Source organism: Melanostigma gelatinosum, assembly GCF_949748355.1.
Source record: "Melanostigma gelatinosum genome assembly, chromosome: 1".
Classification (NCBI taxonomy): Eukaryota; Metazoa; Chordata; class Actinopteri; order Perciformes; family Zoarcidae; genus Melanostigma; species Melanostigma gelatinosum.
The window spans coordinates 24,800,470-24,912,712 of record NC_136634.1 but is presented as its reverse complement, the minus strand read 5'-3'; the positions used below and the strand labels follow the sequence as shown (position 1 = coordinate 24,912,712).

At 42.3% G+C, this 112,243-nt stretch overlaps 1 protein-coding gene across 1 annotated transcript; it reads left to right on the top strand.

Moving 5' to 3' along the window:
• Positions 1–26,127: 26,127 nt before the first annotated feature.
• On the top strand, positions 26,128–95,197 carry LOC306780014 (synaptotagmin-9-like; the record flags this gene model as incomplete). Its single annotated transcript, XM_079272179.1, has 8 exons — positions 26,128–26,275; positions 43,662–43,837; positions 44,513–44,730; positions 44,986–45,526; positions 83,753–83,873; positions 84,040–84,211; positions 84,920–85,049; positions 94,159–95,197. 8 exons carry the CDS (start codon positions 26,128–26,130, stop codon positions 94,234–94,236), a joined length of 1,584 nt encoding a protein of 527 aa, XP_079128305.1. The 3' UTR covers positions 94,237–95,197.
• Between the last annotated feature and the right edge of the window lie 17,046 nt (positions 95,198–112,243).

Here is a 112,243-nt window from a genome sequence, read left to right as displayed (position 1 = left end):
CAACAACTCAGAGTGGAATAGAGTCATGTGGGACTAGCAACTGTAAAAACATGTTAGCACACAAACGCCACAACTACACACACCCTCACAATGCGTTGTAACCTCATGAAAGATTCATACAGTTTGTGGAAGAGACCCATAACATATCCATAGAGGACCCAGCAAGACATCTGACTGGGTTCACTTTCAGAACTGACGGGAGCAATCCATGGAGCTTTGTGTGTGTGTGTGTGTGCATCTGCATGCAAATGTATGTGTGTGCATGACTATTCAAGTGTATAAGTGTGTGTATGATGTGATAGACTGTGTGTGTGTGTTCGAGTGATGGAATGAGCGATGTCTACTTCCCACCACACTTTAGAATCTGACATCATCATTGACCTTTCCTGCCAGTCTTTGTTTTTGGCAGATGATGAGGTTTTAATGCCAGTCAATGCAAACAGGTTCCGCCTGGAGACAGCCGACTCAGTAGAGGTTGAACCATCAACCATGGAAGAAATAACCACTATTTCTGCTGAGTACTTGTTGTGGAAGTCCCAAATATCCCGGGAAACTAAACGCTGTCTTGTCTGGGTTTATAAAATCATCCGGAGGCGCTCCGGGGATTTCATCGAGGTGTATTCACTGTGTCTAGCAAGCCACACGTCGGCTGTTTACTACAGCAGTAGGAACCCAAAATAAACAGATTTTGCTGGGAATTAACTGCAATAAACGGACGAAAAGGGATGCCGAAATAACTATATAATGATGCCAATTTGTAAAAAGTTTGAATTCATGTTTTGTTCGTTTTTCTCTGCAAGACGACAAGCAAATCACTTTTAAAATACTTGTTTTCTCAATGGCACTCGAATCGATCGGTGCTATTCGATGCTTACATTGCTGAATTTGCGTTACCCACGTCTATTCGTGTCTGTGCATTGACTTTTTATGTAATCTACTGTATTTGCACGGCGTTTGGTGTGAATACGCCATTATAGTTAACATACAGATGAGAGTGGTATCTTCTCATCTAGCTCTCTGCAAGAAGGCAAATTACCACATTTACGAAAAAGGCAAACTGCTACTTTAACTTTTCCTGCGCCGCCACAATGACATTCCCATCAGCCTTAGCTATACTTTGTGTTTAGCATTCTATGACGCTAAACTAAGATGATGAACATGGTGACCGGCTAATCCTGAGCATGCTACGTATCACCAAGGCACTTTATAGCTGCTGATTGAGACGCACCGGGCTTTTCCAATGGAAACCCATTTCCCTCAGTATTTGACCTGACTTTTGTTACGTAATTTAACGACGAGTATGTGAATTACGTAATAAGCATAGGCTAGTTAATTTCAGTCAAATCACAATCTTTCCTAAGCCCATAAGTACTTTTGTTACATAAACCTAACCAAGTATTCTCAGTTGGAAGTTTATTTTTAAAAGACTGTGTTTTATGAGTTGGGAGTGACAACCAGGCAAAAACATCCGCTTCTGTCGAGTGAAGCCAAAACGGAAGTGTCTTAAAACTTGCATTCTCTCTACTGACCAGCAGGGGGCGACTCCTCCGGTTGCAAAAAGAAGTCTGATTGTATAGAAGTCTATGAGAAAATTACTACTTCTCTCTTGATTTATTACCTCAGTAAACATTGTAAACATGAGTTTATGTCTCAATCTCTAGTTTCAAGTCTTCTTCAATACAGCATGATGTTCATTTCGTAAATGATGGTCCATTTTGAGTCAAATAGACCATAAAGTGGAGTATGCTTTAGGGCGGGCTTACTGTGATTGACAGCTCGCTGCCACTACAACATACGGCGTCTCTACGTCACTCCTCCACATCCCAAATATAGTCTCTTCAGTTCATTGGTTGCGAAATAAACAACATGGAGCCGGTTGTAATCCAAGATGTCGATGACAAAATCGTCGAACGCGAGACTTCAATACGGCAGCCCACAAACAAAATGCGTTATGTCACGATGACTACGTCCACTTCTTACATACAGTCTATGGTGACAACGTGTTGACTACCCCTCCAACTCACGGCTACTCATCCTATTCTGTCTGAATCACCTAATCTTTCCCATTAAATACCTTCAAATGTACAATATCTGCTGTGTGACAAATTGCCCCCTTGTTCCTAGTATTGTTTCACAATTGCTCTCTGACCTTCTGTCTCTGTACCCGCCTCGCTCCTTCACTTCATCTGTCTCTCTCCCACTCTGTGGGTCGTCAGACTTCCCGTGGCTCCGCTCTTGAAAATTTAATTACCAGGACGCTCCCTGGGGCAGCAAGCCAAGGTGAATGCCAAGTCAACCCCAGGTATAGAAATGAATTTGGCTTAATTCAAGTGTAATTTACTGCAGCGGTAACACTGTGGATCTTCCATTCCTCTTTTTCTCATCCGCTGTTGTATTTGGCAGTGAAGATGTAATTGGAGCAGACATGACAAGACTTCTACATTGATCCTTTAAACTACTTTTCTAGGCATTAGTATGCAAGATTTATTTTTATTTGATGCAGAATTCACAAAAGTATGCAGACATGTCATCTCTCATATCCTGCTTTTATTGACATTCATTGCAAGCTAATTTGAAAACCGATTCATTTCCCAGTGAAATGAATGGAAAATGACAAATTAGTTTCTTTGTTATTCACCCTCCTCTTGGTACTTCCATAAAGTTTCAGTTGGCCCGTTGTGACATGCACTCTATAGAGACATGCGTTGTATCACACTGTTAGAAATGTGAATGAATGCTACAAGTCCGTAATCATTTGTTCGATATTGAATGACTGCATCGTCAACAATAGTTGAAATGTGTGTGTGATGTGAACGTTGTAGCTCATAACCCGATAATTATCAGCAGTGCTTTCGAGTGGTTCAGCTTTGTTTTGGTTTTACGTGTAACAGGGTGGACAGATCCGGTTCCTTTCGTTCACCCACAACTCGGAAACCGTCCCACACACAACTCTTTCGGTTCTGTATCGATGGTGGTAATACAAACCTTTTTTACCAGTTAAGGCCTAAAGTTTATGCAGGTGACATTTCTTACAGGCATTTTGATTGGCCAACTTACTTCATCTCACATTAATTTTAAATACTGAAAGTAGCCAATTTTTAAAGCTGCAACAGTCAATATTTTATATAATGGATTGAATATGTAATGTGAAGGGGGGCCACTCATACAACAGTGACAAACTCACTGGGAGTTGCCACCCAACTCTGCAGTTCCTCTCAGTTTCGGCATCTTTCAGCATTGTTTTTCTTTTGTGGCCCACAAACATAAATGTTTAGGTTCCCTCTCAAAGCTCTTATTTACTTTTTTTCCAGCAGCAACCCACTGTACACTCCCTGCCCGGCACCAAATAACAGAAAGAGAAAATCGACAACTAGCTGGTGAACATAGTGGAGCATTTACCAGCTCAAAGGCAGATATTTCCCACAGAGGATGGTGGAGACCAAAAACAGAGCTAAAAGGAGACATTTAGAATATTTCCACTATATTCATACATACAGTGTACAGTTGTACAACTTCATACAAATACTAATGTTGCCCAATGTCTGCTGGATGTGTAAATTAGAAACCGCTTGCTAACTGTTTGCAAGTTTGATAATATGTCAGGGTGGTCTTAAAAGCTTGGCTAAAGTGATCAAATAATAAATCATGCAGATTTTAAAGGAATGCTTTGCCCCCAAAATGACCATTTGTCTATCAATTACTGACTTTGGCTTGCCTTGATTATTTTAAGAAAACTTCTCGCATAAAACGTCTTCGCTAAAACTTTACTATTTAAAAGACATATGCATAAATATAGTCTCACGCTTACACAGACGCGCTACCCATCCATGTTTTAAAGTGTGGGGTCATTTTATGGGTGAAGTATCGCTTTAAAGAAAAGGGTAACATCTCCCAGAGTGTTATGCATAAGATCCTTATCTCCAGAACGATTAGCGCCCAAGGCATTTCAACGAAATCACAAATACACTCTCAGACAGGAAATAAGAGTCGTTTATGAGAAGGCACAAACCGTATTTCTGATGTGAGTCATTCCGTGTTTAAAAAAGAAAAGAAATCAGTGACTGGATCATTTGTCATTGTAGTTTAATGTTTCCACGCAATCATCAGTTATGCCGGACACAGGCGCAGAGTAAATAATGAAACAGACTAAAATATTTTTCAACTTGCTTTATTATACATGACTCATGCAAAAAAAACATGCACATTTCAACAACAAGGTAATTCAAAGTGCTTCACATAAAACCATTAAAATCATCAAAACATAAGGCAAAAGAAAAGGAGATTTTAAAACAATTAAGAACATTCATTGAAACAATAAAAAAAGTCATTAAAACATAAAAAAAACAGTACAAGAAATAAAATGCAGAAATGCAGGAAATTGATTAATATATGAATTGAATGTGGTTCAATTAAAGGCAGCAGCAAACAGAAAAGTCTTCAATCTTGATTTAAATGAGCTGAGGGTCTCAGCAGACCTGCAGCTTTCTGGGACTTTGTTCCAGATATGTGGAGCAGAAAAACTGAATGCTGCTTCTCCATGTTTAGTTCTGACTCTGGGAACAGATAGTAGACCGGTCCCAGACGACCTGAGGGGTCGGGATGGTTCATAAGGTAGCAGCAGATCAGAGATGTATTTTGGCCCTAAACCATTCAGTGCTTTGTAAACCAACAGCAGGATTTTAAAGTCAATTCTTTGTTGGACAGGAAGCCAGTGCAAAGACCTCAGAACTGGAGTGATGTGATCCACCCTCCTGGTCTTAGTGAGGACTCGAGCTGCAGAGTTCTGAATCAGCTGCAGCTTTCTGACGGACTTGTTACAGAGACCTGTAAACACACCATTACAGTAGTCCAGTCTGCTGAAGATAAATGCGTGGACAAGTTTTACACATCCTGTTGAGACATAAGTCCTCTAATCCTTGATATATTCTTCAGGTGATAGTAGGCTGATTTTGTAATTGTCTTGATGTGGCTGTTCAGGTTGAGATCTGAATCCATAACTACACCTAGATTTCTGGCTTGGTTTGTGGGTTTTAACATCAGTGATTGAAGCTGAGCGGTGATTTTCAATCGTTCAAGGGTCATTCAAGGGTCATTAATCACTGCGCTATTGTGCTGACCCGTTAATTGCATACTCAAGGCCTGCCTCATGTGAACCTTGGCATTTTCCACATCAACAAGGCCTTTTTTTCTCTTATCGAGACAACCACCGGGTGAGATTTGTTTATGTCGCCATTCTCCCAGACTCGTTACGCCGTGTTGCTGAAATCACAGGGAATTCTGGGACATCACGAGTAGCGCATCTGGGCACTGGCGATCACATCTTGGCTGTTGCCTCATCATATTTCGTGTCCACTCATGTTTGCTTATTCGTGCCTTTTAAAGCTTTTCATTTGAACTTGTCCAGGTTCCGTAAATGAAAAGCTGCACTTGCATTTGACTTTATAAAACGGGAATTACCATCGTGGCTATTTCTGTCGGCGGTTTCTTTTTTTCCCATCGTCCCTTCCTAAGCAATGTTACTATGCCTCACTCCTCCTCCACCCGCACCCTCCGTTTCTCCAAAACACGAAACGTGTTGGATGCAACACCTCCAGTCGCCGGCTCCGCGGAGAGCGGGCTCTTTAAGCAATGTAATGGTGCGGTCACGACAGACTTCCGCATAGACAGCGAGACACAACGCAGAGCTTTATTGGGTGACCTTTTCAGTGCTTCTATAGCTTTTTTCCTCTTACGATGCAGAACGTTGACTTGCTTTCATTTCACTGATTTTGTTCCGTAAGCCTTCAATAAAGCTCTGTGAATAATGCCGTCTTAAAGGACACTTGCTGGATTTGTCTCTTGTTGTTGTGGAAAGTCAATTCGTGTCGAAAATTGTAGACACAAAGGCAATTCAAAGTGCTTTAGATAAGCACGAACATAGTAAAAAAATAAATTAAAAAATGGTCTGAAATTGTATGCGCTTCCTGCCTCCTAAGTGGCTAAGTGGATAGAAAGCAGATCAGGTTATATTTGCAGAACTACGGTACATTTTATCTTATTTCGCAAACATTAGATATTTACATGGCTAACACATATTTAGCGTCACAGAAATGAGTTAGCTAGGGTGTTTGCGCCGAACATTAGTTGCCAGATCTTGCGAGAGTGTTTTGCTGAGATAGAGAAAACTATTTTCTCCCGATTTGATTTTGAAAAATGTTTTTTAATGTCAGACAGTTCGGAAGATATATTTACTTTGGTGACCATGGAGCAAAAGAAGGCTTGTGTTCACGTTCACATCTCCCATTGGAGACTTGCAGTTACAATGTCATATTGTTGTCAATGGTGGCTTCACCAAGGCTGGACGTCACCGATATGTGCATATGTATCTATACATATGTTACGGAAATAATAACATGTTCTTTCACAAATTGCCTGGTAAAAAAAAACCTGAGTAAATACTGACTGTCAGCAACACAACACATTTCTCGGCTTCTGTTTTAAAATCAAACTTCATTACAGTTGACTGAATAATACAATATTCTCTACAGTATTTTTAAAGGCAAGTAACAGATGATCTGCATCTTTCATAAACATTCCACTGCATACATTTGGCATTAACTGTCTGAAAAGTAAAACAAACTTTCAAAGTTTGAATCCCCACAGTTTAGCTATCCTTTAGTTTTTTAAAGTCTATTCCAGCAAGTAACTGCCTGTTTATGGTGTTACACACAGGGACAGTTTCTTCAGTAATCGCAATACTATTATTTGACTGATGTTTCACATCTTCTCTTTCCACCCCCACATCCTTTAAGTGTTTACATTACATACTGCGCTACAAGCTAACACGTGACTTCTGTATCTCCGAACATCTAATTATTTTTCACTGGGCTTTGTCGGTCATTTTTCACAAATGTAGCTGTTAGAACAAAGAATAAAACAGTGTCTGTTTACTGTTTGTGGTCAACGTTGGGGAAATCTTTAATCTTGGTTTCCAAGCACATTCCTGCATACATTTTCATATCAGAAGTGATAATTGTGGTGATTATAACAGTAGAAGTGCAGCTAAAGTCGGTTACAGCAGGCTGCCTGGCTGCAAAGATACCGATCGAGCAGACTGACCAATCACAGCAGGGCTTTTCAGGAGGAGGGCCTTAAAGAGACGAGCATAAAAAACAGACCGTTTGAGACGGTGGGTGAATACAGGTGCTGCAGCAATGGACAATATGAGAAGAACAATGTGTTTTATGAACATTACAATCTGTAAACATTTTCTAGTAGACCTGGAAATCAGCATAATAAGTGACCTTTAAGATACAATCTAGAAGGGCACATGTTTTTAAAATATAATGCACTCATGAATGTATTCATGAGTGCCATTAGTGCCAGAGCAAACATGCACTGTGCCCGTGTACTTGGTTGCACTTGGTATAAGAGCTTAAATATTACATTAAAATGGAGATAATTAACTTGTACAACAGCTTTACATCGGACACGCTGCAGTTGCTTACGTGGAAGAGAAATTGTGCAGCTATAGTCTTTCTGCAGGCTTTCGGCTTAATCAGTATAAACAGCAAACAGAGCCAGACCCAGACACTGACATATGAAGGCGTATGGCTCTGTGAGGGTCTGCTATCTCCACGCCATCGCAGCACTCCCAGCACTCCCAGCACTCCCAGTAAGGTGCTACTGTTAGGGAGCCCTTCTCCACAGTGGATATGCCGGAAACCACACCTGGCTAATGAGCAAATGCTCTCATTCGTTCAAGGACAAACAAACCCACAATCAGCAGGGGATGCGGCTCACTGAAGTGTGCTGCGCGTCCAGGTGTGTCCATCGATCCCTGTTGAGAGTTTCTGAAACAGATGTTTTCTTTTAGCTTTCAGAAGTGAAACGAAAACTGCGGATTTAAAAATGTGCACCACGATGTGCTGTCTTGTATTGTTTCAGGGAGGTTTGTTTGAAGCCAATTGGTAATACACAAGAATAACTACATTATGAAATAGTACATTGCCTGGAAAAGGGGATGTAGAAAAAAAGCAGCTCGAAAGAACACTCATTCATTAGAAGCTATGGGATTTCTTGAGCTACATTATTTGATGGGTGAGCTTTTTATTCTCTAATCTGGTCTATTCTGACACACAGAGATTCCTCTCTTTACAGTTAAATACAAAAACATCTGCAGCTGTCTGAGTGGTCACATTCGCTGCGAATGCTCATAAAAGTAGAAACAAGTGTCAAGACCATATTCTGATTATGTTAATGCATAAGCTCTTAAAATAGCATAAGCATAATAAATGATCTGATTTTATTTGCATATATACACACCGCCACCGCACGCTTAACATGTTTGTCTTCGTTGGGGGAGGCACTGAGTGAAATTTTGGAATGTTTCAGACAGAAAGCAGTGATTTCTAACTTTCCCCCAGAATACTGAGATGTTGACTGTAATGATGGGAAAAAGGTATGGTAAGGGATGGGAACTGGTTCAAAACACCATACCATTTGGAAGAAGCAGGTGCCCATGAGCAAGGCAGACAGCATTATAATGATTGATTACCCTCACTGACTGTACATTTAGAATTCAGGAAGTACTTTCCAAATGAAGGTGTACATGCTGTAAGAAAATTCTTGCATGCATGCAAACTCTGTAGGATGTTTGAAAATGAAAATGATTAAAGCACTACTGGCAGGAAATATGGAGTGTTAACGAAACAATGAAATATGCATGTTACAGTAGAGATGAAACAGAGCTTAGTGAGGAACTCCGATAGGGCTGAATATTGTTTATAAAATGACGATGCCGCTACCAATACCAGTACCCTTGAAGTGATGCCCATACAGTTCATTCAATACCCATCAATGGAAGCTCTGAATGTGTTCCACTGGCTGGCTTCAAAGCTCAGACAGCGGTTAATGCTGATGGTGCAGTCCCCCAACCCGCGGTGGCAGGACAGTGTAAAGACCCCCCCCCCCCCCCCCCCCTTCAGGTTAACACTGTTTGCGCTGTCAGCAATGTTGCCGTTGCATGCGCTGTTAGCTGGCTTGTCACTGTTAGCTGGCTGCTTGCCACTGTTCGGGTCGGCTGCTCGCATGTGCGTGGGTTGTGTGTGGGTTGTAGCTGCTGCAGTGAACCAATTGCGCATCATGTTAATTCGAAGAACGCCTGAGGTGATTGGCTGCAAGCAAAACCAGACAGAGTAATTCTTTTCTAGATTTGGGCAAAAAAAAAGGATGAAATAGATATCGTTTGACTGGAGAAGTTTTGATACCTTTTGGTATTGGTTTATTTTGGTAGATGCCATGAAAGTATTAAGTACCGATACCCAGACCTAAACTCAGAATATATGTAAGGAAGACAAATGTCTTCAGGACGACAGAGAGACAGTGTAGATTGACACTATTTGCTCCAGGAAATATCAGCCTCATTATTACCCACCAATCAAGTGCAGTACATACCAAAATGAGTACAGTGCATTGTAAAAACCACGTGAATAAATATACAGACAGCATTAGGAGGAGTGGAATATCATGACGAAGAGCTTGAGAGAAAGAGACAGGACAGGAAGACATCGACTGAACAGACTGAGAGATAATGCTATTGTATTAGGCGAGATTCAAAGCAGATGTCTTGGTTCAGCCAGGGACTGGCTAATAGGAAAATCTAATTCAAATCCTCCCTAGATTACATTACAAATTCACTCCAGGCCATAAAAAAAATAACCTTTCAATTCGCAGGGTGGATATAATGTCCGGATGGGCCAAAGCTTTTCCCAGAAATGCTGAAATTATATATTGAATTATTGAAGATAATATGAAATTGTAACTGCCAATAAAATGATTGCATATTCACACTACAATTATGCAAGAATACAAAGCTTTTCATGAAGTGTTTTTTTAAGTGCAATTAGAGCACTGGTGCTGAGCCTGTTCAGAACCGGCCTGTTCAGATGCTTGGTCTGTGGTGTTGCTGATTGCAACTTTCTCGAGAACCAATTATACCTATCAACACTCAACACTGCTATATGTTTTGTCCTGAGCAATACATTTGCCATGATATAGTTGTGTCATACACCCAAGTCACTCAAAGTCAGAGACACCGGTTCAGGAAAAAACAGCAGGGGCAGATTTTACCTCAAGGTCGGCAACCTTGGCCCCCGACTAAACAAGCCCCAAACAGCTTATAGATTAATTATGATGTTGAGATATAAAAAATATTGGGTAACACTTTATAATAACTACACGCTATGAAGCATTCGTTAAGTATGACGAAACACTTAATTCATCATTTATAAAGCATTGTTCCTGCATTAACACTCATTAGTCTACAATTCATAACAACAGTTATAAATGTTTTATTCTTGATTAATAAGCTTGTCTAGTATGTGTTTCGTGATTGTGTTTTCATACTTTATGAATGATAGATTCCCCATTTGTAAATTAAGTGTTATATATGTTAAAAACCAATTATTAAGGAGTTGTAGATGATTAATAACATCCTTTATAAAGTAGAAGTAAATGATTAAGAACTTATTTAGATATACATTATTCATGCATTTACATATATAATGATTTAGATATGCATTAATGGTTAGGAACTATGCTAATATATGCTTTATAAATGCATATTAATACTGCAATTCATGATTAATTCAGGTAGTTGCTAGTCGTTAGTAAAGTATTTAGTGTGACCTCATCTAAAGTGAGGACTATCTATGCCTCACAAAGCATTTATAAATGACATCGAAAGGCCATCACTGCCTCAAAACCCACAAAAGTCTCAGTTATCTTCTCAAAAGAAAAGGCAAATAGACACAACACAAAGTGATCAAGAACTCATGCTCATACTTAACTAATGCTTCATAGCGTGTAGTTATTATAAAGTGTTACCAAATATTGAAATATGTTACCATTCCACATATGTTGCGGTAACTCAGGGTTACAAACATCGGTGAAATACACTTAGCGGATTTAATTTCCAAAAAGGGGTATTAGTCGCTTGCAGGGATTTAATAAATGCAGGTATTTTGCCGGCGGTAACGTTATGAGTTAGTCTGGCCAAAAGTTGTTGCAACACACAGACAGAAAATGCTGCATCGTTAGATCACACAAACACAAACACACTCACATGACGTAAGCGTAGAGATGGTTCAATAGCTGTTGAATGGATATGCCCTGGCTATGGTCCAATTCAGTCTGCAGGCTGAGGGGATAAATGGAGGTATTGATGCCGTATGATTGCACTGAAGGTCATCTCATACAGTTAGGATGGCTTTCCGTCTCTCGGAGAATAGCTAAGATATCTCCGATGTAGACAATGAAGTCAAGTAAAAATAAAACAAGTTTGTTAGTTTTTAGTCTCTTTTAAAGTGCATGTCCGTTCCTCAAGAGACTTTTATACATCTCAAATTAACAACATAACATCAGCTTAATGTATTTAAGCTAGCTAATATTTAAAGCTCTATTTAAAACGCAACATTTTTACATTAACAATGGATCAAATGATTATGTGTAAAGGGAGGGGGGAAAGTTGTAGTTATCACACAAGTCTGTTGCTCTACAAATGGTTTTAGTTTTTTTAATTCTTTTGTTTTGGTTTACTGGCCCTCAATTGTACTGTTTTGTTACTCTCACCTGTACCTCAACCTACTTTGAACTTCTCAAGTCAGTCACATTAAAGTAGCAACTAGTTGGGGAAAGCAGCATGGAAAGCGCAAATGAAATGTCCCCCGTGTAGATAAGCCTCCACATAATTCAATTTCTTATAATTTTCACACAGTGCAGAAATGAATGGAAACCAATGTCTGAAAAAAAAAGTAAAACTTATAGCTTTTGCTCAACTTCAAAGGAAGGGAGGGCCAAGATAAGATGTTCCCAGGTGGGCAAGAATCATCTTGAGGGATATGGTGATGTCTGTACTTTGTCTTTGACGTGAATGATTAAAACAGAATCTCTGTCAGAGGTCAGAAGAGGTCAAAAATAACTATTTGACCATTAGTTTCTTTCATCAGAATCCAGCAGAGACCCAAAGTGTCCTTAAGACTTGCATTGCTACAATACAGCTCCCTAGATTGTAGGGGAAATATCATAAGAAAAATCACTTTTTCAGTGCTTGTGCGCATCTGGAGTTCCTACCAAACCACAAACAACCCAGTCAGTTTTTTGTGGGCTGCCTAGAACAGAAAACATGTGATGGAACAAGGCAGATTTTAACTCCCCTTCCTATGCAAGGCTGGGCTTTATCTGGAGGGGGGGGGGGGGGGGGCTTAAAGAGACACGCTCTAAAATAATTTCAGACAGGGGCAATACAGACAGCCAATGGTTGAAAAATGTGTAAACATTAAAGTATCTAAACATATTCGAGTAGAAACTCAAAATACAAGTATGAACCAAAAATGAGCATGATATGTCCCCTTTAAGTACGGTCTGAGAAGGGTTATGTATACTGTTTTCTGTCTATGCAGTTTATTTCCATCATTTGACAACACCCTGCCTTTTTGAAGCTTCGAGTTCAGCATTTTGGCCATCGCCATCTTGGATTTTGGCTGTCGCCATCTTGGATTTTTGCAACCAGGGAAAGGAAATTCACAGGAAGACTGTGGAGGAGTGACGGCATGGTAGAGACAATGTGTACAGCTCTGGTAGCGGTAAAGACCTGTCAATCACAAGGTAGCCCCGCACTAAAACATATGGTCTATTTTACTTTAAATGGAAGCATAATTTACTAAATGAATATCAGGCTGTATGGAAGAAGACTTGAAACGAGAGATTGAGACCATGAACTCATGTTTACAATGTTTACTGAGGTAATAAATCAGGTGAGAAGGAGGGTCATTTCCTCATAGACTTCCAAACAATCTGACTTATTTTTGCAACCAGAGAAGTTGCCCCATGATGGCCATTAGAGACAATGCAAGTTTAAGTCACTTCTGCATTGGCTTCAATTTATAGAACAGAAGGTTTCCCCCTGGTTGCAACTACACTCCAATCAGTGATGTCCCAGGAAGTGTTTCGCTGCTGACAGCCCTTAGAAATCATGCATTGAAATGATACAAAACACAACATGCTTAAAAGTCTTGATCCATATCGAGCAGTGCAACAGATTACTCCTGTTTGTGGTTTGCTGTTGTATTACCCTTTAATTATTTAACGCCCCATCGCTGACCAAGAGCATTAATGTGATGCACATCACTTTACTGTAATACTAATTCAGGAACCGAAGAGGAGGATGGCACATAACAGCAGTGTATATGAACTGTGTGCATGGACAATGTATTGACTCTCTTTCTCAGGAAGGAGGGATCACATGCTCAAGGATTTGTGCTCTAGAAAGTGTGTTTGGCCACTGCATTGCAAGACACGCAGTGCTGATACCTCTATGTGGAAGAGCTGGCTAATTGATGGTGTTGTAAATCCCATCTACAGCCAACAATATTATGATACGAACAATAAAGCTGATACGAACAACTGAAGTGCACACCTAATTCTACTTAGTGTTGAAAGGCCTTTGATTTGCTAAGTTCTCGAATAATTTATACTGCCGACTGCAATCAGCCACATGTTTAGGTAATCACCCCTTGACGTTTAGATGGCTGCCGGATATCTCAGAATGCAAACACACAGCTCAGACATCATTAATTAGGCCAGCAGTTACACTGGGAGGAAAGCTATCTGTGACAAAGGGGTCCTAACCTGACCCCTGAGACGGCGCCATTGGCATCTGTTCGGAAAAGGACAAGCACTAAGAAAAATACTTGGAAGGTAATTGGATGAACCATCTCTCAATCAAACTTTGTCAGTCAACCATTGTCGGCGTTGACAGCTATATGCTGTGTTTTCATGTCTTTGGGCTCATTGTTTTGGTTTTATTTCCCGCAACTTTACCGTCTTGGTCAACCCGTTCTCACTCCTAACTCGTAAAATACAGACGCTTCGTCAGTGCCCCTCAACTAACTCCAATGCGAAACCCATCTGCGTCATTATTAGACAGTCAGAGCAACTGACTTAGTATGAGAAGGGAGACACTCCACCTAGGTAGGAGTTCGGGATGGATAGGTCAAACAAACACAGGACTCTCACCCATGAGACCACGGTTTGTTTCCCGTGTAAAACGAAGGGAACATCGAGTTTACTGTAATTTTGTTACGTGAGTTATGTACTTAAGTAACCCCCCTTATGTAAGTAACTTAGCAAACGCACTTATTTTATGTAACAATTCCAAACCACAATCTTTTCCGAAGTCTAACCAAGTCGTTTTGTTGCCTAAATCTCTCTAAGTAAACCTAAACACTAAGTAAATGTATGTTGGAAGTTTATTTTAAAGACAGCTTGAATGCAACACGCGGACACAGTACTTTCTTATCAGCATGGAACTTTATTTTGAGGAGACACTATGCATGTATTAAGTGGGACCTGCCACGTTGTCCCTGACACGTTCGAGACTTGGGGAACCTAGAGCAACATAGTTTGAAGCGTCGAGCCACCGACTAAGCTTCACCAGATGGCAGACGGACAAAGACATCGCCTAACTGGTGGACATAGCGGAACATTTAAAGATACTCTATGGAGGTTTTGACCTCCCTTGAATAGTGCTATAGAGCAATGTTTTAAGTGTTTGTATGGTGTACATGCACAAGAATGGACAAGTGCATGAGCGATGCAATGCACACGCATGTGACCAGCCGCACATTGTTTCTGTTGCAATCCAAAGGCAGGGAGGAAGAAGAAGACCACTAGCTAGTAAACATGGATTTAAGAAATGCATTAAACACATTTGTCAAGTCTCAAGGATACCCACAATGCATTGTGGTGAGTAACACTGAAGGTACATATAACTTTTGCTTGCCTACAGGAAACCACCTTTGACAGCCTAAGTGCCAGATATTTCCCTCATGTGTCATGATTGTGTCCATGACATTACATGCCCTAAATCAGTGGGTGGTAATGCTTGTAAACCACAAGGAGACAGTAAATGGGAGAGAAATGGAGCGATTAAACAAACAGAGCTGATGTGAGCAACCCCATGCCTCTGCTGTCCGTCTTCTGCTGAAGGTGCAAAACACAGGTGTTAAAAGCCAATAGTTTCTTTTAAAATCATACATTTTGGCACTTACAGTTTAGCTGTGCTTTGATCTAAAAATGACTCCAGTCCCAAAGCTTTATAGCTGCTATGAAGATCAAACCATTTTCTTTAAAATAGCCAAACACAATAAAAGGGAGAAAACAAGCGGATCATTAAAAGCTTTATTCTGCTCTATTTCTGTATGCCTGTTTTCATGCTTCTATCCAGGTAGACAACAACACAACTGGTGCTTTAAGTTATTTCGGTCCTTAAGTTGTTACAGTCGACAAGCAGACACTCCTAGAGATTCAAATAAAAAAACAAGAGCTTCTCTCTGTCTCTCAGCGGTTCATATGAGTTCCTCTGAGAAGCTGCCCTGCCAAGTCATGTTTAACAGACGACGACACAGTCTGCCTGTCGGACACAAACCTCTGTCTCTTTATTAATGCAGCCTTTCAAAATTTCTAGAGCAATGCGGATGCTGTTGTGAGGAATTACAAATATTCTGCTGTCTCTCTGTGTCTCATCAAAGTGATATAGCTCTCCAATTGACTGCTGTAAGTTATGTAATGGCCTTCATTCCTCCATCAAATATTTAATGTGGCAATCTGGGAGATTTTCATTGAAGCAAATGTCTGTTGAGTCCCTATCTATCACAGAGGGAGGTAACACAATGATGATTGAGCTATGGCCCACTGATAAAAGCATTGCAATGTTTATATATTTCCAGAATTACGAACTGGGCGACATTGTCATCTCTTGTGACATTCCCAGAAAAAAATGCTTTGAAAGAGCCCGTTCACATGTCACGTTTTTTTGCACGTGCGGAAAACAAGAGTGTCGCCATCGCGGCGCACAGGCGTTCCCAAATGGCCATTTTTAAGGACGCAACGGCGGCACCGCCCCCGTATCTAAATAGTTAAGTTTAGAAATAGTGCTAAATGTTGGAATTAAAACTGTTAATTTCTGTTGCTAGATGCTTTTCACTGCTAAAATGTAAAAACCTCCCTTTAATGATAATATTTAGACATTTTCTACTGTGACACTGGTTTATTTATCCTTCAAAAATCTCTCCAAAACTCCAACCAGCGCCAACTTGTGCTCCTTTCCCACTGGACAAAAAAACCCACGATTTTTCTCTTCAGTTGGGAATGACTCTGCAGTAGTCAGTGTTATTAATCGGCTGCCGCTTGTCAGTGATGGCACCCACGCTAATTCCCGTACCTTTTCAAGTATTTTCTTATGTCCCATACCAGAATGATAATGTATGTGGCCAAACCAGACCGGTATGGCTATGCGAGACTACATCAAACATATCAAACCAGGAAAGGCATATTTGTCTACCGGCAATGGGAAAGGAGTCCTCTTTTTAACTGTTTTTTTCCAGGTTTAAAAAAAATGAAGTTACATGTGCTAATTTAGTTTGGAAATGGGTATGTGTGTTTGCAGTCCTTGTGTTAACTTCCCATGGTGCAATCGTTATTCTGTTATAATAGTTGGTAATATGAAAACAACTCATATTCTAAACAGAAGGGCAAGACCGACAAAACCAAACTTTCGAATTCACTTCATGCCGGAAAATATGTGTTGTTGATGTTTGCTGATAAAAGCTCCAGACTGATTGATGGTTTGTTAAAGGTCCAGGGGTACGCTCAGACTACCCCATCTCCATTGTAAAAGCCAAATTAACTTTTCCCCCTCACATCTCTTTCCCTCCGATCTCACATCCTGCTGTCAAATGCCAAGGCCTTCAAACACCCGCTTGTTTGTTCACAGAGCGTCTCGACTCCTGCCCTCCCCTAAATACTACTTCACTGTTCATCAGTTCTTTTTCCTCTCTCCTCTCCCCGCCATCTTACTTCTCTTCCTGTTTTCTCCTCTCCGTTTGACCTGCATGTAAGTGTTCTTTGCGATCCTTGACGGACAGATATCAGATGAACAGATACAATGGAGACAATCACCAAATAAATCAGTAAATGCTGAAAGAAATCACAAGAAAACTCAATTTTCTCATAAAGGATCTGACTGCAGGGTGTTTGAGACTACAGTGCTGCCTTGTTCAATTCAATTAATATGCAGATTGGACAGAGTTGGGCCCACAGATGTGTTGTATTGATTTTCTTTATGGGAGGTGATATGACGCAAACACAGACAGAGCTTCAGGACAGCTGACACTGTTTACCATCTCTGTCTTTGTCGAGGTATAATATCCATGATCATACTATCTGACCAGCAATCTTTACATCTCCTTCAACAGGTCACTGATTAGAGACATCGTCCATACTCTGCTTTAGGTTATTAGGGAAGTGGCGTGGTACCCACAGAAAATTATCATCCAATTCTGTGGAGCATTTTCACCTCTTTTGAATGTTTCCAGACGCAGCAGGGACTTGTTTTTCTAGAGACAAAGCTCCAATAAGCCCACTGTTCATTACTTGGCCAGCTCAAGCAGCATACAGACACAATTAGCAACTAGCTGGGGAACATATTGGAGCAGTTAGCAGCAAAAGACAGATATTTCCCCCAGGAGCTGGTGGAGACCAAAACAGAGCTACAAGGAGAGTGAATATCGGACATAGATTCTGTTTGAGTGTCCTTTTCAATTATTTGAGCCCAAAAAACTAATTATATCCACCCCAGGCAGACACCCCATTTACAGATCAGTTTTAAGATTTTGGGCTATTTTCTACTACTTTGTCTATTTGCATCTGTAGATTTCTTTTAAATTCCTACAACGTTATCATTAAATAATGCATAATTTGCAGATATGTTCATATATCCTTTATATCCTCATTGATAGAACATGTATTCATAAAACCATGGACATCATTTTTCTATGGCTGTATGACAGTATTTTCGGATTAATCAAGTGATTAATCGGTAGAAACTTTATAAAATTGGATTTGTATTTGATATGTATTTGCAGATATGCACATAGATAAAAGAGAGTTTGAAGTATAAACATTCTGTAAGAGAATTTAAAAGCCAAACATGGCTTGTAAATATCCCTCCCCTATTAACACTGTCTCAATGTAAGTATTGACTGAGGAAATTTCATAGTGATATCTGTTAGATAAATGGTTTCCTCTTTTCACCTGATGTGTCTCCCATTAAGGCTGGAACTGTCTCAGCAGGTATCTTAATCACAGCAAACCCTATCGCTCATGCCATCTATTTATTTGAGCAAAGGGATGACATCATTTCATCAGGTGTGTCCCATTGTGCTCAGAAATCCTTCCTCTACTCATTGACAGTCTTAATGTGCACTTGGGCACAGTCATTTGTCACACTGCTAGGCACCTGAATTGTGCACCTGCAACTACCACAAAGGTGGCTACACAGAGAGACCAACAGTCTGTTACCCAAATTTGGATTTTCTGGCTCCCGCAACTGACCCAAGTGTTTATGTTAAAGATGAGTTCAGTAATAAGTGAATTCCATTGGCCTCAGTTACAGTTGCAGGTCAACAACACTTCAGTGGCTGTTGAGCATTCCAATAAAGTGCTGCACGGATATTTTTGTAGGCCATCCCAGAAGTTAGCATTTCGCTTGTACCCTTGACAAAAAGCCAATGGGATTGTTTCCAATGGAGTTTGGATTATTTCCAAAAATAACCTCTGTGGCAATCTCAAGTTTATTATATTTAGAAACCTTGTTCAGCAGGATAATCTTGAACAGCACTTTTTAGATTTTTGAAGCGTGAATGCAATCAACAGAGTTAAATAGCTAAGCTTAGGATATTAACAAACTACACCACGGTTTCTAGTCTCACTTAGACACTTGTTAACAAGCCTCTATTTTAAGACACGTAAAAGCTTAATATCAACAATGTATTTTGTATAGTAGGAAAAAACATTAAAATCTCTTAAGTTTGTGTTAACCACACACCATTCAAGCATTTCATCAAAAACACCAAATCCAAAAAATCCATTGACTTTGATACGAAGAAACCAGAAATGCAAAAATGTTCACTAATTTCTGGGTTTGAGGCAAAGAAGTGGGCGTAGTCGTGGTGACCATAAGTTAAATGCTAAGGATTGCCACTTTGAACCACAATGAGAACAAAACATGCTCCCTATATACAGGGATGGGTCAAATGCAGTCGTCAAATTTCATGTAAATGTATATGACAATAAAAACGGTTTCTTCTTTCTTCTTCTAGAGTTCTGTTATCAATGTGAAACAAATCACTTCTCATACAGCAGAGGGATGATCTGCCATTTGAGAGAATTCAAGTTTAAACCACTTCCAAATTGGTATCACTTTTCAGAACCACAGATTGCCACCTGCTGTTTGGACTCACTCCTGATTGGAGGCTTGTTGTTCAAAGCACAGCCTACAATGTGAGTACTGAAAGCAAGAAATCTCCAGGTAATAGGGAAGTCAGTGGTATTGAAAAAATAGACCCTACAAAAACCCAGCAAATATATAAAAATTATACCATATTATAGCCACAGGATGGTTAAAATTACAGCGATTAGCCCTTTAACCTCAGTTAGGAGTTTATATGTGGAACGCTGCTCTCGGAGAAGTGTTTAAGAACAGAGCGACCGGTGTGGAGGCTGAACAGATACCCTCTGTTCCTCCGAGGCAGCTGGGCTGGCTTTGAGCCTGGCCCAAATAATGCAAAATGAAACACACCCCGGGGTGACGCTCACACACCCACCCACACACACACACACACACACACACAGACGCTACGATTTGCACACTCAAATGCACAGACTGTCAGTCATACACATTTGGAAATGAATAAATTAACATGCACATGTGTGCAGAGATGCAAACAAACACAAGGGCAGAGTTGCGCCCACACACACACACACACACACATCAAACTGCCAAGCAGAACGTGGTTTCCAGCAGTCCTGCATCATCATGCACAACAATTGTTTTTTGATAATGAAATGGTATTTTATACCTGATGACCACTGAAGCTGACAGGACTACATCATCTGGCTCATAGACAGATAGCATCTTGAGTGATCACTTCAGTGCAGGAGCAGTTTTATTGTTCGATTGTTTGCTTAACGATGGTTTGTATTAAAAAAAACAAATCCCCACCACCCCTATTTGTTTGCAAAAAATCAAAGGTCACTGGTGTCACATGGGAGCGGTTACAAAAGCAGCTGCACCTTCATTGCCTTTGTCACTTGATCTTTAGAAATAAAACATTTTCTTTTAATCACAAAGGCTTTTTCCTGCAGTATTCCTCACCTTTGCTGCATGCACATGGATGTAGAAAAAAAGAGATTCTTGTGCTTTGTGATCTTAACGATTTAGATAAGCGCTTTTCAAGCGTTTGTAAAGGAGAAAGTATTTTTGGGACGTGAAGAACCCCAAAAATACTTTCCCCCATAGACTTATATTGGGAAAGAGATGTCTTCAACTCAACGGATAATTTGTATCTGAATTATAATGACGCTCTAACCACTTCTCTTTATACAACAATGGGTTTGACCACAAGGAAAATTGGCTTAGGTGCTCTTTTTAGGGGTTTGTGCTGGCAACCTCAACAACCTCCACCTAGGAGGAAGGGCAGTGTGTGTTGGCTGAGAGTCAAAGTCCAAGGGGAATTAAAATAAATACTGCAAAGTACTCACCACTGCTTAAATACTGTAAGCGTGAGACAATAAGTGAGGGAGACTCAGATGAGTGATGGCTTGACACATGACATGGCAGATACATTGCTGTGGCACTTCAGGTATTATGAGGTTTCTATTCCCGTCAATTAATTTGCTGAACTGCTAAAAAAACAAGAACGTCATCTGGTTGTCATGGTTACCTGGAGTGGTACAAAGCTTACCTCTGACCCTCGTCTGACCTTTATGAGTCCGAGATGAGTATTACATCAGTGAAAATAGCTGGCAGGGTCAGCTAGACCCCGGAGAAGCGATCTGTGTACTTTTTCTAATCTTAGAGATCCACACTCTTGGTATTACATCAATTGCGTGAGCCAGAGAAATGGCCCGACAGCCACGGTGAGGTAAGACACGTATAATAAATCACTTCAATCATTTGAAACCAGAGCTTTGGTCTTGATATGTTGATATGACATTCCCACCTTGTTTCCGCTGCCTAAAAAAGTGGCTTAAAAAAGTTATTGCTGGTTTAAAGAAATATGTGAAAGTGTAACGAAGTGCAATGGATTGCAAGAAATAATGTTGTATCCATCCATCATTCATGTTGCAGGGCCCTGGAGGCAGTAGTCCTGAAATCTGCAAATCTGTCAGTCAAAATATTGTTTTCTGTCATGTCAAGAGGATTATTCTACAGATTTATTTTTGGCGGCAGGGGGGAAATATGTCATTATCACATATCAAATCATAGTACAGGTATCACTAAAACAAAAAAAATGCTTTCCTTATGACAAGTAACAGAGAAAATATATTGACTATTCTGAAAGGCCACAGTGGGAACTGCATCACCATGAATTGTTCAATAACGTAAGACGTTCTTTAAATTATTTTGCAGGTTCACATTGTCCATGAATTTGAACAATTCATGGCTTCCCGGCGGACCGAACAATGCCCCTAAGCCATTTGAGGTCAATGCCTAACCTTAACCATCTAGTGAAATTCCCAGCTGGTGGGATACCTTCTAGACACAAGAGTTTCACATTTGTGGCCACTTATGGTCATAATCCCTCTTGTGTCAGGACCCATCGTATCGGATCGGATAGTTTCTGAATTGTGGTGCTGCGGAGGCAAGTGCTTAGTGTATTTCTACTGCGAGATGGGATATATACACCTCCATAGGAGTTACCCTTCAATGTTTCCATTTTGTGGAGGGTTTTGGCAGCTAACTTTGCAACATTGTATCTATAACCTGTCCCATGTTGGTGGAGGTGATCCCTTCGCAAACCTTTTGCTAAGCAACCATGACAACACATTAGTCTAAAGCTTTTTTCTCAGACACAAAGTTACACTGAAAATGTCAAGGAATTAGACGGCATAGTCGTGGTATGTTGGTGTTATAGTACGGATATGAACCAGGCGGCAACCTCCGGTTCTGCTAAGGGAAACTGATGCGGAAGTGTCTTAAAACTTGCATTCTCTCTACTGACCAGCAGGGGGCGACTCCTCTGGTTGCAAAAATAAGTCAGATTGTATGGCAGTCTAAGAGAAAATGACCCTACTTCTCACTTGATTTATTACCTCAGTGAATGGTGGAAACATAGGTTTATGGTCTCAATCTAGTTTCAAGTCTTTTTCAATACAGCATGAAGTCAATTATGGTCCTTTTAGAGTAAAATAGACCATAGAGGAGTATGTTTAGGGTGGGGCTACCTTGTGATTGACAGGTTGCTGCCGCTACCAGAGCCGTATACGGCATCCTTCCATCACTCCTCCGCTTTCCAAATATGGTAACTTCCGTTCATTGGCTGCAAAAAAAACAAACATGGTGACGGCGAAATCGTCTAACTCAAGGCTTCAAAATTGCAGTCCACAAACTAATGGGTGAAGTCACGATGAACACGTCCACTTCTTATATACAGTCCCATCAGATTGCTTGATTTAAGATACCCGTTTTCTGAATAATAGATAAATACACAACTGATGATCCAGTAGGCTGTCGACAGTGAGTAAAGCAACATCAACGTCATGTGGGACAGAAATGACTGTGCAGTTAATTTCCATCTGTTATTGTACAGTATTAAACATTGTTGATATTACTGCAGCTTTTGCGAGGATAAAACTAATCTTCTGAAACTTTTCTGTGGCATTGTCACTCTGCACGCATATTTCTTTCCTGCATCATATACTCCATCATCTATGTATTTTGTCATATTAGACAAAGAGCAGCATTGATAACTTTCTGGGTTGTTTGGGCAGCATGTCAGTGCGGAGAGCTGTTTTGACAGTGTTAGGAAATGCCTGCAAACACGACAATATGTAAGATAATAGAAAACAGATTTACCTTTGCGATGGTTGTAACTGACGTTCTGCTCGGTATGAAAAAGTAACAGGACCGCAACCTCTGCGCAAAAAAAAAATGAAATACCATCCCATCTGCATGAAAGCCTCACAGAAAGTGGACTGTCAAGTATTTCTTGCCAAATATGATGTTATCTTCTTCAGTCTTTGCTCATGCATGTTAGCATTAGGAAGGTGTGAAGACACCAAGGATACCACGTTAATGCTAACTAAAAATGTGAGTCAGCCATGTGCACTTAGATTCAACTAAAAGCCTGTGGAGCTAACATTAGCAAAGTATGCATCATTAACTCGCGTTAGCATGTCTATGCTATGCTCGCTACTGAAGTATACTGAATGTCACATGCTGCTTTTGCTTTTTAAGAATTTTAACAGTGAATAAAGACCTACCCGGCTTTACAGGAACAGTGTTGTTCCTAAATTTCATCATCTCCTGTCTTTATCCCCAGGTGATGTGGTGGTTCACTTTTACACTGAGATCTGTAGTCTTTACTTCTATTCTTTTCTTTTTAAACAGTTTTCTCTGCTGAATCAGTCTGACATCCGTAGATTTTTCCTTCAAACGCATATTGTAGATCCGCTTCTCACTGAAATCTCTTTTTAATTGATTCAAAAATGTGATATTTCTTCAGGGAGTGCGGTTAGTGACAGTGTGGGCTCCATGGTAGCCCAGCTTGATGGACAAGCAGCGAGGGGGGAAGCTTAGCCAAATCCTGGGTCCTTTTCATATAACAAAGTCATTTGATAACATTTTTAAATATCAGGGTTTTTGATGGAAAAATGTGGTGAACATGCACCATACGCTCTTCCCATTGGTTCTGATTCAGTTACTTGACATCAACCTCATACTGTATATATGGCTGATTATTAAACTGATTGTAGCAGGTTCTCTGCTACCCGGTGGGTCTGGGGAGCACAATGATGCCAGCACACGGTGTAATGACGGTTTCAATCGTTCTTTATTGTTGTAAATAGGTGCTCTCCTGCCTCGCCTCCGAGCACACGCCGCAGGACCTTTCCGTCCTGTCCGTTTTTCGCCTCAGTCTCTACTGTGGGATTAAATACAGCCGTGAGTGACAATCAGGATCCCTTCCAGCTGCGCCTAATTAAGTCCCTTACCAGCACCGTTCCCCGAACCACTCCCACACTCCGCCCCCTCCACAGCTGAGCCACCCACGCCCACCACCACACTGATATACAAATCGTTATATATCAGATAATATACAGTATATATATATGTATGCAGCTGAAACACTGCCAATGACATAACAAAGGCTTCACAGTAAAGTTATTTTCATGTGCTTGGAGCTATTTGTTGACACACTGAAAGACGTCACCTAATACTTCACAAACACACACGGAAAGAATCAAGAGAGACTGAAACGGGGAGGCCTTTATTAACTCCACCACTGGGCTTTAATGTGACATCTATCCATCGCTCTCACCCCTTCATTACCTCCAGTAAAGGTCAGCATTGTGCATGTGGGGGCCTCCTCTCTCTCTCTCTCTCTCTCTCTCTCTCTCGCTCTCAGGTGTTTGAGCCCCCTTGACCCCGTTGAAAAACTTGCTACCCAGGAGCCCACTGGGGATATGACCTTCATTTCTTATGTGCTTACCCGGTGTGAGGAACAACATCTTTGACTTTTGCTCATTAGACAATGGAGAAAGGGAAAGGAATGCTGAGGGATTTCATGGCATTTGGAAAGTGTTTAGGTAGAGGCAAGGCCAGGGGCGGAGTGGGGGAAAAAAGTGGCCCGGGAGTTACTGTCAGACCGGCCCACTCAATACACGGCGCGCTGCCCACTCAATGCATCAGTCAGTGGCCTCCTTGGAAAAATACCCATACACTTAACATTATTTTCAAATTACAAAGAAATTACATCATATATGGTTTTTTTAATAACATTTGGATCCACCAATTTGCCTGGATGGACACATTGAATAAAATAATACTCGCTATTGTAACACTCCAAGGTAGTAGTTTGCTGGATGAATATGCTGAACTTTGGGCTAGTATCAGATGGTTATACGTACAACTACAGAGCCTTAAGGAATGAATGTCAGCAGAGAAAGACCACACAATAAAGAAACTGGAATCAGAGGGTAGAACGAGTTTGAACTGTATTGAAATGAACAGAACATACGATGGGGTGTGAACATCAGTGGTATCAGTAGTGTTGCATGCTGGGTGTGTGATTGTGTGTGTGTGTGTGTGTGTGTGTGTGTTGAAGGTGCATAACAAAACAATAAGTTAAGTAACAGAACCTAAACTAACTCTGCCAGCCCAGGTGCATAGTCACATGGTAATAAAAAACAATATCAGTATACTCATGTGTTATTATTACCTCACTACACGAGTAGTTTTTGCAGCAGCTCACTCTTTTCTGCAACACCGTCTATGATTTTCTCACTGTCCAGCATCTGCAAAACATCTGTCTGAGTAGCCATCAACATAAAAGCCTCCAGGTGCTGGTGAGCCTAACCCACTGTCGTGCCAGCCGTTTGAGCTCGCATAGTCAAATCAACGTAATTAACACAATGACAGCCACAAAGTCACATATAGTCATATGACAGCAAAGCACATCAATCCAGCAGACCTGCAGCCTGTCTGTCTCTCTGCATCCCAGTGCTTTGAGAAATAACTGAGCGAGGTGAAAGCCGCGCATTCATTCAAGGACCTTGACTCTCGCTGGTGAAGCCTGGAGGCTCAGTCGGGATTCAGCAGCAGCAGCAGCAGCAGCAGCGGCAGCGGCGCTGACAGAAGATAAAGGAGGGGAAAAGTGAGACAGAAAGACAGGAGGGAATAGCAGGAAAGAAAAATAAGAGTTGCGCGCCGGATTGGAGCCGTTATTTCATTCAACAACAACAAAACATGCGATGGAGGATTTGTTTTACGCATGAGAACTTATCTTCTCTCAACTAAGACCTCCAGCTTTTATTCACAATTCACCTGAACATCATCACATTTTGCGGATACGTCGAGGGCACCGGACCTACCCAGGGGTGTAGCCGCGGTGCTTCTGGTGCGTCTTTTGCGCTGGTGGAGTCTGTGAGCGAGTGCGCGCGTGTGTGTGTGTGTGTGTTTGAGAGAGAAGTGGTGGTGGTAGAGCATCAGCCTGAGTGGCCGAACAGCCTGAAGGATGCTGGAGGGCAATGCCTGCAGAAAGAGAGGATGAGATTTGTCGAAAGGCGCTGGAGCTGCTCTCCGACCTGTGCTCCAAGGGGGAGGTGCAGGACGACCACTGCCTGGATTTCATCTTCTACTTCAGGGACCTGGCCAGACCGCGCTACACGGATTCAGGTCGGGCTCCTCAATCTTCTCTCTGACAGTTGAAAGTAGATCCGGAATTATGTTATAGGAACCCGCAGCTGTCCTCCAAAAAAAAAGAAGCATCTCAAATATGCAGTTTAATGGTCAAATCGAATTAATCACGAGCTCCGCGGCGGCTGATAAAAGAAAAATAGTTTTTATATTTTTAGAGGAGCATTCAGCACACTTATTTTAAACAGCACAGCTTCTTTTAAACTTTTCAAATTGGGTGTAAAGAGAGACATAACGTCTACAAATAATCATTTGTATGCAACTGCCTCGCGCTCACCACACCGTGTTTCACGATATTCCCAGTTCACGAAATGCGAGAAGAGTGCGATCTGAACTTGTTGCTTGCATCCAGCACCGATCAGTATAATCTAACAATGCATCTCAGTACCATACATATGTGTGTATGTTGTGTTTGCAAATCCACCACATCATCCATCTCTCCTCCTCGCGCAGACCCAGCGTGTGAGTGTTGGTCTGGTGTCTCTTTTACTGTGGCGGTGAGAGGAAAAAAAGGTAGCCCCACCCGATAATCCACAGCTGCTGGCACTTTGCAGACGGTCTTGCAAAAACAACGAAGACCAGTGTTGTGTAATCCAGTTATTTAGAGTATAGTTGGCTTGGAATTTCTTTAATATTGACATTAGAAACAATTTTCTGATCAGAAAGGAGGAGGCCAGTCTGGGAAAACAACTTTTATGAGGCTGAACTTAAAAAATTACATTTACGCTGCACATTTGACCACAAAAATCCCTGAGAAAGCTGTAGGAATATTACAAGAATACAACACATAAATACCACAAATTTGTTAGGGGGGTCTGGGGCCCACAGGGAGCAGGACTCAAAAGCAGACTCAAGGCGAGGTAGATAGGTTCCACGTACAAGTTCTTTACTTCGATTAGGTTCGGTACACAGGAGAGGCACACAGGGAAATATCGCGGATACAATCCTCAAACATCTCCGAGACAAACTGGCACAGGACAAGGAGGAAACACAGACTAAATACACAGGGGAACGAGGCCCAGGTGGAAGCAATGAGGGCGGGCTTGTAATCACCCAGGAGGACGGCACACGAGAGAGGGGGGGTGTCTGAAACGAGAGACAAGGTGAGTGACAAACACAACAGGAACAGACTGTGGCAACAAACACTACCCCGAAGGTCTAGGCGTAACAGTACCTCCCCCTCCAAGGCCGGCACCTGACGGCACAGGGTTCTCAGGGAACCTCAGGTGGAAGTCTCGGATCAGGTCCGGGTCCAAAATGTCGCTGGCCTTCTCCCAAGACCTCTCCTCAGGCCCGTATCCATCTTCCTCTGAATTTCCTCCAGCGACAGATCCTTCTTCTTGGGAGGAGACCGGGGGAATTCAGCCTTGGCATCTGGGGCAGGAGCAGCCAGGATGACCTCAAAGGCTTGGCCAGAGGCCCTCTTGTCAAGCTCCTTGATCACGATATCTGAACTCACGATATCTTGGGAGGTCGCCATCTTAAAGAGTGCGGGTGCAGGTCGATTTTACCTTAAACAAGCTCCGGATGCTGTGCTCCTCTCTCAAAGAGTTTACCGCGAGCCCTGTCCAAGGTGCCGGCTTGCTACCATGACCTTAAGGAGGTATTTAATAAGGCCCGAGCCACCTCTCTGCCGCCACACCGAGAGTATGATTGCGCCATTGATCTACTCTCGGGATCGTCTCCTCCCAGAGGGCGACTCTACTCCCTGTCTGCGCCGGAGACACAGGCTATGAAGGAGTATGTGACCTCCGCGTTGGCTGCAGGCCTGATTAGACCATCATCATCGCCGGCGGGAGCTGGGTTTTTTTTCGTCGGCAAGAAGGACAAGACCCTCCGTCCCTGTATTGATTACAGGGGCCTGAACGACATCACCATCAAGAACCGGTACCCCCTCCCTCTTATTTCGTCGGCATTTGATCTGTTACAAGACGCGAAGGTCTTTACTAAGCTTGATTTAAGAAATGCCTACCATCTGGTCAGAATGAGGAAGATGGATGCCGCAGAGGAGAGGCGCAAGAACCATGAAGCTGAGGTGCTGAGGCACTTGGCTGAGAAGCGCGAGCATGAAAAGGAAGTGCTCCAGAAAGCTATGGAGGAGAACAACAACTTTAGTAAGATGGCCGAGGACAAGCTCAACCAGAAGATGGAGGCCAACAAAGAGAACCGCACGGCACTTATGGCGGCGATGAATGAGAAATTCAAGGAGAAGGACAAGAAGTTGGAAGAGGTGCGAAAGAACAAGGAAACCAAAGATGGCTCTGAAGACTGTTAGGGGGGTCTGGGGCCCACAGGGAGCAGGACTCAAGGCGAGGTAGATAGGTTCCACGTACAAGTCATTTACTTCGATTAGGTTCGGTACACAGGGAAATATCGCAGATACAATCCTCAAACATCTCCGAGACAAACTGGCACAGGACAAGGAGGAAACACAGACTAAATACACAGGGGAACGAGGCCCAGGTGGAAGCAATGAGGGCGGGCTTGTAATCACCCAGGAGGATGGCACACGAGAGAGGGGGGGTGTCTGAAACGAGAGACAAGGTGAGTGACAAACACAACAGGAACAGACTGTGGCAACAAACACTACCCCGAAGGTCTAGGCGTAACAGTACCTCCCCCTCCAAGGCCGGCACCTGACGGCCCAGGGTTCTCAGGGAACCTCAGGTGGAAGTCTCGGATCAGGTCCGGGTCCAAAATGTCGCTGGCCTTCTCCCAAGACCTCTCCTCAGGCCCGTATCCATCTTCCTCTGAATTTCCTCCAGCGACAGATCCTTCTTCTTGGGAGGAGACCGGGGGAATTCAGCCTTGGCATCTGGGGCAGGAGCAGCCAGGATGACCTCAAAGGCTTGGCCAGAGGCCCTCTTGTCAAGCTCCTTGATCACGATATCTGAACTCACGATATCTTGGGAGGTCGCCATCTTAAAGAGTGCGGGTGCAGGTCAATTTTACCTTAAACAAGCTCCGGATGCTGTGCTCCTCTCTCAAAGAGTTTACCGCGAGCCCTGTCCAAGGTGCCGGCTTGCTACCATGACCTTAAGGAGGTATTTAATAAGGCCCGAGCCACCTCTCTGCCGCCACACCGAGAGTATGATTGCGCCATTGATCTACTCCCAGGATCGTCTCCTCCCAAAAGGCGACTCTACTCCCTGTCTGCGCCGGAGACACAGGCTATGAAGGAGTATGTGACCTCCGCGTTGGCTGCAGGCCTGATTAGACCATCATCATCGCCGGCGGGAGCTGGGTTTTTTTTCGTCGGCAAGAAGGACAAGACCCTCCGTCCCTGTATTGATTACAGGGGCCTGAACGACATCACCATCAAGAACCGGTACCCCCTCCATCTTATTTCGTCGGCATTTGATCTGTTACAAGACGCGAAGGTCTTTACTAAGCTTGATTTAAGAAATGCCTACCATCTGGTCAGAATGAGGAAGATGGATGCCGCAGAGGAGAGGCGCAAGAACCATGAAGCTGAGGTGCTGAGGCACTTGGCTGAGAAGCGCGAGCATGAAAAGGAAGTGCTCCAGAAAGCTATGGAGGAGAACAACAACTTTAGTAAGATGGCCGAGGACAAGCTCAACCAGAAGATGGAGGCCAACAAAGAGAACCGCACGGCACTTATGGCGGCGATGAATGAGAAATTCAAGGAGAAGGACAAGAAGTTGGAAGAGGTGCGAAAGAACAAGGAAACCAAAGATGGCTCTGAAGACTGTTAGGGGGGTCTGGGGCCCACAGGGAGCAGGACTCAAAAGCAGACTCAAGGCGAGGTAGATAGGTTCCACGTACAAGTTCTTTACTTCGATTAGGTTCGGTACACAGGAGAGGCACACAGGGAAATATCGCGGATACAATCCTCAAACATCTCCGAGACAAACTGGCACAGGACAAGGAGGAAACACAGACTAAATACACAGGGGAACGAGGCCCAGGTGGAAGCAATGAGGGCGGGCTTGTAATCACCCAGGAGGACGGCACACGAGAGAGGGGGGGTGTCTGAAACGAGAGACAAGGTGAGTGACAAACACAACAGGAACAGACTGTGGCAACAAACACTACCCCGAAGGTCTAGGCGTAACAAAATTTGAGTTATTTTCTTTCGAGGATTTTACAAAACCAGCCATCTCTACTGATAACATGTTTAGTGTGCATGTGTAAGTGGTTTGGGCATATATATGCATATCAGAGCATGCGGGCTGTTTGATCATCTTTCCTATGCGTGCACGCTATCCAGTGTACACAGTGCAGAAGCACGTTTGTTCATTCATTTCTCCCCGCCTTTGTGTGTATGTGTGTGAGCGAGTGTTTACATGTATGTTGTTTTCTTCATAGCAGCTGTGGCTGGGCCGCTGATATTTAAACATGTTACAATCCATCATTAAACATGTATGATGAAGAGGAAGTTCAAGCTACCAGAGTGGTTCCCCTGAGGAGCCGTGACCCACTTCCTCTTGTATTCGACTGCTCTAAATGCGCACACACACAGTTTGATCCACAACAAACAGCTACCCCTCTTAGTGGAGAGGGGGAGAGACTGGAGCTCTCTGATACTGGAAGTTTTGGGAGATTTTTTGCAACAGTTTCAAAACACGCTAACACGCTATCAGTTTGGCCTTATTAGCAGGAGGAAAGCCAGTGAGGGATCATGTCCTTATCGCAGTGCTAGCAACTCCGACAGTTGCTAGTGGTGTAAGAGAAACAATCATGAGAGTTACAGGGTGGTGCCTCTTCACAGATAACTTCATCATGAATCTTTATCGAATGCTTACATAAGTAATTTCAAAATATGCAACCATATGCAACAACAACTTTTTCACCAGAGGAAACATTACCCCTAGATATTAAATCTACACCTTCCACTTCCGGTGAAAAGTGTAGATAGAACAAATAGGAGTTGTGAGAGACATGACAAGGGTCTGATCCCTCACCAGCTTTCCACCACCACCACCCCTTCCAAATGTGTTTGGAAGGCGTGGTGGCTCTGGCAAGCTCACACCTGCCAGAGGTCGAACTTGAATCTCTAGTATGGCAGTGAAGCGTTTTCTGTTTTGCACCACGTTGCACAGCCAGTCAGTACGGATTGTACAAACACATCTTTAACACGAAACCTTTAAGTTGAATGTAGCGCACTCTCTGCACTGACTCACTCACTAGCTACTTGCAATGCGGCTCCCCTCACTGACCAAATTAACTGTCAACTCATGGGATTTACAGAATTTTACTTCTAGCCTCTACCTACTAGTCTTTGTTTACTGATCCATTAACCAAATAAACAAGGCTTAAATAGTAAAACATTCTCAGTACTGAGCATACCAGTTTAAACTGGCAACATACTGAACTTTCTAACACTCTCTAGAGACTAAATTGAAGAACACGTGGCTCTGGTCTGTACCCTAAACTGTCAAAAACTGCTGTAAAACTTTGTGTCAGACCATGTGCTCTGGAGGGCCCATTCTGGGCCCTGTTAGGATACCATCGTGAGGGGGGGGGGATCCCTGATTTTATTTGCCAGGATTGGATAATACTATTTTTTTATAAACCCATCACTAAATTTGCATTTAAAGCCCCACCCAAGTTCTTTGTAACTACTAGTGATTCACTTGATGCCATTTGCACCCTTAAAACTTAGCGAATGTCTTCGCAGGTGAAGACTTTATTAGTGTATAAATCAGTTGCTTTTCAATCAAAAGTGATCAAATATATAAACAGGAAGTAAAGCAAACTTAACTACTGATCGATTGTAAACGTATGCATGTTTTTTTTTATCTCCCGCCCACCGCCATGAAGGAAATGCATCTGGCGAGAGCCAGCAAGACCCACCGGTCTGAAGCGCTACATTATGAAACTCTGGCGGGACAAATTAGATTATGGCGGGCCGCCACTGTCTGAAAAAACTGACGGTGTTGTAGCAAACACCCTGCAAACGGTCCGCATATGTTACATGCTGCCTGCCTGTTACACAGCAGAAGAGACTGATACAAGTCAACAGCAACAACAATGTTCCACAGAAAGATGAAATACAGAAAATACATTCATTTCCTTGGCTCCATGATGAGGGATTGATTAAATGTTTGGGGAAATAGGTTAGGTTTCATTACACCCTTGATTGCATTTTTGAGGAATGGTTGCCAGGCAACATAACATTATTGGATATTTGGGAAAGAAATCTTTGAGCCCCTGGTGATATTCTTGAATGAGCTCAATAAAAGTTAATGGCTCACGCCTTCTCCTCTCTTCTCTTAATCCGAAATCCACCTACCCACAACACTCATTTGAATCCCCTGCATACAACTACTTTCCTTCTGGTGTTATCCATGCACAGGTATCCCATTCTATTCCCCACGCGGCATTGTGAAAGTTGTTTCCAGGACATTATCCCCATGCTTCCACTCAGAAACACACTCCCATGCCCTTTCACCTCATCTATTGTCTCATATTGACCCGCTGTTGACTTGGCTGTTGCAGCTTATTGAGCTGCACTAGTGCTGTGCTCCCCGGAGGACTGCGTATCGTACATCGAAGAGTTTAATGAGATGGCTCTAGCTCAAGGCCCGATGTCTGACTGTAGCAGGCAGTGGAACAATACATTTGTCATAATCACAGGCCTCCATTACTTAATCTACTCTTAATACTTCTATGAACCTGAAAGTTGCATCGTTTTTTGGATATTAAAATGTATACTTTCCAGTAATATGGCGTCAATATGGTTGTTGTTTTTTACCCTAAGATACTGAGTGTGTTGTTCTGATTGTTTAAATGATGCAAGTGGTGGTTAATATTGGACCAAGTGGCAAGGTTTTTACCAGTCTGGCAATGTTAAGCTACATGCTAACATGCTCACATTGACAAAGCTAACATGCTGTTGCTTAGCAGGTTATGTTTACCAGGTAATGTTTGCCATCATAGCTTAGCGTGTTAGCATGCTGGCATTAGCTCATTATCATTAAAACACAAGGTACAACTGATGTTAAATAGAATGTTCGATTGGTCATTCACCAAACCATTGGCCAAATACACTAAAATTGACCTGATGCTAGAACAGTGAAGTGATCACCAAAGCGATGACATGACAAAGTTAGGACATGAATGTTTTTCAATAGTTCTTGAATTATTTCAATTTGGACAACAATAGTAGATTCACCAACCTGCAGTTCCCATCCCCAGAGCATTCACCTCTCACTTTGGGAGCATCGGTCATTTAAAGTCCAAAATGGAAATACAAAGCGTAATTGTGGAAAATAATGAGAATTTCAGAATGAATCAGCCATTCAACTGTGATGTTTACACCATTACAGTAGTTTAATTGAAGGTTATTATCTGTGTAGGTGTGCCGGATAGTAAACAAGAATAAACTGGCATCATTGTGAGTACCTTGTGTGTCTCTGATTAGTGTCTGCCCTGCTCAGGGACTTAACAGTGAGTGTGATGGGCCTATAATGAACCTACCTCAGAGGCACGGTGACCTCTTTGCCAATATCCACTCATCACCACTAATGCTTGCAACCACAGAGAGAACAAAAATAAAACCAACAATAAAATGGTACATTCCCGAACTGCCCGAAGTCAGTGATGTTCATCAGCAATTTTTGCCCCCACTGACTGAAATCCAGGGGCATTTTCAAAAAATTGGGGGCACTTTTTGAAACTTGTGACATAACATTTAACCTTTGTTCAAAATAATATATATACTTATTTAGGCTTACAGTATATGAGCAATTGTCATCAAATGGCAATAAGACTATTAAGCAGTAGTCTACAGATTCAAAGTGTTTTCTTTAACAAAAAACAAACATAAATCAGACAATCATATTCAATTTTATTCTTATTTCTTTGTGGTTATTTATTGTTATTACATTTTTTAAACAACTATTAACTATTATTAAGTCAACACTGCCTTGATTACATATATATCAGTCATTGTATGGAATTATTGAGAAAGATATTTTTGTAGCACCTCAAATATTGTGATATTACCCATTTTTGTCCTGAACTTACGCATTAGTCGTGTGGAATTTTTGAGATTTTTTTTTTATAGCACCTTAAAAATAAAAAAAATGTGCCATTTGAAGGTACAAATTCAGTTCAGAGTTTTTACTGAGTAAAATATCTTAATTGACTGTCAGTCAGGTTTTATTCATTTCCAGCAACCCTCAAATCAAAGAATAAAGACACTTTAGCTGTATTTTCCCTTTAACTCACAAGATGCAGGTAGCATGTTTTATACTTAATGTGAATATAATTAATTTAATCTAATTTCCATTATGCAATATGTATACTTTGTTGGCATATTATTCTGAAAACCGGATGTTCGTCTGAAAAACCGGATGTTGTCTCACGTTAATCTTTCCGTTAACTTTCAAAGTCCTTCGCTCGCTCCCGATCTGCGCCGTTTGAATGAGTTTACCGTGAATTTCAGCATATAGGTGCACTAACATGTAAGTGTCTGCTGAGTTGACCGGAGTCTCGCAGTAGGTCTGATTAAGAAGCGCTCCGTTTTTTTATTTGTTTAGAAAGTTCGGGGGCATTTTTTGCCCCTCTCCCAGTGATATCGGGGGCAAAATGACATTTCTTCGGGGCATTTTTGCCCTTTGCCCTCGTGTATTTCCGACGCTGGTTATTATTATGATGTATGGAGTTAATAAGAAGAAACAAAGCCAAGTACAGAGAGGTTTTGTGTGGCCGTTTGTGTTTATACAGCCCAGTATGGGTCATATCTGAAAAGCCCGCAGCACATGATGCGCAAAGTTTCAACGTGGAGGTCTAACGATAGTGGATTTTTAAAGGACGACATAATAAATATAGTTAAAAGCTGGTGGCAGATTAATCGGCCGATATAGGGCATTGAACACGCAGAAATTTCAGCAAAAGTGGCCCCCAAATGATCACATATGGCCAATAGTTAGGCTTGCATTTATGGCTAACAGTTTATTTAGGAAGACGTAAAGTAAGGGCGTGGAGTTCGTGGCGGAGAATCGGGAGATTAGCAAAGTCAACTTTTACACTGTATACCGCAGTTCATGTCTTGTCACACCAATTAATGCCACATTTTTTACTTACCAAGTATTTTAGGTGTCTAACCTTAACCATACCTTATCCATAGTTTCCAGTTGTTTTGTTTTTCCAACTTTTGCCAACTTAGATTTTGGGACTGGAAGTGCCCTGGTTTCCAGTTGTAGTACGAGTACTTTTGATCAAATTACGTTCGAGCTGGCTATGGTTGAATGCAAGTAAAAAGTCTGTGTGGAGAGCAAAAGAGGTGGGACGCATTTGCCGAAATGCAATCTTAAACAATCTATGCCAACAGTCTTACATATGTTCCCATCAGCTAAACATGTGATGTTGACTCTCGCACACTTGGACGTGGAAAGTATAACTTCAGCTTCAGAGTTTTATGAGTCCTCTGTGTTCTTGGACTGAACTTGCTCTTGAAGTGAACGAAGCTGTCACCTGCATCACTTTATAGGCTTCCTTCCTGAAGTGACCCAGCATTGGGTTCTGTCCTCGTCACTGTTTTTGCTAATCTGCTCGTCTTTTTTTGGTGCAAAATGTCCTTAGACTCCTCCATTCTCTGGAAATCAACCCAACCATCTTATAGCCTTCCGCCCCTCAGGTAAAGCTACATGGCATCATTTTCATTACAGGCCTGAACCCATGAATTTTTCCTCTGGTCCTCTGGATTTTCGCCATTTTGGTTAACTCTTATCGCTTCTTCGTCAAAGAGGTCTTTCTGGAGTTTAATAGAGGGTCTTCCTTTAGATAAATTGGCTTTTGGACATCGCATTTGCTGTCATTATAGGTCTCCTTCCTCAGCCAAGACTGGAAACACATCTGCAGAATTGCATCATGCCTGTTCCAACATTTCTCCATTGGCAACCGGTAGCTTTAAATTGATTGTAGTGATTGCATTGAGTTCAGCTCCTTGTCACCGCTCACATCTTTTAACCCTTTGTAGATTGCAGTGGGCCACATTTCCTTGCCAAATCTTTTAACTGGTTTAATCTAATATTGTGTCTTCAGATCTCGCTATTTTGAAAAAAAAGCTCTGAAAACAAGTGGAATTATTCCACACCTTCTTCTGAAGTTTTGAAAATTGAAAATTAAAGCTAAATCTATGACAAAATGGCTTTCTAAGATGGATATGCAGCATTGTAGAACTCTAAAAGAAATTCAGATTTTTTGTGAGGCTTTGTGTGTGTTTCACATGCTCTTTATGTTGGATTGGAATCCACCAAACATTCCTTAAACAGCAAGAGCTGGGAATGTGTCTCAGGGGAAAAGCGTTTTTCACCCCTAATGATAATGGATTCATAGTACAAAATGAAAGAGGCTGAGTTGGGAGGGACAGAAAAAAGCCAATGCTAAATGAGCTTTCGGGCAGTTTTGATGTGCACTGTAACCACAGCTGTGCAGATCACAGGATTCATTTTGATATAATTGGAGATAAATTCAACTTATGGATGTATATTGTTACCAGACAGAAGCTACTCTATGATTCAGCTCCAGCAGAATGTATATGATGTCAGTGCCTTTTGATTTGACTGTGTGAGAAGAAAGGCAATCTGTCGGTAGGGTGCTGAGGGTTAAACACTTTGAATACAGAATAAAGATTGCACAGATGGATACACGCACACTCAAAAGGTTAATGAATAAATTCTCATTCCTGCTTGGAAACTCTCCTAGCCCCCGACAGGAGACAAATGTGGTGTGTCTGCATGTGTTAGTGTCAGTGCATGTCACACTAGAACATGCCAAATTAAACGTGCGGAACTGGCAGGAACATTTAAGTTTCATAGTTGGTGCTGGTGGGTCTCTTTTCTGCTTCTTTCTACAGAATAGCTGGATAATCAGGCACCCTAGAGCGTGTTGTTGATTCTCACAACGCCTCATCAAAGGGAGATTTAGTCCAAATCAATAAAAGCAGCCATCTGTGTGTCTGTTCGCTTTGGGGTTTTCAGCTTGATTCACATCAGAGGCAGGAGAACGCCTTTGCCAAGGCTTCTATCAGGAAAAATCAATTTGCAGTGTTGGACAATGAAAATCGGACTCTGATCCCTCCCACTGACGCTGGTGCTTACTGGTGGTGAGACGTTCTCTCTGTTGCTTTAAAACCTTAGATGCGTTGCTTTTATCATGTCATTTTGATGCAACAATTTTCAACCTCGTTACCAGAACTGCCCTGAACCTGTTATCGTAACAGAATTGACCTTTTTGCTTAGTTCTCTTCCCTTAGTTGCTATTGCTGCACCTTTCCATTCTTGCATGGCACATACGAGGCAGTGGATAACGAGCGGCACATTTACCACTGAACAAATTCCTAGCGCTTTTATCAGCTGTAACAAGTAACTTTAGCTCCATGAGTTAGATAAAACACTGTCTCCAGCTTTTTAATGTTTGCAGCTGATTAGTTTTAAAATGAAAACTGCAAAATATTCTTAAGGGGAGACACAGTTGAATAGGGTAAGAACAAAAAATTACTGATAGATGTCACCATGAAACCTCCCCAGTTGATTTCATACACTAAGATAATTCATCTCAGTTTTTGAAATGTTATTTTTATATAAGCATATGAGCATTCTCTTTTTAAATGAGGTTATTTGCATTGGATAAAGCTAGGCTAAACATGTAATTTCATTTTGTTTTTTACAGAGGGAATTATAGATCATCTCTTTTTATCAATCCATACATTTAGAAGATACAGTCAACAGCCATATAGAATCTATTTATGGCATGTTTTCAGTGATAAGATGTAAATCAGGCTGTGAAGGATCGATGAACAAACCCCAACATTTAGATAGGAATAAAAATGAAAAGTTTGGTGGATGTAAGAGCTATTGAAGTGCATCTTTCTGGCTTAGAGAGGGTAAATAGGGTAAAAAAAAATGAACAAATAGATATCAGCATGAAACTTTATAGAATGACTTTTTTATATTTCAAATTTTCAAAAATATTTTGTTTTCATATGCAAATGAGGCGTTAACTAACAATAACGTTTTGTGAATTCAGGATATTCCGAAATTGGCAAAGTAGTAAAACAAATACCCTTATGTGTACTGTGGATGTTCTCTTTTCCATGAGTCTGAAGGAAGACATGTATGGAAGAAAAATAGCCCAAAATTCACACATAATTCTCACTTGATGGCTAAAAAACTGCGGATAAAGTTGCATGTCCCAGGAAAAAAAATCGGAATCCTCACCAGTTAATAAAGAAGAAACGGAAGGAGCAGAATTGTCCTTGCATTGCAGTGTAGGCCAAAAAAAAAAAAATCGTTCTTTTATTAATATGATGAGGAAATGTTACGCCAGGCTGTTATTTCATTCTAACGACCATCTTTGGCTACTTAAATTACATACTTGGACAATCAACACCCGAGATCAGTATAAGCTCTTTTGTTCGTGTTTGAAAACTGAATGTATTAACAATGTTACAAGAGAAAAGGCTTTGAGGACGAGAACTAGAGCTCTGTACAGACCTAAAACGAAGACCGGATATACTAGACATGGAGTGGGCTAGAATGGGGCCTTTTCTTTTAACCTAAACAGTAAATATATAATGCAGCAGGAAACGCTCCTTGACATTGGAAGTACAGTCGTGTTAGCTGGACATGCTTAAGTTTGCAGCTTTCGTGAAAGGAGACGATTTCACTGTTTAATCCATTCTGTTATGTTCTTGGTTTTTGAAAATCTTAAAAAAAATAATAATTACATATTTATTGAATGAATTTGCATGGATGTCCAAGTAGGGCAGCACAATTGATTTTCTCAATTGTCAAAGGTCACATGTGTGTAATAAATACCATTTTAAATTAAATATTGCACATCATATTCCACAGTTTGTTACAGATCTCTTCAAAAAGCTCACCATTTTAATGTTTTTCAGTGAAAATGAGAGCAATGATGTAGAAAATATCACAAATCATATTGCAATTGCAATATCAGTCACAACTATCACAGTAGGATATTTTTTCAAAAGCATCCAGCCCTATGTACAAGTAAAGAGTGCTTTTTTGAATCATGGCTATGATGGACATGTATGTTCTTTGTTCCGAAAGCACCAAATGAGAACTCAGCAAGGGATTTCACTGCCCTATTGACCACTTAGACTTTGATGTAAGCGACCTCTAATGCCTACATGCTTTATACTTGCATCAGTTATTCCTTCATACATAAACACAAGCAACCCCAGCACAGATAATTACACTAATCAAAACCTCTCTGACCTTTTTTTTTATTTTTTTTATTACAATTGTAGACTTCCTTTCGCTTATTGATTATTGAAGCTCCTGAATCCAATTAATGGCCACCAGCTGTACAGGGTTTAGGCACCGGGTGCCTTGATTGCATCCTGCAAAAAGGACATGAAAAGCGGGGACACCGTGCGGCTTTAGAAAAGGTTCTTACAAAGGTAATCGAATGAAGCCACGGGCCGTATTCTAAAAGCTTATCAAATAAGGAGCCACAGTGTTTTCAATATTGATTTATTTTTGGTCTAAAATATTTCGAAAGGAAGGTGGCTTGAATGGAGATTGGATAGCCTTGGACAGAAACAAGGTTTACACAAGGAGAAATTACTTATGTTGGCTGTAATTTCATTTAGGTACAGAAAACCTGAATTCCAGGTGTGAAATAATTCTATTTTTTGCAACACCTATTAGGCACATCAAAACCAGGGCACGGCTGGACAAGCTGCACGCTCTCTAGCCGAGTCAGCTTAGAATACGAGCCCTGCACTCAGGGACACACGCTGTATATCATCTCTCTGCTACTTTCAATTCCCCCCAGCTGGTGCCCGGTGTATATAGCTGCACACACAGGAGGGCTGTGTTCATGCCCGCCTCATTTCACAGATCTTAGCGCCTACTGTGCTCTGATGGCAGTGCTTTGCAAACATAGATTCCTTTAGGTTTTTGCCCAGTTTATTGGGATATTACAGCTGCGGTTGGTGATCTTCTTTGAAAACATCCTTGTTATATTTGTTGGAATTCTCTTGACATCGATCGACATAGGATCGAGCCCACCTTATCAAGATTTTTACTGACTAATCACCCTCAACGTTCCAAATAACACCCCTGACGGCTTTCAATGGACTATTACCGACCTAACAACGTCATATGAATAAATCCACCAATCACAGGCCTTAAAAATCCCACATAGACACTGAGTCACAGCAGATTTTTTCAAGGATGAGCCATTATGACATCTGTAAATAACTGAACATGACTGAAAATTATTGCAAACTGCTTTATTACGATGTATTGAACACTCTTAAGCAAGTGAATATATCGTTAATATGTAGTTATATAGTCTATACAATTAGAATAGAGCAGCGCAAAATGTGGTTCAGAAAATCTGAATTTTGTTTTAAATTCTGTACTCAGACTTCATTTTATGCTGGCCTGCTAAGTAAAATTAGCTTGGACAGACCACAAACCTGTTGTGCTATGACTGTGGAGTGAGTTTCGGGTTCATTAGGCACTCTTTTTTTTTTAAAGTTCAATAAAAGTGCTTTTTTTCAGGCGAAACTGAAACTTTTCAATTTGAGCTGTGCCATAAGTGTATCAGTTATTAACCAGTAACATATAAACACAATATTTACACATGTGAACAAGTCTCTCACAAGTTTTACATGTATTATACCATCAACATTATTAAAATAGACCTTGTAGTTCCAGATCTACAGTCTAAAAGGTATGGGTATGCTATTTTTGAGCAGAGGCCTAAAAATAGTGCTAGGGCTATAAAGGAGCCACTCCCCAGACCAGGAAATTGTGCTGCTGTTCAAGCTCTTTTCTTGAACTTTGATCTTTGGAAACATTGAGAGAGAGAGACAACTATCATATTTGCATTTTCAGGCATAGGACAAACTTTTCTTCAGAAAACTGAGAGGGTAAATCAACACTGAATCACAGAGCGGCAACGTTGCACCGCTGTCTATGGGCTGACATGTTTAGTCATGTTAGTTGCGCCCTAATCGGTGATGTCACAGCAGGTTGCTCACTTTTGACATCTGATGGATGCTGTGCCATGACATCACTGTGGCCCAATGTGCAACATGAATGCAAACGGCAATTAAATGGACATAAAATAGAATCCCGAGCCCCCTGCTGTATCCATGTTTCGTAACAACCTACTTTGCTGGAGAGGCCAGCGGTAATTGTTGCAATGGATACCAATCAACTGTGTGTAATCTCCACATCATGTGCCATTTAATTACATGTTCTATGCCTTGACTTGATGACGGTGGCATGTCTGTGGCATATCTTTACACTGCTTGTATAGCATAGATTTTGAGAAGGCAGCTGCAATATTACTGCCTTACTGTGGCTTCATAAAGTATTCAGACTAGAGGGTGACAGGAGTAGATTTTCGCTCCACTAAATTCCACAAAAACTCCAAATCCCAGAAGAATGACTCTCATTCAATCCTCTTTTCCGTGTTGTGTGTCTGGTTAAAAAAAAAGAAAATAAGAAGATCTATTGTAATCACAATTCCCCTCCCATCTGCTCCCATTGACATTTTTCCTGTCCCTTATCATTCACCTGATGAATAGTGAAATTGACTCCCATCCATAGACTGTATACAAGAATTGGACATAGTCACCGCGACGTCACCCATTGGTTTGTGGACTACGGTTTTGAAAGATTGGGTTCAGCATATGGGTCCGTTGCCATCTTGGTTTTTGGCTGTGGCCATCTTGTTTTTTTGCAACCAGAAGTGACTCGAGAGATTGGAGCAAAATTCAACCAAATGCTGACACTTTTTGAGGCAACCAATATGTTGCAATTACGTTTTTTGAACTGAAAAAACACAGAGAAATGGTTGAAGTTCTAAGACAAAAACACAACAAGGAGGCTGCTGTTCTTGTCCCATTTTACACCAAAACTCAATGTTGACTTATATTAACTACAATAATCCGGAATTTAAATAACGAGCCAAATCATTATGTTTTTACTCAACATTGTTTGTAGCGTTTTTGTTTTGTTTCAATTTACAACTGTAATCACCATGCAGGACAAAATATGCTTTTTAATCTCTCAGTTCAGCACAGTGATGCTTAATGCATCTATAAATGAGTACAGTTGTTTGGAAAAACAGTGATAGTTCAGAGAAAATACAGTTGCAAAAAAAAAAAAAAAAGTTGAAATGTGGATGCATATTTTTCTTCTTCAATTAGTTTCTAACTCAATATGGGCCTTGTGTAGTTTTATAATAAAGACTGGAACATGTTTTTCTTTCTAACACAAGACTGGACTCTAATTGCATCCATTAATGAGCTCATACACATATCTCACATTGTGCCTGAGCACTCTCCGCTGTCCCATTAAGAGATGCTCTCAGCTCTTTTAGTGGGGAAGTCAAATGATAAAGGCTGTTGAATAGACTGTTGAATAGATTTGCAATGCAATTTGAACATGACATCGAACAGTTAACACAGGGCATGTTTGTTCATAATGTGAAGCTCAGAGTATCACTGATATTGTCAGTATATCATGGCAACTGCAAGGCATTGTACCAAACCAGGACACTCAGTCCGATGGGTTAAAAAAAACTTCAGACTTTCTTTCTCAGTGTTGAGTCTGATTCAGAACGACTAGCAACAAAGAAAAAGAGAGCTGAAGAAGAAAGCGGTGGTAGAGAAAGATACAGAGAGCACAGTCATCTCTCTCTCTCTCTCTCTGTAACTCTTTCTCTCTTCCGGATTGAGAATGAGGTTGTCATCTTACATAGCTAGCTAACTCAAAAAGTCATGACAAAAATAGCAACAAGCACGCAAATTGACTACTGGTTACGAAACAGTATCAAGTAATATTGATGCCTCTATATAACACAAGTAAAGAGCCATCAGTGAAAAGGTTGGCTTTTTGTTCTCTCTGGGAGCCAACACAGACGCCACGCTGTTGGAGGCCCAGACCATATTGCCGGGCCCACTGGGGGTAAGGGAGACAAGGGAGAACCAGAACGATGACTTTGCGGAGCAGACTGTCGATCTCTGCTGCAGTGAAATGAGAGGTTTTCTAAAGGGACATGGTGCTCGGAAAAAACTACCGCTTTTGTCCACAGGGACTTCCGAAATCAACAATAAATGACAGTTTCTGGTGGTAGCTTTAAGACAACATATGTTTGAGCAATGTAAAAAAATCCTAACTGCTTCTAGCTAAAATGACGACAGCGGAACACTACCACGATGTATGGTTGAATGAATAAGGTGAAACAAAAAGGTTTTAGAGCCCTTTTTTTATAAAAAGTAATGAAAATAATACAGTCTGTCCTCTCTGGGGAGCCAGGTTTGTCTGTGCCAGCGCTTTTCACTGGCAAAGCTGTGTTCACTGTTCATTGAGTCCCCCCCCCCCCCTCTCTCTTCCATCTCTAGATGTATCGGTGAGCCTGTTGTCCCTGCTGGTGACCACCTGTGGTCTGGCTTTGTTCAGCGTCTCTCTCTTTGTCTCGTGGAAGTTATGCTGGGTGCCCCTGAGTGGCCGCTTCCTCCCAGATGTCCTCAAGGGGGCGCACTTTCTGGGAGGGGACCAACAGCCCGTCCTCACAGAGGTAAGGATGGTGATGTTCACATTCAAAAGTGAAAAGCATTGATATGTCAAGCAACATTTAGTTTTTCATATGACAAATTTATATTTTCTTTGTGTAAACAGAGTGTAGATAGGAAATATTGACAAAGTCTCCATCTGCATAGTCACCCATAGGTTTCTGAGGAGCAGTTGTTAAGCTCAGAGTGGGTGGCTCCAGCATTTTGAGAAGCTAGTTTTAGGCACCTCCATGTTGGCTATATTTCTTCAGCTCGAGAGGTTGCCATTTTGCGTGGCCACGATGCTTGAAGTTATAATCCTTATGTTTTAAAAGAAAAACATTTTTGTACTTTCCCTCCAAATGGGCACCTTCCCAGCCATGCGTTACACTAATTCAACACCAGCTCCCTCCTGATCCCGCCTCCATCTAATACAAATAAATTGATATAAGAAGGGAGCAAACAACAGTTTCTTTCTGTTTACATGTAGCCGTAGTGCAGTAGGTTCATAGCACATGTAGCCATTACCACAATGTAAGCCATTACCACAGCTCCACTGGTTCAGTCCAGTGGATGGCCAGTCCTAAAGGAGCGATCAATACACAAATGGCGTGCTAGGCTTAACTGTAGGCTGTTGCCACTATTGCGTATTTGCATTGCTGTAACTATTACACAAGCTGCTGTTGACATATGCCCTACAGGTGGACGGGGACGAAAGGGAGTACAGCGAGGAAGGCTGTGTGAAGGAGCCATCAGGACCCCTCTCGGCTGTGGCTGTCCCAGAGTCAGGCCTAAAGATAAGCCACACGTCGCCTGACATCCCACTGGAGACCCAGACCAAGGTGGAGAAAAACCAGTTCCACACTCTGGCCAGGGACAGGGTCCAGAGACAGATAACTGAGCCTACTTCGTCTGTACGGTCAGTACACATCAAAACCCCAAAGCTACTGTCCATCTTTGGCTTTGGCAGATTAAACACAGATGGACACACACAGACACCTAGACCTTTGATTTAAGAGATACCTTTTTACAAAGTTGACAGCATACAATATATCAGGCTTAAGGACACAAAGTGGCACCAGCAGTGGCCTCACAGCAACAAAGACTTAACAAAGAAGAGTCAATCAAAATAGTTTGAATGTTTTTATTTGTCCACTTTTACACTTTGTTTCAGGCACAACTCCATCCGACGTCAGATGAACTTGTCTAATCCGGACTTCAACCCTGCTCAGTTCCAGCGCCAAGAGTCACTATCTGGTTTGGGCCGAATCAAACCAGAACTCTACAAGCAGCGATCCGTGGACGCAGAAGATGGCCATCACCCCGACGGCTGTGGGCGTCTCCTCTTCGTCCTGAAGTTTGACTTTGACCTGGAGCAGCTGATCGTGAAGATTCACAAGGCCCAGGACCTTCCCGCCAAGGACTTCTCAGGGACTTCCGATCCTTACGTCAAGATCTACCTGCTGCCCGACCGCAAAACCAAGCACCAGACCAAGGTGCACCGCAAGACACTCAACCCGGTGTTCGATGAGGTGTTTCTCTTTCCTGTGGCATATGCCGAGCTGTCGAGCCGCAAGCTGCATTTCAGCGTCTACGACTTTGACAGGTTCTCTCGCCATGACTTGATTGGCCAAGTGGTGGTGGACAACTTCCTGGATCTTGCTGACTTTCCACGGGAGACTAAACTGTGCCGGGACGTACAATACGTGACCTCGGTGAGAAAGCAACTTTTATCCATTTCCTTAAATTCTATCACTATGTGGCTATCTCTCTTCCTCTCCTCCTTTGCAACACTGATGCTGCATGTCTTAGTAAAGCTTTCCATTTGTTACTGTCAGTACCAAGGTGGGTTGTTAATAGTGAGCAACTGACTAGAATATAGCAGCATTATTACAGATGGATACATGTGTACGTCCGTTAGACCAGCAGTATACATACCAGCATAAATCCCGTTCCCTTTCTTGAGTTTGGCCAGAATCCGGTCAAACAACCAAAAAGAGCACAACACCCTGTAATAACAGCAGGGGGAGGTAGATATATCAATGGACTTGTGTCTCATTTCCCCTTCAAGTGGAACTAATCTGTGGTTTCAGGAGGCAGAAACAGAAATATACTTAGACACAGTTAATGTTTAATGAAAGCAGTAGGAAACACTTGGGGGTAGTGACCCAGATCCACGCTGACATAAGACTGGGGTTGGTTTGACAGAGATACAGCGACACTGTCTATATTACATTATTCTCTTTGATAAATCTACAGAGTTGGTACACTGAGTAACTCAGTAAGAAAGTTGGAGCCTCCTGCAAGGGAATTCCTCATGGTTAGCCTGTGTTATAGAGTGAAGAAGTCAGTCTGGTGTGTCTCAGTTTGGGATAAAAACTCTGGTTTTCCGGTCTATGGGCTACAGTTACTTTGCTCATGATCAATCAGTTTATGGAATGACAATACATAAACATGTGAGATTCCATATTCAATTGATAGTTTATGGTATGTATATTTCACAACAACATTTTCAGAAACTAAGTATTTCGACAGCAAGTAATAAGAGAAGCTGTGTTATATTTTCACAGCTCACGGTCACTAAATAACACAATTTTATACAGTACTTGAGTACTTCATGGACTGTTAGAGAGTTGCAGGCTGGCAAAGGTAGAGTTATTTAAAGCTTTGCATGTCACGGGAGTTCACAGGTAGGACCCAAACGCAAGACCACAGGAGACAGAAGTCAATGGAAACAGGTTTTATTTAGCCTGACTAAGACAAGACTAAGACAGGAGCCCATGGTCCGACACCCGAGTGGCAGATCGACGGTGTGAGGCCCGTGGCTCGACACCGGAGGGCTGGTAGCTTGACGGCGTGAAGTCCCGTGGCTCGATACCAGAGAGTAGGCAGATCGACGGTGTGAGTCCCGTGGCTCGACACCAGAGGGCTGGCAGCTTGACGGCGTGTGTAGTCCGTGTAACACAAGGAGGGCAGAGCGGCGGCGTGTAATCCGTAGAACACAAGGAGGGCAGCGGATGCCACGGGGTTGAAGCTGGTGAAAGACGGTACGACCTGACAACCCCAGACTGCAGGACCAGAGTTTATATCGTGACAGGGGACTCATTAGTGGGACCTGAGTCTGGTGTGTCAGGCTGCAGGAGGTGATCGGCTGGAGTGTCCTCAGCTGTGCACAATCACGGGTGTGGCCATGGGAGGTGTCTGGAGGCAGAGGACAAACACAGAGCACATGGCACACAATAACAAACGGGGGAATGACAGAACACATGAGGAGATCAGGGGAAACACACAACGGGTCAGACAGGGATCCTGGATCCTGACATTGCATAAGACGATTGAGTTCTGGAGGTGTGCAGCACTTGCGCAAGGTTGGCTTCGCCTGTGGTGGTGGGGCCCAAAGTAAAATCTTTTCACGGGGCCCAAAATCCCTGGCGGCGCCCCTGGATTTAACGATCTTAAAAATAGCCAGAGGCATCTCTAACTCGTCTAAGCATTGTGTACAGGGCAAGGTTTAGAACTTTGGTAGCGATACTTGAGTAGGTTTAGCAGAAATCATACCAAATGTTACAAAACATGCCACTTTCTCAGAACCCATCGACGATCTGTCTGATGATCATTTAACATCTGGGGGCAACGACCAATATTGTTGGGGTTCCGGTGTAGCCAGCGGATACTTGAATAACTGACAACGGATATCAGAGCCAAATTCTGCGGAGTTAAGCAGTTATTTAAATGTATGTAGGTGCTGTGTAGATGCTCGTGAAGCTCAGAGACTTGCCATACAAACATCAGTTTGCTGTGGGTGTCCATGGGTTTTTTTAATGGGTTTTTGGTTAGATGCCAGAAATAAGGTCTCTGTTCAACACAAGCTGAAGAGATTTTAATGTTTTGTTGTGCAAAATACATCAGTAAATTTCCAACTGTGAATTTTAGGTATCTTAAAAAAGGCGATTGCTAACAAAACGTCTTCACGCCGACTCGTCCTCCTTCACAGCCCGTTGTGTATACTCGCCTTCGTGCCAACATGGTGTAGTTCGTTTATAGTCTGACATTAGCTTTTTACTTCTAACGACTGCATTCACGCTTCAGAAATCATAAAAGTGAAGATTATCTTGATGAACAAAACGTGTAAGTATTACAAATTAGAATTTTCCACAGAGCTTATTCTCTGCAATAATCCAAAAAGGAAATATCCCATTGGCTTTTTGTCGATGGAACCAGTGCGATGCTAACTTCCGGGTTGGCCTACGACAATATGTCATCCCTGCGGCACTCTATCAAGTGGCTGCTTTCCAAGGTAAATAGAAGCGAGTCCTACTGGTTATTAATATAGTTAGAACACTAAAATCAACTGTTTTCAAAACATTTACATATGAATAAATACATGTCTTGATATTTTTGGATATTTACGAAACTTTATGCAATTGTATATATATCATTTGCATGAGTTTATGTCACTTGCCTTTTGCTAAGAAACCCATGAAACTTCATATCAGCATATCAGACAGAGTGTTTTGGGAAGCTAACCCTGGCGTCTAGTGTGTGGCCTGATTTTTTGGGAGAGACTTTGAACCTTTCGCCGACAACATCTGCTCCTCATCAAGTAATTAAGTTCAAAGTTGCAGCAAATGATCGTTAGCTGGGTCAGCACTCAACCAGCTCTGACCTGTTATTGCAGCACTAACAGACCCTTGTGGGAGAATGCTGCCAACACACACACACACACACACACACTCACTCACTCACTCACTCACTCATCTTATTGGAGCCCAAATATTGTTTTAACACCTTCCAGCTAAATAAGGTCAGTATAAATGGGTCAGAAGCTCCTCAAGTTCACAAGGCATCCGACTTGTGAATAGCTACCCTGTCTCCTATGTCCAAGTCTGAGGCGTCAACTTTCTAAATATAATCCCTTATTAATCATCCATTCACCCAACACAGACTGCAATCAGCAATGCTAACTACTGGGCTTTTCCAACTCAGGGTAAAATGTGTTTACTTTGAGCAACTTTGGCATACTTTTGTCTTCCAAAGCAAGAAAATAAGATTTGTTGTATTTCAAGATATATACATTTTTTAAATTTTACCCAATTCACAAACAAAACTAGACTGAATACTAATCATGCACAAACTATGTATGAACTTAACAAGTAATTAAACCAAACAAATAGCAAAATAAATTACTTTCAAAAATCGAATCCAAATAAAGCAAACATCTCGAATAATGTTAGTAAAATGAAAAATAAATACTAACAACAAACTAGAAAATTCCTAAAGAAATTTTGACAGTGTGGCTTCTACTGCCCGAAGAAATCACAATATATACACACGCCAATGTTCCGGTATTGTCATTCAGGTTCAATTGAAATAGCGCTACTCTCTTTTCTGCATTTTAGATTCATACTCTTGGATTGAAACTTGTATTTGTGGGGCTTTTATTTTGAAATGGTGGGACTGGGTGGGGGAGAGAGGGGGAGAGGAGACAGAATCATAATGTTTGACATTTTCAACAAAACTACCTGTCAAACATATGCCCTTCATACCAAAACCATCAAACTAATCAATGAAATATGGATACCGTGAGAGAGAGAAGACTCTGGCAAACGCGCTGATGTGTTTTTTATGTTTGTGGTCTTAAAAATGTGAGCCCAAGCGCAATATGCAAAACTGGTACCGTCTGCGTTCTTTGAGAAATGAGTGGTTAGATTTAACATGGAGTCTAATGGAACAGTTGGTTGGAGTTCATGTCGCTCTGAGGCTCTTTGAGCCAAATGTGTAAGTCCGTTGGATTCCACAGACATCTGTGTGCGACAGCACAACATTTCCAAGCTTTTTGGCCAAAATGGTGTTTCAAGAGTAAAAATTGTGGGAGCTGGAGCAATTTGTTTGGAAAAATCACAGATTAAGTGTTGTTTTAGCTCTCTTCACGCCGCAACCCCATTCAAGTGAATGGAGAAATTTCGCTCAATTTTTGGGGATTTTCGGGAAAACCGCTGGGCGAATCTCCCCGAAAAATAGTTTCCACGCTATTCCCGATCAGGCCGCACGTTTATATGTATTTTTCACGCCACTGTTGGCAACGCTGTGTGAGATTAGATAACGCTTATACATAGAGGAAATAGAAAAGCATATTTGGTGTCTATTGCACCCCAGGTGCGCGAGCTGCCTCTAGGGGGTGCGCGAGAGGAACAATGTAATGGTGGTCTCATGGTGCAGTTCTGTCTCCTAAAAATTACGTTCCCCCAAAACTAAAATGCATTCTCAATTACATTTGACCATAAACGTATTTTCTCCCTGATTACGTTTGTTTGACATATTACAAATACATTTCTCATCAACATATCTTTGCCAAACTCTAGTCTTTATTATTTTTTCTGTGATCTGCCTCGCCTCTACCCCGCCACCCATGAGTTGTTGACCCGCGGCCTGTTCCGAGGGCTGACAGACCTGACGATCGGGTGCCTCGCGGCGGGGGCGGCTGGAGACCTTGCGTCCCGGCGCCAACGGGTGAGCGAGCGCCACTCGGAACCATAAAACCAAGTCCCGGATTTCACCCGGGGGATATTCTGGAGGTATTGTGACCGGGTGATGTGCCTCGTTGCTGGGGAGGTATGAGCCGAGAGTGGCGGGGTGTTATGGAGGTATATATTACAACTCTGTGTTGTTCCCGTGCGTCGATGAGCGCATTTCTGCCGGAGACAGGCGGCGTGTTGTGGTCGTATTCTGACCGCGTAATAAGGAGAAGGAGAGGCGGTGGTGGAGAGGGAAAATGTTTTTAAAGAGATGGTGGAATGTATGATTGGAGAGAGAGAAGCAAAAAAGTTGGACGTGATCCCGGTGTCCAACAACACTGTCGCGCGCATCGATGCTTTGTTCGAAGACATCCTGGCTACATTAGTCGGTCGCGTGAAGAAGAGTGAGTTTTACTCTCTGCAAGTAGACGAGCCTACAGATGTGGCCAATCTGGCCAATCTTCTGGTGTACGGTGCAGGACGTTTTTTTTGTCTTTTTTGTGTTTTCTATCTTGTAAACAAACGCCACGCGTGAGCAAACTATTCTCTCATTAGTCCGATTTTTATGCGGTTATAAACATTGCTCGGTCCTTACCTCATTACGAACCATCCAGTAATCCATTTGGCTCAATTTGCAGTCAATCAGCTGACCACTTGAATGCATCGTTTCCTGAGATGTTAACATTTGTATATTGAATAAATGCCAATGGTGAGTTCCCTCATTTCTTGCTCAGCTGGTGGAGATGTGTCGTATTTAATGATTTTGAGTGTCAAGAGACTTCCCAGCTTGTTCACTGGATTGATTCAATTTGCTTTGGGACATCATGCTCTTATATGGGCTTGCCTATTTTCTCCTCAGCTGTAGATTATTCTGAGACAAAGACATTAAAGAGCTCAGAGATGCTGCCAGGGCCAGTCAATACTATTGACTGCAGTCTCGTTGGCTTGTAATTCGGACATTGATAAATGGGGTCAGCATGTGCATATGCCGTGTGTGTAAGTATGTGGTTAATTCATAAAGGAGGTCCCCATTTCCCAACAATGGCAAATGGTAACATATAACATGCACTTGTCCTCCCATGTGCCCTCAGGGACTAAGTGAGAAATATGATTCCCTAGATCAGGGGTCGCCTACACGCAGCGATACTCTGTAGCGTTCATTTCTTTAGCTTGGTCTCAATCTGCAGTTGGAGGCTACCTTAACTCTGTGGAGTGAAGGTTTTATTCCACTAATCGATACATTCTGGTGATGCCGTCGAAAATCAAAATGTTTGAAGTGTATTCAGACAAATCCGACTTCAGTTTAATACTGTCGGCATTTAGTTTGACACAAATCGTGAGCATGATTAACCTGTCTAACTGGGCTAAACCAACCAGCGTGCCACAGCGCCACAACTGGTGCGCTGCCAATGCTTACACTTTTAACTCTCACGAAGTAACACTTTAAGATTTTTCAAGAGAACGAAGCTAGCTGTTTACCTTCATTCCCAGTCTTTATGCTAACCTAAGCTAACTGTGTCCTGGCTCTAGCTTTATAAATTATTTAGCACACGGAAATGAGGGTGGTATAGATCTTCTCTTCAAATATCTGTAAAACACTCCCGGTTTACAACAGGCACTACCAAATTGCCCCGGTTTAACCACAATGAAAATGTTGAGAATAGTGTTATACTTGTTTTCAGCGTTTATTATGCTCCGTCTCATTAACGAAATATAGAAACATAAACAACGCACCCTGCTCCTAAATGTCAATCAGTATGATGTTGCCATGGCTGTTGCTATGATGCTTGCAGCTCTTTTCTGACTGTCAGTTTGCAACTATTTTGTGTTTGGTTATTAAAAGGTATCTGACAATCAATAGTTTTATCGCACCTTTGCAATCCGTGTGTTTCCTGTGTTAGTAGTGTTTTGGTGGATTTTCGGCGCTGTCTATGGTGTTGATGTGTGGGATATGTGTGTAGGTGTGCTAAAAGCGATGAAACAATAGACCTTTCTCACAGCAGTTTGACTTGTCATAAACAGGAAGAGCACAGGTGTTACTAATTACGCTAACGATGGCTCCGTTATATTCAAGTGGCCAAGTGACGCAGCGTGAATGAAATCAAAGCAGCTAAACAGATTTCAGCCGTCATTCATTTCATCGTTCACACCTGGGCTTCTTCCCTATTGTGACAAGTCTTATTGTCTTCTGTGAAATGGGTCCATTGTCCCCCATCCTGATTCAAACCGGGACCCCTCGTGCGTTTTCAAAGTATGGGTTCCCAAAATTACACTGGTATTTCTGAATGAATGTGGTACAGATTTAATGAAATGCTATGTATTGGATCAGAGAGCACCTTTGTTAGAGGGCAACTCTTGATACGCTATTACACTCTTTTCTTAGAAACTTTGATACAAATGTCCATATACAGTATATAAAACAATAGATAGCACATAATTGATGAGACGCCTATTCATGAGACGGACTTTTAAATTTCCTTCGACAGCTGCAACATATTCAGTCTTATGGCTTTCCACGGCATGTACTCGTCTACAAATCAGCTACCAGTTCTGTGTGTACACTGAGTAACTCAGTAAGAAAGTTGGAGCCTCCTGCAAGGGAATTCCTCATGGTTAGCCTGTGTTATAGAGTGAAGAAGTCAGTCTGGTGTGTCTCAGTTTGGGATAAAAACTCTGGTTTTCCGGTCTATGGGCTACAGTTACTTTGCTCATGATCAATCAGTTTATGGAATGACAATACATAAACATGTGAGATTCCATATTCAATTGATAGTTTATGGTATGTATATTTCACAACAACATTTTCAGAAACTAAGTATTTCGACAGCAAGTAATAAGAGAAGCTGTGTTATATTTTCACAGCTCACCGTCACTAAATAACACAATTTTATACAGTACTTGAGTACTTCATGGACTGTTAGAGAGTTGCAGGCTGGCAAAGGTAGAGTTATTTAAAGCTTTGCATGTCACGGGAGTTCACAGGTAGGACCCAAACGCAAGACCACAGGAGACAGAAGTCAATGGAAACAGGTTTTATTTAGCCTGACTAAGACAAGACTAAGACAGGAGCCCATGGTCCGACACCCGAGTGGCAGATCGACGGTGTGAGGCCCGTGGCTCGACACCGGAGGGCTGGTAGCTTGACGGCGTGAAGTCCCGTGGCTCGATACCAGAGAGTAGGCAGATCGACGGTGTGAGTCCCGTGGCTCGACACCAGAGGGCTGGCAGCTTGACGGCGTGTGTAGTCCGTGTAACACAAGGAGGGCAGAGCGGCGGCGTGTAATCCGTAGAACACAAGGAGGGCAGCGGATGCCACGGGGTTGAAGCTGGTGAAAGACGGTACGACCTGACAACCCCAGACTGCAGGACCAGAGTTTATATCGTGACAGGGGACTCATTAGTGGGACCTGAGTCTGGTGTGTCAGGCTGCAGGAGGTGATCGGCTGGAGTGTCCTCAGCTGTGCACAATCACGGGTGTGGCCATGGGAGGTGTCTGGAGGCAGAGGACAAACACAGAGCACATGCCACACAATAACAAACGGGGGAATGACAGAACACATGAGGAGATCAGGGGAAACACACAACGGGTCAGACAGGGATCCTGGATCCTGACATTGCATAAGACGATTGAGTTCTGGAGGTGTGCAGCACTTGCGCAAGGTTGGCTTCGCCTGTGGTGGTGGGGCCCAAAGTAAAATCTTTTCACGGGGCCCAAAATCCCTGGCGGCGCCCCTGGATTTAACGATCTTAAAAATAGCCAGAGGCATCTCTAACTCGTCTAAGCATTGTGTACAGGGCAAGGTTTAGAACTTTGGTAGCGATACTTGAGTAGGTTTAGCAGAAATCATACCAAATGTTACAAAACATGCCACTTTCTCAGAACCCATCGACGATCTGTCTGATGATCATTTAACATCTGGGGGCAACGACCAATATTGTTGGGGTTCCGGTGTAGCCAGCGGATACTTGAATAACTGACAACGGATATCAGAGCCAAATTCTGCGGAGTTAAGCAGTTATTTAAATGTATGTAGGTGCTGTGTAGATGCTCGTGAAGCTCAGAGACTTGCCATACAAACATCAGTTTGCTGTGGGTGTCCATGGGTTTTTTTAATGGATTTTTGGTTAGATGCCAGAAATAAGGTCTCTGTTCAATACAAGCTGAAGAGATTTTAATGTTTTGTTGTGCAAAATACATCAGTAAATTTCCAACTGTGAATTTTAGGTATCTTAAAAAAGGCGATTGCTAACAAAACGTCTTCACGCCGACTCGTCCTCCTTCACAGCCCGTTGTGTATACTCGCCTTCGTGCCAACATGGTGTAGTTCGTTTATAGTCTGACATTAGCTTTTTACTTCTAACGACTGCATTCACGCTTCAGAAATCATAAAAGTGAAGATTATCTTGATGAACAAAACGTGTAAGTATTACAAATTAGAATTTTCCACAGAGCTTATTCTCTGCAATAATCCAAAAAGGAAATATCCCATTGGCTTTTTGTCGATGGAACCAGTGCGATGCTAACTTCCGGGTTGGCCTACGACAATATGTCATCCCTGCGGCACTCTATCAAGTGGCTGCTTTCCAAGGTAAATAGAAGCGAGTCCTACTGGTTATTAATATAGTTAGAACACTAAAATCAACTGTTTTCAAAACATTTACATATGAATAAATACATGTCTTGATATTTTTGGATATTTACGAAACTTTATGCAATTGTATATATATCATTTGCATGAGTTTATGTCACTTGCCTTTTGCTAAGAAACCCATGAAACTTCATATCAGCATATCAGACAGAGTGTTTTGGGAAGCTAACCCTGGCGTCTAGTGTGTGGCCTGATTTTTTGGGAGAGACTTTGAACCTTTCGCCGACAACATCTGCTCCTCATCAAGTAATTAAGTTCAAAGTTGCAGCAAATGATCGTTAGCTGGGTCAGCACTCAACCAGCTCTGACCTGTTATTGCAGCACTAACAGACCCTTGTGGGAGAATGCTGCCAACACACACACACACACACACACACACACACACACACACACACACACACACACACACACACACACACACACACACACACACACACACACACACACACACACACACACACACACACACACACACACACACACACACACACACACACACACACTCATCTTATTGGAGCCCAAATATTGTTTTAACACCTTCCAGCTAAATAAGGTCAGTATAAATGGGTCAGAAGCTCCTCAAGTTCACAAGGCATCCGACTTGTGAATAGCTACCCTGTCTCCTATGTCCAAGTCTGAGGCGTCAACTTTCTAAATATAATCCCTTATTAATCATCCATTCACCCAACACAGACTGCAATCAGCAATGCTAACTACTGGGCTTTTCCAACTCAGGGTAAAATGTGTTTACTTTGAGCAACTTTGGCATACTTTTGTCTTCCAAAGCAAGAAAATAAGATTTGTTGTATTTCAAGATATATACATTTTTTAAATTTTACCCAATTCACAAACAAAACTAGACTGAATACTAATCATGCACAAACTATGTATGAACTTAACAAGTAATTAAACCAAACAAATAGCAAAATAAATTACTTTCAAAAATCGAATCCAAATAAAGCAAACATCTCGAATAATAATGTTAGTAAAATGAAAAATAAATACTAACAACAAACTAGAAAATTCCTAAAGAAATTTTGACAGTGTGGCTTCTACTGCCCGAAGAAATCACAATATATACACACGCCAATGTTCCGGTATTGTCATTCAGGTTCAATTGAAATAGCGCTACTCTCTTTTCTGCATTTTAGATTCATACTCTTGGATTGAAACTTGTATTTGTGGGGCTTTTATTTTGAAATGGTGGGACTGGGTGGGGGAGAGAGGGGGAGAGGAGACAGAATCATAATGTTTGACATTTTCAACAAAACTACCTGTCAAACATATGCCCTTCATACCAAAACCATCAAACTAATCAATGAAATATGGATACCGTGAGAGAGAGAAGACTCTGGCAAACGCGCTGATGTGTTTTTTATGTTTGTGGTCTTAAAAATGTGAGCCCAAGCGCAATATGCAAAACTGGTACCGTCTGCGTTCTTTGAGAAATGAGTGGTTCGATTTAACATGGAGTCTAATGGAACAGTTGGTTGGAGTTCATGTCGCTCTGAGGCTCTTTGAGCCAAATGTGTAAGTCCGTTGGATTCCACAGACATCTGTGTGCGACAGCACAACATTTCCAAGCTTTTTGGCCAATATGGTGTTTCAAGAGTAAAAATTGTGGGAGCTGGAGCAATTTGTTTGGAAAAATCACAGATTAAGTGTTGTTTTAGCTCTCTTCACGCCGCAACCCCATTCAAGTGAATGGAGAAATTTCGCTCAGTTTTTTGGGATGTTTGGGGATTTTCGGGAAAACCGCTGGGCGAATCTCCCCGAAAAATAGTTTCCACGCTATTCCCGATCAGGCCGCACGTTTATATGTATTTTTCACGCCACTGTTGGCAACGCTGTGTGAGATTAGATAACGCTTATACATAGAGGAAATAGAAAAGCATATTTGGTGTCTATTGCACCCCAGGTGCGCGAGCTGCCTCTAGGGGGTGCGCGAGAGGAACAATGTAATGGTGGTCTCATGGTGCAGTTCTGTCTCCTAAAAATTACATTCCCCCAAAACTAAAATGCATTCTCAATTACATTTGACCATAAACGTATTTTCTCCCTGATTACGTTTGTTTGACATATTACAAATACATTTCTCATCAACATATCTTTGCCAAACTCTAGTCTTTATTATTTTTTCTGTGATCTGCCTCGCCTCTACCCCGCCACCCATGAGTTGTTGACCCGCGGCCTGTTCCGAGGGCTGACAGACCTGACGATCGGGTGCCTCGCGGCGGGGGCGGCTGGAGACCTTGCGTCCCGGCGCCAACGGGTGAGCGAGCGCCACTCGGAACCATAAAACCAAGTCCCGGATTTCACCCGGGGGATATTCTGGAGGTATTGTGACCGGTGATGTGCCTCGTTGCTGGGGAGGTATGAGCCGAGAGTGGCGGGGTGTTATGGAGGTATATATTACAACTCTGTGTTGTTCCCGTGCGTCGATGAGCGCATTTCTGCCGGAGACAGGCGGCGTGTTGTGGTCGTATTCTGACCGCGTAATAGGGAGAAGGAGAGGCGGTGGTGGAGAGGGAAAATGTTTTTAAAGAGATGGTGGAATGTATGATTGGAGAGAGAGAAGCAAAAAAGTTGGACGTGATCCCGGTGTCCAACAACACTGTCGCGCGCATCGATGCTTTGTTCGAAGACATCCTGGCTACATTAGTCGGTCGCGTGAAGAAGAGTGAGTTTTACTCTCTGCAAGTAGACAAGCCTACAGATGTGGCCAATCTGGCCAATCTTCTGGTGTACGGTGCAGGACGTTTTTTTTGTCTTTTTTGTGTTTTCTATCTTGTAAACAAACGCCACGCGTGAGCAAACTATTCTCTCATTAGTCCGATTTTTATGCGGTTATAAACATTGCTCGGTCCTTACCTCATTACGAACCATCCAGTAATCCATTTGGCTCAATTTGCAGTCAATCAGCCGACCACTTGAATGCATCGTTTCCTGAGATGTTAACATTTGTATATTGAATAAATGCCAATGGTGAGTTCCCTCATTTCTTGCTCAGCTGGTGGAGATGTGTCGTATTTAATGATTTTGAGTGTCAAGAGACTTCCCAGCTTGTTCACTGGATTGATTCAATTTGCTTTGGGACATCATGCTCTTATATGGGCTTGCCTATTTTCTCCTCAGCTGTAGATTATTCTGAGACAAAGACATTAAAGAGCTCAGAGATGCTGCCAGGGCCAGTCAATACTATTGACTGCAGTCTCGTTGGCTTGTAATTCGGACATTGATAAATGGGGTCAGCATGTGCATATGCCGTGTGTGTCAGTATGTGGTTAATTCATAAAGGAGGTCCCCATTTCCCAACAATGGCAAATGGTAACATATAACATGCACTTGTCCTCCCATGTGCCCTCAGGGACTAAGTGAGAAATATGATTCCCTAGATCAGGGGTCGCCTACACGCAGCGATACTCTGTAGCGTTCATTTCTTTAGCTTGGTCTCAATCTGCAGTTGGAGGCTACCTGAACTCTGTGGAGTGAAGGTTTTATTCCACTAATCGATACATTCTGGTGATGCCGTCGAAAATCAAAATGTTTGAAGTGTATTCAGACAAATCCGACTTCAGTTTAATACTGTCGGCATTTAGTTTGACACAAATCGTGAGCATGATTAACCTGTCTAACTGGGCTAAACCAACCAGCGTGCCACAGCGCCACAACTGGTGCGCTGCCAATGCTTACACTTTTAACTCTCACGAAGTAACACTTTAAGATTTTTCAAGAGAACGAAGCTAGCTGTTTACCTTCATTCCCAGTCTTTATGCTAACCTAAGCTAACTGTGTCCTGGCTCTAGCTTTATAAATTATTTAGCACACGGAAATGAGGGTGGTATAGATCTTCTCTTCAAATATCTGTAAAACACTCCCGGTTTACAACAGGCACTACCAAATTGCCCCGGTTTAACCACAATGAAAATGTTGAGAATATTGTTATACTTGTTTTCAGCGTTTATTATGCTCCGTCTCATTAACGAAATATAGAAACATAAACAACGCACCCTGCTCCTAAATGTCAATCAGTATGATGTTGCCATGGCTGTTGCTATGATGCTTGCAGCTCTTTTCTGACTGTCAGTTTGCAACTATTTTGTGTTTGGTTATTAAAAGGTATCTGACAATCAATAGTTTTATCGCACCTTTGCAATCCGTGTGTTTCCTGTGTTAGTAGTGTTTTGGTGGATTTTCGGCGCTGTCTATGGTGTTGATGTGTGGGATATGTGTGTAGGTGTGCTAAAAGCGATGAAACAATAGACCTTTCTCACAGCAGTTTGACTTGTCATAAACAGGAAGAGCACAGGTGTTACTAATTACGCTAACGATGGCTCCGTTATATTCAAGTGGCCAAGTGACGCAGCGTGAATGAAATCAAAGCAGCTAAACAGATTTCAGCCGTCATTCATTTCATCGTTCACACCTGGGCTTCTTCCCTATTGTGACAAGTCTTATTGTCTTCTGTGAAATGGGTCCATTGTCCCCCATCCTGATTCAAACCGGGACCCCTCGTGCGTTTTCAAAGTATGGGTTCCCAAAATTACACTGGTATTTCTGAATGAATGTGGTACAGATTTAATGAAATGCTATGTATTGGATCAGAGAGCACCTTTGTTAGAGGGCAACTCTTGATACGCTATTACACTCTTTTCTTAGAAACTTTGATACAAATGTCCATATACAGTATATAAAACAATAGATAGCACATAATTGATGAGACGCCTATTCATGAGACGGACTTTTAAATTTCCTTCGACAGCTGCAACATATTCAGTCTTATGGCTTTCCACTGCATGTACTCGTCTACAAATCAGCTACCAGTTCTGTGTGTACACTGAGTAACTCAGTAAGAAAGTTGGAGCCTCCTGCAAGGGAATTCCTCATGGTTAGCCTGTGTTATAGAGTGAAGAAGTCAGTCTGGTGTGTCTCAGTTTGGGATAAAAACTCTGGTTTTCCGGTCTATGGGCTACAGTTACTTTGCTCATGATCAATCAGTTTATGGAATGACAATACATAAACATGTGAGATTCCATATTCAATTGATAGTTTATGGTATGTATATTTCACAACAACATTTTCAGAAACTAAGTATTTCGACAGCAAGTAATAAGAGAAGCTGTGTTATATTTTCACAGCTCACCGTCACTAAATAACACAATTTTATACAGTACTTGAGTACTTCATGGACTGTTAGAGAGTTGCAGGCTGGCAAAGGTAGAGTTATTTAAAGCTTTGCATGTCACGGGAGTTCACAGGTAGGACCCAAACGCAAGACCACAGGAGACAGAAGTCAATGGAAACAGGTTTTATTTAGCCTGACTAAGACAAGACTAAGACAGGAGCCCATGGTCCGACACCCGAGTGGCAGATCGACGGTGTGAGGCCCGTGGCTCGACACCGGAGGGCTGGTAGCTTGACGGCGTGAAGTCCCGTGGCTCGATACCAGAGAGTAGGCAGATCGACGGTGTGAGTCCCGTGGCTCGACACCAGAGGGCTGGCAGCTTGACGGCGTGTGTAGTCCGTGTAACACAAGGAGGGCAGAGCGGCGGCGTGTAATCCGTAGAACACAAGGAGGGCAGCGGATGCCACGGGGTTGAAGCTGGTGAAAGACGGTACGACCTGACAACCCCAGACTGCAGGACCAGAGTTTATATCGTGACAGGGGACTCATTAGTGGGACCTGAGTCTGGTGTGTCAGGCTGCAGGAGGTGATCGGCTGGAGTGTCCTCAGCTGTGCACAATCACGGGTGTGGCCATGGGAGGTGTCTGGAGGCAGAGGACAAACACAGAGCACATGGCACACAATAACAAACGGGGGAATGACAGAACACATGAGGAGATCAGGGGAAACACACAACGGGTCAGACAGGGATCCTGGATCCTGACATTGCATAAGACGATTGAGTTCTGGAGGTGTGCAGCACTTGCGCAAGGTTGGCTTCGCCTGTGGTGGTGGGGCCCAAAGTAAAATCTTTTCACGGGGCCCAAAATCCCTGGCGGCGCCCCTGGATTTAACGATCTTAAAAATAGCCAGAGGCATCTCTAACTCGTCTAAGCATTGTGTACAGGGCAAGGTTTAGAACTTTGGTAGCGATACTTGAGTAGGTTTAGCAGAAATCATACCAAATGTTACAAAACATGCCACTTTCTCAGAACCCATCGACGATCTGTCTGATGATCATTTAACATCTGGGGGCAACGACCAATATTGTTGGGGTTCCGGTGTAGCCAGCGGATACTTGAATAACTGACAACGGATATCAGAGCCAAATTCTGCGGAGTTAAGCAGTTATTTAAATGTATGTAGGTGCTGTGTAGATGCTCGTGAAGCTCAGAGACTTGCCATACAAACATCAGTTTGCTGTGGGTGTCCATGGGTTTTTTTAATGGGTTTTTGGTTAGATGCCAGAAATAAGGTCTCTGTTCAACACAAGCTGAAGAGATTTTAATGTTTTGTTGTGCAAAATACATCAGTAAATTTCCAACTGTGAATTTTAGGTATCTTAAAAAAGGCGATTGCTAACAAAACGTCTTCACGCCGACTCGTCCTCCTTCACAGCCCGTTGTGTATACTCGCCTTCGTGCCAACATGGTGTAGTTCGTTTATAGTCTGACATTAGCTTTTTACTTCTAACGACTGCATTCACGCTTCAGAAATCATAAAAGTGAAGATTATCTTGATGAACAAAACGTGTAAGTATTACAAATTAGAATTTTCCACAGAGCTTATTCTCTGCAATAATCCAAAAAGGAAATATCCCATTGGCTTTTTGTCGATGGAACCAGTGCGATGCTAACTTCCGGGTTGGCCTACGACAATATGTCATCCCTGCGGCACTCTATCAAGTGGCTGCTTTCCAAGGTAAATAGAAGCGAGTCCTACTGGTTATTAATATAGTTAGAACACTAAAATCAACTGTTTTCAAAACATTTACATATGAATAAATACATGTCTTGATATTTTTGGATATTTACGAAACTTTATGCAATTGTATATATATCATTTGCATGAGTTTATGTCACTTGCCTTTTGCTAAGAAACCCATGAAACTTCATATCAGCATATCAGACAGAGTGTTTTGGGAAGCTAACCCTGGCGTCTAGTGTGTGGCCTGATTTTTTGGGAGAGACTTTGAACCTTTCGCCGACAACATCTGCTCCTCATCAAGTAATTAAGTTCAAAGTTGCAGCAAATGATCGTTAGCTGGGTCAGCACTCAACCAGCTCTGACCTGTTATTGCAGCACTAACAGACCCTTGTGGGAGAATGCTGCCAACACACACACACACACACACACACTCACTCACTCACTCACTCACTCACTCACTCACACTTATCTTATTGGAGCCCAAATATTGTTTTAACACCTTCCAGCTAAATAAGGTCAGTATAAATGGGTCAGAAGCTCCTCAAGTTCACAAGGCATCCGACTTGTGAATAGCTACCCTGTCTCCTATGTCCAAGTCTGAGGCGTCAACTTTCTAAATATAATCCCTTATTAATCATCCATTCACCCAACACAGACTGCAATCAGCAATGCTAACTACTGGGCTTTTCCAACTCAGGGTAAAATGTGTTTACTTTGAGCAACTTTGGCATACTTTTGTCTTCCAAAGCAAGAAAATAAGATTTGTTGTATTTCAAGATATATACATTTTTTAAATTTTACCCAATTCACAAACAAAACTAGACTGAATACTAATCATGCACAAACTATGTATGAACTTAACAAGTAATTAAACCAAACAAATAGCAAAATAAATTACTTTCAAAAATCGAATCCAAATAAAGCAAACATCTCGAATAATAATGTTAGTAAAATGAAAAATAAATACTAACAACAAACTAGAAAATTCCTACTGCCCGAAGAAATCACAATATATACACACGCCAATGTTCCGGTATTGTCATTCAGGTTCAATTGAAATAGCGCTACTCTCTTTTCTGCATTTTAGATTCATACTCTTGGATTGAAACTTGTATTTGTGGGGCTTTTATTTTGAAATGGTGGGACTGGGTGGGGGAGAGAGGGGGAGAGGAGACAGAATCATAATGTTTGACATTTTCAACAAAACTACCTGTCAAACATATGCCCTTCATACCAAAACCATCAAACTAATCAATGAAATATGGATACCGTGAGAGAGAGAAGACTCTGGCAAACGCGCTGATGTGTTTTTTATGTTTGTGGTCTTAAAAATGTGAGCCCAAGCGCAATATGCAAAACTGGTACCGTCTGCGTTCTTTGAGAAATGAGTGGTTAGATTTAACATGGAGTCTAATGGAGCAGTTGGTTGGAGTTCATGTCGCTCTGAGGCTCTTTGAGCCAAATGTGTAAGTCCGTTGGATTCCACAGACATCTGTGTGCGACAGCACAACATTTCCAAGCTTTTTGGCCAATATGGTGTTTCAAGAGTAAAAATTGTGGGAGCTGGAGCAATTTGTTTGGAAAAATCACAGATTAAGTGTTGTTTTAGCTCTCTTCACGCCGCAACCCCATTCAAGTGAATGGAGAAATTTCGCTCAGTTTTTTGGGATGTTTGGGGATTTTCGGGAAAACCGCTGGGCGAATCTCCCCGAAAAATAGTTTCCACGCTATTCCCGATCAGGCCGCACGTTTATATGTATTTTTCACGCCACTGTTGGCAACGCTGTGTGAGATTAGATAACGCTTATACATAGAGGAAATAGAAAAGCATATTTGGTGTCTATTGCACCCCAGGTGCGCGAGCTGCCTCTAGGGGGTGCGCGAGAGGAACAATGTAATGGTGGTCTCATGGTGCAGTTCTGTCTCCTAAAAATTACATTCCCCCAAAACTAAAATGCATTCTCAATTACATTTGACCATAAACGTATTTTCTCCCTGATTACGTTTGTTTGACATATTACAAATACATTTCTCATCAACATATCTTTGCCAAACTCTAGTCTTTATTATTTTTTCTGTGATCTGCCTCGCCTCTACCCCGCCACCCATGAGTTGTTGACCCGCGGCCTGTTCCGAGGGCTGACAGACCTGACGATCGGGTGCCTCGCGGCGGGGGCGGCTGGAGACCTTGCGTCCCGGCGCCAACGGGTGAGCGAGCGCCACTCGGAACCATAAAACCAAGTCCCGGATTTCACCCGGGGGATATTCTGGAGGTATTGTGACCGGTGATGTGCCTCGTTGCTGGGGAGGTATGAGCCGAGAGTGGCGGGGTGTTATGGAGGTATATATTACAACTCTGTGTTGTTCCCGTGCGTCGATGAGCGCATTTCTGCCGGAGACAGGCGGCGTGTTGTGGTCGTATTCTGACCGCGTAATAGGGAGAAGGAGAGGCGGTGGTGGAGAGGGAAAATGTTTTTAAAGAGATGGTGGAATGTATGATTGGAGAGAGAGAAGCAAAAAAGTTGGACGTGATCCCGGTGTCCAACAACACTGTCGCGCGCATCGATGCTTTGTTCGAAGACATCCTGGCTACATTAGTCGGTCGCGTGAAGAAGAGTGAGTTTTACTCTCTGCAAGTAGACAAGCCTACAGATGTGGCCAATCTGGCCAATCTTCTGGTGTACGGTGCAGGACGTTTTTTTTGTCTTTTTTGTGTTTTCTATCTTGTAAACAAACGCCACGCGTGAGCAAACTATTCTCTCATTAGTCCGATTTTTATGCGGTTATAAACATTGCTCGGTCCTTACCTCATTACGAACCATCCAGTAATCCATTTGGCTCAATTTGCAGTCAATCAGCCGACCACTTGAATGCATCGTTTCCTGAGATGTTAACATTTGTATATTGAATAAATGCCAATGGTGAGTTCCCTCATTTCTTGCTCAGCTGGTGGAGATGTGTCGTATTTAATGATTTTGAGTGTCAAGAGACTTCCCAGCTTGTTCACTGGATTGATTCAATTTGCTTTGGGACATCATGCTCTTATATGGGCTTGCCTATTTTCTCCTCAGCTGTAGATTATTCTGAGACAAAGACATTAAAGAGCTCAGAGATGCTGCCAGGGCCAGTCAATACTATTGACTGCAGTCTCGTTGGCTTGTAATTCGGACATTGATAAATGGGGTCAGCATGTGCATATGCCGTGTGTGTCAGTATGTGGTTAATTCATAAAGGAGGTCCCCATTTCCCAACAATGGCAAATGGTAACATATAACATGCACTTGTCCTCCCATGTGCCCTCAGGGACTAAGTGAGAAATATGATTCCCTAGATCAGGGGTCGCCTACACGCAGCGATACTCTGTAGCGTTCATTTCTTTAGCTTGGTCTCAATCTGCAGTTGGAGGCTACCTGAACTCTGTGGAGTGAAGGTTTTATTCCACTAATCGATACATTCTGGTGATGCCGTCGAAAATCAAAATGTTTGAAGTGTATTCAGACAAATCCGACTTCAGTTTAATACTGTCGGCATTTAGTTTGACACAAATCGTGAGCATGATTAACCTGTCTAACTGGGCTAAACCAACTAGCGTGCCACAGCGCCACAACTGGTGCGCTGCCAATGCTTACACTTTTAACTCTCACGAAGTAACACTTTAAGATTTTTCAAGAGAACGAAGCTAGCTGTTTACCTTCATTCCCAGTCTTTATGCTAACCTAAGCTAACTGTGTCCTGGCTCTAGCTTTATAAATTATTTAGCACACGGAAATGAGGGTGGTATAGATCTTCTCTTCAAATATCTGTAAAACACTCCCGGTTTACAACAGGCACTACCAAATTGCCCCGGTTTAACCACAATGAAAATGTTGAGAATATTGTTATACTTGTTTTCAGCGTTTATTATGCTCCGTCTCATTAACGAAATATAGAAACATAAACAACGCACCCTGCTCCTAAATGTCAATCAGTATGATGTTGCCATGGCTGTTGCTATGATGCTTGCAGCTCTTTTCTGACTGTCAGTTTGCAACTATTTTGTGTTTGGTTATTAAAAGGTATCTGACAATCAATAGTTTTATCGCACCTTTGCAATCCGTGTGTTTCCTGTGTTAGTAGTGTTTTGGTGGATTTTCGGCGCTGTCTATGGTGTTGATGTGTGGGATATGTGTGTAGGTGTGCTAAAAGCGATGAAACAATAGACCTTTCTCACAGCAGTTTGACTTGTCATAAACAGGAAGAGCACAGGTGTTACTAATTACGCTAACGATGGCTCCGTTATATTCAAGTGGCCAAGTGACGCAGCGTGAATGAAATCAAAGCAGCTAAACAGATTTCAGCCGTCATTCATTTCATCGTTCACACCTGGGCTTCTTCCCTATTGTGACAAGTCTTATTGTCTTCTGTGAAATGGGTCCATTGTCCCCCATCCTGATTCAAACCGGGACCCCTCGTGCGTTTTCAAAGTATGGGTTCCCAAAATTACACTGGTATTTCTGAATGAATGTGGTACAGATTTAATGAAATGCTATGTATTGGATCAGAGAGCACCTTTGTTAGAGGGCAACTCTTGATACGCTATTACACTCTTTTCTTAGAAACTTTGATACAAATGTCCATATACAGTATATAAAACAATAGATAGCACATAATTGATGAGACGCCTATTCATGAGACGGACTTTTAAATTTCCTTCGACAGCTGCAACATATTCAGTCTTATGGCTTTCCACTGCATGTACTCGTCTACAAATCAGCTACCAGTTCTGTGTGTACACTGAGTAACTCAGTAAGAAAGTTGGAGCCTCCTGCAAGGGAATTCCTCATGGTTAGCCTGTGTTATAGAGTGAAGAAGTCAGTCTGGTGTGTCTCAGTTTGGGATAAAAACTCTGGTTTTCCGGTCTATGGGCTACAGTTACTTTGCTCATGATCAATCAGTTTATGGAATGACAATACATAAACATGTGAGATTCCATATTCAATTGATAGTTTATGGTATGTATATTTCACAACAACATTTTCAGAAACTAAGTATTTCGACAGCAAGTAATAAGAGAAGCTGTGTTATATTTTCACAGCTCACCGTCACTAAATAACACAATTTTATACAGTACTTGAGTACTTCATGGACTGTTAGAGAGTTGCAGGCTGGCAAAGGTAGAGTTATTTAAAGCTTTGCATGTCACGGGAGTTCACAGGTAGGACCCAAACGCAAGACCACAGGAGACAGAAGTCAATGGAAACAGGTTTTATTTAGCCTGACTAAGACAAGACTAAGACAGGAGCCCATGGTCCGACACCCGAGTGGCAGATCGACGGTGTGAGGCCCGTGGCTCGACACCGGAGGGCTGGTAGCTTGACGGCGTGAAGTCCCGTGGCTCGATACCAGAGAGTAGGCAGATCGACGGTGTGAGTCCCGTGGCTCGACACCAGAGGGCTGGCAGCTTGACGGCGTGTGTAGTCCGTGTAACACAAGGAGGGCAGAGCGGCGGCGTGTAATCCGTAGAACACAAGGAGGGCAGCGGATGCCACGGGGTTGAAGCTGGTGAAAGACGGTACGACCTGACAACCCCAGACTGCAGGACCAGAGTTTATATCGTGACAGGGGACTCATTAGTGGGACCTGAGTCTGGTGTGTCAGGCTGCAGGAGGTGATCGGCTGGAGTGTCCTCAGCTGTGCACAATCACGGGTGTGGCCATGGGAGGTGTCTGGAGGCAGAGGACAAACACAGAGCACATGGCACACAATAACAAACGGGGGAATGACAGAACACATGAGGAGATCAGGGGAAACACACAACGGGTCAGACAGGGATCCTGGATCCTGACATTGCATAAGACGATTGAGTTCTGGAGGTGTGCAGCACTTGCGCAAGGTTGGCTTCGCCTGTGGTGGTGGGGCCCAAAGTAAAATCTTTTCACGGGGCCCAAAATCCCTGGCGGCGCCCCTGGATTTAACGATCTTAAAAATAGCCAGAGGCATCTCTAACTCGTCTAAGCATTGTGTACAGGGCAAGGTTTAGAACTTTGGTAGCGATACTTGAGTAGGTTTAGCAGAAATCATACCAAATGTTACAAAACATGCCACTTTCTCAGAACCCATCGACGATCTGTCTGATGATCATTTAACATCTGGGGGCAACGACCAATATTGTTGGGGTTCCGGTGTAGCCAGCGGATACTTGAATAACTGACAACGGATATCAGAGCCAAATTCTGCGGAGTTAAGCAGTTATTTAAATGTATGTAGGTGCTGTGTAGATGCTCGTGAAGCTCAGAGACTTGCCATACAAACATCAGTTTGCTGTGGGTGTCCATGGGTTTTTTTAATGGGTTTTTGGTTAGATGCCAGAAATAAGGTCTCTGTTCAACACAAGCTGAAGAGATTTTAATGTTTTGTTGTGCAAAATACATCAGTAAATTTCCAACTGTGAATTTTAGGTATCTTAAAAAAGGCGATTGCTAACAAAACGTCTTCACGCCGACTCGTCCTCCTTCACAGCCCGTTGTGTATACTCGCCTTCGTGCCAACATGGTGTAGTTCGTTTATAGTCTGACATTAGCTTTTTACTTCTAACGACTGCATTCACGCTTCAGAAATCATAAAAGTGAAGATTATCTTGATGAACAAAACGTGTAAGTATTACAAATTAGAATTTTCCACAGAGCTTATTCTCTGCAATAATCCAAAAAGGAAATATCCCATTGGCTTTTTGTCGATGGAACCAGTGCGATGCTAACTTCCGGGTTGGCCTACGACAATATGTCATCCCTGCGGCACTCTATCAAGTGGCTGCTTTCCAAGGTAAATAGAAGCGAGTCCTACTGGTTATTAATATAGTTAGAACACTAAAATCAACTGTTTTCAAAACATTTACATATGAATAAATACATGTCTTGATATTTTTGGATATTTACGAAACTTTATGCAATTGTATATATATCATTTGCATGAGTTTATGTCACTTGCCTTTTGCTAAGAAACCCATGAAACTTCATATCAGCATATCAGACAGAGTGTTTTGGGAAGCTAACCCTGGCGTCTAGTGTGTGGCCTGATTTTTTGGGAGAGACTTTGAACCTTTCGCCGACAACATCTGCTCCTCATCAAGTAATTAAGTTCAAAGTTGCAGCAAATGATCGTTAGCTGGGTCAGCACTCAACCAGCTCTGACCTGTTATTGCAGCACTAACAGACCCTTGTGGGAGAATGCTGCCAACACACACACACACACACACACACTCACTCACTCACTCACTCACTCACTCACTCACTCACTCACACTTATCTTATTGGAGCCCAAATATTGTTTTAACACCTTCCAGCTAAATAAGGTCAGTATAAATGGGTCAGAAGCTCCTCAAGTTCACAAGGCATCCGACTTGTGAATAGCTACCCTGTCTCCTATGTCCAAGTCTGAGGCGTCAACTTTCTAAATATAATCCCTTATTAATCATCCATTCACCCAACACAGACTGCAATCAGCAATGCTAACTACTGGGCTTTTCCAACTCAGGGTAAAATGTGTTTACTTTGAGCAACTTTGGCATACTTTTGTCTTCCAAAGCAAGAAAATAAGATTTGTTGTATTTCAAGATATATACATTTTTTAAATTTTACCCAATTCACAAACAAAACTAGACTGAATACTAATCATGCACAAACTATGTATGAACTTAACAAGTAATTAAACCAAACAAATAGCAAAATAAATTACTTTCAAAAATCGAATCCAAATAAAGCAAACATCTCGAATAATAATGTTAGTAAAATGAAAAATAAATACTAACAACAAACTAGAAAATTCCTAAAGAAATTTTGACAGTGTGGCTTCTACTGCCCGAAGAAATCACAATATATACACACGCCAATGTTCCGGTATTGTCATTCAGGTTCAATTGAAATAGCGCTACTCTCTTTTCTGCATTTTAGATTCATACTCTTGGATTGAAACTTGTATTTGTGGGGCTTTTATTTTGAAATGGTGGGACTGAGTGGGGGAGAGAGGGGGAGAGGAGACAGAATCATAATGTTTGACATTTTCAACAAAACTACCTGTCAAACATATGCCCTTCATACCAAAACCATCAAACTAATCAATGAAATATGGATACCGTGAGAGAGAGAAGACTCTGGCAAACGCGCTGATGTGTTTTTTATGTTTGTGGTCTTAAAAATGTGAGCCCAAGCGCAATATGCAAAACTGGTACCGTCTGCGTTCTTTGAGAAATGAGTGGTTAGATTTAACATGGAGTCTAATGGAGCAGTTGGTTGGAGTTCATGTCGCTCTGAGGCTCTTTGAGCCAAATGTGTAAGTCCGTTGGATTCCACAGACATCTGTGTGCGACAGCACAACATTTCCAAGCTTTTTGGCCAATATGGTGTTTCAAGAGTAAAAATTGTGGGAGCTGGAGCAATTTGTTTGGAAAAATCACAGATTAAGTGTTGTTTTAGCTCTCTTCACGCCGCAACCCCATTCAAGTGAATGGAGAAATTTCGCTCAGTTTTTTGGGATGTTTGGGGATTTTCGGGAAAACCGCTGGGCGAATCTCCCCGAAAAATAGTTTCCACGCTATTCCCGATCAGGCCGCACGTTTATATGTATTTTTCACGCCACTGTTGGCAACGCTGTGTGAGATTAGATAACGCTTATACATAGAGGAAATAGAAAAGCATATTTGGTGTCTATTGCACCCCAGGTGCGCGAGCTGCCTCTAGGGGGTGCGCGAGAGGAACAATGTAATGGTGGTCTCATGGTGCAGTTCTGTCTCCTAAAAATTACATTCCCCCAAAACTAAAATGCATTCTCAATTACATTTGACCATAAACGTATTTTCTCCCTGATTACGTTTGTTTGACATATTACAAATACATTTCTCATCAACATATCTTTGCCAAACTCTAGTCTTTATTATTTTTTCTGTGATCTGCCTCGCCTCTACCCCGCCACCCATGAGTTGTTGACCCGCGGCCTGTTCCGAGGGCTGACAGACCTGACGATCGGGTGCCTCACGGCGGGGGCGGCTGGAGACCTTGCGTCCCGGCGCCAACGGGTGAGCGAGCGCCACTCGGAACCATAAAACCAAGTCCCGGATTTCACCCGGGGACATTCTGGAGGTATTGTGACCGGGTGATGTGCCTCGTTGCTGGGGAGGTATGAGCCGAGAGTGGCGGGGTGTTATGGAGGTATATATTACAACTCTGTGTTGTTCCCGTGCGTCGATGAGCGCATTTCTGCCGGAGACAGGCGGCGTGTTGTGGTCGTATTCTGACCGCGTAATAAGGAGAAGGAGAGGCGGTGGTGGAGAGGGAAAATGTTTTTAAAGAGATGGTGGAATGTATGATTGGAGAGAGAGAAGCAAAAAAGTTGGACGTGATCCCGCGTCCAACAACACAGTGTCGCCGCATCGATGCTTTGTTCGAAGACATTAGTCGGTCGCGTGAAGAAGAGTGAGTTTTACTCTCTGCAAGTAGACGAGCCTACAGATGTGGCCAATCTGGCCAATCTTCTGGTGTACGGTGCAGGAAGTTTTTTTTGTCTTTTTTGTGTTTTCTATCTTGTAAACAAACGCCACGCGTGAGCAAACTATTCTCTCATTAGTCCGATTTTTATGCGGTTATAAACATTGCTCGGTCCTTACCTCATTACGAACCATCCAGTAATCCATTTGGCTCAATTTGCAGTCAATCAGCCGACCACTTGAATGCATCGTTTCCTGAGATGTTAACATTTGTATATTGAATAAATGCCAATGGTGAGTTCCCTCATTTCTTGCTCAGCTGGTGGAGATGTGTCGTATTTAATGATTTTGAGTGTCAAGAGACTTCCCAGCTTGTTCACTGGATTGATTCAATTTGCTTTGGGACATCATGCTCTTATATGGGCTTGCCTATTTTCTCCTCAGCTGTAGATTATTCTGAGACAAAGACATTAAAGAGCTCAGAGATGCTGCCAGGGCCAGTCAATACTATTGACTGCAGTCTCGTTGGCTTGTAATTCGGACATTGATAAATGGGGTCAGCATGTGCATATGCCGTGTGTGTAAGTATGTGGTTAATTCATAAAGGAGGTCCCCATTTCCCAACAATGGCAAATGGTAACATATAACATGCACTTGTCCTCCCATGTGCCCTCAGGGACTAAGTGAGAAATATGATTCCCTAGATCAGGGGTCGCCTACACGCAGCGATACTCTGTAGCGTTCATTTCTTTAGCTTGGTCTCAATCTGCAGTTGGAGGCTACCTGAACTCTGTGGAGTGAAGGTTTTATTCCACTAATCGATACATTCTGGTGATGCCGTCGAAAATCAAAATGTTTGAAGTGTATTCAGACAAATCCGACTTCAGTGTAATACTGTCGGCATTTAGTTTGACACAAATCGTGAGCATGATTAACCTGTCTAACTGGGCTAAACCAACCAGCGTGCCACAGCGCCACAACTGGTGCGCTGCCAATGCTTACACTTTTAACTCTCACGAAGTAACACTTTAAGATTTTTCAAGAGAACGAAGCTAGCTGTTTACCTTCATTCCCAGTCTTTATGCTAACCTAAGCTAACTGTGTCCTGGCTCCTAGCTTTATAAATTATTTAGCACACGGAAATGAGGGTGGTATAGATCTTCTCTTCAAATATCTGTAAAACACTCCCGGTTTACAACAGGCACTACCAAATTGCCCCGGTTTAACCACAATGAAAATGTTGAGAATATTGTTATACTTGTTTTCAGCTTTTATTATGCTCCGTCTCATTAACGAAATATAGAAACATAAACAACGCACCCTGCTCCTAAATGTCAATCAGTATGATGTTGCCATGGCTGTTGCTATGATGCTTGCAGCTCTTTTCTGACTGTCAGTTTGCAACTATTTTGTGTTTGGTTATTAAAAGGTATCTGACAATCAATAGTTTTATCGCACCTTTGCAATCCGTGTGTTTCCTGTGTTAGTAGTGTTTTGGTGGATTTTCGGCGCTGTCTACGGTGTTGATGTGTGGGATATGTGTGTAGGTGTGCTAAAAGCGATGAAACAATAGACCTTTCTCACAGCAGTTTGACTTGTCATAAACAGGAAGAGCACAGGTGTTACTAATTACGCTAACGATGGCTCCGTTATATTCAAGTGGCCAAGTGACGCAGCGTGAATGAAATCAAAGCAGCTAAACAGATTTCAGCCGTCATTCATTTCATCGTTCACACCTGGGCTTCTTCCCTATTGTGACAAGTCTTATTGTCTTCTGTGAAATGGGTCCATTGTCCCCCATCCTGATTCAAACCGGGACCCCTCGTGCGTTTTCAAAGTATGGGTTCCCAAAATTACACTGGTATTTCTGAATGAATGTGGTACAGATTTAATGAAATGCTATGTATTGGATCAGAGAGCACCTTTGTTAGAGGGCAACTCTTGATACGCTATTACACTCTTTTCTTAGATAATTTGATACAAATGTCCATATACAGTATATAAAACAATAGATAGCACATAATTGATGAGACGCCTATTCATGAGACGGACTTTTAAATTTCCTTTCGACAGCTGCAACATATTCAGTCTTATGGCTTTCCACTGCATGTACTCGTCTACAAATCAGCTACCAGTTCTGTGTGTATCTATCTCACGACGGAGACGGATGACGGATATGTAACCTGATTCTGCCAGGGTATATTCATCTGTACAGCTCAAGTTCTCTGCAGTGATTTATTTACTTCCACCATGTTCAGCCAGGCAGATACTGTATATTGTACTGTTGATTGTCCTTCGTGTAACGGGATCTCCGATGTTTAAGTGAGCTGAACAAACTCTCATGCCATGCAATATTAGTACTCAACTCAGTTCAGCTCTTTTGTCATGCGAACGTCATTATTAAAGTAGAAAGATAATATTGGGAAACGGTTACAACTATTTAGATTTGTTGGGGAGAATCTTTAGCAATGAAAATAAGTATAGAATTTTGTTCTTGCTAACATTAGAATTCAGTAAAATATTTTAAAATAGCTTGGATATCGCGTGTTTTTACATCTTATACACTGAGACTTAGCCCCCAAAGGATTTCCATTTTTTTCAATTAAAAGAAGAAAAAAAAGAAAATAGTTGCAGTGACAAATGTGGCAGCAGAATAATTATTCTCAACACTAGGAACAGGGAGGTTACTGAGTAGACATGGCTACTACTGGCAATGAGCTAGAGAAAAATATTCATGGCTTATTGGAGTTTCAAATCAAAAAGATTACCATGTATTCTGCTGTGTAGAATATAAAGGTGATAATGTACCTCTACACATGTATGTGCGTTGCAGTTGCATTGTGTTACTGTAGGTGACTGAGGTTTTCACAGCTTTGAATAATTGCTGCTTTTATGCTGTAGGAATGCAGGAATTTGAAAATGGGAACACTATAAGCAAGGCAAGGTAACCTATACAGCTACTGTACAGTTTTTCCAACAACTGCTGGTGTCTTGGGAGCGTGACTGGGTCCTTCCTCATATTTCTATAAAATGTGTCACATTGACACATTCATATTGACAGGTTGCGGGGCATATTTATAAAAAATGGCTTAAATTATAGATTGTGGTCTTCTTCATGACATAAACACAGAATAATGCCATTTATATAATACTTTTTTTTTTTAACTTTACTGCCCTTTAATTTGGTACATGTGAATTTGAATGAATGAATTTTATTTATATAGCGCTTTTCACAGACAGTAGTATCACAAAGTGCTTAACAGAGCAGACATTTAAAAGCATAAAAAACTAAATGTGACCCTAGGGTCAATAAATTATCTACACAGAGAAAATTAAAAAATAAAATAAAAAATAATAAAAAATAAAATGTGCACTTTTACCATGTCCCCAGTGCAAAGTAACAAACCTCTGCAATAACTGAGTGTAACAATATAGTAATGTTTTACTGTGTCATCATTTACTGTGTCCCTGAAGTCATTTTCCGCCCTGTTAGTTACTATATCCTCATTTCCCCCCAAAAAAGACTACAATGCCATTGAGACCACTTTCAGGAAGTGACATGATTGTTTTGGATGGAACCCAAAGGAGGAAAGTAGGGTAAGAATAACCTTTCTCTCATGAAGAAATTTGGTCCGATCAAAATCATTTTGATAAAGTTATTGTTCTCTTTATATGTAGAAGTTTAGCTAGCTAAATCTGGATCACTCCCAGAGCTATGGCTAACGTAGCTCCAGATTTTCAACCCTGTAATGTTCCACACTGTGTTATAAACCAATACAAACCACTCCGGCGTGAAGGAATATTATTTTTAAAAGTTTAACAAGTTTCTCGGTGTCAACCCCCTTCTGCCAGATCGTAACAAGACGAAGCTACGATAATGGTGAGAAAAAAAGCCCATATAAATGGCAAGCGGACAAAGCTCATCTCAAAACAAGAGTGAAGTCCACAACCGGGTGGGTGGAGGTGGTCCGGAGGAGGGACGGCCGGACTGCCAGACCGGGGAGATTGAGGGTCCGGAGGACGGAACTCTGGAGACTGGGGTCAGGGGGACGGAACTCAAGAGCCAGGGTGTCCCATTAGTGGGACCTGAGTCTGGTGTGTCAGGCTGCAGGAGGTGATCGGCTGGAGTGTCCTCAGCTGTGCACAATCAAAGGTGTGGCCATGGGAGGTGTCTGGAGGCAGAGGACAAACACAGAGCACATGGCACACAATAACAAACGGGGGAATGACAGGACACATGAGGAGAGGAGATCAGGGGAACCAGAGGTAACACACAACGGGTCAGACAGGGATCCTGGATCTTGACACCGGGCTTGGCTTTAATTCGCTGGCTAGCACACTGATCTTCGTTTTTTACAAATTGCAACAATCAAATCCTACTCATTGTGCCTTTAAACAGAACACACTTTTAGAGAAGGAGGAAAAAATATTGAGAAAGCAGAGAGAGATCAAGTTAGGCTACATCCACACTACTCCATTTCAAAACGCATATGTTTTGCTACGTTAAGCGTCCACACTACGCCGGCGTTTTCGAGCACCGAAAACGGAGGAGTTTGAAAACGCTCCCGAGGACGGATAAGTTTGAAAACTCAGGGTTGCGTTTTCGTGTGGACGGCCGAAACCGGAAAATATTAGAAACGATGACGCCCACACCCACGTTCACTACTTGATCCCGCGTTCACTACTTGATTGGTTCTTAGCAGTCATGACGTATCCTTCCCTGATTCGTCACACACCTATCACGTGACCCTTACCCGGAAGCTCACAAAAAACAACATTGATTAGCGATCGACTACCAGGTTAATCCAACATGGACAACTGATTGCAGGCGATGCTGACCTTGTTGTCTTTACTAGCAGCTGTTGTCCAGTTAAAGTCTGCATTATTACAGAGGAAGCAGCTGTTATTGGAGCGATTAGTGAGCGGCGTGACCAGCGGAGTTACCAGCCCTACGGAGCAGACGTCTTAAGTCACGGTTAGCGGCTTTAGGGCGGGTGATGGACACAAAACTGAGGACTTTACTTTTCTTATTAATGCTTATTGTGTTCTGCACAACTATTATGAAGTCCGCAGATAAAATGTAAAAGGAACAAAAGCGGTAAATGCTATTCAGTAGGACAGATAGCTAAGCCACCAGCAGAACTACGACACAATGAAACCGAGGAAACAAGTGAGAGACGTGTGTTGACCACATTTATGGACCCATCATCTAGTAAACCTTTACGTGTAAGTGTTGATTTTAAAGTAAATTTGATATGTGAGAGAGATATAGAGCAAGACCTGCAGTGTTGTAACCAAGTCTGAAAAATAAAACTTCTAAAACTTTCCACGAAATGTGTCTGTTTGAGTTTATAGAGGAAGATTTTAGAGAAGATCTTAAGTATCAAACACGACCTTTCATTATTAAAGACTAATTACTCTGGCGTATTTTTTTTAACGAAGCAACCAATCTACTTCCTGTTTACATCGTTTTTGTTTTAAAACTCCTTTTTGTTTGAAAATGGATGTATGGATGTAGCCTTAGACAACAGAGAGGCTTGTAGATAAAGCCTCGCTGCCCCTTAGGGAGAGAAGGTGCTAGTATTATAAATGGAGAAGATGGACTGTCCACACTCTCTCTGTGCTTTATTGGAATGCTTTCAAGCACCTTTCTAATTCCATTGGCAGAGCACAAGTAACCATAATCCTGACCGCAGGCTTGATTTGAGTGCTCAGAGGAGTAGCGGAAGCGAGCGGCACTGTACAGTCTGAAAACTTAAGTGTGCTGCATGAGTGTGTGTGTTAGGAGGAGGATATCACATTATCTGCTGAAGGGCTAAAGGGTTTTCTGCCGGTTTGTGGGAGTGTCTGCCGGTTTGCGTTTGTGGGTGTGTGAGTTCCTGTGCTTGTGCCAGAAATTCATACATGTGTTTCACCTTGGAGACAGCACAAGCTGTAAAGTATCAATGATGATGCAGTGTCAGAGGTGGATTCCGCCTCAGCAACTCGCAGTCACAGAATGTCACAGATCCTGAACAACTGCTCCTGTGTGTAAGTGTGTGTTTGTGTGTGCATATGTGTGAGCGCATGTGTATTTCAATGCTTGCAGGCATGTCGATGCTGACATCCGTGATGAATCAACTCATTTTGTTCAATTAGATTTTCAGCGATTTTCAGCAGAAGACCCAGAGCAGTAGCATCCTAATGTGTGTGTGTGTGTGTGTGTGTGTGTAGCGGCCCATATAGACTGACTTCAATTTATCCTAATCAGCATCAGAAAGAGTAAATATTGATGTCCAAGGGATACAATGATTTTCCAGTTTCAGCAGTAGTGACCTTTAAGTAGGCTTTCTATCTAATTGGTCGCTTCTGACAAAGACTAAGTACAAAATCACTAACATCCTGTGTATTAATCATTGATTGGATGGAATCCTTTTAGACACATCAGATAGTTGTGTTAAAAAGTTATTTAGTTAGTTAGGATTTTTATTGTCATATACATATACACATACACGAAATTTGACTTCTGCATTTAACCCAACCCTGTATATAGGGAGCCTGCAAGGTGTCCATTGAAAATACAAAGCACATTAATTCAGAGAAACAAGAGAGAGTTTATGTTATAATAGTAGAGCTATCGGTACATTTAATGACTTAAACAACTGGAACCACATCTGCCAGTTGTCATTTTCCTTTTAAAATTCCTTGTAGTGATTAAGTATCCAAAATTGGGGGCATATCTATATTCCCAGGGTCTTATATTTCCAAGGTCCTTTGTCAGTTTCCTATATTACAAAAGTCCTATGTTCCCAGGGTCCTATGTTCCCAAAAACCTGTTTCCAGAGTGTTATATTTCCAGGGTCCTACATTCCTAGGGTCTTATGTTCCCAGTTTCATACGTATATATCAAAAGTCCTATCTTCCTAGTGTCTTATGTTCCCATGGACCTATGTTTCCAGGGTCCTATGTTCCCATGGTCCTATATTTACAAGTCCTATGTTCCTTGGATGCTATGTTTACAGGGCCCTATGTTCGAAGGCTCCTTTGTTCCCAGTGTCCTATGTTTCCAAGATCCTATGTTCCTAAGGTACTATGTTTCCAGGATCCTATTTTTCCCAGTTTAATATTCCAACACACATTAAGTAGGTCAAACTTTTTCGGAGGTATAATGTTGTCAGGGACTCATTTTCAGAATCAGAATCAGAAACCGTTTATTGCCATCGTATGTTGAACATACAAGGAATTTGACATGACGGGAGGTGCGTAACATTTAACAACAATCAACAACGAGCAACAATGTAAAGTAGAAACAAATTAAATTTACAGAAAATATAAGATAAAGTGAAATATAATATAAAGTGAAATATAAGATAAAGTGAAATATAAAATAAAGTGAAGTCGAGTGCACAAGCGGTGTAGTGTGAAAGTGTCCAGTGAGATAGAAGGGATGTGCGGGGGAGTGACCGGTGGGAAATTGTCCTGGGGATGACAGAGTCAGTGGGGGTCCCGGGCTCTGTTAATGAGCCCGACTGCCGATGGGAAGAAACTGTTCATGTGTCGTGAGGTCTTGGTCCTGATGGACCTCAGCCTCCTACCAGATGGAAGGGGCACAGGGTGTCCAGGGTGGGAGGGGTCAGCTACAATCCTTCTTGCTCGCTTCAGGCTTATTGAAGAGAACAAGTCCTCGAGGGACGGCAGATTGCAGCCAATCACCCTCTCAGCAGAGCTAATGATGCGCTGCAGTCTGACCTTGTCCTTTGCAGTGGCTGCAGTGTACCAGACCGTGATGGAGGAGCAGAGGATGGACTAAATCAGGGATTCCCAAAGTGGGGTGCGCGCACCCCTGGGGGTGTGTGAGCAGCCTCTAGGGGGTGCGCGAGAGGAAAAGTGTAATGGCGGTCTGATGGTGTAATAATATTAAATATAAAAAAAAAATGTAATTTTAATTTAAAAACTGTCAAGTGGGACATCTGAAGCTATCAGTCGTAAAAGAGGAGGGACAGAGAGAGAGAGAGAGGAATCGGAGGCGAGGGGAACGGAGAGGTGCGTTGGGGAGAGACCGGGAGAAGAAATCGAGCCAGAGTCAGAGGAAGATGAGACGGAGGAGACCGAAAAGGAGGAAGGGATAGCACAGACAAATCGGGAGCACATCAGCCCATCGCGGAGTCAAGGTGAAAAAGAGGAAACGAGAGTGAGCATCAGACTGGGAAAAAAAGAGGAAATATGATGAAAAGTATCTGTGTCTGGGCTTCACTTGGATTGGCAACGCAGATTCCCCAAAGCCACAGTGCGTGGTGTGCAGTGAGGTTCTGGCTAACAGTCTAAAGCTCTTATTTACGTTGCCACCTGAACACCAAGCATGCCAGTGCAAGTCAAAAGCCCCTTACATTGTTTATATCGAAATTGGAGGAGTTACAAAACAGCCAAAAACAACTGGAGTCTCATTCATGTGTTGGGTCTATAAATGACGCACTACGGGCTTCATATCTGGTTACAGAATAGCGAGAAAGGGGCTACCGCACACAATCGCCGAAGACGTGAGCTCGCCAGCTGCCAGAGAGATGGTGGAATGTATGATTGGGGAGAAAGAAGCAAAAAAGTTGGACACGATCCCGGTGTCCAACAACACTGTGTCGCGCCGCATCGATGCTTTGTCCGAAGACATCCTGGCTACATTAGTCGCTCATTAATTGTAAATTAAATGTGATAATCTGCCTCTGAGCCTGTGCGTGTGTGCTCGCCATCCGTATTGCTCTTTAAAAGTGACGCCTTGTGTCACTGAAAGTTATTGAAACTTTGTTGCATTGTTTCAGGGCGTTTTCACACCTTCAGTTCGTTTGCTTTGTTGCAGTTGCTCCTTTGTTCGGTTTGTGTTCACACTGCAACATTTAACAGCGGACTAAATCTTGTAAACAAATGCCACGCGCGAGCAAACTGTTCTCTCATTGGTCCGATTCTTATGCGGCTATGAAGGCTTAAAAGGCTCTGTTGCTTCTTTTTTTTTTTTTTTATTAAGGGGGGGGGGGGTGCGCGAACCCGGTCGGGATGTAGAAGGCGGTGCGCGGCCTAAAAAGTTTGGGAACCGCTGGACTAAATGATGGCTGTGTAGAAATGCACCAACATTGTCTTTGGCAGGTTGAATTTCTTCAGCTGCCTCAAGAAGTACATCCTCTGCTGAGCCTTCTTGGTGATGTTCAGCTCCCACTTGAGGTCCTGGGATATGATGGAGTCCAGGAAGAGGAAGGACTCCACCACGTCGACGGGGACCCACACAGGGTGATAGGGGCTGGTGGGGCTACGTTCTTCCTGAAATCCACAACCATCTCCACTGTCTTTAGAGCGTTGAGCTCTAGGTTGTTCAGACCGCACCAGGTCACCAGATGGTCAGTCTCCCACCTGTAGGCGGACTCATCCCCACCAGAGATGAGTCCAATGAGGGTGGTGTCATCCGTGAACTTCAGGAGCTTGACGGACTGGTGACTGGAGGTGCAGCTGTTGGTGTACAGGGAGAAGAGAAGAGGGGAAAGAACGCAGCCTTGGGGGGAACCGGTGCTGATGGTCCTGGAGGATGAGACGTGCTTTCCCAGCTTCACATGCTGCTTCCTGTCTGACAGGAAGTCTGTGATCCACTTGCAGGTGGAGTCGGGCACCTGCAGCTGGGAGAGCTTATCATGCATGCAGCTAGGGTGCTATTCAACTTCATGCTACGTTCCATTTGATGAGCAGCTGATAGCACGTCATATTGAGAGAATAGAGCTGGAGAACATCTTTTACAGGTTTCCATTTTGCGCTATAGATCTGGGGAACAAGCCAGTTGTAATTCCAAGCTTTTCAAAAACATACTTATTTGAGCCCAAACCACTATCTTTTCCTAAACCTAAAAAATGTGTTCCCTAAACCTAAGTGACACCAAGGGGTACCCAGTGTGTTTAAAAGGGATGCTAAGGGGTCCTGACCAAGCATTTGTATGTGACAAGTTGGGACTGAGAACAGGTTTGGGGAACATAGGACCTTGGGAACAAAGGACCCTGGGAGAGAACATGTAAAGCTTAGGTACATAGGACTTTGGGAGAGAACATGTAGAACTGGGGATCATAGGACCCTTTGTCATGTTCCCATTATGTGACTCATAAATCTGGGGAACATAGGAGCCTGGGAACATAGGAGTGACCCCTCCAAATATGTTGTACTATTTTGGCTGTTTTCACTTCTTATTTAAGATTCTGTAACAGGGAGGTCTGTGTCAGCCCAACGTGTGGGAGAAAGCGTAAAACTAGAGATCAGTTTTCTCTGTTAGAAACCTTGTTTAGGCCTTTGCCTCATGAACGCACCACTCGCTCTGACACCATCACATGTTATTTTCAGATGTGTTAATTGGGAAAAGAGCTTGGCATGTGCATGAATGGATAAGTTGTGAAAGCAGGGATATTCTCAAAGGAAGACAGGAGTAATTTCAATCTGATGGCAGACACCACAAATGTATACAAATACTGACTTAAAGATGCAACAAATCCAAAACCAGCTTGCATATCATTTAAATGATAAAGACAAGACTTCCTGTGATAGAAAAACATAATGATTAATGATGAGTCATGCTGTTGCGGCATGTTGCAGATGTGATTAAAAAGGATTCCATGTTTTTTTTTTTTTCTACCGGAGGTGTCACAGGCATGATCCATATCCGAGGTGCAAAGACTTGTATAACATGTTATAATGTGCCTTCTGTTGAATCTACCCATTGATGTTTGGGGATTTGACTCAACTGTTACCTTACCCTTACTAAACCTTAACTTACTTTGATTTAATTGACGATCCTGTCGTTTTTCTCAAGCTTAACATTACAAACCCAATGTCTAACACTCTTTGCTTACTTGCAAGCTAAGCTGTTCTCTTTTATTCTAAATGTGTCTGTCTGTGTTTGGCATTTGCTGAGATTTTGACAAGCAAGGGAAAACCTTGTTTCAGCTTGTATGTTAAGTTAATGAGCTTAATGTAGGGCTGCACGATGCATTGTTCAGCATTGACACTGCGATAAACCTATGCACAATAACGACATCGGAGGACGTACTATGTCGTCAAATGAACAGAAACATAAAAGGAAAACTCCATTCTCTATTTCCCATTAATTACCTACAGTATATCAATGGATGGGGTTTGTTTCTGCCTGGGGGAATCAACTTGGTGAGTAAGGGATGTCCTCTCATTGTGGGGGGGATCCTCTCCGTGACGAGTGCATTTCCCCATAGCAGTGCACCGCCACCAGATTTAGTTCGGCTTCGGAAAGGCCGGGGGCTAAAGGTGGATATGGGCTCCATCCGTGAACGTTACAGGACCTCTCACCCGGGGCCGTGGACTGTAGTAATCATTGCGCCCTCTCTCCCTGCGTGGATGGACCCCTTCTCGTTGACCATGCTTTGTGGGTGTGACTTTTTTGCTGTCATCACTGTCGTGGAGAAACTCGGGTGAACAGACTGAGATCGAGGCGTTTAGCTCAATTCAAGCAATAACATTTATTTGTAACAGAAGTATTATGTCCAGCAGTTAAACGTGCACGGACCTAGAAATGTTCACTCTGTAGGAGCGAATGAAAAGCTAAAAAGGCGATTAGACAGAGTGCGCATGCGGTGTATAGGTTCTCCCTTCTGGAAGCCTATTGGTTAAAGCAAAGTTGCAGGCGGAGCTGTGTTTAGCTGAACAGCGGCCTGGTTGGAGCGCTAGGCATTTCCGCCCACACTGGCTCATGTCCGGGACCGCCTCCTCTGCATCATCAGTGTGTGTGCATGTTGTTAACACTCGAGGTGCCGAAAGGGTGCAATTCTAAGCTATTTCGAAGTCTCTGTGTGAATAGATAAGATAACTCTTCTCCTTACTCTAAGATGGCGGACTTCCGCCCTATTCTGGTGGTTTAAGCAAGTGTTTCTTTTCAGGGCCACTGTATCTGTTTCTATCGTGCGAGCAGGCGCCGGAATGCCCTGCTCGGAGTATTTGACCTACTTACATGTGACCTCACAACTCCGCAATATAAGCATACAAGTATAGCGCATATTATTTACATGATTTATTATTACATCACCATTCATATCTATACAACTAATGTGTTTGTTTAGTTGTTTACGAGATCACAAAATGTTGCCTTCAAAAGTGCACCAGACTGAAGCATTTATCCTCTTTTTTTCCCAACAATATCATCCAGCCCTAGTTTGGTGCCTCTTTTTGACCACTTGTGGCAATGCTTTTGCAAGGGCGTTCATTATTTGTTTGTATCTCATGCACACATATGTCCATGTGAGCACGGCCACGCAATACACTTTGTTGCCGTCAGTTTCAGCCTATTCCAGTGGCCAACTGTGCAGCAACTATAAAGTCCCCTGCAGCCCAAAAAATATTTTCCCATCACTTCCTGTATTTAAAATATTGATAGTAGGAGAACAAGCAGTATTAATACATGAATGTATTATATTTCTTTACAGGACAATGTGGACCTAGGAGAGCTGATGTTCTCATTGTGCTATCTCCCCACGGCTGGCAGGCTCACCATCACCATGATCAAAGCCAGAAATCTCAAAGCCATGGACATCACTGGAGCTTCAGGTGAGTGCTGATTGACAAAGCAGTGATTCCACTGAGATCTGGTCGAGTCAGATGTACACACCAGACATTCAAGTGGTTAGTCAATGTAATATTTTGTTTAATGGCTTAATGGCGCCAAGACATTTTGGCGTCCATCACGAACTTGCCACGTGTTACTTCTCTACAGATCCATACGTGAAAGTGTCCCTGATGTGTGAAGGCCGGAGGCTAAAGAAGAGGAAGACGTCAACCAAGCGTAACACTCTGAACCCTGTGTACAATGAAGCCATTGTGTTCGATGTTCCTCCTGAGAACATCGACCAGATCAGCCTGCTCATAGCTGTCATGGACTATGATCGGTTAGTGAGTTAACTACGTACAGTGCCTTTTTCAGGTGGAAAAAAATTGGTGGAAAACACTGTGGATGCAGAATTGACAAAAATGAAATTTAAATGAAAATGTATGCCTTTATTGCACTGCATTGCAGGGTTTTTGGGGGGTTGGTTTGTTGGACTTTCTGGATGGCATTCATCATATTTTAACAACTCTAGAGGCATCCAAGAGTGTTTTTTTTACAAACATGTATTCACTTATGAACTTGTAAATTAACCATCTTAAGTATTAATTGTTTTTTTATTTTCAGAATTGCAGGAAAAACAATACATTTGACACCAGTATGATTATGTTTTGTATCATCTTCGAAAATAAATGATACCGTTGACTTTCATTCTTGCAGGACATTTGTGAACCAAGTTTCAGTTAGATTTATGAGAACATTTTTTTTACTCTACATAGCATGACCGGCCTTGTATCAAATTATAGAGAGATAGTTACTTTATTAATCCCGCAAGGGGAAATTGTTTTGCTGTATTGAAAATGAACATGTTTATGACCCATGTTATGCATGTTGAGCATACTAATCTCTAAGTTGCTCAGTATCACTTAAACTTTTTCTGCCCTAAATAACCTGTCGCCTTGACCTACAGTATGTATATGTGTTTCATCCACAGTACATTTACTGATGCAACATTTTTGAGTCTCCATGTGTTGTTGTTTCTGTCCTGCAGGGTCGGACATAATGAAGTGATCGGGGTGTGCAGGGTGGGCAACGAGGCGGAGAGCCTGGGGCGAGACCACTGGAACGAGATGCTGTCATACCCGCGGAAACCCATTGCACACTGGCACCCACTCGTAGAGGTATGGGCTGCTTGTGTATACAGCAGGTAGAATACGGTCCTATAAATGTTTTAATCTGTGCTTTCAAAGTAAGACTCGAAGCATCACCTAAACAGTCTACAGACATGCTAGCACCTGTGTGAGGCTGTACTCTTGAACACTAATGCTTTGAGTTATATGCCAATGCTAACATGCTAACGATAACAATGCTAACATACTGATGTTCAGCAGGTATAACGTTAACATGTTCAATGTGTTAGTCTAGCACAGGGGTGTCCAAACTACGGCCCGCGGGCCAAGTACGGCCCGCGGCCCATTTTTAATTGGCCCGCAGCAACTTCTAAAAATATAATGTAATATGGCCCACACTTGAAACTTGCGCTTGACTGTATTTTACTTCTTAGTTTCACCACTAGGTGGAGATACTGTGTTGAACAAGGCAGCTTCTCCACAAAATAAGAGCAATCAAAGAAACGTTTAGCCCCGGATGATGACACGTCCTACACTGGTGCCGAGCGAGAACAGAAAGTTAAATGGCAGTGAGCTCAATAAGAGTATTTTTTTCCGTGCAATCAAAACACAAGAAAAAGTCACAATAGCAGCCACGAGGTAGCTCAACTCATTGCCCGCCACGGGAAACCTTTCTCAGATGGTGACTTCATAAAACAGTGCCTCACTAAAGTCACAAGTGCCCGGAATAAATGCAGGAATTCAACAACGTTAGCGTGACCAGAAACACAGTTGTGCGGTGAATCGAAGACTTGTCAGCTAACCTAAACCATCAAGTGTCAGATAAAGCTCGTGCTTTTGCTTTTTACTCCATTGCATATGATGAGAGCACAGATGCCACAGACACCGCACAGCTGTTAATTTGTTTGCGGGGAGTTGACGATCATTTCTGCATTAGGAGCTGCTTGATTTTAGGAGTCTAAAGAGCACAACAACAGGTAAGGACATGTTTGAAGCTGTGTCAGATGCAATTGACAAGATGGGACAAGCTGTGTGGAGTTATAACAGATTGGGCTCCAGCTATGAAAGGCGAGCGCAAGAGAGCGGAGGTGAGGCTATTAAAATGCAGCGTATCACCCACCAAGAAGCCCTCTGTGCTAAGACAGTCCAGCTTGGCGATGTGATGAACACGGTTGTGAAAACTGTCAACATAATTCGAGCACGAGGGCACGCTACGCAACTTCAATGTTGCGCACTTCCCCACGCAGTCCGAAGTCAAATGTGCTTTTCCAAAGGCCAACCTTTCTGCTAAAAGGGGGAAATACCGTGTCCGTGATAACGTCTCTCATGACAGAACTCAGTCAGTGCTTACGTGGCGGCTGGTCAATAGAGGGCGATAGGGCGCCGCCCCACCTTGAGCCACAACAAATAAAATAAAATGAATAATAATAATAATAAACTATACAAATTGTCAATATTCGTGTTTTTGAAATATGGAATCACCCAGTAATATGTGTAAAATATTATATCTGCGGTAAATATATGCTTTTCCTGCATGTCCTCTCTGCGTGTGCACGTCTCAGCAGCTCTGGGGCGCTGGAGAAACTGCCCAAAAGAGCAGTGAAGCAGTTTAGCTGATTAAAGATATAAATGTGTGACATACAATTTAGCCAATCAGCGCCCTCAAATAGATTCAGCTTGGAGCAGAATCGATTCTGCCCCAAGCTGCGCGTTCCCGTCCGGACGAGTCTCTACAGGCGGGCGGGAGCTCCAGCGCGAGCACTACTCCTCCAAGACCCGTTTGAGAGGAGAACTTTGAGGAGAAACTGCAGTGCTGATATCAGATCAGCCTGACCTCACAATCAGACAGCAGACTAGCAGGAAAGGGAAGCAGTACATGCGAAGCTACTAGCTGTAAATAAGATGTCCTGACGTGTTTGTCAAAGTGTTATTTTCTGCTTTTTTTCATGTTGGAATACATGTTAAATATTTAACTGCAAAGTAGCAATACATGTTTGATACCTTAATTTATTTAGCATTAAATCATACAGGGATGTTTGCTGAAATTGATTGGATGTGGCACAGCCCTACCTAGAACATGTTCCACCAGCTGCCATGGCTTTCAATATGTTTCTCTCATTGAGAGAGACATCGAGCTGTTCTCAACTCCCTTCTATTTGAATAATGAGTCTGTTCGGCTCAACATACGTGAGCAAACATCTCTGTTAAATCTGAACAAAAGCACATTGAGAACCAAATTTGATTGATTTTGCTCACTTTAACACACTAGGGGTGAGGCGATCGGACCTGAGTGGCCCAGCCCTTGGTATATTTTTCTGTATGTGGCCCTCAGTGAAAAAGTTTGGACACCCCTGGTCTAGCATGTCAGAATGCTAGCATTTGCTGATTAACACAAAGTACAGTTGAGGCTGATGAGGATGTCACAAGTCTAGCTAGTTATTTGTTCATAAAATAAAGTATTGGCCAAATTAAAACATTAGACCTGGTGATGGCGCTATATCAAAATTTTGAGATTATCAAAATGAAACAATTCACCCAAAGGGAAACCTGTATATCAAGACATTTTACACAAATATCAACCTCATGGTGGAGCCAGAGGATAAAACAGGGGATCCACAAATGCAGGAGGATTTATCCTCTGGTGACCATGACTGTATGTTAAAGATATACTATGCAGCATTTCTTGCTTACTGTTTGTAAACACAACATTTGAAACAGACACGCAGACCTGAAGCCCTACATTTATTTTTAAAAGTCCCAAACTCACCTGCCCCTTGTTATTGGCTGGGGGTTACATTACCATTGCCCAAAGGTTGATGCCGAGAAACACCCCGAACACAGCAAAATAACAGTAAACAATAAATACAGGCAGAGGGCAAGTTCTCTCCAGATACAGACACCGCCACACACTTCAACTGGGTCATAAGTGATGACTGAAAGAGATTTTTTTTTTTTATTCGTCGATACATTCATTTTTAAGAAATTCTTGCCTTTAAAGGTTTTGGACCAATCCATCCAATAGTAGTCAAGAAATGTTACTAAGAAACAAAAATAACAATCCCATGGTGGTCAGTCTTCATCTTTAGTTCATCTTATGGACAACATGAATGTTTAATTTGATGATAAACCATCTTGGAGTTGTTTGTCTGGACCAAAGTGGTGGAGCAAATCGACCAGGGGCCACTGGCATGACTTAACATTTGGTATACAGTCAACATTAGGTCAGAATGACTTTCTCGTTGAATGGCCATTCACTGCCGATGGAAAAAAACATTAGATTACCTAGAGGTGAAGAGCCTTTGATGTATGCTATGCAATGGGTTTGTCTTCATATATCAGTGGGCTGGTCCCTCAGACGCAGGCTAAGTGAGCCAAAATATTCAAGCAAAAACATACTTGTGTAGGAATATTTAAAGAATAAATACACAAAAGGTGAGTAGAGCACAGTAGAGTACAGTGGAGTAGAGATGAAGAGTCTTCATTCAAAACAGAAAAAGACATCAGAAACATGAATGAAGAGACTCCTAAATGACTCTTGTATTTTCACCACGTTGTGCATTTCGTTTTTTAGGTCCAGTGAGAAAAAAAAGAAACAATTACATAACAGAAATAATACACAACACGTGGCCCACCACGTCATTTTATGTGGCCCACGAATCCGCCAGCAAAAAAAAAAAAAAGTTACATTTTTTATTTTTTTCTTATTTTTTTTTAAGTTAGACTTGATAATAAAAATATCCCCATAGTCGAAGTTATGAGATAGAAAGTCGAAGTTATGAGATAGAAAGTCGAAGTTATGAGATAGAAAGTCATAATGATGACTTTGGCTGGTTACTGTACATTTGAAATGGAAATGTATTGGACATTGAAGACTACTTTAAACGTGGCTTTAAAACACATTAAATACTTCATGTGGGATTGTGCAAACGCACCCTTGAAAGGATTTTAAGCATTGAACAAAGTTATTATAATAACTTGTGTTTGATATTTGTCTTTGATATTTTCTTTAATAGTTTGATCTTTGATAGAGTAATGTGGGTTTCTTAACCCTCAATTAAAAGGATTTAAGTTATAATAACAGAAATGTGCTTAAATATATGTTTACATTTATATAACTGCATGTACAATATTTTTACACTTGAATAAACAATAATCAAATGCAGAGACAGTTATTTACCTATATGTTAGGAGTAGTTACATTTACACAGTCTTACATTTACAACCGGCCCTTTGAGGCCGACCGTGATGCTGATGTGGCCCGGAGTGAAGATGAGTTTGACATCCCTGGCCTACACAGAGAGAGAGAGAGCGAGAGAGAAAGAGAGAGAGAGAGAGAGAGAGAGAGACATACACACACACACACACACACAGACAGAGAGGTGGCTATATTCACTGAGCTGTTTCTATTTCTGAATCCCCTGCCCACATTCCTTATAAAAAAAACTAAAACAGATGCTGGACTGATTCATGTAAATTCATGTTGAGTTGTCAACCCTAAATCTATTTGTATTCAGCTGAACGAGTCAGAAGATAAAATGCTTTAAAATGGATTGCTGTCTGGATAAATGTGAGGTCTGTCATCACCTATGGAACGTCAGCCTCCACCGGCTCATACGTGTCTTCAGCTCTATGAAGAGATGTGTTGGCATCTTTAATATTCCTGAGTAATGGACACTAGCTAGCTTGTTAGCTGTTTAACATAAGTCGTCATGAGGACCATTGACACAAATCCTCTGTAGACATCATTATTTCCACCAGAGGAGGCCTGACGATGCTCATTATGAGCAGTATTATTCCACCTCTAATGAACATGTCTGACTTTTCTCAGCCACCCTAATGACATTTCCATCTAAAATCAGGCCAGCTGATGTCTAATGAGTATCTATTTTGATTGCTTTACCATTCAGATCACTTACTTAACCTATGCGTGCTGCTTTTCCCAAGTGATACCGACGCTTTAGAACGATGGCTGCGACACGTATTTCACTGAACAGGGAAATTTGAGCTCAGGCTACATCAAATCCCTTGTGATAAGAATAATACATAAAAAAGAAACCCAGTTTCCCAGTCCATTTTCAGAATCCAGAACTTGTACCTTACAACCTCACAAAAACTATACAAAACTAGAGTCCATTTAAGATGGGATCACACCAGCATGTAGCATGATTTGGCATGATTTGGCATGCCGGGCTATGTTACAGTTACAGTTACCATTGGTATGAGCGCAGTGCAGTACGCCGGTGATTGGCCAGCCAGTGGGGCACACACTATCAACTCCATATAAGACATGAGAAGTGGACGCAGTGTCGTGACGTCACCCTTTGGTTTGTGAACTATCGTTTTGAAGCCTCAAGTTCGGCATTTTGGCCGTCGCCGTATTGGTATTTTGCAAGACGCCGCCCTAAAGCATACACTGTTTTATCGTCAATTTTACTCTAAAAGGACCATCATTTACGAAATGAACATCATGCTGTATTGAAGGAAGACGACTTGAAACTAGCAATTGAGACCATGAAGTTGTTTACAATGTTGACTGAGGTAACAACTCAAGTGAGAAGTAAGGTTATTTTCTCATAGATTTCCATTCAATCTGATTTATTTTTGCAACCCGATTAGTTGCCCCCTACTGGTCAATAAAGAGAATGCAGTCTTAAGACACTTCCACATTGGCTTCACTTGTCAGTGCAGCATGGCCCTTCATTCACATTCACTAAAAGGCACACGCTATACAACACAGCACAGAAAAGCTTGAACACATAGTGTCTTCATTCTCTGCTCAGGTAGACATTACTCCATTGTATCTTTACATCACAAATAGTTTGCTGCTATATTAATGCTCCTTATAGAGAACCTTTGAACAAAAGATACACCATTGCTTTTCTCGGTAGAAAACCAGAACTTGTAAAGAAATTGAGAGCTTTTTTAAAACGATGGATATGAGGATGTTTCAACAACAACTTGTACTCTTCAGGTATCATAATGTCATGCATGATAACATTTATGAGCAATGTGAACTATGAACTTTACAAATAACTCCTCTGGAAAAAAATAAGCTACAGTTGGAGGATGAAAGTTGGTCTTAACATTTCTGACCAATAGGTCAGCAGGTTTGTTATAGGTTTTGTTATGTTACAGAGGCGCCGCTTTAAGCCGAGAAGTAAATTAAGTGTTAGCTGTCACACTGCGTCTACCGGAGGAGTTGCAGTGGAGGTCAGTGACCCTGACATCGGCAATGACGGTGAAGCTAGAGGAAGAGCTCTCACGCTGTCTCTAGGGTCACTTGTGTAGCACCAAAACACACACACAAAGGCAGGTTTTGTCAGACACTCTCCAGTAGCCACGGCTTATCTGAGGCCATTAGCAGCAGCACTGGACTACAGCAGCACGACCAGAGATCCAGACTAATGGCTTATTTGTGTTTTCTTAAAAGATCCACACGGAAGTCCCGAGGGAACCAGGCCCGCTGGATACGTCACACGCACACACAATTATTACAAATAAAGTATTGAGACATAAAGACCAATAGATTATTTCAACATGCAACATCCGTGTCTCTCTGTCTGACACACACATGCACACTCAGTTTCCTTATGCACTTTAGGCTGTAAAGGCTTTTCTGAAGTGTTGGAGTGAGCCTCACTGACCCTCTGACCACAGTCTGAGAGCATCTCTTCAGCCACGACTGTAAACACACACACACACACACACACACACACATACCAGGACCAACAACAAGATGCTGTTTAATTCCCCAGAGTGGTTTCAAGCCAGTTCTGATGTTATTGAGCGGAAAGCAAAGGGAACGAAGAATGCAGAAAGCTCATGTTGGCTCCACTTTGTCACAGGAACAAGCAGTTGGGTAAGACGAGAGGCACACTGCAGGGGGCGCTCTGGTGAAGCGTGGTTAATGTGTTTGAAAGCCAACGGTGAGCTGATACCTCCCCAGTTTTTCAGTCTCACAGTGGCTCTGGCTCAAATGTATCGCCATGGAAACGTGTTCGCTCAACCTGCTTCAAGGCAGGTTGAATTCAGATCAGTTGAAAGTCATATCGACGAATATAGAATCTACAAAAGGATGTATTTATTTCGCAGCCTTTCTGGCATTTAAACTGTCCGGCTACACCAGAAATTTCACAGTAAATTGTTGACCAATAGCGAGTCGTCTTGACAGAGCTGACCTTCGAGGGAGCGAAAGAAAGTCCAATATGGTGGACGCCGTCTTAGCTTATCAGCTAACCTCCTCCGTCCACTTCTCCACGAAAAGAAGGAGTCTTTTCGAATTAACTGTGTGAAATGATTGCCTCATTTTGAGATAACGAGATTGCTGACTGACAATTAGCATGCACTTAGCACGATTGGCAGCCCCGCAAGCCTTTTCTCCCTCATCGATGAAAGCGTTGACAAAGCATGTAATTATCAGAAGGCTAAGCTTATTTTCTGCAAAAATCAAGTGGAAAAATCCCATTGGCTTTTTTTGTAGAGGGAACAGTGCGATGCTAATTCCTGTAGTTAGCCTACAAAAATAGGTCATTCCTGCAGCACTGTAGAACCTCCTTGCATGTTGTTTACCGGTGGATTCATTTTTTGGGATTCAGTTTCCTCCATAGATGTTCAACTGCAATTTTTCAATTTCATAGCAGGTTTTAGCCACAAACGTAGTCATCGTGGTGTCACCCATTGGTTTGTGGCCTGCCGTTTTGATTCCTCGAGTTCAGCGATTTCGCCGTAGCCATCTTGGTTTGCGGTCGTCGCCATGTTGTTTGTTTTTCAGCCAATGTAAAGAAGTTACCATATTCAGAATGGGGAGGAGTGACTTAAAGACACCGCGCCGTATATGGCTCTGGTAGAAGCAGCGACCTGTCAATCACAGTAAGCCCGCCCTAAAGCATACTCTGCTTTATGGTCTATTTTAATCTAAACTGGACCATAATTTACTCAATGATCATCATGCTGTATTGAAGATGACTTTAAACGAGAGATTGAGACCATAAACACATGTTCACAATGTTTACTGAGGGAATAAATCAAGTGAGAATTAAAGTAATTTTCTCATAGACTTCTATACAATCTGACTTCTTTTTGCAACCAGAGGAGTCATCCCCTGCTGGTCAGTGGAGAATGCAAGTTTTAAGACACTTCACATTGGCTTAATTCGGCAGAACCGGATGTTGCTGCCTGGTTTTAACAGATAACTTTGTTACTTTGTATCCGTAACAAGTTGCATGTCGGCGGAAGTGATCCCTCGGTGACCGTGTCGCTAAGCAACCATGAAACACATTGGTCTTTTTTTTCTCCACTCCGCATCTGATGTCGTAGGAGTGGTAATTATAGTATGGCTGTGAACCAATCGGATTGCTTTAATTGGTTGTCCACCGCTGTGGTCCAGAATATATGAAATTTGATATCGTATTTCGTTGTTTGTATTTGTCCTATGATTATTCTTGTGATTTTGTGACCCCCCCCTGACTTTTTGTCCAACACCACCATAATGTCAAAATGTCCCCTTGACCCACTTTGTGTCCCCGGTTAATGAATTCTCATGTTTTGGATGCCTATTTTGACCTTTCCTCAAGTGCCATCATCAGGCAAAACTTTCACTTGTACGCAAACAAATCTGTCCATTAAATTTAAAGAACACATTCATAATATTTCTTGGCATATGAATAAATAAGGCATTAGATTTCCATTTTAAAGACATTTTCTAAAGGAGCTTCAGTGTGTTTGTCTCTTAAAAATGGACAAATCTAAAATCCAGTGGATATGATGGAGCTTCACATTGGCTCCTCTTCCAAGAGTATTTTGACTGCTTTTAAAATACAACTTTGGTGATGAGATCTTTGAAGTACCAGCGATTGTATTCACATGTGCAAATATAATTGACAATTTCCAGGTTAATTCGGCTTTTCGGTCACCGAGTGCTTTTGGTGAATGACGCAGTGACAAAGCCCCAAAAACTCTCTAAGGTTCTTGCCGGCCTTACACAGGTTAATGGCATGTGATGGTGTTCTATTAGTTGTGCGTCTCATAGGATAATAAGTTACATACATGATGTAAATACAATTTAGATTCAAAATGAAACCTTTAGTTTTGTTTGGCTTCTGTTTGCATCTAACCAGATCGTCTTTCTCTCCATCCCTCTCTTTTCTCTGTTGCGGTCCAGTGGGTCGGACAGGGAGCGACGGGGAGTGGAAGCCAAGGAGGATCCACCAATTCCCTCAAGACACCACCATCCCCATGACCGCACACACACAGCCTCAGGGTGGTAGAACGATAGATGTCCTGCAGATAGTCGTAGTGAAATGTTAAAAAATATAGTGTGACTAACAACCGACTACAGTAGAAGCATCAGCTAAAAGCTATTACTCAAGCTGGCGTGTCATTAGATTGAAAAGCTTTAGTTTGCTCAGACCGCTGCAAAAGCCAATCTCCACTTCTTTCTTTCCTTCATCACAACCAAAAATCACTTTAAATACATTCCAACTGATCTACTACAGTGCTTTCATTTGTCATTTCTGAGCTGTTGCTGACGGCATTAACAGGTTGAGATTATCTAACAGGTCGAGCTTTTGTAACAAATCTCAGTTTTGTGGACCAAAAATCATTCATTTCTCGGCCGTGATTGTGATTCGTGTGAGTGATGAGCTTTCATAGATGCAGTAAGAGTTAGACAGGCGCGGTTGCAGATTTAGAAATGACAGACAGGGCATTCCTGTTCAGATCGACAACGTTTTAGCTCACAGAACACTTCCTGCAAAGATGTAAAGTGAAGAGGATTTGCTCCAAGAATGTGAAATGTAGGTTTTATTTACTGCATGTTAAAATTGTCATACTTTGTTCACAGGGTGTGGTCAAAATGAGGGAAAGACAGGTGTTGGTGGTGACGGTGAAAGGGGCTTGTTCTTTTGGCTAAAGGGCAACTGCTAATGATTCTCAGTGACTGTTCACATGCACAAACGTGTTTTGCCCTTCGGTTGCGATATTTGCGCACATCCAAGTCTTGTTTTAAGTAGTTGTGTTTTTCCGTCTGACCAGAACTTTTGGGCTTTTCTTTCGGGCTTGCATTTCTGCAACCTGTCGGCTAGTTGGTTTGTTTACATCACACCGAGCTGGCCGTAGACCTGCATGCGGTTGTGTGTCGCAAACTGACGTCAACACCCCAATTGAAAAGCATATTCCAATTGTTCTGTATACATGCAATGCTCCTGAAACTAGATTAAAATGGGCAAATCCTACATTTCTTTGTCGGAAAAGCAAACATTGGGAATAAGGCCTATATGTAGTATGTACAGTATATGTAGTATGTCGTATGCTGTACACATGACCCCTTTGAAAGTGGAATATTATTGTGTATGTAAACCTAGATAGTGATATTCTTGGGTTCTTAGGTGAAAGATAGTTCTGGTTTATTACAACTTAAGCATTATATTTCATGATGATGATGATAATGTAATATGATAGAACCCTTAAATTAATGAAAAGACACCTTTCCAAATGAAAGTGTATTAATGGTCGACACACTGGTGGAACAATCATATTGGTATTGTACTCTGGTGAATACAGTGTTACCATAACTGATAGAAATTATGGACAAATCCAAGAAAATAAACCAAGTTTAAAACAATACAATATTCCCTGATGGTTGCAGATGCCAACAAGGTCTCACTTTCAACTCCAATCGCGATGCTTGGTCAGTCAGGAAATATTGACATTTTTTCAGGTCAGTTGTGGGTCACATGACTCACGTGCGTCCGCATTCAACCCAACCCACCTTACCCTTGTTTGTCACTCGCTAGCCATATGAGTCGTTAGTACATTAACGCCAACCACACTCTTTTCCGAAACTTAACTAAGTGGTTTTGTTGCCGGGAGTTTATTTGAAAATAAAGAAAAATATATTAATTTGGTGAAATACAAACGCACCGTTAACTGACGCTAGAGGGGAACCTGGAGCATCATAGTTTGAAGTGTAGGCCCACTGTCCAAGCGTTGGTATTTGACGAGTTGGAAATGAGAATGTGTTGCAGATGCAGGTCTGCCCTCTTCAGAAAGCCTTGCTTTATGGCTTATAGTATTAAACCAGTGGGATTGTTCCTTTTTGATTCAGGCTTTGTCATCATAAAAAAAATAATGACGACTCAGAATCTTTCCTCAATCAACCTGTAACAGGACTTACTGCTATTAGTTTAGACCACACCCTGCTGTTGTTTTAATGGAGCTAGTGTTTGTTTTTTGAAATTCAGACTAATGCCAGTATTGTTTATGTCTTTGTATTGGACACTGTCACAAATAACAATGAGAATTTCTTCTGTGTTTGTAGGGTACAGTGCATGCATACATTTTTCTGTGAGTCATTTTTGAAATCTCTCTTTTGTTGTGAGATACTAATCAAAGCGTAAACACAAGATGTAGTATGAATTTAAGGCAGACTGTGTAAATTGTCCATTCAGATGTTATTAATAAATATTTCTCTATATATATAAATATATGTGTATGTACACAGAATGGTTTATTTTATGGGAAGTGTCAGCGAATGTCTCAGAGAGAGTTCGAGAGATTGAATGCGACAGAGAGGTATAAACACACACACACATATATATCCCCCTCAGGCTTTTAGAAAGCAGTTGCTTGCTAAACAACCAGGAGATACGTAGCAATATTGCCGAATATAAGTCAGATTTTCACTCTACTTTTACCTCTACTTTGGTCTTCACCGCCTCCTCGGGGGAAATATCTGACTCCTTGCTGTTAAATGCTCCAATTGGTTCACCCGCTAACTTTGTCTTGCTGCTGTTTAGTGCTGGGCAAGTAGTATACCTTGGGTTACATCAACAATTTCACAGAAAAAAAGGCGCCTGCTGCTGCTTGATGCCTGGATGCTCGAGAGTGGTGAGAAAGCGAAAAGTTGCATGTTGTCATAATTCTTGGTGGATTTGTCACTACATTAAGCCTTTTCACATTACACATCAGTATTTCATCCATTGTTTATAGAAAAATATGGATAGGTGCATCTTTAATAAGCCCTACATTTCCCCACCCAGACTTTATAAAGATCCCTCAACCCCGAGTGGTAAGTATGTAGGTGGGGTGGTTCTTTGGATTTCTGCAGTACACTCATTGTGTTCCTCAACTTTTTTTGCAGCTGCCTCCATCACTCCCGGTCTTTGCAGGTGTTCTCATTTCCAGTCTCTCAGATCCAGGTTTACCAGCAGCTGCGGCGCAATCTGGCAGCCGCAAGCTTATCATCAAGTATTCTCCACGCAGCGTTCCCATGTTCAATGATGGTAACCTGCTTTCCACAGTGACTCATGGTGAGTAAAATGTTTTTCAGGGCGAAGATGGCTTTGAGGGCCTCTCTCTGGAACCAGGCTGACTTATGCTGCTTCTCACCATTTTGACCTCTGGTTTTCCAACTGATGGTCTCTTCAATAGAGCTAATATTTCCCTGCAGGCCAACCTGCCATAGATCCAATCATCAGGATGTTTCAGCCAAAGTGCTCGTTGGATGGTTGAGTGGCGTCTGAAACCCCCTCCGCCTGCACTTTTCAAACATCAGAATTTAGGAAGCTGCTTTGGAAACCTCTACTTTATACGTGTTATGCTTTTTTAGCGGCTTAGCTGTTGAAAACATGACTTTGTATGGTTTTCCAAGCAAGCATCTTGCAATTTGTGCAAATGTGTGATTGGCTCGTTAGCAGGGATTTTCCTACGCACTGCTCTCAACATGGAGATAGCTGAACCGGGCGGATAGCAGTTAGTGTCGCTAACAGCATGAACAGTGCTAACAATGGCAATAGCGCTGACGGCGCTAACGGTGTTAACCTGGGTGGGGGGGGAGGGAACCGGAGGGTGGCTTCAGCGGCAACCGCCGTATTAGCGGAGTGCATTAGCTAGTCAGTGGGATATACACAGAGCTCCCAATCACATGAAAGGTATCAAATGAAGTAGAAAAAAGTATTAAATTAAGTACTTTATTGATAATGGTATCATTTTAAGGGTACATGTATCATCATTTCATATAAAAACACCAGAGCACCCACTTTTTTTCTCAATTTTTTTTTACAAAGCGGTTACTAAGTTAGCAGTTTCAACATGGGAAAGCTAAAGATCTTGCTGTTCTACAGATGTAATGGTATTCATTCCATCATGAAGGCAACGACGTGAAGTTTGACCCTAAAATAACCATGCTCCTTTCATTTGGTTTTTGAGTTTTCCCCAAGTAGGAAGCTTTTAAATAGCACCCTTAGAAAATCTAATCGGTTTAAACACACCATGGCAATCATCAAGAGTTATAAAATTTGTATTCTGTAACATAGGCCCTTTTCACACCAGCCATTTTGACATGTCATTGCAGGCTAAACACAGGTGTGATTACCTGACCCAATATACAGGCTCAAAGTTCTAAAGGCGGGCAGATGAAAGTCAAACTGAAACTTCAAACAGCAACCAAAGAATAAAGGAACTGGGCTGGTATGTGTAGTGAATGACTGATCGAATAAGCAGGAGACAGGTGAAATGAATCGGGGTGGGGCAGACAATCAAAACTGGTAGGAAAACGCATGAAGGCAGGAAGTGAAGAGAAAAGAGGCGAGCGACAAAATAAAACAGGAAGGCACTGACCATGAACGATATGAATGAAACAAAAGGGCAAACATGGAGCAGGGTGAATTATGACACTGAGTTGGATGAGACAACGTGCAGAGAAGTGACTGTAAGAGCCAGGTGTGGCCCGTGTCATTTTGTGTGCCCTTTTTTGTCACTTCCGGTACACTTCCGGTGATTGAGTCACGTGGTGCTGGGAATAGTCACAATGGGGGTTTATCAGCTGTCAGAATCAGACTAGGGGAAGGATTGGAAGGAGAGGGGGTGAGAGAGGGAGCCTTATTTTTTGTTGACCGTTATTTCACGTTATTCACATTAGTACTGTCATTATCTGAGTTATAATTGTATGTTATCTGGAATCAACGTTTATTTGTTGCCCACGAAATAAACACTCCAAACTCATCCACGGGATTCCGGAAATCATTTAACGTTACAGCCAACGTGTCCGCAAGTATAAACCTCCCCACTTAGCCTCTCGGTGACTAAAAGGAAAATTGCCGCTAGTCACCTACAGTGACCTCAGGATCCAGATGAAGGATCTTATAATCATACAGCAGATTGGCACCAACTGAAAATATGGTACCTATTCGTTTTCACATTTTTTTGTGGCACCGGGTCGTGTTCAAAGATGATGAAAAGGCTTTTGTCTTGCCTGCAAGAGATGTGCTGAAGAGGCACTTCGCTGTTTGACCTGTAGAAACCCCTCAGACTGTCATCTTTTATCTCTCCCCCCCCCCCCCCGACAAGTACCCTTGCCAAATCTGTGAAGCAAAACGAGAAGAAATTGTTCCAAAAAAAAAAAAATGAAGCCATTCAACAAGATTTCCCTTGTTGTCTGGGAGGTTGAGAGTATGACGATGCGGGGACGACTTCCGGAACAAGACTCTCGGGAGATTGCTGAGCCCAACAGTGAGACAATAAAGCAGCAGCGGCATGCGATGTGGAGTCCTGAGTGTTGTTCGGGGTAATATTCCGTCTGAGGCTCCCCTATGTTACAAATACAGTGGGATGACACTTCAATTTTCAGAGCGTACAAAGGCACCGGGGGGAGCTGAAAAGTGCTTCCATGACGATAGCGCTGTAGATAAAACCGACTGGAGAATGTGGAGACAGTATGTCTGCTGACGATGGTGTTAATCAGTCAGTTAGATTCACAGTCTCACAGATCGCTGAGAAATCTGGGCCCCGTTCAAAAATGAAAGGGGCATTAGCGGAGAGAAAGTGCATTTCTTGACTGTGATCCAACAGCGAGGCGCCCTCAGGTTGCATATGGTGACAAATTTGCCCACCTAATTCACCCCTTCTTGAGCTATCGGGGGCAATTTGTAGAAAGCTGCCACCAAGCACTTTTGGGAAATTGTGTGTCGCTCTGTGGATATTTTGTGCTGTTCTTGTGATGGCTGCTTTGGGGTGCTCAGAGCAAGATGAGCCTCCCGAAAACTGAGGAAAGGTTGAGCAACTGTGCCACAGGCTACACTGTATTTTGTCAGTTGAACTGTCAAAGAACTGATCTGAAAACCAAGAACTTTAAAGGGATATTTCTTCTGATGTAATAGGCCCCTTCACTTCTATTTGAGCATCATGTATAATACTTAACATAAATAACATTTATACCTCTGAGTGAAATGAAAATCTAAAGACATTGATCGTAATTTGCACAATATGTATTTCGTTTAAGATGTCATACATCGTCAGATTTCTGAATTATATGAAACATTAGGACATGTTTGTCATATAAACAGATATTTAGAGAGTTTTTCTAACATTGCACATTCAGGAGATAAACATACTGTACATACAGTTTACACTGACACACTGTGTTCTACACACTGACTGGTTGGTTGTGAAAACTATAGCACAGAGGAGTCCTGCCCTATGCGAGACAAACACAAGGGATGAATACTTCAGAACTATACAGCGGCTCCTATAATAAATGTAATTCACATATGTATAAAGAATTTACGTCCCTACTTTTTCTGTAATCTTGGTGAGGGGATAACCTACCTAGCCTACAAAAGAAAGGCGACCACCGCTCTTCATCTGGTCCTGTAGTCCTCCGTCCTTCTCATCTGGCCCTGTAGTCCTCCATGCTTCTCATCTTGTCCTGTAGTCCTCCATCCTTCTCATCTTTTCCTGTAGTCCTCCATCCTTCTCATCTGGTCCTGTAGTCCCCCATCCTTCTCATCTGGTCCTGTAGTCCCCCATCCTTCTCATCTGGTCCTGTAGTCCTCCATGCTTCTCATCTGGTCCTGTAGTCCCCCATCCTTCTCATCTGGTCCTGTAGTCTTCCATCCTTTTCCGGAGTAAACTGTTGGGGTCTGGTGCCACCTCCTGGCTGGCTGAGCTCCTCACATGTTCCGTCCTCCTCACTAAAGCCTGACCTCAGATCAGAGCGTCAGCTGCCCAGATGACCACACCTCCACCTCCGGCCACCGCTGAGGCGGACCCTGCTTTGGCTGACCAGCAGCCTCCCGCTGTGCGTGCAGACCCGTTTATAAGCCCCAGCACAGTGAAAATCGACCTCTTCGCCCTGGACTTCTCCGTCCTGGACACATGAAGAGACATCGGCCTCTCCCCCCCCCCCTCCAGCACGACGCTGGCGACGCAGGTCACGCGGAAGCCACGGCCCTCTACCCTCATCAAACCCTGTCAGGTCACAAACCATTTCGCTGGTCGAAACAACGTTGTTCTATTCTGAGTAAGGCCCCCTTACCCCGCTGGGACGAATCCGCTTCCGCGATCCGTCCCCCGCTTTTTCTTTTTGTGTACGCATCCCGGCAGAAGGACCACGACTAAGCCTCACTCCTCTACTGACCGATGATTCCCGGGGAGACGGACGGACCACGTCGTCTCAGCCGAAGTTAAACTGTCCTCGCTGCAGCGAGTACAGATCGGACCTGCGTTTGCTCCAGAGCCACGCCACAACGGACCGAACCTGCGCCGGCAAACGCCGCGCCGACCAGCAAGCAGCCCCCCCTTCCTCTCGAGGAAAAGGACAGATTCTTCCACGAACACTCTTCCCTTTGCTCCGAAGCTTCTACAAAGTAAGGTTCATGGCGTCTGGGCATAGCTCAGCTTAATATAACCTACGTTAATTCAGGTTATTCATTTATGTGTTATTATTCCCGTATTTTGTTGTGAGAAGTTACTGTCGCGCGATATCAAGGTATTGCGTAATCCATCGCGGACCACAAGCTCCGCTGTATTTGTGTATTGAACTGCTGTAACTGTCTGCATTAGATCAGTCGCTGCGAGTGGATGCAGAGTGTTATTACTTGAGAGATGTGATAACAAAACAATACGCTCATCTCACCGCAGTGATAAAGATCTGGTTTTATTTGGGGATTATTTTCATTCATTTTATTCCACTTCGTGTGGCATTTCTCTCTTCATTAACTCGACTCTGTGAGGGAGTTGAGAGTCGTGGCTTATCACTGCATAAGCTGCCGGTAGTTCAAAGATGACAACGGTACACTTATGCATGGTAAAACCCGCGTACTCATGTTCCCTACAACATCGCACACAGAAGTTGATTCATGACCCCCCTTTCTTTTTTTTCTTTGCTCTCTCTCTCTCTCTTAACCTGCACACACATAGCCAGGACCTCTGCCCCTGGGAAACCCCGAGCATTCGATTGCCTCACACACACACGTGCTGCGCAGGCACACGTGATTACATACAGCAACCTCTCCGCCATTTTGTCAGAGTCACTCGACTCCGCCATCTGGTGGTAGTTTAGCTGTAGGTCCTTAAGGCTCCTTCCCCTTCACACACTTACTCACACACACACACACACACACACATGCTTACATACATACATCCTCCTCCATTTTATTCATTTGACTTTAGGTATTAGGCATATAAAATTGTATGATAGCGTTTGTTGGTTGCAATATTAATTGATTTGATCATTTCCTATTTTGATTTAATAAACTCTGTTATACTTTAAGGAGCAGTCGTCTGTGATTACTTGTGCATATGTGTGTAATGAAACTGTATGTAGTAGTCCTGCGCTCGAATTTAACCCTTCACTGTCACTGAATGTGTAGTCATACGCAGACTATTGACATTATGAGTGACTACTAATTATGAGACTTAGTTTTATCGTTTGGTTATTGGTCCCTGTTCGCAGGGTGGTGCCCCGGTGTTATTAATAATCATTAATAATTGTTACATACATTAATAATTCTATTGATGTCAAGAATTCAGTTTCTTAAATGCTGATAAACCAAACACGCTCCTTTAGATCCCAACAAAACACATCTCCTCCGTCGTCAAGGAAACCCTGGATGCTGAGTCTCAGTCTTCTGTGATTGGTGCGGTGTGTGTAATCCTGAAAGTCCTTTACAGCCATCGATACCTAAGTAAAAGAGACTTTCAAGAGACTTGTGTAAATGCTGTCATCAAGTGTTGACTTCCCTTTGTCTGGTTTAGCCATCTATACTTCATGAAGACAAATATATATAAGCAGTTATTGTGAACTTACCTCTGGTATCATTATCTAGCATCATTTCTCAATCAATGTTAAAAAAAAATGAAAAAGCTCTGGTGGAAGATGCTTCCTATGGCACAGTCTGACAGACGCGTGTGTTGGCTGTCTGGGGCTTTATCAGTCAAGGTTTCTTACAAACCTGCAGCAAACAGGGCAATCAATCTGAGTCGCTGTCTTCAGCCCGCTGCCAGTGTCTGCTGTTCGTGGATGTTCCGAGGCCTGAAGTGGAGGGCGCTGACCATCTGTAGTCCTCTTCCCTGCTCCTGCTCATGGAGGATCCGAGGCCTGAAGTGGAGGGCGCTGACCATCTGTAGTCCTCGTCCCTCGCTCCTGCTCATGGAGGATCCGAGGCCTGAAGTTGAGGGTGCTGACTATCTGCAAGTTTAAGTTTGAGGCAATTTGAGGAGTTTGAGAATGGAAACGCGTTGGAATTATTTTTCTTTCTGACTTCTGCAGTCGAAGTAGAAGTTCAACAAAAACATGAATAACACATTTTATCACATATAAACTACAAATTCATCTCTCATAATGTATCAGAGTGGAGTTGGATTGAGAGAGGGGGCTGCTGAGGATAATTTGGATGCCCTCGTCATGTTGTCAGTTACAGATAGGCGCGCTGCTAATTCTGCTTATGCAGACGCGTAGGTGTTGAGCAATGGCTCAATTTGAATGCACTCCCACACACTGTTGCGTCGTGCTGTTTATTTATCCCAATTTTGAACAGATCGCTAAGGAAACCACATTCAACCGGCTTGTTTTAATTCATTCACAGTCAAACATGTAATGTAAGGGGGAGGCTAACCTGATAGAGCAAACTCAACACCATCAGCCTTTAATTTGTCGCTTTTTTTGTGCCCTCGAATCAAATCCATTGTGGCGCGCTAAAGAAAGCGTTCCGAAGAATCCATTTTTTCAGGGCGCGACGGCTTCGACTAGTTCGACTTGGTTGTGCACTTTGAAATTTTTGTAACTTGGTGCGTGCTATCACGTGCCTGTCACAAATAGTTCACTGATACAAAGACGGCCAATTCGTTTTTAGATGCTTTAGAAACCAGAGGTCTTAAAAATATTAATTTGATTCAATCTTTTGCAGACAAATCAAATAGTTTACAGAATATTCACCCTTTGTTTCTTTAAAATGCACATAATATTTGACTTGTTTCTTTACAGGGCTTGCACAAAGGCAATAAAGTAATTCATACTTTAAGAACCACTTAGTTGAAACCGTAGAAAACAAAATCACTTAGTCCGCAAACCGCATCACCGCCTATGGGATATCAATAAAAAACATCAACTACGGTGCACACAAACGTGCGCGCACACACGTACTGTAATTGCTCAGGCACGCTAATGGTACCACTGTGGAGATTATTCTCTTCTGAGCTGAGAGTTACTGACTTGTTTGTCATCTCGAGGGTGGAACACAAATGCAGAAACATCAGTCGGAAAAAACCCAGAAAAACATGCATTGCTACTGAACATAAAGTGAACTCATGGAAAGAACACAATGTGAGAGATTAATCATTTGTTATCTAATCATCCCATCATGGATGGGGTTTTTTCAGCACCTCCAGTAAAAAGCATATAGTGTGTGTATTTTTAGAACGTGCCGCGGAACGTGTCGAGAATAGATTGACTTATGCTGATGAGATCATGAATATTTCACATCTGCTGGCAAATTAGAGCAGCTTTGAGCTCCCCCGGTCGCTCTCAGCTGTCCACCAGAGCTGGCAGAGTTAACTGGATGGAGCCGAACCCCAGGGGGACTGGCTGACAGTCAGCAGAGAGCATGCTGGGACAGAACCCCTGAATAAAACAGGAACTTTTGGAGAAATTCTCAGTGGGAAGCGGCACCAGAGGGAGCTGCATTTTCACATGATGTATGTGCTGCGTGTGCAGACCGGCTGCCTGAACACAGTCATCTCTGGGGATTGTGGTTCAGATTTACACGTTATTAAATCTGCATCCTATAACCTTGTTAGCACAGTAATTGCTTGAAAACTGCACCTCACTACAAATGCGACATGGCTTTCACAGCTGAAGCAGTTGGGTCCCACTGATTTATGAAGGTGCTGGAGCTCAAAGTTGCCCAACAGATTTTAAAAAGGGAAAATTCACAGTTTTTAAAAGTGTGGAAAAACATCTGCAGTTGTTACAGATGCTCTCAGTGTTTCTGGGGCGCAGCTACAAAATCCGTCATCCAAGTGCAGGCCGGTCACATCCAGCATTCGTAGCTTTAAAATAATCCGCCGTAATTCATAGACATCCTACAAAATGACTTTGTATTTTATTCATGTAATCATGAAAGAGGATGTTATAAGAGAAGCAAAAGCACACAGTGCAGGTGAGAGGTGAATGGGTCCAAGAACCAGAGATCTTTCAGCCAGGACACACTTACCCTCCAGAATCTGAGAAAACGAATGATGGTGCATTTGCTGAAATTGCCCTCCAATGCTAAACAGAATCATTCTGCTGGTTCTTCAGGATTCCGAAGATAAACCAGAAAACAACCAAGACCAGCACTGTAATATTATTTTCCTGATTTAAAGGCCTCCAAAGAAGGAGTGCGATAAACCAGCGGGGAAGCTGCCTGGGCAACCGGTGCTTTTGTCTCAACATGTTATTCTTGCTAACTGGTTTCTATATGCGTGCACACTTTGTGTTGTGTTCGCGTAACACCAGCAGATGTTTGTTGCCTCTGTCACCAGATTTGGCAGACATTCCAACATATTACTGATGATTGTCAGGCAGTGTCTCCTGTCTACTGCGGCAAATTTGATTGTACAAGTGAACACTACACAGTCACAGTCACCCACGGAAAAATATATATTTGAAAGATCGCATTGAGTTTGATTCGCCTGCACTAAAACAGCACATGTCCTGAGTTTGCTGCTCTGCACTATGAGTGACACAAGCTTATACAGTTGAACTACTTCCAGTCAGGTCTTAATTAAGTAACGTTACGTTAGCGTCCAGGTACACATTTTGTTTTCGCTTGATCTGAAACAAGTGGTTACCTCGGTCGTATCTTAGAAAATAACATTTCTACAAATGTATAATGTCCATGCCCACTTTTTCTAAATTATGCTCAGACTATAATGATAATAAGGATAAACTTTATTTACACAACACTTTTTTCACAGACATAAACACAGAAAATATGCAGTGCAATAAAATAATGAATCCTGAAATCAATCAGATATTCATCAACATCAGTATAAAAGGAAAATGGGGCGATTAATGAGTACGTAGCTAGCAAACAAACAAACAAACAAACAAAGGAAAGAGATATGAAAAAGAGATATGTGGAACCACAGCCAAGAATGCCCGCCAAATGGATTACCCCTGCTTTCGCTCCTCCTCCAGCACTGCAGCCCAGCCCCTTGAGGTGTCTTAGGGTTCACCAATCACCTACTTTCACACAAAGTCCCCAATGAGACCCCTCGTATTCCAGTCTCCAGTCATGTAACGCAACCGGCTTTAAGCCCTTCAGTCGCCTCAGATGAATGTACGGATCATTGAGTAAGGATCACAAATGAGGCCTCGGTAAACAACACTGTCTTCTAATTCTCAGCAATAGCTGACCTCTGGTCAGGTAAACGGGAAGGCGTGCCGGTGAGCAAAGTTGGACCACACAAGATATTTGCCACAGACCTACAGAATGTGGCCACCAGAGGGGAGCTAGAGAGTGAGGTAAAGGCGGTAAAAGCTTGCATTAAGTCTTTCCATTTACATGCTTAGCAGTTTTTGATGGCAAAAAAATGTAATTCCACACAATCAGTGTCACTAATGCATTTGAAACCTGACACTGTCAGGTTTCAAATGCATTCATTCATACCATTGTTGTGAAGTTACAAGAGGAAAAACGTCAGCGAAAGTTGTATCTCCTTGACTCCTTTAAAATGGGTGTGAAGTGGCAAGGATCATTCAGAGGATTAAAAAAAGTAACTCTTTTAAAAAATCTGTTCATACATGATGAAACATTTATTCATTGTTTGTATTTTTTCAGCTTGACCCAATGGCCTACAATGTCCTCATAGGACAAATGGTACTGGACATTTCCGTGCTCTAGCTTTTTTTTCTGTCAGTGTACCATCGCATTCATTGAAGGGTCTTTAAGAAATGAATTGCACTTGTCTGATGTGTCAGAAAACGTGTTAGGACTATGCAGAGCATGTGGGACTGCTTGCCAAAGTCCAGGGAGAAATAAAGGGTCCAACATTGGAGTTGTATTTGGAAACCACCATAGGAGCAGGACTTCTGTTGTCCAACATGTACTCTATAACAAACAACGGACGAGGACGTATCTGGCTGAAGCTCTCCACCCCTGGCTGCTACCCTGGTCTCTGGGCCTTCAGTACTGTGTTGTGGGTAGAACATTATTCTATGAATAAAGATTATTCTGATTCTGTATTCTACTCTTCCTGTGGCTCAGTGTTAGCAATTATTTCGTGTGTTTTGACAGTATTGATTTGTCATAATGTGTTGCAGGGGGCTGTAAAGTGGTGTATGGCCGTAGCCTCCAGAAAAAGACATTGGGAAATATGTTCGGGTATGATCGGGGATGATCGCGAGATTTTTGTCAAGTGGGGAAAAGGCCTTTATAGGAGAACAGCAAGAGTATTTACATTATTTATCACAGGTGGTCTTGATTGCTTCTACTGGATTGGACGGCTGGACTGGGTGTTGCTCCAATCAGAATCTCCAGAGGTCCTGGCAATAGGTGGGATGGGCTGTGTCTGGTTTGAACCAGGATCATGGAAAAGGAACCAGACAAAAAAAAAAAAAAAGGTTGAACACATATGCTACGTCACATATTTGTCAGCAGATATTCATTGCACTGGTCCCTGTGATTATAGAGTGAACATGAATGAAAGCTAATTTTCAGGAGGTAGTCAAATTACTAGGGGCGGGCGTAAAAATAAATAAATACTATAATTCTGACTTTTAGTCTAAGATTGTGATTCACAACTTACAAAAATATATTTATATAAACTTTTTTTCTGTAAAAGAACAGATTATTTTGATTGGGAAAAAATGGTAAATGGACTGTATTTGTGTCGTGCTTTTCTAGTCTTCCGACCACTCAAAGCGCTTCAACACTTCATGTCATCATTCACCAACTCACACCCATTCATACACGGATGGCAGGAGCTACCATGCACGGTGCCACCTGACCATCAGGACTCTAACTAAAATAAAAAAATTGGGGTTAAGTGTCTTCCCCAAGGACACATCCACATGAACTAGCGGAGCTGCGGGTTCAACCGCTGATCCTCTGAAACAGGGCATCCGACAAAAGTTCAGCTCATTACGTGGCCAGTTAGGACAGAGTATCACGACTAATGCATGCGATTTGTTGAAAAATCACTCCAAATACAAATCTTACACTTACATATTGTGTTTATTTTTTAAATTGGATGTCACGATCAGGCTTTGCCTTCTGTGTTCTGTGTGTGTCTTTGTGTAGCTCTACACCCTCCTCACTCTACCTGTCAGCCACTCCCTCAGCACCAGCCTAACTGCCTTCACCTGCCTCTGATCACTAATCAAGCACTCCCTCCCCATCAGCACAACTCCCCTCACCTGTTCTAGCCACTATTTAAACCCCTGCCTCTCAGTCCCTCACTGCCAGATCAGTATCATGTCTACCTTCCCGTTTGGCTTGTCCTGGTCCCGGTTTCCCCGGCTGCCTCTGTGTGTTCCTGTAAGTTTCCTGTTCTGATTTAAGTATTCATTAAATTCCACTTCACTCTACTTCTGGTCTGCGTTTGAGTCCTCTGTCATGCCCCGTGACATTGGCAAGTTACTGAGAAATACAAAGGCAGCTTGCCTACTGATTTTATTGACGTAACTGGCATTTTTTGTTTTTGTTTAACTTGATCTGGTTATTCTTGAAGTCACTTAGAATTGAGAAGTATATTTTTTGTAAAAAATGGATTAGTCGTACAAGTTATAAGTAGCATGAATAAAGTGTGTTCTGTTTTTACATTATTGCAATCGGTTGAGCTTGCGTTGCTGTCAGCATGTACATCCCCATGCAGCTATAGCTACCAAAGCTAATCCAGAGCTCATGTCGGCATCTGCTTTTGCGAGGACTCAAAGACATGCCTTTGAAATGATTTACGTCCTGATGTCCAGCGGTGTACGTGAGAGCAGAGTTGGTGACCCAGTGACTCAGTCAGAATGGGCACAAAAGACAAAATAGCGTTACAAAATATTTAATACCTGTTTCTTTAAGAAGTTGTTGAAGGGGTGGGTTGTGTAAACCGTCAAATGGATGCAATGCTTGGACATAAGCACACATGCATGTGCAGGTATACAGATGATACTTAATAAATGTGCAGTCACAGCTATCGTCCCCTCTCACTTCTCTGCAGGCATACTGATCCAAGGCTTCATTTTCTTTGATACTGCTCTTTGTATTCCGTGCGTATGCAGAGGCATCATTGCGTTAGCCCCAGGACCGCAGGAATGTGAAGGAATCATGGTAATAGAGGACAGACTCAGAGGATGTGGAATACACTGGAGGATTCCAGTATTTTAGTGAAACTCTCCTTGGACATGTTGTATAACACTTCAAATTGTTTATCAGCTTCATACAAATGGAGCATCAGAACAGTGTATATTAGCTCAGAAAAGGATGATGGATAGTTCATGTTGGTGAATGCCTTGTTAACTTTAAACCTTGACAACATATGTATGTATTATGCCTCATTTATATGAAATGTTCTATGAAAATGAGTAGTTACGTTTTGGAAATATCTTTAGATGACATCGATCTCAAGCCTGTATGGTAATAGTATGAAATAATAACTTCCACATTGAAATGTCTACTGTTCCAACAATTTTCCAACCCAGGGAAATTCGTAGTTCCAATCAAGGTAGTGGTACGTTTCATCTGGTCGTGCGTGCATCAGCGCTGTGGTTGTCTAGAAGCTGTCATAAATTACCTGTTTATCTGGTTTCAAGCTAAATTTTCAAACTCACTCAAAGCATTTTACCAAAAGGAAACTCGATTAAATAGCTGACAGTGGCCCATAATGTAGTTCACACAGACCGCCGATGCTGCTCTGGGTATTCGAGCCTTTTGTTGAAGAAGAGCTGCAACTGTTGCAAATTTGCATCGCTGCCGGTCTGAATAGTTTTGATGCAAAACATTTTTGTGTTGTCTATTAGTCCCGCCCCTGGTGTGTCAAGGCCTTGATCGCTGTGAATCCAAGGAGACTACAACTTCCATTCTCTGATGTAACCTGGCCTACATTAGAACCTTTTAGAGTCGCTGCGTGTTCGTTTTATAACTATTTGGGGTACAGGGTGGATTTGTGCACACGTTTAGCAGCTCCCCTTGTTCTTCAACACATGTTTTCTCTTTGGATAAAGCAGAAGCTGTATTGCATCAGGAAGTTGAATGTGTGCCATTTTTGCATTGTGTGTGCAACCCCAGAGGAATCAAAACATTTTGGACTGAAAAGTTCCTCACAGAGAGCTTGGAGAACATCCTGCTGCTCAACGTCAGTAAAACCAAGGAGCTGATTGTTGAAAAAAAGAGGCGAAGATGCACAAGTGAACAGTTTTAAGTTCCTGGGAATCAATCAGCATTGCAAACATGTCATGGTCCTCACAGATCTCCATCCTGCTGAAGAAAGCTCATAAATGGCTGTATTTGTTTAAGGAACCTTAAGAAGGCAAGAGTCCTGTGCAAAGTTCTTATCAACTTTTACAGAGGCGCAATAGAAAGCTTCCTGGCTGGAAACATTACAAACTGGCGTGGGATGTGCACGGCACAGGACAGGAGGCTCTACAGCAGGTGATTAAACCCGCCCTGAACATCATTGACACCATCTACTAAGCATCAGTAGTGGGGACAAGAGGTGCCTGCGAAGAGTTAAGTTAAAAGGTCAACACATCCTCTTGAGTTGCTAAACAACCTGAAATGATGACTGTACAAATATTGTACATGCAGTTATATAAATGATATTTGAACACATTTCTGTTATTATAACATAAATCATTTTAATTGAGGCTTAAGAAACCCACATGACTCTATCAAAGATCAAACTATTAAAGAAAATAACAAAGACAAATATCAAACACAAGTTATTCCATTAACTTTGTTCAAAGCTGTTTGTGTCACCTCTCTGCATCACTAATGTTCCTCCCTGTCGTCGTCCTGTGCATGCAGCTACATCCAAGAGCTGCTCACTGAGAGTCAGGTCTGATAAACATGGATAGATGATGTATCCGTGTTGTCTGTGCTTTCATCAACAGTTAATGAAGAAGACGAGTACCTGCTCGTCTCTTAGCTAGCTGTGTTGTTAGATTGCTGCTAGTTCATGAACTCGGTCTGCGATGGTGTTTCTTCACAAACTGACATTTGTAAAAGTCTGTATCTGGTCGGATCACTGCTCACATACCTTCAGCATGCACTGGGCTGTAGCTGTGTAAATATATTCTGCTGTGATTGCAGTCTGCCTTTTAATTCTTGGACAGTTTGATGTTTTTCTTGGAGGCTAAATTTAGCTCCGTGTTTGATGTCAAAATGCCGACGTGAATTGTATCCTTCATCACCGACACGCCTCATAACACAGAAGACAGACACGTTTTTCTCCTTGAAGCACAAACATGTAGTGTCTTTCCCATCTTTCATTACATTTTCTTCCCTCTGCATCAATTTTTCTCTTCGTGGACATTTTGGGATTATTTGTCGATCTTTTTCAATCGTTGAAACCGCTTTTCGGGCTGTTGCCTCTCCTGTCCACCTGTTGTGATAGTTTTATTTTCAAGTCTAACTTTTAATTATTTTTCCAAAAAAAAAAAAAGATATCTTTTTTTGTTTGTTTTTTGTGCTGGTGGATTCGCGGGCCATATAAAATGACGTGGCGGGCCGGATTCGGACCGCGGGCCTTGAGTTTGACACATGTGCCTTAAAGGAACAGTTTATAACATTTAGGGGGATGAATTGGCAGCAATGGAATACAATATTCACTGTTTTAATCACCTTTAAGAATTGTCGTGTTTTCGTGAGCTTAGCAAAAGCCATTAACCCTTGATGGCATCTTGTTGCCCTCAGGCAACAAACTACCTTTTTGGACCTCGCACCTCCCCTTTTAATTATTTTTAACTTGAAAACAGTATATATATATTACCAGAC